A 140,023-nucleotide genomic window follows, 5' to 3' on the forward strand; every position below is an offset into this window, starting at 1 on the left:
TCCTAGCTGGGAGGTGGACAGCAGCCACCTCAGTCCTGAGAAGCTGGGCAGCAACCACTGGCTTTTTGGGATGCCAGGTGGTAGCTGCCTGCATCCCGCCCGGTCCCAGCTCCCAGATCGGAGCCCAGCAGCAGCCTCCTGCACCCTGTGAGCTGGGCTTACAGCTGGGTGGCTGCCACCCATGCCCCGGCTCTGAGCCGAGAGACAGCCTCCCATGCTCTGGCTTGAAGATGGGCAGCAGCTGCCTGCCGCCTGCCCACATCCCTGGGTCCCAGCCTGTGTGGAAGCCTCCTCCGCCCCAGCTCAGAGCAGGTGGCAGTCGCCCATCTCCGGGGCTGGCAGCCAGGCGGCAGCCACCTGCAACTTGCCCAGGCGGCAGCTCCCCTCTCCAGCTCAAAACCTGGTGCCCAGAAAGCCACACAGATCCCAGCGGCTTGCCTGGTCCTGCAGTGAAATAACCCATAGCCAAGGCATAAAGGGAAGCACCCCCGTGCAGACACCCTCGTGGAATATGTATGGCCAAAAACTTTATTTACTGTGGGAAGAGAGATCATAAAAGCATTCACTCCTAATGAGCCATGTTCTAATGATTCAAGCTCTGCTCTGAAATTTGGAGTCACCCTTCTCTGAAATTACTTGTTTAATGTAGTCACTGAGGTGGGCTCCTCTCTGCAAGGATGGCTGCAGATGGCTAGTCAGTAGCTTTTAGGCGAAGAGGTGGGTTAAGAGAACATTTATGCTGGGAATATTAACGAGGCTGGTTGGTTGGACAAGGAAGTAGAGGCTTCCTCATTGCCAGATCTGCTGAGAGCAGAAAAAGAGAGATGCCTGTTAATATCATTGATTGGGGTAGCTCCTAGGAGCCCCATTTCTTTAGCTAGGCTCTGTACAAACACAGAACAATGCTGGATGCTTTAGGAACGCAATGCACCTACTTGCATTTCCCCCCCCCCCCCCCTCCCCGATCCTGCATGAGCTGGAGAGGAAGGAGCTAGCCCGTACAGGACACTGAGTTACCTGTTCAGTAGCCCACTGGTAGAAGGATCCACTGCAGAGGGTTGCCGCACAGGCTAAAAAACATCTTTCATGTTTATTATTTGATGTGTAAAACCTGTGTCATGTGTCAGGGTTTCAATTCAGACCAATGAGGAGTTGTGTCACTGCTTGTCCTGTAACTCCAAGTGCCTTAACACGCTCTGCGTCTGTAGCTCCCTGTCTGGACATGCCCAGCCAGCAGTTGCTTTACCCCTATCTGGGTCACCCAGGCCAGTAAAGGGCTCCATCCCCCCCAAAAAGTGTAAGACCAGATCTCTTACCACGCTGCGCCTGCCCTGCTCCCGGCAGAGCTCTGGCCCACAGCTACCCTCAGCTGTGCCAGTGTCTCATCGCACTCAGCAGCTGTTTGGTCCACAGCACCTGTTAGCTGTTTGAGAGAGACACTCACCACTGACTCAGTTTCCCCACAGAGAGTTCACCCCCCCGACCTCTGAGTCTGGCTCTGGCATGTTTTTACCTGAGCCCTGGGGCTCAACCCTGTTACATCAAAATGACACCTCAAGGAAAAACCCTTCCCACATTGCCAATCCCAGAACAACCGGCGGTGTCCATAATGGACAAGGTTACAGGCAGAGTGATGGGGTCCATCTGCTTGTCCGCTAGCCCCGATCAGACACCCCTGATCTGTCCCTCCTCCCTGGGCATGCCTTGAGCTGCTTTTTCTGTCCGAGCCGCCTGCGTTTGTCCTGATCAGCAGGCTTCTGTGGCTCCAACTCTGCCACCAGCCTCCAGTTCCCTCTGCCTCCCCTCCACTACACCTTTCCCGCTGCAGCTCTGGATCTCTTGCCATTGCTGCTCCCTCTGCTGGATCGTCTGGGTCTCCTCCTGCTAGGTCTCCTGCATGCCCTGAGGGAGAAAAAAGGGACCCCCTCTGGCCCCCAGTTTGGAGCAGGTGCATCTCCCCTTAGCCAGGACCCACTGCACAGAAGGTTTTGTGAGCAGATCTCAACACCTTGGCAGGTACCCGGGACATTGGGGTGCCTCAATCCCCCCCTATGCGTTGCCTGCGGCACAAGAGTTTAATCTCCTGCGGCTGTGATACTTTAGTCTCCTCCAAGTTACTGGGCTCAACCCAGGGGGTAAGTGGGTGGGGTTTAGTGGCCTGGGGTATACAGATCCCACAAGATGAGCTGCCGCTCCCTTTTGGCCTTAAACTGCACCCAGGAGAGAATCAGAGGCTGGTGCAGGAACATTGAGCTCTGACTTCCAAGAGGCCTCTCAGGGGATCCCCTCCCCTGTGTACAGTGACTTCAGTGGCCTGGAGACCTGGTGAGGTTCATTCCTTGCAAGTTCAGCTCTGCTGGGAAAGGCTGGTGCAGTATTATTAGCATGTGAGCTTCAGACGGGTTCAAGTCCCTGCTGTCCCCCAGACTCACTGTTACCTTGGACAACTCACTGAGGGTCTGTCTACACTGCAATTAGACACCCATGGTTTAATTGTAGTGTAGACTTCTGGGCTTGGATTGTAAGGGACCTTCCCAGCATTCAGGGTCCTAGACCCCGGGCTCCAGCCCAGACATCTACACCTCCTCAATTAAACAGCCCCTTAGACTGAGCCTGGGCCAGCTGTAGGTTTGTAATTGCAAAGCAGATATGCCCTTACAGGCTCCTGCTATAAATATAAGGTGCCTCTGCCCCCCACCCCAAAATACTTGGAAGTCCAGGACCCTTGTATTCCAGTAGCAGAGGGAGGCAGAATCCAAAGAGAAATTAGAGGATCTTTCCATCCATTTATTCATGCAACCACAGTCTCCTCATCAAGGCAAGCAAATAACCGTTGTGCTGATCAGAGAAAATGAATCTGCACACAGGGTGTTTCACCAGGGAGATGGCAGTCTCTGCTTCATACTTAAGGCGAAGGTTTGCATTTAAAGCAGGACTCAACCTCTTTGTTATGTCTGAAGGAAAAACCAGCCTCTCCCCCAGAGTTCCTGCGACTGCTGGATGTGTTTTCTGAGAAGTCACCAGGGAAACCCACTAATTAGTTGGAAAAAAAGGAGTTGAAATTAAGATAAAAATAGAAATTTCACACCCTGCATCAGATGATAAGAAGGAGTACTGCAGAAAGATCGGGGGGTTACAGTGGATCACAAACAAAATGAGTCAACAATGCAGTGCTGCTGCTGCAAAAAAAAAAAAAAGGGAGAACATCATTCTGGGATGTATTAACAGGAGGCTTGTAAACAAGACATAAGAAACAATTCCTCCATTCTACTCAACGCCAATAAAACCTCAACTCCGGTAATGCGTCCTGGTCTGAGCACCACACTTTGGGAAAGATATGGACATACTGGAGAAAATCCAGAGGAGAGAATCAAAAATAATTAAAGGTCTAGGACCTATGAGGAGAGACAACTAAGGCCAGGTCTATACTACAGACTTCTCAGTATAATTATGTCACTCGGGACATGAAAAACCCACACCCCCAAGTGATAGTTACACTGACCTGACCCCCAGTGTCGTTAGCCTTCTGTAGACAGGAGAGCTTCTCCCATCGACAAAGCAACCGCCTTTCACGGAGGGGGATTAACTACACTGAAGAGAGACGTTCTTCACTAAAGAGCTGCAGAGGCATAGCTGATTAAAGTGCAGCAAGGGAGATTTAGGTTAGACACTAGGAAAAGCTTCCTAACGGTCAGGGGAGTTAAGCTCTGGTACTAGGGAGGTTGTGGGATCTGTCATTGGAGGTTTTAAGACTAGGTTAGAAAAACAGGTGTCAGGGATGATCTAGATAATACCTAGTCCCTGCCTTAGTGCAGGGGACTGGACTAAATGACCTACTGAGGTCATTACCTGTCTCGTTTCTATGATTAATTCTTGTCCTACCTAGTGGACACGGAGAACAATTGACTGCATTGTGAGGCTGAATGGACAATATTCCCTGTTACCTTCATAACTGAAGGTCTCTCTGCCAGCAGAGGCTGAATAACGTTCTCTTTCAGAGAAAAATCAGGAAGATCTGCCCTGTTTCAAAATGGCTACCATCTCCAATGTGACAGATGTGACATTCAAACGTGGTTGAAAAGGGGGGCGGAGGGGAGGCCATAAACATTTTTTAAAAAATCATTCTCAGGAGATTTTCACAATTGTGCATTTTTCAGGAGGGGCTGGTGCAATTTTAAATAAAAAAAATCAAAAATGTCTACCATATTTCATATGCTTTATTCTTGGACCACATTTTTACTGTAAAACTACTGTATTCTTAATCAAACTATTTTCCATTTATAATTATTCTTCATTGTCTGTTGGAAAGTTTTCAGAAATGATGTTTTTAACATTTTGAAACAGTTTAAAAATCCCAATCCCACTATGAGAAACAGCTGGCCAATCGAATAGGACAGGTAAAAAAGGTAGTAAACAGAAGAGGGGGAGCATTGAGGGGAGAGGTATGTTTATCCAGCCATCTTCTTTCTTCTCTGTAATTTGATCAGTCCGTTTAGTCACATGTGGTAAAATTTTCAGAAAGTACCTAAGTGATTTAGGAACTGAAGTTCCATTTTTTAATGGTGACGTGGGCATTCATGAGTCTAAATTACAATGATTCTCCAGAAGACTCAGTGTATGTCTACACACAATGGCTACAGCAGTGTAGCTACTTCCTACATCCATGGAAGAGTTTTTCCATCTGTGATGGGATGTTCAGCCCACACAAGCCCTGAGTGGGTTATACGGAACGGAAGGGGCCAATTACTCTTAGATGTTGCACATAATGTCACCACTTTTGAAATGCAAAAAAAAAAAAAAAAAAAAAATGCAGCCCGCACAAGGCAAGCCTGCAGCAACCTCAACCCCCAACCACAAGGTAACACCACCCCACATCCTCTTCAACAGCCATTTAAAGTGAGTCAAACCCTCTCTTGGTGCACGCGGGTGTTGGTGGGCAGACAGCTGATGTCTTTGATCTGTTATCGCTTAAACTGCAGAAGTGGAAACTGCAGCCTCTTTGGCTGGACACAGACATTTTTAATATTAGGCACCCCCATGTAAAATGCAAATCTTTAAACCCAAGTAAAAAAAACACCTGGTAGATTACATTTTTCTGGCAACTGGCAAATCCATAAAAATACGGCCAGGCCAGTCAAATACTGGCCAGGTAGTAACCCGAGGAGGCGAGCCAGGGTTGCAGATGAAGCCTGGCTGGGTTAGGATGATAAAGCCAGGAAGTGAAAGCAGGAGGGGGCTGCAGGGAAGGGCCGGACAGTCATTCTCTAGAGGGAAAGAGTATTAGCCAGGGACGAGGAGGCAGTAGTCCAAGGGGAGAGTAAGCCTTGGGGTCCTGCCCCAGATGCAGGAGTCTGGCAAGAAGCTGAAAGGGGAGAAGCAGTCACAGGGAGCAGAGGCATCTCTGTCCCAGAGACACTGGGAGCTAGGGCAGGAAGGAACCCAGGCAAAGAGCAAGAGGGGCTGAGCAGCCCTGGATTGCTAGTCAGCGTGCCTGGCTAGAACCCAGCATTACAGGTGGACTCAGGCTCCCCTGTCTATCCCTGGGCAGTGGCGCAGGCCCTAGAAGAGGCACAAGGACAATCTGAGGTGGCATCCAGCCAGCTTGTCCGGTGGGGCTTTGAAACCCTGGAAGGGGGAACTGTATAGTGAGCTGGCCGGAGGGCCGAGTCACAAAGAGGGAGCACCCCAAGTGGCAAAGAGCAAGAGAGACTGCAGCATGAGCAGATGGGGGGACGCAATACAGGGCAAAAGCCAATTGCCACCAGCAGGCCCACCTGCAGTGCGTGGAGCCTGTCACGCCATTGATGTAGCCAGTCCAGCTCTCCAGGGAAAATAATAAGGGGCTTATGTTATTTCAGCATTTCGGATGTTCACTAGGCAAGTAGCTGCACCTTTAGCTGGCTAAATACCTTTAAAATTCTGACCTTACATCACGGGTGGTCTGTGATATGCATGAGGCTGGACTAGATAATCCCTTTTGGCCTTAAACTCTGACTCCTAAGTCACTTGGGCATGTCTGAAAAAAATTACCCATGGTGGGATTTGGATTTTATCTGTATTTAGTTCTTTCCAAGAAAAAATTTAAAGAGATTTTTCAGTGATGTCCCATTTCACGACTGGAGGAAAAAAAAAAACCCAAACCATTTCAATTAAAAGTGTCAATAAAAAAGCAAAGGAGGGGCATTTTTTAAATAGAGACATTCATAAAGAATTTCTTTTGGCCAGGGGAGCAGCATTTTTTCTGACAAAATTCTTCATTTGAAAGATTTCAGGTCAGTTCTCATAGGAACAGAAGACTGGCCAGAGCCAACCAATGCTCAGTCTAGTTCCCTGGTGTGTCTGACGGGGCCAGCCCCACGTGCTCTACAGGAAGGTTCAAGAGATCCTCTACTGAACAGTGGATCCAGGAGTGACAGGAACATCAGCTAAGGTTATTGGAGGGGATTCTGCAGAGGCTAGAGGGGTCCATGTATGTATGTGTCAAGAGGGAGGGGTCGACTGCTGTGTGATGGTGGGTGTTGGGGTATCTGAGGAAGGATGTTGGGCATGCAGACTTGATCATAATAGCTCCTTTTAGCTGTATAATGTACATCTCATCTGATCTCTTGCATAACACAGACCATGGGACTTGGCTGAATTACTTCCCATTTGCACTAAAGCAGCGTTTTTAGAAAGACAGGTAAACTTGATTTTAAAAAAATGGTATCAAATTTGCCAGTGAGGGCAAATCCACCACAGCCCTTGGAAAGTTGCTCCAACAGTTAATGACGCTCACTGTCAAAAGTCTGTGCCTTGTTTCCCATCTGAATACATCTGCACCACAGTTTGACTCACTGCTTTAGCACCTCCTGTTGGCTATTTGGAGAATCAGCTCTCACAGCCCAGCAGATGCCTCTCTCTGCAGCATCTTGCCCTCCATCCGGTCTCCACGGGACCCTCCGTCAGAGTCACAAACCATGTTTCCCCTTCTGGGGGATTCTGCAGTCCAGTCTAGCAACTTCCCACTGTGGCCCATGCAATCCTGCCCCCATTCCTATGGCAATCAGGGCCTGTGGGGGGGACCTAGGCCCACCCATTATTCCAGGTCCCAGCCCAGGGGCCCTGCATGTGTCAGCCTCTCACTGCATCTCCTCCACCTCCTCAGTGGACTTCCCTGAGCCGCTTCCCCACAGCCCCAGTACCTTCTCTGCCCTTACTTCAGGGCATTCAGCATCGCTGCATCCCAGCAGCCTGCTACTGCTCTAGCCAGGATGCTGAGTCCTTCCTCTTCAAGCTCCTGAGAGTCACTCTCTTTGCTGTAGTCTCCAGCTCCCTTTTATACTGGCCTCCTGGGCCCTGATTGGCTGCCACATAGTCCCTTCCTATTGGCTACCTTTCAAGCAGCCTCCCAAAGGGCCCTCTTAACCCATTCCTAGCCAGTGAGGGGCAGGCGCCCCGCCCCGCCCCAACATCTAACTTCAACTTCCAACCACTGGATCTCGTTAGACCTTTGCAAAACTGAAAAGCCCTCTGTCATCGAATTTCTGTTCCCCACAAAGATGCTAATCGACTGTCATCAAGTCACCCCTTAACCTGCTCTTTGTTAAGCTAAATAGGTGCAGCTCCTTGAGTCGCTCACTGCAAGGCATGTTTTCCAATCCTTTATTCATTCTCATGACATTTCTCTGGACCCTCTCCAATGTATCTGCAGTGATGGTCAGTGAGGATGGGGGGGTACTTTGATGGTGGGGCTCCCTGGAGAGTGTGCAGCGTTAGGGAGCGGAGTGTGCTGGTGGGGTTAGGAGAGGATATGGGGGAGTCAAGCTGGAAGAAAGTGTAAGCTCTTTGGGGCAAGGACCATCATTTTGTTCTGTGTTTGTACAGCACCTAGCACCTAGCAGAGTCCTGGACCATGACTGAGGCTGCAAGGCATTACCGTGATACAAATAAATAAATGCCATCTTAGGTTTAAATGTTAATGATAAAGAGCCCAGCTTTTACCGAGTTCACCCACATGCAATAGCAGCAGTGTCCACTTTGTGTCACTATTACCACGTGTATTTGGAGAGCAGGTTTTGAGAAAGCAAAGGGTCTGTAACGCACCTTTGCTTTAATCCTCCACGTGGATTTTTCTCTCCCACATATTCTCTGTGGCACTTGTCTGGTCCCCATCACCACTTGTGATATCCAAGTGCCTCGCAATCTTTAACGCTTCTGTCCACACTCACACACCACTGTGAGCGAGGAGCACGCTATAGCTTCCAGCCGACACACAGGGAACCGAAGCAGAAAGAGATGAAGTGACTGGCACAAGGTCACACCAGGAGCTGGTGGCAGAGCAGGGAAGTGACTCCCAGTCTCCCAAGTCCTAGGAGAGTGCCCTAACCACTGGGCCATCCTTCCTTATGTCTGCCCCTCTTTTTGCCAGCTCACTCTGCATCTGTCACTCTCCCCTCACATGTTTCTCAGGGGCTTCCTCTATGTCCACGATCTCCCCCAGGGACTCAGGTTCCCTCCTTGTGAGTCTAAACATGCTCCTCCTGTTTTCTAGGGATTCCCTGAGCCCTGCTCAGGTGGCCCAAGACCACCAGAGACCCCAGCTACTCACCCCTCATTAGGCAGCCTCTGCCTCCCCCAGGACTTCCACCAGCAGCTTGAGGTTTCCTGAGGGCTTGGGGCTATAATGTACCCTGGGGCCTCAGGCTCCCCCCACATGTGTCTGTCTCCTCTCTGTGTTCCCGTCCCTTCTCCAGCCCCCTTCCCTGGGAATGTGTCTCCCTACCTCTTTGGACATAATTCTACCTGCATTTCACCCACCAAGACCCTGCTGGGGAGGAGGCCCGATCCCCACAGAGTGATGCGGGGTGGGGGTCCTGACTGCAGCACGGCAGGACACCAGTGGCTGTGACATCACAAAGAGGGGGAATCCCTCATCACCATGGTAACAGGGCCGAGGTCCCCTGAGCCGTGGCCCGGGGTGAGGGGCTGCAGGATGCTCTGTGCTCCCCACGCCGGGTGGGGCCGCAGGGGCCCCTGGGTCTCAGAGGCGCTGTGGGTCCTGGCTCTGGTGCTTTGTGATTGCTCAGGTAACGTGGGGATAGTTTTCCCCTTTAAGGGTTCACGGCACACTGGGGCCTCAGCCCAGGCAAGTGCCGTTGGCGAGGCGCCAGGCTGGGACCCCCAGCTGGGGGGAAGCACCCTCAGAACAGGGCCAGGCCAGAGAACTCAGCAACGAGCCCCTCTCGGCCCGGCTCTGCAGAGCTACAGGATCCCCAGCTAGTCTGGGACCTGGCAGGGCCAAGGGGTGTGTGAGCGTCGCTGGGCAGCAACAGCAAGGAAAGGGAGCTGATCCGCACAGCGCCACTCAGAATGTGGGCATGCCCTGCTCTGAGACGGGACCCGCACCTGTGGGGTGGGCTGGAGACCAGACCCCCGGCTGGGCATCCCCTCGGGCGGTGGGCCTGACACGGCAACCCCATCTGAGCACCCTTGGAGGGTGGGCTGCGACGGCACCCCCAGCTGGGCGCCCCTGTAAGAGATGGGTCTGAGACCGGGCAGTCCCCGGTGATAGGTCTCCGCTGTTGCCCGTCTGATCCAGGCTATGACCACCGTGGGGCAGTGACTGTCCCACTCTGTGCTGCATCCTGTGCGTGCGCCCCAGGTTTTGTGAGCACCTCCCCCAGTCTGTGGCAAAGCACCGTCTGGCTGTGTACCCCCCCAGAGTGGGCTTTGAGCTGCCGGCGTCTCTGCCCCTCAAACAGCCTGTCACTGTGACGAAAGCTGCCTGTGTCTCTCGGCTTCCTTCCTAGGCCACGGAGACTATTCTCCTGATGACAGCGTCCTCGCAGAGAAAGTGACCAGAGGCACGGCAGCGAAAGTGGGGGAAGCGCCCAGGGGGCCGGCAGCGTTCGGTGCGGAAGGGAAAACCAGTAAGGGGAGTCGCTCTGCAAAGTTCCCCAGCCCCATCCCAGCGGGGGTCCCGGGTTCCTGGCTGGGTCGGCTGCTGCTGGCTGACACAGTGCAGGGTCTTTCAAGAAAGTGAAGCAGCCCCTGGCCTGGGAGGTTCCCCCACTCCTGCCCCGATGAGTGTGTCTCCCCTGCACTAGTCTGGGGGCCGAGGGGTTGATCCTGGATGGACCCCGTCCTTCCCCCCCTCCACATCCCCAGGCCGTCTGGGGCTGCCCCTGCTCTGATCCTGCCCCCGTCACCCCGATGCACCTGACCTCACCCCCACTTCTTAATGAGGCTTAAACTGCAGCGAGGGAGGTTTAGGTTGGACATTGGGGAAAACTTCCTACCTCTCAGGGTAGTTAAGCCCTGGACCAAACTGCTGAGGGAGGCTGCAGAATCTCGGTCGCTGGGTGTTTTGAAGAACACGTTGGATAACCCCATCATCTGTGGTCTAGTTACGATGTGGCCCTGCCTGGCATGCAGGGGACCGGACTAGGTGATCTCTCGAGCTCCCTTCCAGACCCACACGTCTAGGACTCTCTCCTTCTTTCTGTCCTAGTCCCCATCTTCATCCACATGGACACCACTGAGTACTTGCTGCCTTGCAGCCCTCGGGAGCTGCCCGTGGAGAACCCCACCTACCGGTGGGCCTGGGACAGGGGAGGTGAGGCCTTCTCCTTCCCGCCGGGCCCCACGCCCTGCCGCCCAGGGTTCGCGGTCAGGAACTAGCAGCTGAGACAGCCGGAGAGAGGGAGGGTGACACATCCCCAGGGAAAACAGCGTGTGCCGTGTTCTCCGAAGAGCTCTGCCCACCTTGCCAGCCTGGCCCTGGGCATGTGATGAAAGGGGGGTGCAGACACCACAAGATTTGGGGGGTTGGGATTGTTCAGAACAGGGTGACCCCCCCATCCTCTCAGGGAAGAGCAGGGCTGAGAAGTCTGTCAAGGGGGGTCTCCTGGGGGCTGGGTGGGACAGCTCAGGACACTGCTTTAGTTGTGCGTGTTTATACAGTGAGGGCGTCGCTCTGGCTTTGCCCTGGGGACAGGCGGGAGGGGAGGGAACATGACGCCCCCCTTTAATCCCCTGGCACAGACAGGGAAGGGCAGAGACGCTTGAGGGCCCCAGATAGAACAGAACCAGGGGCCGGGGCAGTTCAGCCTGGGGTGACCCCTTTCCGGGGTCCATCCCCCTCTTTCTCTCTCCCTGGCGCTAGAGTCCCAGTTCCTCTCGGCTGGCGCCCAGGGAGCCCTCACCTTCCAGCACTTCCAGGGCGGCCGCAGTGGGAATTACTCCTGCACCGTCTCCTACAAGGAGCACGGACACATGAGGGCTCAAACCTTCCACTACACGGTCCTGGGTGAGACCTGCTTCCTGCCGGGCCCCCGGAGGGGAGGCTGGGGGGCACTGAGACCCACGGAACAGAAGGGCCCAGGGAGCTATGGGGGGGACCGAGCCTCACAGAGTCTAAGGGCAGGGAGGCCACGGGGGCGGGGGGCCTTGTCAGCTCCTGGAAGAGGAGGGGCAGGATTGGGATCAGGTCCCTGGGTGAGGAAAGAAGCCCGAGGGGAAGGGCAGGGTGGGTGCTCAGTCCGTCCCCCCCAGCTCTGCGGTGTGGGGCTGGTGTCGGTCAGGGTGGGTAGGCTGTCGAGACTGTGGGTACTCGCCCCCCGCACGCAGGAGGGCAGTGGGAAGCTTGGCTGGAGCCCGTGGTGACTCCCCGTGGTGCCGCGCTGCGTTCGCCCCCCCGGCAGGCTACCACCTGCGCGGCGGCCTGGAGGCTCTGCTCGTCTTCCGGAGCCGGCTCTGCCAGGAGGCGCTGAAGAGGAGGTTCCTGTGGTCTCTGCAGCAGGCCCTGGGCCGGGTGGCGTCTGCCCAGCACAGCCAGCTGGTGCTCAGCAAGTCGTCCTGCTTCCCCACCTTGCAGGAGCCCTGGGATGAGTTCAACCTCCAGGTACAATTCCAAGGTAGAAACCCAGAAGGACTGTGACGGCAGGGTCCTGCAGGGAACCAGCTCCTGGGAGGATGGAGGCAGAGCACAGGCCTGGGAGCCAGGACTCCTGGGTTCTTTCCCTGGCTCTAGGAGGGGAGTGGGGTCCAATGGGTTAGGCAGGGGTCTAGGATCAGGACTCCTGAGCTCAGCGGTGTGTGACTGCCCTGTGTGATTGAGTTATGATGCCCACATGCCAGGCACCTCAGGGTTTGACATGCGTCAGGAGCTAGTTATCCTGGTAATTGGTCCCATTGGCTGTGCTGGGGCTGGGCGGCTCTCTCGGCTGAAGACAGCGTCCTGCCGGCTTCGCCCAGAGTCTGCGCTGCATCCGGTCCTCTCTGTTCTCTAGTCTCCCCCTTTGGGCCCGAGTGGGATAAACTCTGCAACCCGCACAACCAGACAACGGTCATAGACTGTTACCGCACGGCCGTCAGGAGCAACCTGCTGCAGGTGAGTCGCTGGGGCCGGGGGGATGAGCGTGGGGGGCAGGACACACACGCCAACCCCCACCTGGGCCCTCCAGCTGCCCCCACACCCGGGCCCCCCTTGCGATGTTACCTTATCCCCCACCCGGGCCCCCCTCATGACATTAACCTATCCTCTGTCTGTGCCTTCCCCCTCTGGGTGTCACTGTCTGCCCCCCGCCCTCCCCCTCACCATCTGCCCCCCTGCCCTCCCCCTCACCATCTGCTTTTCTCCCACTCAGGCCAAGCTCACCATGACCCAGTTCCTTGAGGAGCATGGGCCCTTCCCCATCACCGGGGCCGGCGCCCCCCGCGCCGTCTTCACTAACCGCTTCGCCAGCTTCCTGGAGACAGAGCGCTGTGCCCGCGGCTACGGGCTGTCCCGGCGGCTGGAGAGGTGTCCTGACTGCTGCCGTGAGCCCTGCACCCTCCTTCCCCGCACCCCCCGGGGGTTTCCTGTCTGCCCCCGGCCCCTCCCTAGGATTGCCCCACGCCCTTGGTCCCTTTAGGAGCCCCTCATGGCTCGTGGGCTGGGCTCCCTGGGGTGTAAGGATCAGGGGCTGCCCCAAGCCGTGTAATTCTGTGCCTGCCCCTGCCAGGGCTGGCAGGAGGGGCCCAACCTCTTCAAGTTCCTGACACCCTGGGCCCCCCCCTGGTGTGACCCACCCCCCGGTAACCGGTGCTGAAATGCCCTTGTACTTTCTCGCTCTCCCCCCCCCCCCCGCCCCCAGTCCTGTGCCCACCAGGCACATTCAGCGCGGCCCGGAGCAACGAATGCGCCGCCTGCCCCATCGGCACCTTCAACCCGCTCTACGGCCGGGCAGAGTGCACCCCGTGCAAGGAGGACCTGGTGACGAGGGCTCGGGGCGCCACCTCCGCGGGGGACTGCACGGAGCAGGAGGGTGCGTACGGCCCCTGCCCCCCTGAGCGGCAGGGCGGGTCTCGGGGCAGGCACTGGGAGGGGAGAGGATTCGGGGGCTCCCGTCGGATCCTCCCCAGGCAGCGCTGCCATCGGACCCCGCCCGTCAGCGGGCAGATCCCACGCCCTCTGTGCACACGGCCTCTCTGCGTGTCCCACGCTGCACCCTCTGGGGTCACCCTGGGGACAGATCACTCCTGTCCCCCCCCCCCCCCCCGGCACGTTCTCGGGGCAGCTGGTTCCTCAGCGGGACTGGAGAATCCCCAGGCCCTGCCTCTCGCTGTCATTAACCCCTGACTATTGCTGGGGCCTCTGCTCTTTATTCCCCCCCCCCCCCCAGGAACCCCCCGTTCCGGCCCTCGGGAGTCTTTCCTGGCCAGGGACGTGGGGGGCTCTGTTGCTACGGTAACACTGGCCCTGACCCCACATCTCGGCCTGCCCTGGGCCATGAGGTTGAGGAGCTCGTGCTGGTGACAGTCGCCTCTTGGGTGTTTCTGGCTTGCAGCAGGGAGGGTGCAGTGGGGCCTTGGGCCCCCTCACGCCGTTACCGTATCCCCCGCCTGCGCCCCCCACAGTATTTCTCGCCACCCCTTCCGCTGCCCCGCTTGGCATTAATGATGCTATTGACGCTGTTCTGCTGTAAAGTGTGTGTAGCAAAACCCTGCCGCCCGCAGTCATGGTCTTCGCCCCCCCCCCTTCGCTCCCCCAAACTAAATATTCCAGCATTGCCCCTGCTCGAGCCTTCGGTGACGCTCCCCGCACCCACTGCTGTCTGTCTGTCTGTCCCCCTGCAGTCCCTGTCCCACTCAAGATCCCGCTCATGGTTCTCATCATCGTCCTGCCGCCACTTGGCTGCTCCTGCCTCATTATCTTGTGAGTCTGGGGTGCTCGGGTTCCTTCCTGGGCGCGCTGCGTTTCCGGGGAGAGGTCCAGACCGCTGGGGTGCTCCTCTGAGTGGGCCAGGGGCTGTTCGGGGGAAGGTCCCTCAGCTCCTCCCAGAGACCCATCTCCCTTTCGCACCCAGGGGGTGGCGAGCTGAGCGTGTGACTGAAAAAGCCGGGAGGGTCCCTCCAAGGCAGGGTCGCTGGGGGCCTATGGGTTAGGAAAGCCCCAGAGCTACCGTGGGCCCTTGTGCAGGGGTGGGGGCACACTTCACCCCCTCCACAGCTCCTCACTCTGGACGTTCCCATGCTCAGCCGCTCAGCTGGAGCTGCCCCCCCAGCCCAGCACTATCCCCGCGCTGCACATGGCATGACAGCTTCCCCTGCAGCCAGCAGGGAGCAGAGGAGCCCAAGGCATCTCCTGCACTAGACCTGGGAGCACGGAAGCGGCACAGAGCGGGCATGTCTCTCAAAAGGCTGCCCCGGGCAGCCAGTTCGCAGCAACCCGGGAGTCTCTTCCCTGGGCCCGTTTCAATCCTTGGTTCCTTAGCGGCAAAGCTCTTGGTGTGGGGTGCATGGGGTCCTTCAGGAAGGGGGTGGGAGGTTTGGCGTGGGGCTCCTGACGCAGTGTGCTAGCGCTGCCTAGGCGGGAGCTCTGGGAAGCAGGAGAAAGGCACATACAGGGGCCGGCTACAGGCTGAGCGCGGCTGGTTCCTTGCATTCGTCCCCATTTCCCCCAGTCGGTTATGTGGGCTTCTCTCTCCTCTGAGCAGGGGCTGCTGCTGGTGCCATCGCTACCGCCAGAAATGGAGAAGGCCTCCAGAGGCCTTCGAAGGGACGAGGGTTGCCCAGGGGACAGAGGTGAGAGCCGCAAAAGCCCCCAAAGCCCCCTCTGAAACCAAGCTCCCCGCCGCTGCTGCAGCTGCCCGTGAGACCATCCCAGGGGCCCCAAGTGGGGCCAGGGTGGCGGATGCCCCGAGAGCTCCCTACGCCGCTGGGGCCCCTGACACTGCTACACCTGCCAGCCCGACCAGCTCCCTGGCCACCAGCCCACCTGCTGGGCCCGGCCTGGAGGAGATGCCCAGAGCTTCCTACACCGCTGGGACCCCCGATGCTGCAGCTTCCAAAGAGACCGTCCCACTGGGCATCAGCCCATCTGCTGGGCCTGGCTTGGAGGACATGCGCAGAGCTTCCTACGCCGCTGGCACCCCTCGTGCTGCAGCTTCCAGAGAGACTGTCCCGCTGGGCGTCAGCCCATCTGCTGGGCCTGGTTTGGAGGACATGCGCAGAGCTTCCTACGCCGCTGGAATCCCTCGTGCTCCAACTTCCAGAGAGATCGTCCCGTTGGGCGTCAGCCCATCTGCTGGGCCTGGCTTGGAGGAGATGCCCAGAGCTTCCTACGCTGCTGGGACTCCTCGTGCTCCAACTTCCAGAGAGACCGTCCCGCTGGGCGTTAGCGCCTCTGCTGGGCCTGGCTTGGAAGACATGCGCAGAGCTTCCTACACCGCTGGGACCCCTCGTGCTCCAACTTCCAGAGAGACCATCTTGCTGATCACCAACGCCTCTGCTGGGCCCGGCGTGGAGGACATGCACAGAGCTTCCTACACTGCTGGGACCCCTCGTGCTGCAGCTTCCAGAGAGACCACCCTGCTGGGCGTCAGCCCATCTGCTGGGCCTGGCTTGGAAGACATGCGCAGAGCTTCCTACACCGCTGGGACCCCTCGTGCTCCAACTTCCAGAGAGACCGTCTTGCTGATCACCAACGCCTCTGCTGGGCCCGGCGTGGAGGACATGCACAGAGCTTCCTACACTGCTGGGACCCCTCGTGCTGCAGCTTCCAGAGAGACCACCCTGCTGGGCGTCAGCCCATCTGCTGGGCCTGGCTTGGAAGACATGCGCAGAGCTTCCTATGCCTCTGGGACCCCTCGTGCTCCAACGTCCAGAGAGACCGTCTTGCTGACCACCAACGCCTCTGCTGGGCCTGGTTTGGAGGACATGCACAGAGCTTCCTACACCGCTGGGACCCCTCGTGCTCCAACTTCCAGAGAGACCGTCCCGCTGGGCGTTAGTGCCTCTGCTGGGCCCGGCTTGGAGGATGTCCCTCCTGCTCCCTACCCTGCAGAGGAACCCAACGATGAGGAGTTTGTTTTCCCCTCTCCTCCTGTCTTCTCCTCCCCAGCTGGCTCTGGTGAGAACATGCGGCTTCCCTCCTGATCTGTAGTCTCAATACATTTCTCTCTCAGGCAGTGGCGCTACTCGGTGTCTGTGTGAATCGCTGGTTCTTAACTACTGACTTGTCTGAGGGTGAAGCCTGGAAAGCCAAGGTGGGGGACAAAACCCTAGGCTAGCAAATGCTCCTGGCATGTGCAGATCCCTGCCATGCTAAAAGGTAGCTCCGCTCCTCCCCTCTAGAGCAGACCCTACGCTCCATTTCCCACCACCCCATACACAGGCAGAGGGGGCTGCATCTCCATGGTGAGTGAAGTGAGCTGGGCGTTTCATTTGTGTTTCTCTAAAGGACCTTGGAGGTGGTTAGCAAAGGCAAAAAGGGATCTGAATGGGCATCGGGGGGGGAAATAAAAGGACTCCACACAAGGTTTAACTGATCCCGCATGTGGGAAGGGGAAGGAATCGCTCCCCAGGGCGTATTAGCAGAGCCTTACGTGTTCTCCAGTGATGGGCTGAGATATTCCAGCTCACCGCAGTGTTACATGAAAACACGTCTGTCACCCTGCCTGGGCACCCTCTAAGGAAGGTTTGAGTTTTGAGCAGGGACGTTTCATGGGGTCCAGTGAGTCCCTCTGGCAGGATCTTTTTCCTGCCACCAGTGGGACTGGGGCGTCCTTCCTGCTCCCATCTCTCTGTCCCTGCACACAGAGGCTGTGCTCTCCCTCTGGAGGAGGTAAGCTCTCGGGCAGAGATACAAGGTGTCCCGAGGTTTGGATTTTCTGCATGGATTGCTGGGTGGGGACGGGGGAAGGCCGTTGTGCTTAGTGTAGCACCTGATCTGCTCCCCTTTGGGCTCAGCCTTTGCCGTCAGACTCAGCGCTGTCAGAGGAACCAGCTGATATGCAGAAGGTGTCCCACCTTCAGATCTCCCAAGAAGAAGCAGAATTCCTCCTTGACATGAAAGCCAATTCCTTGGTCCACTTCCCTGCACTTCTAAAAGGGACCGGGAGGAGGCAGCAGAGCAGCGTCTCAAGCCCAGGCTCGGCCCAGTACAAAGTTTGCTGCCAGCAAGGGTCAGTTAGTCGCACGCCTAGGAAGGAAGAGGGCGACCCAGCCAACTTTTTACCTGGGGAAACTTCACGCTGTAGCCGAGAATGGCCCCAGTCTGCCCCTGGGGCCCCAGCTCCAAAACCCGGGCCCTATTTGGCTCTGCCAAGGGAGGGAGAGATGCGGTTCCTCGTGGGCTAGAGAGAGCAAGTCCAGTTTCCAATCTAGCTCTAATGGGAAGGGCGCTGGCTGCAGGCGCAGGGACGAAAGCAGGGAGCCCGCTGCAGACGCATGGGCTGGGTTCTGTGCGCACTGGGTCACGGTGGGGTTGGCTGCACCCGTCTCCTGCCGCTCAGCAGCCCCGGCCGTGGTTGAACAAGGAAAGGGAGAGGACACAAGCTACTGGGGAATCAGCGGGAAAGGCTTCGTGGAGGCAGGGGCGTGAGTGGGGGAAAAAGGGGAGGGACGTGAGTGCAAGAGGAGAGCTGGATCAGAACCAGAGAGACCTCTGGCAACTTTTATTTAGCTGAGGTTAGTCCTGCTTTGAGCAGGGGTTGGACTAGATACCTCCTGAGGGCCCTTCCAACTCTCTGATTCTAAGTGCACAAGTGCTCCATAAGGGTTCTTGGCCACAGCCCTTGCGCTTTGGCCACCCTCCTGGTGACGAATGACCCCAAGCCCCTCTGGTTTAGCAGTCACCGGTGCAGTCCCACCACCTGCTTACAACATTCAGCTTGAACTAGCAGCCCCAGGGACGTCTTAGCTTCTGCAGGCAGTGCCGCTGCTCCCCTTTACTGCCTTCACCTGGGCCTGTCTATTGCCCCTTGGCTAATTAGGCTGACAGCTGCTTCCCCTTCACAAATCAGGGGCAGGTGTCCCCAGCTAGCTCCAACTTACCTCAGTTGGGGCTGGCGTGACAGAGGCCTGGGGAAGGGATTGCTGGGTTCTGTGCGCACGGGGTCACGGTTGGGCAGGCTGCACCAAGCAGTGGTCAGACAAGGAAAGGCAGAGGACACAAGCTACTGGGGAATCAGCCCATCCCGTCCATAGATTCCTACAAGGGACTGAGGGAGAACCAGGGAAACTCCATATGAGGTATCTCTTGGTGTTCCCGTGCGATTGCATAGATTAACCGAGTTCTTGGGCGGTCAGAGGTTTGATTCATTTCCTGGCTGGAGCGCTCCAAAAACCATGCTGCAGGAGACGCCAGCAGGGAAGATGCATTAGCCACCCACTTTGCAAGTCAGCTGCTCTTGTGTTAAAATGAGTGTAAATGGACCCTCCACAGGGGTACGGAAAAGCCGCTCCGAGTGAGCCTTGCACGTCGGACAGGGACGCGGCCCGTGTCACGATCCAGTGCGTCAATGAGGCCAGGGCAACGCATGCCCACTGGGTCCAGTCAGCCTACCTGGGTGGAACTGGGACCCGGCGGCGCACGACTAAACCACGGGCTTGGCATGGACTGAGCACGATCAGGCAGCAACAGCTGCTGCTTGGCAAACTGCAAACCCCAGACTGGAGGAAGCAGCTTATCTCTGACTAATCTATAGACACGCGCAATTAGCAGCCTCTAGGCTTGGGCTGTGGGCTGGGAGTGACTCGCATTCCCCACTCCTGCCCCGCAGAGTGGGCTGTCATGACTGGTGGGGGGGGTGATTTCAGCACTGGGACAGCTCCTCACCACCCTTCTGGGGAAGGAGGCGAAAGGCCAGGCAGTTTACAGAACCATTCCTTGGTTCGAGCCATTCTATAAAGACGTAGACTTTAAGGACAGAAGGGACCATCACGATCGCCTAGTCTGGCCTCCTGCACGAAGCAGGCCACAGAACCTCGCCCGCCCACTCCTGCAGTAGACCCCTCACCTCTGGCTGAGTTACTAAGTCCTCAACTCATGATTTAAAGACTTCATGTTACAGACAATCCCCCACTGACACCAGTTCAAACCTGCAAGGGACGCAGGCCCCATGCTGCAGAGGAAGGCGAAAAACCCCCCAGGGTCGCTGCCAATCTGATCCAGGGGGAAAATCCTTCCCAACCCCAAATAGGGTGATCAGTTAGACCCTGAGCATGTGGGCAAGACCCACCAGCCAGACACCTGGGAAAGAATTCACTGTAGTAACACAGAGCCCTGCCCATCGAGTGTCCCAGCGCCAGCCACTGGAGATACTTGATCCTAGCAGAAATGTATCAAGCTCAGTCTTGAAGCCAGGTCGGGGTTTTGCCCCCACTGCTCCCCTTGGAAAGCTGTTCCAGAACCATACTTAGCTGCCGGCTGCATTTCCGTGATCCCTAAGCTAGAAGCTAAACTCAGAGGCGTAAATACTCGCATGGGGATAGAGGCACTTCAACCCAGGCTTACTTTTAAGCAAGGGAGCAGCCCCATTGATTTCAATGTGATTACTCCCTTTTTTAAGATTAAGCATGTTTCAATTCTTTGCTGGATCGGGGCCAAAGTGCATGACAAAGTCCCCTAGGCTTTTAGATACCCAGAGGAGAATGTTTGCAAAAGCAGTTCTTGCTTCCCAGCCGTGATGCTGCCACGGAGCGGCAATGAGAGAGACAAGGTGGGCGAGGGAATATCTTTTATTGGACCAACTTCTGTTGCTGAGAGAGAGACGCTTTCCAGCCACACTGAGCTCTTCGTGGGCTCTGGGAACACAGCGTCACAGCTGCTCAGCAGAAGTAGGTAGCGCATATTCTAAGGGACTATTGAAGGTGAAGTGGCCCATTAACACCTCCGCAGTCAAAGGACAAGAAGAGGGTTAGTGGGTTACTCGTTGTTGTACTAAGCCATAAATCCAGTGATTTCTAGTGTCTGGCAACGTTATGAATTTAAGCTCCAGGCTCGTCTTTCAAAGGTGTTGTGCAGGTTTCTTTTGAGGATGGGGCTGATGGGTCAGATGGAGAGTGATCGCTCGGTGAAGAGTGTTCCCCGTCTCTTATCATTTTCCTGGGTGAGTTCATCTGAGAGCGTCTGGTTTCACCCTCACATTGGGGCATTCGGGGCACTGGATGCGGTACACAGATGCAATGACGGGAAGGGAAACGTCTCCCGTACGGTCTCGTAACACTGACCTAGGGCTGACTAGAGTGGGTCTAGCAAGATCATTTGCTGTGCGTGCTCCACGCAGCTCTGCCAAATGTTGACCTGACGACACCTTTTATGAAGCCGGTGCAGCCTGGAGTATAATTTTCAAACCCTTCCGAAAGCCCGTCTACGAAGCGCCACGGACCAGGCTACGGGCGTGTGATGGGACTGGCAGAGCGCTCTAAGGTGTCCCGCTGTACGTGTCCCCTGCGCAGCCTGCTGGTGAAGACTGAATTATCTAGCAAAATGGGATTGAAATGGGATTCCATCACCATGAAACCGAAACCAATATAAACAGGTGTAAACAGAGCAGGTTTAGACTGGCCATCGCCTCCATGGAGCTAACACCAATCCACAGCACCAGTGGAGGAAATGACTCCGTCATCAGGAGCAGTTACCCTCCAGCTTTTGCTCCTCACAACCGGCCCCGGCCTGTGTGGCTCCCTGAAATGACAAGGTCTCCTTTTGGGTCTATTGTTGGTATTCCAGGCCACATGGTGCTCTCGTGTAGACAGGTGTGAATCTGAAGTCACTCCAGTGAAATCCAAGTAGAGGGTTTGGATTCACCCCAGCGTGCTGGCGCAGGATCTGGCCCCATGGCACTTGCAGTGCCAAACACTTGTATAGAAGGGGTCATATTCTCAGCTGCCCAGCGCCTTCTGACACCAGTGGAGGAGAGGGGTGTAGAATGCCAACAGACTGGCCCAGTAGCACTTCACCCCCGGGCAACTGGCGACGCAAGGCGGAGAGCGCTGTGGAGATGGCAATTCTGAGTCCCTGGGAACGGCGTTCACACTCAGTTCTGTGGAATTCTTCTTCTGCACCGGAACCGCCTGAGTCGCGGCTGAGTCGTGCCCGGCTAACGCTGAATGTCCGCTGAACTGTCCTCGGTGACCTGAGACATGGGCGCGAGAGGCAAGTGGGGTGGAGAGAAATAAAATCTTCTCGTTTAAAAAAAAACCTCGGAGGCTACCCAAATGTCAGCAAAAGGCGCAGCAGGCTTAACTTGTAGCACAGCTGGTGCTCAGCGAAGCAAAGCGCCTGAGCCTCACAGAGCCCTCGTTAAAGATGATTCATAAACTGCTTTTAAGCCTGCTCAATAAAGGCAGCCTACTGAGGTTTGGGGGACAATTTTGCCAGCAGCCATCTAGCGAGGAAGGATGCTCCAGTGGTTAGACCACTGACTTGGTCCTTAGGAGATGCAGGTTTGGTTCCTGGCTCTGCCACAGACTGTCTGTGTGACCTTGGGCAGGTCACTCAGGCGCTCTGTGCCTCGGTTTCCCCCTCTGTAAAATGGGAATAGTAATGCTGCCTTGCCTGACAGGAGGTGTCATGAGACTAAATAAATAAGAGATTGTGCGGGGTGCAGATCTCCTGGGAATGGGGGCGAGGCAAGTACCTTACACAGACAACGGGCTCCCTCCTCACGCCTGCAGCCCACAAATCTCTACGACTGCACGGCCACAACCCCAGCTCCCTGGGATCACTGACACTCAGCCCGTTTCCACCAGCGGCGGGCATGGCCCTTGACGTCGTGCAGCTCGACCGTGCAAGCCAGCAATGGCTCGCCTTCGTAAGGCCAGCCAAGGGAGACAGCATGGCCCAGCAGTTAGAGCAGGAGCCCAGGCAGCAGGGCTTCCGGGCCCTTGTCCCACTTCAGACACAGATTTGCCGTGGGACCTGAGGCAACAACGTCACCTCCCTGGGCTTCAAATTCTCCAGCTGGGCAGCTCAGAAAATTCCCTGCTCAACCCATGTGACCCCCCCACTTCCCACCCCAGACATGTAGGTTCCTGTGCAACCCCCTCCCCCAGCATGCAGGCCCCCACCTGAGCCACTTCTCCCATACAGGTGAGGGCCTATGCATGCGCCCCCATGCAAGCGGGGGCCCCGTGCAAGCCTCCCCAGGTCCCTTAGTTAGGTGGGCTGCCGTGCAAGTCCCGCCCTGTATGAGTCATCCCCCCAGGCAGGCAGCCCCCCCCGCCATGAGCTCCCGCGAGGCACAGCCCCAGTGTGAATTTCTCTAGTCATTATCAGCTCTGTGGGGTACCTCCCCCCCCCCCCCCCCCGCAGCCTCAGAGAAGTGCCCGTCCAACGCTGACACCCTGAACCTCTCCGAAGGGTTGGTTTTAATGACACAAGGAGGCTTCGTTAGTGCAGAGCAAACAAGCAGCATCCTTTGAAGCCCATCTCCCTTCTCCGAGCAATGTCAGCGGGAACGCTGGGCCCACACCACGGCTCATTAGGGGGCCCTCCCAGGCACCGGATGCCGCCCCCCCCCGCCCCCCCCCGGGGAGCGCATGCTGGCTCCGGTAATGAGGCAAGCTGCTGCCCGAGTCCCTTTGAGGTTGATGTCTGCGCTGGTTGGGCCCGGCCGCCTGACATGCATTAAAGACGCTCTCCCACAGCCCCTGCCCTCCCAGGGGAAGGGACAGATTTAAAGGGAGAAAGCTGGGGTCTGGCTTTAGATTAGCACCTGGCGGGAATGGGAGTTCGAAAGGGCCAGTGGGCAGGCGGGTCGGGTAACCACGGCTGTGGCATCCACAGCCAGCGCAGAGAGAATCACACGTCCCCCTTAATAGTGCCAGGAGATCTCAGACAGGTGCAGAGGACAGGGACTCAGAGGGAGGGAGTCACGTGCCAACTGATCCTTCATCCCCGTGTACCCGGCCCCTAGTGAGAGCACTGCACCGAAACGCATGGCTGGGAAATGCAGACCCAACCAAAGGGAACAACCTATGCGCTTGGCACGTGGTTAGTCTGTGGAACTCACTGCCTCAAGAGGTCAGAGTCAAACACAAGGGGGTCTGAGTTTCCATTTCCCCCGCATCGTGGGTGGCTGGTGCAGGCCGGGTGTAAAACACGGCCCTTCAGAGCTGGGAGCATTGCACACCTACTTGGTACAGGTGTCAATGGCTGCAGAGGGTGCGTGAAAACCGGATACGATGGCTCGGTCTGACAAAAAGGCCAGGTCACTTCAAACCCAACGATACACCCCCCGGCTGTGCTGCTCGCAGCTGTCAGGGTAATAGATGCTCTGGTTTCAGGCCATCAGCTGATCTCCTGGACAGCCGGGGACCAACTCCCTGCTCTGAAGCATCCCTCTCGAATCCCAAACCTTAAACCTGAGCTCCCACGGCCTCACGCGTAAACACCCTGGGAGAGACAGTGCTCCGGCAGGCCTGGCGTCAGTCGGAGATCGCCATCAGGCCGGGGATTGAGTGGACCTCATTGGGGCAGTTCTGTGTTAGGCTAGAGAGCATGCTAGCCACTTTGAAAACCCCTGCCAGCCACGTTTGGCCTCCGGGCCACGGGTTGGGGAGCACTGCTCTACAGGGTGTACTGTACTCACATGGCCCGGACTGTGTCCAGGCGGAGACGCGCTACTTTGCTCCCCTTTTAGAAGCGCTGATAACAGGGGGGGGCTGCTTGCCAAAGCCTGAGACAGCACCCAAGCAAACAACCTTTCTGCCCAGGTGCTGAGTCCCACCTGGTTGCAATAGATTAATTCTAGTGACATGAACCTGTGCTGGGGGGATCCTGGACGCAGCGGTGCAATTAGCAGAAATCCCAGCAGGTTGCAGACCTGGGAAGAGCCGTGAGAGCAGTGACTGCCCCTGAGCTCAGTAATGCTCAGTAACTGGGATCCACGGCGAGGTCTCTGCTTTCTGCAGCCCACGCCAGGTAAATGGGACTCGCCTGGTCTCTTGCTCATGCAGAAATCAAAGGACGGACACAGACTTTCTCCTCCAGCGGGGGCAGAGAGCTGGCAGGCAGGAGTGGTTCCAGAAGGCTGGGGTGTCGCTAGGCAAAGATGGGGGGGGGGGACCTGCCTATGCCTGCTCTGTGACCTTGGACCAGGCGCGTCGCTGCTTTGTATGTCTGGTCTCTCTCAGCCGTCAGGGGCCGAGGCTCTTTTGCCATATGTCTGTGCAGCGCACAGTGCAACAGGGTCTTGATCTCGCCTGCAGCCTCCAGCCGCTCTGTGGTTTAAATAACAACGGCCCGGAGCTTAGAGCAGAGGCGTGGGGACCCTAGAGTCAAGCCCCTTTACACACACCCTGAGGATCCGGCTCCCCTTTTGGCCCTACAGATCAAGCCTGCCGCTCCTTAATGGACTCAGCGGAGAGATTCCCTGGCAGACAGAGCCTCCCCTGGATACATCTCCTCCCCGCATTCCCGCGGCGTCGCGGAGCGTGGCTCATTATCCGAGCGCTGGCAGGGACAGGGCTGCTGGCTGCGGCTGTCTGTGCTGAGCAATTAGAAGCACTCCTGCATCTCTTCAGAGAGTTTAAGGCCAGAGGGGGCCGTTGTGTTCGTCTCGGCTGAGCCAGCTGTTCCCAGGAGAGTCACTTGCTGATCTGCAACCTGATGGAGCCAAAGCACAAACAGGGCAACAGCTCGGCTGACGGCTCTTGGGGGGCCCGTCCCTGGTGCCGATTTTCTGCACCCGGTCATTTGCACCAATGCACAGTGGGGGCAAACTGCTACCCTTGGTGCTCACTCTGCCCCAGTGTAAATGATGGTGCCGGATGCTGGGCAATGGGGAATCCGGCCTGTCTCTTTTCCCATGCTCCATCCAGGGCTGGATTAGCCCCTCACCGGGCCCTAGGCAAAACTCCCTCATGTCCGCCCCGCCCTGGGCAACCCGCCGTTCCCCTGGCAGCCAGCTCCACCGCACGGGCACTCACCGCAGCTCCCCAGGCTTGCAGCAGATCTGGAGGCTGTTGTTGGGATCTGGTCTACACTGGAGAGTTTTGTCCACAAAAGGTGATTTTTGTCGCCAGACCAATCCTGGTGCGCACACTGCAACCAGCCTTTGGTCGACAAAATACAAGCACCTTGACAAAAGGCGTGGGGCTTTTGTCGGCAGAGGTGGGGCGACAGTGTCAGTGTGGACGCTGTGTCCCCTGCGAGCTGTGGAGGGGCTGTCGTACTTGTCAATTCCACTGCTCTGCTACACAACCACAAACAGCCTCTGGCGTTGGGAGCACCTGGCGGCACGGTTCCAAATCAGCTGGCGGGTGCAAAGGCATCGCAGCCCCTGGGTTCCTGCGTGACTGGCCGTCAAAGCCCCACGGCACTGCATCTGCTCCTCAGCCCCTGACTCCTCAAAGAGCTTGCACGATGGCGACTGGACCCCCACACCTCCTGTGTTCGGATAGCGCCTGGACTCCAGGGCCACCTACCCTCCCACATGCGGCTCCGTCTCCTCCCCTCCTGGCTGGGGTGCTCAGAGCTGCCCAGAGGCAGCAGCTGTTCATCTCTCTCTGTTCCCCCTTTCCTCCACTCTGATCCCTCTATGAGGCAAGCTCAGGTGCTTGCTCGTGGTCAGCTCCCCTCTCCCATCGGGGACGTGGCCGTGCATTGCCAGGGTGATTTGTTGGCTCTCCGCGTTGGCCTGGATTTGGGTGGAAAGTGGCTGAGATGCTTTCCTGGCTTCTCCCCTTGTTTCCTGATACACCCCTGGACCCTCTCCAAACCACACGCATCAGCCTGAGGACCACGATGGCCACAGTAATTATACTTTGCGCTTCTAGGGTGTGTGTCGGTCCAGGCGTTTTAACAGAGACACCCTCCCCACGGGGAAAGAACGGCTTTATCTGAGCTGGAGCCGGGTCAGGACATCAGCTCTGCGGGAACCTGGCCATAGCATCTAGTCTTATTTCAAGGCGTGGGATATGATGAACTCCAAGAACAGAGCAGAGAGCACTGCACCACGCTCCCTCTTGCCCCTGGGGCAACACTGGGCTGGTTCAGGACTGCAGCGAACAGAAATCGGGAAGAATCCCTTTAAAATGCTGGGGGAGCCCTCGAGCGCCGCTCACTGGGTTCTGTTGCAGAGGCCACCAGCACCTGAAAGCAGCCGTGTGTGGACGCAGCGAAGCCTTGCGTGTTTGCATACGGTTAGTAAGCCCGCTGGTTCGGATCCCGACTGCATCCATGGGATTTGCTCATATTCTTCAGGCCGCGCAGAGAGCTACGGTCCAGAGATGGAAAAGCATCTCCCAGGGGGTCCCCGGCCCCCCGGCCTATTGCAGCCCCCGGACAGGCACCAAGAGGCAGCGGCTGAGCTGTCATCTGGCACATGGCAGGACTGGAGGAGGGAAAGGCCAGAGCTGTCAGCAGCCTCCGCGCTCTGCCATGCCTTTGTAGTTTCACCAATTACTGCCGGCGCTGGGAGGGAGAAATCCCAATTAAAATAACACCTATTCAAGATGAAATTATCATTACAGTGGGTTGATTATGCAAATCGGGCAGAGCAAATGACTGCTTAACAGCAGTCCCACCGCCCCCCAGCCTAGAGATCTGTCCTCGGCTTCCCCTCCCTGGTAGTCACAATCAAAGGAGGCGCAGTTCCCAGCTCTCTGACATGCCCCCTCTCTCTCCTTCTCTTGATGGCTCTTCTCCTCTCTTCTTGTTCCTCCCCATTCTCTGTCCTGGAGTGCACTGGAATAGGGTGGTATCCCTTTAAATAGCGGGTGAACCCTCTCGTGGCGCTCACTGTGTTCTACTTTTTGGAAGCTGCCAGCGCGAGGGCAGTCGGAGCAGCCGGGCGTGCAGGGGGACCAGACAGCAAGTGTGAAACATCGGGACGGGGTGAGGGGTAATAGGCGCCTATATAAGACAAAGCCCCGAATATGGGGACTATCAAATCAGGGCATCAGGTCACCGCACATCTATGTGCACGCAGGCCCCCGCCTGTTTGGGTGGAGTTAGCAAACACGGCTTTAAACGCCGGGAGCCTTTCGATCTAAAAGCAGGAGGCGTCGCTGCAGGAGCTTGCTGGGATGCAGACGCGGACTCATAAACCCGCCGTTCACGGCCTAGCCACTGGAGGGAGGCAGGGAGCGCGGGGTACCCGTAGCCGGGAATGGTAATGGCTTCCCGGGTGGGCTGGGGTCTGTACCCTCCCCTCGGGCTATGCAGTCACCCTGCAGGCCTTTCTCCAGCGGGGTCTTTCGCCATCTGAGCCAGGTTTACAACCCACAATGGCGAACGGGGGCTCCGGAGAACACAGAAAATGTTCTGCAGCCCTTCGACAAGAGCCACGGCTACTGCAGATTCCCCACAGCCTCCCCTTCGCGCTGATTCTTCCCCAAATCCTGAGAGGTCCCACGCGCCCGCCGTGCCCTTCACACGTGGCTCAGTTCAGGCGGGGCTACCCCTGCTGGCGTGACAGGGGTGCAGCAGGCCACGTGCGTGGGTCCAGCCTGCCGGACAGTTCCCAACTCCGGGCCAAATTCTTCCCATGAAGGAACTGATTCCGCTGAGGTCACGTCTACACTTGGAGCCGGGGGAGCGCTCCCCAGCTCGAGGGGACGTACTCGTGCGACCTCTGATCACGCTCGCATGCTCAATACCGCCGTGGAGCCCCGGGAGCACCAGCTGCAGCGAGCGGCCGTGCCCTTGAGCCGTGCTGAGCACAAACTCGCCCGCACGGCGGCTGGCCCCTGCCCGCACTACTGTGGCGCTGCTGCTCTCCTGAGCGTGCGAAGAGAGCTCACACGGGTACCTCTGCGTGAGCTGGGAATCACAGCCCCAGCTCCAAGTCTAACCCACGTCTAGGTCTTAAGGCACCGAGTGGGGGTTTGTTACATGGGGCTGGGAGTTAGGAGACCTGCAACCTGTCCCCGGTTCTGCCCCGGATCTGCTGGGTGACTCTGGGCAAGTGTTTCCCCCCCACGCCTCCCCGTGCCTCAGTTTCCCCTTCTGTGACCTTGCCTGCCCCCCAGCGAGGCTGGTGGAAGCTGCTGGGATGGAACAATGCTGAAGACGGGCATTCCTTCAGGAAGCTGCCGTAGCCTGGGACCCTCCCTGAGCCCACAGAATGATGATGGTTGATCAGTGGTGTTGCAGTAGCACAGTCATGGACCAGGCCCCCATTGCGCCAGGCGCTGTACAGACACAAACCATGGAGACAGTCCCTGCCCCAACAAGCTGACAAGCTAATGCTCTCTTGCAGCCAGGATTGTGAACTGTCTCCGCCTCGCAGACGTCAGAGATCTGGCCAGAAGCTGCTTTTACTCTCTTCCTTGCCCCGTCTGGACCCCAGGAAAGCTCGGGCAGAACGTGTGCCGCTGTAGCGACCAGCAGACAGATTAAACAATGCAGAGGAGCCCCGAGTCTGGGAGTAGACGCTCTGCTCTCCCTGATCAGCGTGTGGGTGGGGGGCTAGGGGGGTGAAGACAAACACCGCCCCACAGAGGAATCTGTCCTCGACGCCTGGGGACATTCAACATCCACAGGAGCAGGTCCTGGTGCCCGCCAGAGGCGTGGAGGGGAGAAGTGGGCTCTCCGTTCAGCTCTGGGGTCTCGGCACAGTGTCAGAGCAATGCCTGTGTCCCCTGCCTCCCGCCAAGCTCCCTTCCTTGCTGGGGATTGTCCAGGGCCTGCATTGCCTGTCCGGGTGAATTCCCAGACGGCTCCCCCTGACCCCGGGCCAGTTTCATTAGGATGTTATCTCCCCCGAAGCAGCGCCTGCGACAGGAAGCCGGACTGATGGGGATTCTCTCGCCCCCGGGTGATAACTCCAGGGAAATCATCGCAAGGCCACGGGGCTGCCCATTATCGCCGCTGTCCCTCTGACCCGGTGTCCCCTCCCTCCTGGCGCTCCAGTAATGAGGTCGTGGCAGTCTCCATGACTTAGCGGGCAGGTATCGCTGTGGGCAGTGAAATCCCCTGTCCAGGAGACAAGTGCTGGGTGCACGGAAACTGCCCCGCGTCCCTGGGCGGTGACGTGCCAGAGCCCCCCGCAGCTTGGCCCGGCTGATACATCTGGCTCGGTGGGAGAAGGGAGCAAGCGGAATAATAAAAATACGGGGGGCCCATTTGTGCTCTGACTTCCCTCCGGAGGGACACCCGTGGGAGAATTCCCCCTGCTCCTGCAGGAGCTGCTTCCAGCAGGAACCGAGTGCCCGTCTGCCTGTGTGGACGGGAAGTGAGGCTGCTCAGGACCTTGTAGGGACGAGCTCCCTTGTGCTGGAGCAGGCGTGGGATGGACCCGACTGCCTCCTCTCGCCCTTCCCCCGCCTCCACCTGCCTTTGCCCCTTGTGTCGTCATTCGCTCCTGTGCAGAATGGGTCTCGGTCGCTCCCATTCTGCCCTGATGGCGTCCCACCCCCTCTCAGCACATGACTGCGCCACTGCCCCCTGCTTGGAGACTCGCTGCTGCTTGTCCTGGGCCCAGCTGGAACTGCCATGAAAACCAGTAACCGTTAAAATGCAGCGGAAATTGCTCTCCCTAGAGAGTTCATCTGCCTCCCTGCTGCTCCCCTCTCCTACACCTGGGCTTTTTCGGGCCAGATTCTGCTCTCTTAAGACCATCAATCCTGGAGGCAAATGAGATCTGGGCCCCATTGCGCTAGGTGCTGTACATATAAATGGTGAGAGTCAGCCCCTGCCCCGAGGAGCTGAAATGGACAAAGAGCAGAAGAGGCAACAGAAAGATGAAGGGGCTTGCACCAGAGGGAGGGAGGAATTGAACGCAAGGCTCCCAAGACTCAGTTGAGTGCCAGACCATTAAACCTCACTTGTTTGCTAAGTGGGAAGAGGAAGAACCAGACTGAATGTGAACCCATCCCCCAGCAGGCTGGACAAGTGAAGGATTTTCCCTGCCTGAAATACTTGTGTGTTAAATCCAGGTCTAGTTTTAATTCTCTACCACTGCTTTTCTGAAGAGTCTTTTACCATCTACCAGGTCCCACCATCAATTCCCCCCCCATGTTCTAGCTACATTTCCTCTTGGTCAATTTAATCTCACTCCCACTGGATCAGGGGAAGGCGAGGCAAGCTCTGTGAGCCGGGGCGGAGGAGCCAACGGGTTGGATCTCACTTTGAAATAAGCAGATGGCGCAGACAGATGGAGAACCGGAGCTATATATATTTTTATATTACACACACACACAGCAAATAAGCAAAAAGACGAAGATGAAACCGGGTCCCACAATAACTCCGGCACTGTAGCTATGGTAACAGGCACACACGATGCCGGAGAGTCGCAGGAGAAGAACCTTGGTGTCCGTATGGAGCTTTTTTTATCATTAATATTTAACTAAGTGGTAACAGCTGCACCAGCGGGTGGATTTTCACCTGCCAAACTCCCGGCTTCCACCTTGTAGCGAAGGTTGGGGGGGGGGCAGGTGCGTCAGGTCTTGTTCCCATTACCCACAAGTGGTTGTGGGTGGCCTTTTTCACGGAGGAAACTGGTTTTTCTGGGTGGTTGAGGCTGGGAGAGGGGATCCAGAGAGCGGGGAGCTGGTGACAGGCTCCCTGAGTAGACAGGATGTCTCCACTGCAACTGGCGTGAGCCTCCTAGCCCAGGTCTCGTCGAGGTTAAGATCAGAAGGGACCATCACGAGTGACCTGCACATCGCAGGCCACAGAATCACCCCTGCCCCATAGTCCAGGCCTTTGTGTCCTCCTGAATCAGGGCTCCCCGGGGGGGGCTGTCCAAGGGGATGTCTCCATTTGCAGCTGGGAGATGTGTAGCCCGGCTCCAGGAGATGGACCCTGATCTAGAGTCGCCACAGCAGGAGGGACAAGCTGCCCTGAGCTGGGACATGAGGGACGGACTCGGGGTGGCTGTGGTCTATTTTTAGCTCGACCGGAGCTAGCGAGGGAATGTCTCCTCCAGCTGGAAATCACACCTGAAGCCCCTGCGTTATGGAAGCCTCCCCGGGCTGCTGAATGCCGGGCTGTAACACAGCCAGCAGCTCCTCTGCAAGATCCCAGTCCTGACACAGCCCCCTCCGCCTGGGCTAGCCAGGGGTTTAGAACTAGCAGATCACAGGTCCGGCAGTGCGCCAGGACCTTCTGTTCCCTGCCTGCCGGGGCTTCGGGTATCTCTGCAGGGTCCACCGCGGCTCCTGCCCCTGGACAGAGCCCAGAGGCAGCAGGGTTTGGCGGTGGAAAGCAGAGATTTTAAGAAAGGAAGGGAGGAGCAGGATGAGCTTGGTGTGGTAGGAAAGGGAGCCGGCTGCCTGCTGGAGAAAGGGAGGGAGAAACCTCTCGAGCTGATGAGTTACAGACCAGCTTTCCCGTGAGAGAGCAGCTGCACTGAAATGAAATGAAAGCAATTAAAATACAGCAGGTCCTGGCCTTGGTTGCAGGCGCTCCCACGTCGTGTGTGTGATGTGCACAGACCCTGTCCGGTACGCGCAGATCACCGGCACGCACGCTCACACTCAGTGCCCCTCACGCAGACGTGCACCGACCTGCCCCCCACGTTCAATCACCCCCCGCCCAGACACGCCAGTGAACAGGTGCACGCTCCCCCTCGCACGGCGTTGCCATCTCTCTCCACTTTATCACCAGTCTCAGGGGAGCTTTGGGAGGCGCGGAGTTAAAGCCCCCGCCCGCAGGAGTTATATTATTACCTGAGAATCTCAGCTCTCATTTTTTTAACAGGTGAGCCTTCGTGACTGCAGAGGAAAACTTGAAAACCTGGCTCGCAAAGCGCCTAACAGCAGAAGAGAAATCAAACGAACGTGACGTTTCAGATTTCTTTCTAAATCTCGTTGTTTTAAAACCAGTCGTGGTTCTGGGAGGCCTAACACACGCTTTTTGGAGGGCGAGGGGTCCGTGACACACACAGGGAGGCAAATGTCATCATGCCCCGCCATGCGCACATCCATTCTTCGAATGTATAACTGCACACAGCGATGTGCTGCACCCCGCTCTGATCACGCCCGCAGACACACCCACGTCCAGGCTCCTGACGGGCACCCCGGTCACATGCGCAGACTGGATCGTCCTCTTCTAATGTCAGCGGCCTGGCTTCACACGGGGAAAGCCAGAGCTCACTCGAGAGAGAACAGGTCCGGTCCCTGGTTAGATTTTGGGGGTTTCCTGCTTCTAGCTGGAACTGCACCAGCAGCTGCCTTTCCCACGGCATTTTGGCACATCTGCTTCCCCGCACAGCCAGGGAGCGGGGTGCGGGGTGTCAATGTGGACATGAAAACTGAAAAGGACTAAGATCAGCTTTTGAGAAGGGACCCCTGATACCGGGCACCCCCATTTCAGTTGCCCAATGGAGCACAGCGCCCTCATGTGGACCCCACGGTCAAAGGACACGTGTGGCAGCCCTCCCCCCCATGGAATCTGGTTCCATGGACCAGGTGGTTGGTGTGATTGCGAAGTAACGGTGTTACACTGAAACCTGGCAGCTACTCAACACAAGCCAGTTTAGCTTATGGTGTGATTTTTAATCCAGTTTAGTTAAACCTGTAAAAAAGACCGTGCAGATGCCCCCGTCTCAGTTTTTGGAGCTTGTCCACACTTAAAACACAACAGCAGCATTGCAACTACGCCGCTGCAGTGCTTCAGTGTAGACACGTCTTAAACTGACAGGTGGAGTTTTCCCACCGGTGCGAGTAATTCATCCCCCCCTCCCCAGGAGGTGATAGCTGGGTTGAGGAAAGAATTCAATTCTACTGAAATTTCTTTGACCAGCTCTTAGGGGTATAAACTATCCCGATCTAAGATGTTATACTGGTGATACTACATCCACTTTAGGGCGTTTATACTATTTAACTACACCGGTCTAGTTAAAGTGGTGTGAATGTGGGTTCTAGACAAGGCCTTATTCCACTATAACAGAGCCTTTTTTCAGTGTACGTTATGTCTCTTGGGAAGGCATTTAAAACAATTCAAAATAAGCCACTCCTGTGTCCACAGCAGGGTTGGATATACTATTATTACTAGGCTGTGGAATTATATCAGCTTACTGGTAAAACTCTCCCATGTAGGCAAGCCCTAGCTAAACCAGTTTAACTAATCCGGTGTAAGATTGTGTGTCATTATCCCCTGACTCTCCTGCTTCCACAAGAACCCCACCCCGGCTCCAGGCAGACCCCCACAATGAGGAGCGAGCTGGACCAATCAGCGGCCTTTTTTTCATGCATGAAATTTTATCAGGCAAAAAAAGGCTCCTGATTTTTGGCAGGAAATTTGAATCAGGGATGGGCCTCGCCGGGTGCATCACTCACACCGATCCTGTGCCAAAACAACACCAAGCACAGCCTGCGTCAGCACCGAGCGTCGGGCCCGTGTACCGTCTGTGTGTGTGTCACCCTCCGTGCGTGGGTTGCATGAGCAGTCTGGGGGGAGGTGGACAGACACACACAGGACAGAGACACAGACGTCTTGCCTGGAGGCAAGGTGGGTTTGGAGGCGAGGGGTCTGGGGCGTGGGAGGGAGAAGTGGAGAGCTGTAATTAGAACGCTCTTCGCAAGGATGAGAGAGACAAGGCGAGCAAGGCAATGTCTTTTATTGGATCAGCTTCTGCTGGGGGAAGGGACAAGCTTTTGAGTGCCACAGATGAGACCTTTTCCTCAGATCACTCCCCGGCTCTCTCATATCCTGGGACCAACACGGCTACAACCCGGCAAACTTCTTGAGGATAACAGGTTCTCTAATGGTGGGGATGGGGGGTGTCACCTGGTTTCCTTCCTGTAGACATCTCATCCCAGCCTCCAGGTGGCATTAAAGAGAGATCTCCTGGCATGTAACCTGCTTCTTTCTGCTTCAGGGCAGGGGTAGGGCACGGAGGGGCAGTTTGTCATTCCCTGCCCTCCGTCTTGGGGAAACATTTCTGAACTAGCAGGGAGACAGTGTCTGCAGGAAACGCCTAGCTCTTACCACCCATAGACCCACACTCAGAGCACTTTACAGAGGAGGTCGGGCTCATCACCCCCATCTTACAGAAGGAGAAACTGAGGCACGCGGAGGGGAAGTGACTTGCCCAACGTCAGGTCTCCTGCATCCCAATCCAGGGTTCTAGCCGCTAGGTCTGCAACCTCTCTTGAAAGGGAACCGGCCACAGAAGCCGCCTGGAGCTGATGCCAGCACATCCGGGCTGAGTGTGGACGCTGCGGCACTGGAGGAGCAGTGCTGAGCAGATAAGCGGCCGGGGTTTCAGAAGCCGCCCAGGAGCGCCAGAGGGGAGCGTGCCCATTGGGTGTGGCCCAGTTCTCTGGTGCCCTGCCCTTTGCACACTCATTTACACCTGGCACAGCAGAGCTGAAAACACTGCCGGTCTGCCTCAGTAACATGTCCCTCCCCGGTCACTCAGGGGCAAAGGCAGCACGCAAGGGGCCGGGCAAAGCCAAATCAAAGCTCCAACGTCCAGTTCGGTGCTCCCTGCCTGTTCTATAACTCAAGCTAGAGAGGCTGGTGCTGTTGGAGGCTGAGGGTTCAATCCCCCAATGCGGGAATCATTGCACAGTCCATCTCTGTTAGCAGGGAGGGGAGGATGGAACTGTGCAGGGAGCTCTCTGCCACAAAGAGATTTCCACTCAATTGACTTCACCTTATCTGTGCTGACGGCTTCACGCTCTGCTTGGCTGAGAGTTACTTATTCATGGGCCCTTTGTCCTGACTTCAAAGTACTTGGGCTTCTCTGCAGTTGCTCAATGACAAGGGCTGGTTGCATTAATCATAGAATCGTCCGGATGTCACTTAACCCCTCCAGCTGCAGGAGGCAGAGGCCGAGCCACGAGAAGCAACACATGCCACAGCCTGGTTCTCATCTCACTCCCACGGGAGTAAACCTGTCGAAGCCAATGGATTTACACGGGAGCTGAGCTGCCACTGGGGCAGGCTGGACCAGATCTGCCTAGCCCAGTATTGTGTCTCTAACCATGGCCAGCACCAGCTGCTTATGAGGTATTGGAGCCCTGAAGGAGTAGACGTGGGATAATCTGCACCCCTGATTAAGCCTTATCCTAATCGTTAGAGATTGATTTAAAAATCTTACCACGTTTCATGCTACAGCTGGATGAAATTTTTTGTCTGAAGCATTTTTCTGGCCCAAAAAAAAAAAGTCACAGATTCAGTGGAGCTGCAACTTTTCAGAAATCTGTGTTTTTTGCCACATTGTTTCAGTCAAAAAACAAACAAACCAGAGAAAACGGAAAGCTTTCGTTTAGAACCTTTCTCTTTTTTTGATTCAAAACAACTCTTTGTTTCAAACGGTCCCTGTTGTTTTTTTAATTGTAAACGTTAAAAAAGGCTTAGCACCAACATGGCTTGGGAGGTTCCGACTTTTGGCTTTTGCAGAAAAATTTGAAAGAAAAAAAAGATGTGTTTTCTGGTCGACCCGAAATGGATTTTTTTGTTTTTGTTTTTCAGAATTGTCAGGGGAACCTTCATTATTCGTACGGCTTCATTTGACCCCCCTGATTGCACTGGGATTAATGATTATACAGGGTGCAAGGCAATGGAGAATCAAGCCCTGAGGAAGCATATCCTGGCAAATTTAATTGCAGACCCTTATTCCTAGAGAAATCTGTCCTCTCGCCATGCTGTGCCAATGCCTTGTCAATTACATGCTCAGCTCTCTGGGGCGAGCAACGCCAGAGCGTGGGAGCTGTGTAGGAGGAAGGATCGTTCTGAAAGGCCAGGAAATGTGCGGCTCTAAAGAGACAAGCGCTTGGCTGATCTCATTTGAGCTTCATTTATCCTGGCCTGTTGCGTCTGAATTAACAGGGGTGTTACACTGAAAAGAAATTAGCCCGGCGAAGCCCGGCTCCCCTGGGACTGCAGGGCCGCTGCCCACATGCGACACGCTGAGATGGCTTTGCTTTAAATGGGCCAGAATGGGAAGGTGCCACTCAGCGCTCCGCCGTCCAGCTGGACTCTGAGCCTCAGACATGCTCAGTCCGGCTCTCCCCTCCGGCTGCCCATTCACACTGGCCGCGGGGAACTGGCACGGGCCCACTGGCTGCCTACCAGCCTTCAGGTCCAAACCATCCATCTTGAGGCAGCCCAATTAGAGCACGGCCCACGAGTCAGAGCCTGGCTCTGCTGTGTGGGAAGGGGCTGAGATAGGGCAGAGACCTTTCAGGGGGTGCTCAGGGCAAAGGAGGGGTTGGGAGTTCTCTGGGGCGGACGCGAGGCATGGTTTATGCCGTGCAAGCGTCTATAATCCCTTTGTTGAGCCTCTTTACTCCTCTGGTCTCTCGCCTCCTGTTTTAACACTTCCTCTTCCGCGGGCCCCATCTCAAGAGGAGGCTGGTCCCAAGCAGAAGCCGACCCTGTGGGCTCTGGGAGAGGCTGCCTGCCGCACACCGGTGGTGAAAGGGTTAAAGTGAGGCCAATTAAGCTGGCTGGTTGCACCCAGAGGATGGGCCTGGCCTGATCAGTGATGGAGCCCAGCTGGGTGGTGCTGGTGCAGAATGGGCTGCAGGCCATGGGAAGTGGTTCTCCTGGTGGCGAGACCTGGAGGGAACAGGAAGGGAGCAGAGCGGGAGGAGAAAGCCCAGGGAAAGGTGTCCTTGGAAGAAGTCCAGGGAGGTGGCAGTGAGGGGTCTGGGGGAGTGACCCTGACTGCCTGTCCGAGGGTCCCTGGACCAGAACCCAGCACGGAGGGCAGGCCTGGGGTCTCCTGCCAGGTGGTGTGAAGCCCTGGAGATAGGCATATGGCTACTGGAAGCCCTGAGGAAAGCTACACGGACCCCCAGGCCCTGAATCGAGGGCTGCGGACGGGCCGGAGGGATCAGACGTTTGTTTTCGTCGGACTTTCTGTTAACCCGGGAAGCGGGGGGAATAAACGTGACCTGGCTGGAGGAGTCGCAACGCCCGTGAGCTGGAGCACGGGGTGAGGGGAGCCTGCGCCGCCAGCCCCGCCGCGAGAGGGTCAGGTGTGCCAGCCAGCGGTGAGTCCACCCCACCCCACCCCTTCCCAGCGTCCCACGGCAACGTCCCACCTCCCCTGCGACAAAGCTGCTGGGCGGGGCGGACAGAAAGGGCAGGGGCCTGGAGCCCTGCAGGGGGATCTGTGCCACAAGGAGATTTCCATTCGGTTGATTTCATCTTCCCTGCGTCCAGGGCTTCCTGCGTGAGCCTTTGTCCTGCTCTCGGTCCCGCTCCAGAACTCCTGGGCTCAGTTCTCGGCCCTGGCCCCTGGTGCCGCCAGGGGCTGTAACGCTGGCAGCTCCTCCACGGGGCCGGCAGCACAGACCCCCAGCGAGCGTGAGGGCGGAGGGGGCTGGTCCAGGGGAGGCTGGGATACTCCTCGCCTGGGCTGCGGGGGGGGCCTAAGGACCGGCTGCGGGCAGCGTGGATGGGCTCAAGCACCCACTAGCGTGGATCTCGTGAATTGGCGCCTTCGTTCCCAGGCTAGCGGAGGGACTGGGCTCCCTGCTCAGCCCTGAAAGGGGTGTCTCGGCCCAGCTGGGGAGATTGCAGGGGGGGGGAAGGAAAGTTTGACCTGCTGCCTGTGCGGAGCCACCTCTGGGAGTGAGCAGAGGGCTCCAGGAGAGCATCCCCACGACAGCACCCCCGTCCCGCCATCCCTCCCAACGCGAGGCAGCAAGGCGGAGTGCCTCCCTGAACCCAGCCCACTGAGTGGGCAGTGCCCAGCGCTACCCAGCGCAGTGACATGAAGCAGCCCGGGCTGGGATCTCGCGGTCCTGGGCTCTGCGTGTGGCCTCGCTGAGAGAGCCCTGAACAGGCTCCCGGCAGCTGGGTTCGATTCCTGGCCCCGCCGCTGGGTGGCCTTGGGCAAGTCACTTCCCCGCCCTGTGCCTCAGTTTCTCCCGCGGTGGAATGGGGAGGATGATCCTGACCTGCTGCGTGGAGATCTCCGGGCGGAAAGCGCTGGAGAGAGCCAGGGGTTAATACTGGGATTCATTCAGCCTGAGCCCCGTCGTTTCTCTGTGGCTAGGGACCCTGCGCCCCCGGGTCCTGGAAGCAGTTGCATGCTGCCAACTCCTCCCCGTTTAAGCCACTGGGGTAACGTTGGGGGGTGGATGGCAGCGGCAAGGACTGAATTCCTTTAAGCCTTGTGCGGCTGGCAAGCTGCCCCATAGGGCTTTGTGCTCTCCGTAAGGGGTAGGGAGATCTGGGCCCTTCCCCGCCCCATTTCAAAGCACAGGCAGCTTCCGCTGGTGCAGAGCCCTCCCCTGGGGCGGGAGGGGAACCGGACTGGCTGCGGGTGGGGAGTGGGAAGGCTGCTCCCACGCTTTGGCACTTTCGAGACAAACCCATTTCCTTCTCAATGCCTCTGCAGCGGATAATTGTGCCGAGGCCAGGCGCATGTGGGAGCAATTTCCTTCCTTCCCACGTCCCCTCCCTTCCTGTCCGTCTGTCCCTCCCACACGCTCCCTTCCCTGGACTTGCTTTCTCCCTTTCCCCTTCCCTGTCTTCTCTCCCCTTTGGTTTTCCTTTCCCCCACCTGTCTCACACCCTTCCTCACCCTCTTTCCCTTTCTCCAGGGGCACGTCTCTCCCACCTTCCCCTTCATTGCCCAGGGCTTTATTCTCCCCTTGATCGTGTCTGGGCCGGATGCCAATGACAGGAACTGACATTCCAGAGTTTGCCGGGGAGCCCTGCGCTGTAGGCAAAAGGCTCTGACTTTCTCTCCTTGAGTCCCAAAAGTTCAGCTCCTTGGCTCTGCAAATCTCAAGTGATCTGGCATTTCCCGGGCCTCTGGTGAGGATGGGAACAGCCAGGCAGAGTCTGCCGGTACAGGCCTGGCCTGAGCCAGCACCTGCAGAGGCTGAGAGAGGAAACGGAGGATCCAGGGGACAGCAAAGCAGGCAGAAGCCACATGAGTTTGGGGAGGAGGTTTTGAACTGGCTTTTGGTTCCTTTGTGCTGGTTGGCCCATCCCCGAGGGAGAAGAACCTTCTGGCTGAGCCCGACCTCTGGAAAGGTGGCGTGGTACGTGTGAGACAGCATGGTCTAGTGGTTAGAGGATGGGGGAACGGGAGTCAAGACTTTTACGTCCTATTCTCGGCTCCTTTAGTGACTTGCAGCGTGACCTTCACCAAGTCACTTGGCCTCTCTCTGCCTCTGTCTCCTCATGCCTAAAACGGGGAGGTGATTCTGGAAATAAGTTGCTGGGTGCCTAGGTCCACACGCTTTTCACTCTGCTGCACGTCACAGCCACTCAGAGCTTCCTGGTGACGGTGGCAGAGAAATCTGATCCTCCTCCCCCGACCCTTTAATTCCAGGAGAATCTCTGTTAGCCGTCCCCAGTACAGGGCCTATGATGCGGAGTTGAGCAGTTCTGAGTCTTTCCAGCAGATGGCAGTGGCCCGGACATACACCTGAGCCGGTTACTGTATTTACCCGCCTGCACGATTGTAAGATGCTGGGAGGAAAGGGGTATATCCAGCGAGTGCAAAGAATAACTGAGTTGTGAAAGGAAGGCAGCTGTGCTGCGGGTTGAACTGAGATGTCAGCTGTCCCCTTCCCACTGGGAGGAGAGCCAGGGGAGCCAGTTTCTGGCAGTTAACCAGCAGGGCGTGAGCAACGTCTCTTCTCCCATGGAAACGAGACGAGATGAGTGGTAGCTGAGCGTGGAAGCGCAGCCCGTGGCTGAATGCCTGCGTGGGCTCGGCTCCCAGTGGCTACCGCACTGGATGCGGCAGCAGCTGCTCCCCACCCAAACATGCCTCTAGAATCCACTGCTCCCCTGAGCGTGCAAATTTAGGGCCCAGTTTACCCGTCCCAGTCCTGCAACAGCTCCTTTAAAATCTCCACGGCACTTCAGCGAGGCAGCGATCCAGGTCTGCCTGCCTGTCTCAGGTCCTCATTATCATTAATATTTGTTCCAGTAGCGCCAGATGGTCAACCAAGAGCAAGGCCCCATTGTGCCAGGTGCTGTACAACAGAGTGGTAGATGGCCTCAGCCCAAAATTCTTCTCTTACCTCTGTATTTGAGCACCTGCCCAGATTTAATGGATTTATTATCCCAGCTGGGAGCAGGGCTGCTATTCCCATGTGTGACGGAGAGGAACTGAGGCACAGAGAGCGGCGAAGTCTGAGGTGAGCGCTCGACCCACCGGGCCCATCCTGCCTGGCGCTCTGCGCTTAGAATTGACTCGGGGAGAACAGAAACTGGCTTTTGGTGCCCGGCTGGGTCGGGCGGTCAGGAGGGAAGAGACCGTGCTCTGCATTTCTGTGCCCGTTTGGCTCTGGATGGAGATGGGGAACCTGCGTCGGCTCTGCGGTCAGTCTGGGGGCAGAGCTGCCACCCATCCCATTCCTTAGCCCCAGCTCGGCGGGTTAGCCTCTGCCTCTTCTGAGGGTTTCCTCTTCAGTGCCCCCATGTGGAAGCAAAGCCAGTCCAGCCGCTGAGCAGCAGCTCTTCTCTGGGATCACGGTCCGGCCGGAGCTTCTTGATTGCCTCTCCCTGGCAAGCACGTCTCAGTGGCTGGCAGCACCTACCTGCGGTCTCCGGCTGTCTCTGGTTCCGGTGCCAGCCATGTACGCCCAGCATATGCCAGCTCTCAATGCTGCCGCCGATGCAGAAAGCGGCAGAGGTGACATAAAAAGCGCTTGCTTTCCTGACCATCTGGTACTCCCCGGCTGCCGCTTTCCCAGCTAGTTCCAGGCTTGGCGCCGGCTGCGAAGAAACGACAGTTTATTTCATTTCATTTAGCATCCGTCCCGGCTGGGGCCAAGGGTGGACGTCTCTCTCCTCCTGGCATGTATGCCGCATTCAGCGCTGTGGCATCCTGGATGGATTCCTGCTGGGTGTGAAAATCATTCATGGACCCAGCCACAATGGTCCTCTGGAAATGAAAGATGGCTAAAGCTCCCCCCAGCCAAAGGCCAAGGCAGGATCCAGTCGCTGCTGGGCATTTGCTGGTTCATTTTCAGTGTCTCCAGCACTAGGGCTCCCATCTCACTCCTCAGAGAGGCTGTTCCACCGTCCAATAGCTCCTGCCAGGGCCAGGAAGGTTCTGCTGAAGATTTTGGTAAATCAGCAGAGTGCCCTTGGGAATCAACAGAGCTACCGGGATCTGCACCAGCCGAGGATCCGGCCCTAGGCGAAGAACGGTCCTGTCACATGGCTGTCCATCAAGCAGCCTCTGTGGGTGCGTCTACACTGGGTTGTGAACCTGGGTCCGTTGGACTGGGCTTGGGGACTCGGTGCTCCTTCAGCATCCGCCCTGCATTGCAAAGCTGGGTCTAATGCATCCAAACGTCCCTACCCAGACCTTCTGACTCGGGTCTGCAGCTTGTGCAGGTGCGGGATGGCTGCTGCAATTCTAATATGGAGCAGTGCAACCATCAGGGATCTAGACCCAGATCCTCAAAGGTGTTTGGGCAGCAAACTCCCACTGACTGGAGCTAGACGCCTAAATGCCTTGGGAGAATCTGGGCCTCAACCTAGCCCTTGCAGAGTAAAATTTGGTAGCAACCACGGACATCCAAGATTGAGGGAGAAGGACCTTCCCCACAGGCAAATCAGTCAGCACAACCTCCAGGCATTTCCTTCTCAGACTGTGCCTGCTGGGCTGGACTGAATCAAACTGGCGTTTAGGAGAGGATCCCCTTGCATCCTGTTCTCTGGATGCTTTTCCCCCTGGCTTGTCAGTCGTAAGGCTGACGGCCCCCAGAGCAGACGTGTAGGAGGAGGACCGAGTTTTGACACGTTTTTGGAAGCAGCATTAATAAAATGGAGCCGGAGGCTGTTATGTTGGAGAACTCCGAATCTTTCACGTCGATCTCGCATCAGACGGCGAGTGAACACAAGTCATTATCCAGCTGGAATTATGCCCTGATTCGCAGACAGGTAATTCTCAAAGGTTCAATGTGAGATTTAAAGAGGAAACATCTCGCAGGAGACGCATGCAAAGCAACCCGCGGCTTGGGAGGGCTTTGAAATGGCTGCCGCCTCCCTTGCCCTGTTTGGGACCCGTAGCTGGATCCTCGCAGCTGTAAACGATGCTAGCTCCATTGCACTCTGCCGGCTGAGGACCTGGCCCTGGAGCACCGCTCGGTTTGTTGTTGTAAAACACATCTTGTTTCGTACTCGGTTCCCCCATCTCAAACTGGGTGCACGGCTCTGTCACATCGCGTCCTCCGACCGAGACGCGGGGAGATCCACTGGCCAGAGCTGTGTCTGCCCTTCAAAATGTTCATACACCCTTTGCCCATCCAAACCGAGGATGAGTTATTTATAGCACCGTGGCGCCTAGATGCCCCCATCACGCACCAGCACCGTTCTGCGCTAGGGGCTGTACAAAGCCGACCAAAAAGACAGCCACTCCCCCAAACAGCTGACACTCTGCCAGGTACGGTTATCTGGAAATGGAGAGTTATGGTTTTGTGTCGCTGAAAATACCAGAGGAGTATGTGAGCTGCTCTGCGTTCGGTGCCTCCGGAGCCATCTCTAGGGCTGCTTGGGAGCTGAAATACCCAGTGCCTGCTGTTGCTGGGAAACCTGCTCCCTGGAAAAAACACAGGCTGGCTGCCCGTTGGCTGGAGCAACAGACTCTGGATGTGCAACTCGACTCCTATCCACACACACAAATGGAAAGCGGCACTTTACGCTCGACTCCTGTCCACACACACACAAATGGAAAGCGGCGCTTTACGCTCAAGCAGCTGGTTCAATTTCTCTGGCGAAAGGGTTTCCCTGCAGCTGGGCGCGTGCTTCCCCACCTGGAGAGATGGACGGGCGCGAGCGCCGCTTGAGCTTGCATGAGAAAATAGCCATGCAGCTAGGGTAGCACAGATGGCAGCTGGGGCTAGCCACTGCCATACAAAGCTGCCCAGGCTCCTGGATACGTCCTCAGGCAGCTAGGCTGAGCCACCACCCCTGCCGCTTGGCGATTGGTGGGTAGACAGACGGGCAGAGCTAGCCCATCTCTCTAGCCACGCGGGAAAGCATGCTCCCAGGTACACAGAAGGGACATGGACACTGCACCTGGAGTCTTCTGCATCATGGGGCAGTAACTCAAGTTAACTACTGCAGTGAAGAGAAGCCCCCCGAAAACCTGCGTTCTAGGTTCAACGGTACCACAACTTCCCTTCTCCCCCACACACCCCGACCCTGTTTGTCTGATCTCTGACTGTACCGTGCCTGGCACAGGCTTGGTCTTGGGAGTGGCTCAAAGAAAGAAAATGGAGGTTAACAATGGGCAAAGCCTGAATTCACAAGTGCCCTTGTAGATAACGCGTAGTTGGTAGCGAACGAGCTAGGAAGAAGAGGTGTGAGGATCTTGCAGGTGCAGCTTTGCCCACTAACACACTTCAAAGCAGGGAGTGATCATGGTGTGTCCAGGGAGTCGTTCACAAAACTAGCAAGTCCATCACAAAGCGTGTGCTACACACTGTGGAGGATAATGCACGTGTGTGTGTCTGTGTTAGAGGATGTACGCAATCGGATTTATAACGATGCACTTTGGAGTTGTGGTGAACCCCCTAACCCAGCCCCTACCCCAGAGCCCAGTCACCTCAGGTGTAGCTTTATGAAGTGCCAATAGACAAACCGCAGGTTCTGGATTCCAGAGAACAGGCTGAGGGGTTCTCTCCAGAACTGGATGAGGGGTTCTGGATAAGCTGAGTGGAAAAGGTCTTGGAAGGAACAGCAACGGTAGCCTTCTAGCTTCTATTGTAAGACAGATAAGAACAATAATAGAGAAATCGCCTGACAAGAACACAGGTCTGGGGGTGCCCCTTCAAAACACTAGAGAGAAATCTGGGGTATGTGGTCACTGTGTTCCCGTGATGTGCAGCCCTTATCAGACGTGATCAGAGATATTCAAGAGCCGAGGTTTTGCTTCTCCGGTCCCTTTCATCCAAGGAATTTAAGACCTTTTGAAAGCACGAATGAATTAGGCTTCAGAACATCCTGGTGAGTTAGGTCAGAATTATTCCCATTGTATAGATGGGGAAACTGAGGCTCAGGGGTGTAGTGACATGCTTAAAGTCACAGAGTAAATCGGTCAGTGGCAGAGCCAGGATGAGAAGGCCGAAGCCCTGACTCCCTATCGTTAGACCGTGCTCTCTCCATACACTCAGGTGATTCTTTTCAAGGCTTCTCTGACTCTTCAAGTTTCCAAAATGGAAAGGTTTATCTCAGGGAAACAGGCCTCCTCTCGAGATCGCTGCCCAGAGATACCTCGAGACCTGGCTTTGTTTCTGTCTCTCAGCGTTTCTAGAGCTGACCCCTCTGGGACCTGACAGCTGAGAGGCTGTCGCAGCATTTTTTTTTATCAGAACAAGAGTGCTGTGTCTCAGACACCACGTGCTTCGATTCTCGGCACGGCTGAAGAGCCGGTGGCGGAGGCTGCTCGGTTCTGAAGTGCTTTGGGAGGCTTTAGTGCAGCACAAGGCGGCCAAGTTAGCATTGCTCTGGGAGCGTTGACTCTGACTCTGGAATTGCCAGCCGTTTGCGAGTGCCGGGCTCTGATTTAAGGGTGCGTTAAGCCTTTAGTTCCTAGGCTGAGCAGAGAGTTTCAATCCCTTCAAGGCACTGAATCCCTTTAAGCATACAACACTCGCCTGCCTCAGAAATCACCGCAGCTTCTCTTCCCTGCATCTCACCCTTCAGCCCCATCTCCTCCCTTCTTCCCGCTGCCTGCATGCACGTTCCCACAGCTAGCTGTATGGTCTCTGCAGGTGGCATGCTGGATTCCCTCTCCCTACCCCTAGGACATGTTCTGCCAACCACTGCTCCCTACATACACAGGGTTTCCTCTGCCCCGTTTGCCCCACACACTGCTCCATCTGTCTTTCTCCCCCTCCCTTTCACTGCGTCAGCGGTGAAGGGGTTACGACACTTCTTTGAGTCGGCTGTGTGATTCGATGGGGGGATGCTGGGCTCTGGGAAGCAAGAAGATGGGGAGTAAAGAGTAGATGGTACATGTGTTGCAGCCTTAAAAGAGAGAGAGAATACTCCAGTTCCAGCACCTCCCTGGTTTATTTCACATCCCACTATGCTGTCTGCTGCACCCCAGGTTCGGTACAGCAGGGGTGGCTGGCAAATGGTACAGATGCGAGAACTATGGAAGGAGAAGCTACCAACATGTTATGCCATCTGGCCAGCCTCCCACAGCTCCCGTTTTCATCGCACTGTGGGTGGACAGCTGGAAGGCACTCGCTCTCGAGCGGGTTTGTGCTGGATTCTAAAGGGAGGGAGGGACCTGGAGCCAGAAGTGACTAGAGGGTCCCTCTCTGATCCCCTGCCTGTGTGCAGCAGTCAAGTAAACACAGAGGCCGCTGGGCCGGGCAGTTCTTTGGGAAAACCAGGGAGCGCTGCAGCTCCCAGGCATGGAGCGTGCGCAAAGGAAAGCCCTGTTCCCCGGGGAGCTGGAGCGCTTAGAGGTGGAACGTGGCTGGGGCCATGGAATACTCTGCATCGCTGCTCTCCCAGGCGTGGCCAGGGAACGGTCCGTGAGAGCCGTTGCTTGCCCCGTGGAGAGCAATGGAACGTTCCCCAAGAGACCCCTGCTGCCGGAGGCGAGGCGAAGGAAGATCCTGGTCAGAAGTGGCCCACGGGGTCTTTCGGGGTGGCCCGCAGATCCCCTCCCGCTGGCTGCAGAAGGGAGCCCCTGCTCAGTACCCAGGAGGAGCGCGTTGCTGGTGCAGGTTCCTCGCTGCAGTCAAGGGGACGGGAGATCAGCGCTTCCCTCCCCTTGGCTGTGGCAGGGAGCACGGCAAAGTGCCCCGCATGGCTCCCTAGGTGCTGGGGTCCCTGCTGGAGCCAGAGGAAGGGGAACACTCCTCCTCTGTCCCCCTGGCTGCAGAAGGGACCCCCTGCCCAGGGACCCAGGTGGAGCGCACCATTTCCCTGCTGCAACCAAGGGGACGGGAGATCCTCCTCGCTGAACCTCCTTCCCTCTGGTTGCAGTGGGAGGCTTGGAGCGGGGGTTGACGGAAACTGGTGGCCCTTCAGGGTTGTAAAAATTATATTTGTGGCCCTCGAGCCAAAAAGGTTGGGAACCACTGCCCTACAGAGATGTGTTAAAGTGCTTTGAATGCGCTGCTCAATAAACCACGCCTATGGCATCCTCAAACCTGCAAATTTCCCCTTTCATTTCCATTTAGCATAAGCTAATCAGTGCAGACAGAGAACTATAAAAAGGGGATTGGCCCAGTTATCCCATGGCCTGGCTGTGCTTATACATATTGTTTACCAAGGGAGCATTTATCACAGCCGTCTGTTAAAGGGTAACCTGTCTGCATGTCTCAGAAAATAACGAAGCTATTAGTCATATTGGAGTGTCGAAGTCAGACACCCATACAGAGCAGGACTGGGTATTTCAAGTTACTATGGATAAGTGGCACCTTCTTAACTTATCGAAGCTTTTACTAACTTTTTCCTCTGGCCAGCCTGGCCCACCACGTTCAGCTGGGGGAGTGAATTGGAATTTATGCTGGTTCATGTATGAGCAGCCTCGTTAACTCAGTTTCCAGTGCAGAGTCGTTATTGTTGCTAAAGTGTGAGCAAGAAAAACCCAGCGTGACTCTCAGATCCCAGGGGACGTTGGCAGGCCTGCCAGTTAGGAAGAGCATGGGTCTGAGGCTTTTTTACCTTCTGCCTTGTGCAATCATTTACTCTAGCACGAAGCAAATTGAAAACACGACTGTTCTGATATAGTAGCATTTTATATCCCTGTTCTGATATAGTAGCATTTTATATGCGTAAAGAGCAGGTCAATAAAGAATCAGGAGTAAAGCTAGTAAACTGAGCGGGTGTCATCTGCCGTTACTGAGACAGTAAATATGGAGACCCCGGCATGCCATTTTAGAAGAATTTCTCAGAGAAGAGCTGCACTTAAAACCCGGGAATGCAGTAGCTTGAAAATGGCTCTAATGACCAGAAAATGAAAAGGATTCATCTAGCCCAAGCACAGAGAAGGGCGAAAAGCAAAATGCAATTGGCAGTATCTTCCGTCTGCCTGAAAATACATTGATTTAATTTTCCCTGTAATACAATGAGAACCATCCCGTGCTCAATAGATTATGTGTATAATCTTTCATCCGACCATGCCTTGCTTCCTGAGACACTTGGTTAAAATACATGAAGCAGCGCAGCCACCTGGCACACAGCATGCTGCTTATCCATGGGAAAGAAGGGAAAATGTGTCCAAGGACCCAGGGTAAACCCATCATCTTACTAAAAATGCCATGGGATCCTTACAACGCCACAGGTATGGGACAGAATCTTGGTGTGAGGGCCTATGTGGGTATTGCTGTCTCCATCTGATCCCTTCAGTTCTTGTCCCATTCCAGTATGTACCCTGCTGTCCCCAGCTGATTCTATCTGCTCTTGTCCTGTCCCAGTCCCCCTCCTCCTCCATACAGCCTGGGCACTAGCAGGGGAACAATGAGGGCACATGACAGACAGTCTCCCTGCTCTCAGTTCTAGTACTCAGTGACATAGCAACAGCTAGATAGGAGAAGCAGTTGCAGAGAAGTTCGGATGTAGCCTGGAACATACTCTGTGCAGATAAAACGTACAGAGCATTTAGCAGCCAGCCTCTATCTTCTACTGAGCACGTGTGAACTGAGATTTTCAGAAGCGTATAACTTTGCCAGATTCTGGCTGATTTTCACAGGGATGGCAAAAAGCAGATCCCTAACACCAGGCAAGCCCCGTGCTAAATTTCAAGTCTCTGTTTCAAAGCACGGAGGCACCAGAGCTTCTCAGTGAAATGGTTGTAAACCTGTTTGAACACAGGCAAAACCAGGTATTTTTTTAGAGCTGGTGATGAATTTTCCAAGCATTTTCTTTGTTGTTGGAAAATGCTAATTCATCCAAACCAAAACTGGTCAGGAGAAAGAGTTGGTTTTGATTAAATGTGGATTCAAAAGAATTGGGGGGGGGAATTCAAAATGATCAAAATAGGATGAAAAGGTTGAAATGGCTTGCTGTGTGCTGGTCACCCCAAGCACTGGTGGGACTTGTGGGTGCTCTGCACCATGCAGGATGTAGACCACGGTTAGTGATAGCAATTTTGTGGCCCTCTTGGTGGCCTCATAGGTGGGGTGGGACGGACTGAGGAAGGAGCTTTGCGGTCTGTGTTCCAAGGGGGCCCAGACAGAGTGGCACGCAGCAGCAAACAAGCTGCCTGGGAGGAAGATCAAGAAGCAAGAGTAGCAAGATCCAGCCTAACGGGCAGGCTGTCCTGAAAGGAGAGGCTGGAAGGAGGCGACTGTCCGGTCGGGCAGGGCAGGATGGGGCTAAAACTTTGTCTTCGTTTAGCTTTAATCTCACCCGGGCGTCCGATATCATCAGCCTATCCAGGACCAAATCTCCCCTCTGTGGCCCAGATTTGACAGAGCTAATGGACCCGGAGAAGCTTCACCTGATGAAGTTCACCGCCCAGATGGAATGCGGAAGCCGCGGGATCCCACAAAGCCGCCAAGGCCACCAGCAGTAAATCAGAATTCAGGACGAGAAGGGGCTGATGAAGGGGCGGGAAGGATTCCTTTCAGAGGAGAGTGGAAAGAGCAGACATACGTTTAGGCTGACCCAGCGAGGGTGGGGACCTGCGATCGTCCCCTTGTGGCGGTAGCAGGCGGGATGTGCTCAGTGGCAGCTGGGGAAGTTTGGGGTAAGTGGGGTGCAGCAGGAAAACCAGCCTGGTCCCCTGGGTAACCTGCCTGGACCCTGGAATCTGCGCCACTTGCATTGGTGCATGTCAAAGCCGGTCACTGCCATCTGTGCCTGGACCGGAGGGGTGTTGCTCTCTAGCTGCTCTGTGTTGACCCTGCTGGTGCCCTCTGACAGGTGCCCAGAGGGCATCAACGTAGCCCTCATTGAAACAGGATGACATCAACGCGAAGGAGGCCCCGTTAGCTCGCGCCAGCCGGGACTACGTGGTGCAGCTGGAGCGCTAGACAGGCACCGCAGCCTGGGGCTCGAGCCGGGAATCCAGGCACCAACCCGCTGCGTGTATGCCACAGGACTGGGGGGCAGCATCACCGGTTACTAAATCCTAGGGGCATGTTCTGCTTGTGAAAGACAAGACGAGCGGGATCCGATTCAGGGGCTAAGGCAATAGGCCGCGTTTAGTCTGAATACAGACACTGCAGAAAGCTGTTGTGTTCACACACACACCCAGAGTGTTCTGCAGGCAGATGATATAGTTACCAGCCTATGCCAGACTGGCCAGGTAAACTGAACGTGAGAGGGAGCCGGGCCTCTGTCGGTCCCAAAGCGCCTGCCTGTTTGCTGAACGAAGCCAAAGTCCCCATCTTCGCAGCCGTCTTTATAGTGGTCAGTTCCCATGCGAGTTTCTGGATCCTGCTGTGTCTTGCTTCTTTCCCGTCCTGGCGGGCTTCTTAATCCCCCATTGTGTTGCAAGCATGCCTACTTCTGTTATCTCTCACACTCGGTTTTGTTCCTTGGGGTGGATCCTTCTGTACTCTGGGGTTATCTTTGTCTGCATTCTTCAGCCAACAGGGGTGTGAAGACAGGCTCCTCGCTCCCTTTGTATTGCTATGGAGAGTTCGGGCTGACACCTCTTCACTCCTTTATCACACACGCGCCTCATTCACTCGTCAGAAACAAGCTAATTAGCGCCCAGTTCAAAAGAACAGTAAAATGGCGTTTCCCACAAAATGGAGTCCGCTCATGTCACGCAGCAAAACATGCAGGGTACATTCAAACGTATAGATCGAATCTTAGCAAATCACTGCATTGAACCAAACGTCAGCATGTTATCAACAGCATTTGACTAATACTTCTCTCTCGACGCACAGGCAAGCCTTGCAAATCTATCGCTGTGACAGCTCTGCTGGGTATTGGCGTTTAGTCTCTCTCACTGGATCACTGCTGCGGATGGGGCTAAAGCCCTCTAGACACAAGTGACCACTAGCTGTGCTCAGCAAGCATTATGGCCTACTGAAGAGAGCACTGCAATAGTAGTCTGGAGATAGGGATGCTGGTCCCAGCTCTGCCACTGACCTAGCTGGGTGTCCTTGGGCAAGTCACTTCGCCTCCCTGTGCCTCGGTTTCCCCAGCTGTAAAATGAGTATAATGGTGTGTCTCTGCTTTGTAAAGCACTTGGAGAGCTATGAGGGGGTGTTATGTATTGTAAGTAACTCATGCAGGGATTGTCTTCGTATTCTGTGTTTGTACAGCACCTGACACCATGGGTCCTAACCTGGGACTGGGGCCCTAGGTGCTACCAATAACACTAACCATTATTATCTGGTACCTGGAGAACAAAGGCTTCACCTCAGCTCAGCATCCCCTGGCACAGGTGCTGACAGGCAGGGCTCTAAGTCGTCCGGCCTGAAAGACAATGTTTTGGGGAATTTTATGTTCCTCACCCTGGCCAAGCCAGACCCAACCCCAGGCTCCTGTTGTTCTGATCTCTTGTTATACATAGAATTTTCTTAGAGAAAAGGCCTTGCTGGCTACATTTTTTTTCTGTGTCTGTCCCCTGTGGAGGGTTGAATGCACAGGAGAGAGATCGATGCAAAAGGGTGAATGTGACCACAGCCATTGCTAAAGGTCGGGAACATCTCTCCCGGCACGGAGAGTGACCAGGGGATTGTGGAACGGTCTCCCAGGGAAGTGGCAGAAGCCTTGCTGCTCAGGATGCTTAGGCTGAACTATTCAAAGCTGCCGGGAAGACATGGATGGCCTTTAAATTTGCTGGGAACTGGGCATCCCTTAAGTGGCTTTGAAAACCTCAGCCTTCAGGCTGGGCCAGGCAAAGTACAAGCCGGGGAATGATCCTGACGCGCCCACCAGCAAATGGACTCGGTGGGACCTAATCGGGCTCTAACCCTCTGACAGCTTTGAGCTGGCGTGTGTGGCTGGGCACAGAACCCGTCTGGGGCCCAGGAGGGAGGCCAGAGCCGGCAGCCTGGCTTCTAAGCAGGTAGGTAAGAGTGGAGCGGCAGAGGCCAGAGTTTCAGCACGTGCCTAGTGCCGCACAGAAGGAGGCAGTGATTTATGCAGCTTAGGGGAGCGTCTCTCCCACGACGACTTTCCACCGTTGGGGACCATGACAGGAGAGGACCTGGCCTCGAGTCTGAAAGGGTCCTTGCGGGACGGAATCGCTTCCCTTCTCGCAGCCCAGCTGGTGAGGAGCGTCAGCATCCGCTATGCGTCACCATAGGCAAGTGAGACCTTTGAGTCAGGGACCGTCTTTTGGATCTGTGATTGTACAGCACCGAGCGCGGTGGGGGTCCCAGTCCACGACTGGGGCTGCTAGGTACTACCGTAATTCGCCTAATAAATAACACACATCACCGAGCATAATGGGGTGATTCATGATTGGGGCCGCTAGGCACTACCGTAATTCACCTAATGAAGTAACGTACAGCACCGAGCACAACAATTAGCCCCACTCTATATAAAAGGCCCAAGGCAAAATGCTTGGGTCCAGCCAGCACTGAACTTTGGCTCTATCAGCATCTAGACTGACAGCTCAGGCAGAACGATTGTTTCCACTTGAAATAGCTGGTTTGGTTGGTTTGTTTTTACCCCCCACCCCAGAGCAAGCTCAGTATCCATCTGGCATCCGGTCAATATTCCTAGCAGCATGTGGGGTGAGGACAAGTTGGGGTGCCCCCTGGGGCTTCTGGGAAAGTCCAGACCCCACACCCCCTCAGCAGCCCTGGCCCCGCTTCCTGTAGCAGAATGGGGTTTAACAGATGAGCCAATCTTCTGTGCCTCCCCCGCCCCACACACACACACACACACCCACACACACCCCTTGCGACAGCCCCAGCACTTCAGCGCCGTGTGCTTGCAAAACGGCCCATCTCTTACCGGGATGTTGAAGGACCAAGCCAAAGCGCCAGCAAAGAAGCTGGAAAAGGCTGTTTTATTTTTTGACTCACAAACACATTCAATCTGGATTGAGGTTACAACCTAGGCGATGCCTCCCTGCTTTAAAAAAAAAAAATGCAGTTACCATAACAACCAGACTCGGTGCTTCATTACCATGGCAATTTGCAAGAATTATGAAATACGGTGTGGTTTTTTTTATGCATGTGCTCTGGTACATTGGGTGTCAGACTCAGGTTGAGGTTGGGGGTGGCGGGGTGAAGGAGAGTTGCCCCTCCTTAATCTATTTCATCTCGCTTTGTTTTGTTAACCCTTTCATTCCTCTTTGCCAAGACTTCCCTAGCAGCAGGGTGATGGGGGGGTTCCCCCCAGACACACTCTGCGTCGAGGATTCCTGGATTCTATTTACGGTTCTTTTTGGGTGACCTCGAGCCAATCACTCCACCCTTTGCCTCGGTTTCTCCTGACTGTGAAATAAGTGTGGCGATGATGGCCTGCTTCGGGGGGGGTTTGAGTTAGCTCTGTTGGCTGGCCAGACATTCTCGGATGGAAAGTACAATAACAGAGCAACAGATTTCTCTGTGGACTTCATTATCACATCTGCTGCCCTCTGCTCACCGCACTGCTGATCCAAAGTTCATTGAAGTCAATGAGAAACTTCCTGCTGCCTTCAAGAGGCTGAGATTCAGGTCCTAGGTGAATGTACCTTCGTAGCATGTATATAACCCTTTTCTTCTGCAGATCACAGCTTTCCAAAGGTGCACGTGCAACACAGGGAGATTAAAGCCAAAACAGGGCATTGATTTCAGGTGTCCAGCTTGAGACATCTGGGGTCTGACTTTCAGAGGTTCTGGGCACCCACAACCCCAGAGGAAGTCAGCGAGGGCTGTGGGTGCTCCACACCTCTGGAAAATCTCATCTGACAATCTTGGCTGTATACGTGGAGGAAGCTGGCCTAACGTCATACTGCAGATCAACAGCAGAACGGGGTCTCCTGACTCCCAGGCCATTGCCCTGTCCAGTAAACCATGCTGGCTCCCGAAATGGTTTACATCTGGAAATTCTGGCTAGAAACATCTACCTTGAGAATCCAACATAAGCCGAGGTTTTATGGAGGTGGGGGGTTGTTTCCATGAAAGAACTGGCTAATGTTCTGTTGTCTCGGTCCATGAGCGGTTCAGGTGAAGGTAACTAAATCTCATTCTTCGGGTCCTAATCAGATCACTTATGCAGGTGAGGAAGGAGCGACCCTTTCCCCGCCTGCAGCATTGCTTAACTGGCCATGTGCATTCCATAGGGAGCGTTTTTCTCTGAAGCATGCGCTATTGGTCATTTCCAGACAGAGGGTACGGACTGGATGGACCAGTGGGTCTGAACATTATAGCAAATCCTATGTGCCTATATAGTTCTGACTTTTAATGGTATCTTTAACATAAGAACATAAAAACTGCCATGCTGGGTCAGACCAATGATCCATCCAGCCCAGTATCAAGTCTCTGACAGTGGCTGGTGCCAGCTGCTTCAGAGGGAATGAACAAAACAGGGCAATTTGTCGAATGATCCTTTCCCTGTCATCCAGTCCCAGCTTCAACAGGCAGAGGTTTAGGACATCCAGAGCATTGGCTTGCATCCCTGACCATCTTGGCTAATAGCCGTTAATGACCTATCCGTCATGAACTTATCTCATTCCTTTTTAATCCAGTTAGACTTTTGGCCTTCACAGCATCCCCTGGCAATGAGTTCCACAGGTTGCATGAAGTATTCCTTTATTTGTTTTAAACCTGCTGCCTACTAATTTCATCCAGTGGCCCCTAGTTCTTGTGTTACCTGAAGGGGTAAATAACACTTCCTTATTCACTTTCTCCACAGCATTCATGATTTTATAGACATTGTCATATGCCCCCCCTTAGTCGTCTCTTTTCTAAGATGAACAGTCAGTCTTTTTCATCCCCCCTCACATGGAAGCTGTTTTATACCCCTCATCTTCCCCCCACCCCTTTTCTGCACCTTTCCCAATTCTAATATATCTTTTTTTTGAGATCAGGTGAGCAGAACTGCACGCAGTATTCAAGGTGTTGGTGTATCATGTGGCATTTATATAGTGGCATTATGATACTTACAGTCTCATTAGCTATCCCTGTCCTAAAGGGTCCTAACATTCTGTATGTTTTTTGACTGCGGTTGCACATGGAGTGGATGTTATCAGAGAACTAGCTACAATGACTCCGAGATCTCTTTCTTGAGTGGTAACAGCCAATTTAAACCCCGTCGTTTCATATGTGTAGTTGGGATTATGTTTTCCAAGGTGCATTACTTTGCATTTATCCACATTGAATTTCATCTCCCGTTTTGTTGCCCAGTTACCCGGTTTAGTTCGATCCCTTTTTAACTCTTCGCAGTCAGCTTTGGACTTACCTGTCTTGAGTAGTTTTGTATCATCTGCAAAATTTGCCACCTCACCCCCTTTGTTCACCCCCTTTTCCAGATCATTTATGAATATGTCAAACAGCATGGACCCCAACACAGATCCTCACGAGAAGTTGCAATTTACCTCTCTCCACTGTGAAAACTGACCATTTCTTTCTATCCTTTCTTTCCTACCTTTTAATCAGTTACTGATCCATGAGAGGACTTTCCCTCTTATCCCATGACAGCTTAGTTTGCTCCTTTGGTGAGCGGTTTTGTCAAAGGCTTTCTCAAAGTCTAAGTACGCTATGTCGATTTGGATCACCTTTGCCCACCTGTTTGTTGACCCCCCCTCAAAGAATTCTAATAGATTGGTTCCTCTCTCCAGCGTCCAGCCCCTTCTGGTGTCCAACCCTCCCACCCCACACAGCAGCGAATCTCACCCCACACAGCAGTTGGAGCAAGATTTCCCCATGCTCAGATCCCAGATTGGGGCTGGGTTTTCACAAGAGCCCAGCAGGCTGGGTGCTGGCCTGGCCAGGGGGCGAGGAAAGGAGGGATTAAGAATTAAATGTGTGCTGTAATTCCCCAAGATCCGATTGAACAGGAAGTTGAGCCCCACAGCTGAGATGTTTGTGGTAATTGTCGTCCCATTAAACATGGGGCTGAGGCAAAACCTAAGGGAAAACTGCACCTGCAGCTTATTGGGGTGTCTCTTAATTGGAGTCTGTGATCTTCGCCAAGCGCCACCTGTCTGGCTTTATCTGATGGGGCCATAGTGTCTACATTTTATATAAGAGGCCGAGTCATCTTAGAGACCCCTGGGATGGACCAAAAGCATGGGCAGCTTCAGCTGGCTGGCAGCAGGATTAGTCACTATATCTGCGGAGCTAGCCCCACTGTCCGTCTGGCCTGGCTGCTTATTGGATGAGCGACTCGCACACACACCCTTCAGCCAGCATTCACACTCACTGAGGATAATGGTTTCATTTGTTCAGAGCCTTTGGGATCTGCCAGGAGGAAGGTGCTGTGCGGACTTGCAGCTCCATAGGCATCGCTTCCCCATGGCCGAAATGCAGCTCCTTCTGGGGTGGAACGTGGCAGCTATTGAACGCTACGCGGCCATTTCGATTAATCCTTCTCTGGCAACTCCCACATGAGTCTCTCAAAGATCAGGACAGCAACACTCATGGATTTTAGCCTCCTCCCTTGGTCAGTAATGGATTATGAGCCCAGGTTTGCAGAGAGGGAGCCAGGAAATTAAGGCCACGATCCTCCAAGGTATTTAGGCACCTGACTCCCATTGGAACCTATCCACTGATGTCCATGGGAGTCGGGCAGCTAAATACCTGTGCGGATCTGGGCCTAAGGGACTTGCCCCAGGGCTCACCACAGGCCAGTGGCAAAGCTGGAAAGACGAAACCCTGGTGGGTCTGGTTCTCCGTTACCCTGCGCCTTGTGCCAGCGCAAGGCGGGTATAAAACGCTGCCAGGCCATAGCGGGGACACTTTGCCCAACCCGTGGAATCCCTCAGGGCTTCTGACCCTGCTGGCATTGCCCCTGCAGAGAAGCAGAAGCACTGGGGCACAAGTGGGGCCCAGCCCCATCTCCTCTTGCCCCAGGACACTGCCGGCCCCAGGGATGGGCTGCTGCGGGGGGGTGGGGCGTACTGCAGCACTAGAGCCCTTTGCACCAGGGTGACTCTGAATCTGGCCCAGTTCTCAGATGTGTCAGGTGCCCGCACCTCTAGCTGCCCCCTAGCACTGGGGATTACTGCAGAGAGCTGTGCTGACCCCCCCACACCCCTTTAACGCCACTTGGAACTGTGCACGTTTCCCCCCAGCCTCTCCCAGGGAGAGCTCACCCGAATGCAGAGTACCCGCCCTGGCGTAGCCCGCAGCAACCTCAGCTTTGGGGCTACGGAGGGGATCAAGTCAGATAAAGGCCAGGACGAGTCCCATTGCCATGCTAGGGGGCCTGGGGTCGCTGCTCCTTCCTGCAACTCAGGACCCGTCCCCCCGGTCCACTTTTCCCCACCGTGCCCGCAGCCAAGCTCCTATTCCCAAAATAACTCTCCTCCAAAGGGGGTGATTAATCTTTCATCGTCAACCTCACCTCGTGCTGAGTCAAGGGCTTTGTCTGCCTGTGTCTCCAAAACACACCCGCCGCCCTGCAGGAGTCCCGCAGTGCGAGTCAGGCCGTGGGGCCTCATGGGGGCTGGGGGGGATCAATAATTCAAGGCCAAAGAGAAGGGAGAGCACCCCTTAAAGCATGGAGGTGCCTGAGTGGTGGGGCTGCCACCTCCCCTTCCCAGGTAGCCCACACGGGGAGCCAGGTGGTGGTATACATGCCACAGTCATAGCATGGAGCCTCCAGGATGTAGGGACAAGACCCAGGGATGACTGGGAGACATCCTGTGGTGTACTGAAAACCGTGTTGAAATTGTAAGCTGTTGCTTTACATTGCAGGGGATTTCCCCTAGCTTTCAGGCTCGGGGGCTCTGTAGGGGAGTTTGCCATCAGTCTGCAGAGAGCCAGCCGAGAGCCGGGTGGGCTGAGTTGTTCCGTTCCGTTTCAGGGAGCAGCCTGCTTCGTCTCTCTCTGCCCCAGGCGTCTCGTGCGTTGGCGTTCTGGATTCTAAGAAACAAAGTCATGTTACGCTACAGTTTTGCAGCAAGAGGATTGATGTTTGTATCTACCTTCTCTGGTTGCATGCCGTGAAGCATACTGCTCCCCTTCCCCTGGGGAGCTGCCAGGAGTGGAGGTTAGCCAGCAGGACCTTTCACAAGCACGTGGTCCAGGCCAGGATTTAAGGAGAGCTGGTGTGGGGACGCTAGGCTGCCCTGGTTAGTTGTCAGTCCTGGAGCGAGGGAGCCAGAGAGAACCCCAGGGTTTGTGTGTGACCAGCAGCCTCCATAAAGAAGCATCTTGTCGCTGTGTAGCTGGTTCCATCTCCTCTCTGGCAAGAGTCACGCTGCATACGGTAGCCCCGACTGACCCCTAGCCAGGACTTGCTGAGAACTTGGGGGGAAAAGCAAATTAGCCATCTCAGCCTGTGCTTGACTCCAAAACCCCTGCCACGAGTGCGACTGAATCATCCCAGTTCAATCACACTCGCCGTGCTGGCAGCTGGGAGCGTCACACGATCCTTCCCTCCGTTGTGGCCACAGCGATGACTTCCAGCTGCCTGGCACATCTGCCGGCCTCGCTCCAGCGAGTTTACGGTCCTCCTTTCTCACTCCAGCTTTCCTGCTGGACATAAAATAGGGGGCAGGGGAAATTCCCGAATCTGCCCTGGAGTGATTCCCTCCCCCTTCCTCCCCCGACCCTGCCTAGGAACCACAGCTCCCTCGCAGATAAGAGCTTGCTGCTGGTTTTCAGCCTTTTACCCAGGTGTTTGGGTCGTTCCCCCCTCCCACAGAATCCTAGAAGATGAGGGTTGGACGGGACCTCAGGAGGTCTCTAGCAGGAGCTCAAAGCAGGACCAACCCCCCCTAAATCATTCCAGCCAGGGCTTTGTCAAACCGCACCCTAAAAACTTCCCAGCTCTGGAACATTGGAGCTTGGGATTTTGGGGCCCCGATCCTGTGAGATGCTGAGCTCCCACTGATTCAGTGCTCAGCACTTGTTTTTAACAAGCCAAGAGGCACCAGCGATGAGGAGAGCTTTGTCCTTGCCCCCTGGCCCACACACACTGGGCATGGCCTCTTGAGTCTCTCTGGAGTGGAATATAACCCTAGGTCTAGCAGGTAACCAGGGTGTAGGCCAGGGATGGAAGCAGGGGCTGCTGTGATACCTAGACTGATGAGAAAACTCAGGCCAAAAGGAAGTCCCTGGCAAAACGCCTACTGACGTCAGTGGGGGCAGGACTGGACAGACATTTGGACAACGCCGAAGGTAGACAGCTGCCGTTCAGCGACGCCTGGGTTTTATTTATGCTGACGTGGGAGAGGAAAAGCCGTCTGAGAGCTAAGGCGCCGTGATAAGGAGCTCTGGTTTCAACACCCCCCTTCGGACAACTCACTTGGGGTGAAATCTTGCCCCTATTGAAGTCAATGGCAAAGTTCCCATTGACTAGACAGGGGCCAGGATTTCACCCCTTGTCTCTCTGTGCGTCCGTTCCCCATCTGTAAAATGAAGACAAACAGGCTCTCTCTGTGTGTACCCCCACACACCTTGTGTCCATCTTGTGTCTGTTTAGACTGTGAGCTCTTTGAGGCAGGGACGGTCTTTAACACGTGCATGTACAGCGCCGAGCACGGTGAGGCCCCGATCTCGCGGGGAGGCATCTAGACATCTCCAAAATACTGCTGTTGAGAGCCATTTGAATACTGGTGTTAATTAGCGCGGCTCTCACCCGTTTGGTATTCGCCATTTCATCCCCCAGTTCTAAGAACTCTCTGGTTTCCCGGAAGCACCCGTGCACCCAGGAACTGTGTTATCACACCGTGGCCATCGCATCTACCGCCACGCAAAGCCCCAGGCGCTAATGGCATGACGTGGCTGAGATGCTGCCGTCCCTTGGACAGTCCCCCTCTGCCCGGCTTGTTTTCGCTAGTAAATGCAGCTCAGCAGGACCCAAAATACCCCCCCCCCCCCCAGCATGCTTCCCCCGTGCGATGTCCGGCTTCACTCCATCCTGAGCGGCAGAGCAGCTTCTCAGACGGTGGCCAGCCAAACGCACACCGATGTCCACCGGGCGTGAGCCACCTCCTGGCGTGGGGCCTGACCTTTCCTGGGCGGGCGCCCTCCTGACCGCTTACCGCCTCTGGTATAAAATGTTGCCTTGGTGGCTGGGGGGCGATGGGCAGTCACTTCGCCTGTGGAGCTCATTCTTCCTCCCACCCTCGGGTACATTTGGAGGGAGAGGGCATAGCCGGAGCAGTGTGAACCCTAGAAAGGCCTCTTGGAGCGAGGCAGCTGCTTGAACTTGTGCTGGAAACCAAACGAAATCCCTGCCCACATCGGAACGGGGGCACCCAAGTGGCACCTTGGCCACCCTGCTCGGGGCCAGGCCCTGTGTCAAGTGGAGCTAAGCCAGACCCCTGGAGTGCACCTGAAAGCACTGCACTGAAGTCAGCAGTAGCACGCCGGGACCCTGATCCTGACTGTCGCTCTGGGCGCTACCGCAGCATAAACAAATCACCTGTAACCACTTTCCCATACAAGCTTCCAGTTAAGATGCAGGCCAGATGCCTGTGGTTTCTGTCCTCCTCCTGGTAGGTTAAGAGTTAAAAGAGAAATCCCCCTTTCCTCTCCCCCCTCCCCGACAACCTTGGAAGGCAACTGGAGTCACTGTCGCTCTGCAATGCCTTCCTCCGTCCTCTATGCAGAGTATGGAAAACATTCATCACAGAGCACTGGGTTTTCGTTTGTTTCATACACGCTTGTCTCCAGCGTGCATGACAACCGGCCTCCGCAGTGACCCTTGCTCTTTTCCTGTGAGCTCTCTATCCTGTGGGCAGAGGTGACTTATGTACGCAGAGACGCACTCACTCCCCGTCTAATGACACTTGGACGACTGGCTGACTCGTCGAATCTTACGACCCCTTCCTGGGATGTGCCCAGCGTCCTCAGCACATGTCAGAAACAGGCCTGCAACCGGGCACCGGGGACGATTGCCTTCCGTACTCTGCCCGGCAAAGCCAGGATTTGCTAAATGATTAGCAGTGCGCTGCGTATCATCGTCGCTGTGCAGCTGAGACGGAAATATTGGAGCTCCCACGGTCAGTGACAAATGAAACAGTTGGCGATGGGCGTCTGACTTCCTCGGGGCATCGCTCCAGGTGAAAGCTGAGGTGATTTATGTACCTTATTTGGGAAAAACCTCCTGAGCTTAGCTTTCCTACATTTCTAACACGGGCGGGGTTTTTAACTCCAAATTGTACCTCAGCACCAGATCTCCCCTTCCCGGCGTGAGGCTGACGGATAGATTTTAGAGAAGGGGCCAAAATCCAGCTTCAAATGGAAACTCAGTCGCAGCCATGGAACCTGATCCTGCAAACACTTTCTGCACGTGCTTCGCTTCACTACAAGAATAGGCCCATGGATTCTCACGGTAGTGAAGTGAAGCACGTGCCTAAGTGTTTGCAGAATCAGGGCCTTCACATGCATCGGGCTTAATTCTCCATTGCCCAGGACAGAGATCGGCTGAATACTCCAGATTTACACGGTATAACAGACCTCATTAGCCGGGGTCTCATTCCCACCACGAAAAGTAGACACTACAGGCGCAATATCTTACATCATTCCCATCCGACACCCATCAGCACACAGCGGTTACCTTTCTGCTTCCGGTACTGCTTTGCACAGATGTAAATGATAACGCAAAATGCAAAGCAGAGGAGAACATAATCTTGGGGGACCAATCCTGCATGCAACGAAGTCCATGGAAATCAAGGCAAATGGAAGCTTCTCCACTGATTACAGTGAGAGAAGGCTACATCCTTACCTGATTTTCCTTGCCCTGCCCCTGTGCAAAGTGGGTGTCAAACACTTTCAGATCAGAACAGCAGTGCAGGAGCATGAGGTTGCACAGGGGGCAACGGGATCAGGCACTGGATGTTAGCTAATTTCATCGGGGTGGAAGGATGCCAGAAGATAGACTCCCCAGTCCTGCTGCCATAGTTTCTTGGTCATCCAACAGGCTGGAGAGCAACAAAGCTTAGAGCTGAGCCAGTCCTAGTTCACATTTTGTAGAGTCCACTAATATGCTTTGGAACCCAGGGGGGAAATGTGCTATCAAATGTCAACCATCAGAATTATAAGCCAGATTCTGATCTCAGCTACAGCTTGGGTGAACCCAGAGGGGAGCTACTCCAGATTTACACTGCTGTAACAGATCCTAATTTTACCACCACTCCACATTAGCCGGGATCACATCCCTACCATAAAAGGGAGAAGAAATATGAAAATATTTGCAGGCATTATTTTCATCCTCCACCCACACTCAGAGAAATTATTCCACCCATGAGGAAAGGTCAGGAGTCCTCCTTTTTGTCATCTTTTTCCTTTCACTCACATGTTCCGATGTTGACAGCTTTACAAGGAAATACAGAAGATGCAGATTTCAACTCAGAAACAGAATCTTGCTTTGTGAGATGCCTTTGCTGAACCTTTATGCTTCAGTAATTAGCAACAATTTAGCAGCAACCCTATATATACAGTTCCTAGTTCATGTATTAGCTAAGGATCCAAGCTTTTTCCACCACCTTGGACTACTATTCTTAATTTAAATAGAATGTTTTTAAATGTGAGTTCATCTGCAAAGTAAGGGGATGGTATTTAATCTTCTGGAACTATAACTGAAAGAAATCCACACACAGTAAGGGAACAAATGAAGACAACAGTGAAACCATTTGAAACAGTTTTTTTGTTATTTTTTTTTCCAACTTTCACTGGCTTTCAAAAACTACAAAAACATCCCAAGGATTTAACAATGTCACATTCGGAAAAGGTCGTTGCATCCCCCCCCAAAAAAGCCAGGCTTTTGTTTTATTTTATTTTATCTTTTCTTCTTTCAGTAGAATTGCAACAAAAAAAAAAAAAAAAAAAAGAAACTCCCGGTTTATTGACGGAGAGATCTCAGGCATTTAAAAAGAAGAACATGCTTTTCCAATTACAAAACTCTTGACTTATAAAAGGATCCATGCTGGAGGTGCGAAATAGAAACAGACAGACAAATCCATGAGCATGCAGACTCAAAGAGCACCCCGCTTTCCCTGCCCCCACAAACATTTCAGTTATTTGGCGTGCACCACACATTTTGCTTTTTTTTTTAATTTTTGTTTTGAAAAGCCTTAATACACAGGTAACAACGGTATCCAAGGCAACAGCAGAAAAGATTCCATACCTTCACTTTGTTTTTGCAAGTTTTCATGCAAAACTTAAAAACATTTCTGCATGCAACATTAGGGTGGCAATTTCATTTTTGTGCTTCACACAGACCCAAAGAGATGTCTCCGTCCCTTTCCCCAGCACATATTTCATTCAGCAAAGCACAGAAGGGTTGATTTACCCTGTACACCGGCACATTGCAATAAGTCCAGATTCCACGCCTCGGACCCCGTGTGCATGGGATTGCACCCCTCGACTGCAACGCCATACCGTTCGCTTGCCTATTCACTCACGGTAGCCTCTCAGTAGAGTCCTATGATAGCAGCTCCCACGTCCTTAGATGGTCTGCGGTCCTTGACCAAAAAGTTAATCATGCTCTCCGACTTGATGAGCAAGTTGCAGCCCAAAAAGAAGATCCCGAAAACCACAGTCAAGGAGAGGACGCAGAGCACGGCAATCTGCACCACCCGTGTAATGTAGAGGTTCCTCTCGTCGGGCAGCAGGACAGAGGACCCACCGTCGCTGGCCACCACCGAGCCGGTACCATTGCAACAGCCCATCAAAGTGCCCAGATCCTGGGTCCTGTTGGAATAAACTCCTTCTTCCATGAGAGTCTGGTTGAAAAAGGTCCCGTTCATTTTGCTGTTTTAATCCAGAATCTCCACCACAGGGGAGAGAAAAGACACTCCTGGTTTAGCACGCAGACAGGGCTTGGGGTAGGGTTGACAACACCTTGTTCTCCTCACCATGAAGCGTCAGGTACTGGAGAAACTTCCTCAAGGCAGCAAGCCACTAGGAAGCCAGTTTGCGTAGCTGGGAGATGTCTCACTCACTGATTCCTCTTTGCAAGGAGGTTATAAAACACAAGCCACCAAACCCAGCGGGGAGAGAAGGCAAGGGGTGTACAGGGAAGGGAAATCTACAATCAAATAAGCAGGAGGATTGCAGCTTCCCCCTCCCAGTCCTCCCAAATCCCTGATCCCCCCTCTCCCCTCTGTGATCTAGGAAAGCAAAGCAGAGATGCACATTTCCAGGAGTGAAATTAACACTGGAGGAAGAGGCTGAATCCTGCAGGCTGAGAGCTCAACAAATGCAAGTTCCAATCTAAACTCCGTGCTGTGTTAAAAAATCATCTCTCCTCAACTCCACCCCCTCCGGTCCCCCAGGACCTCCTCCCCCCCACGCCTGACGCCCCACTTCCAGATCAGCGATGCCCCTCACCCACTCCTGACCCCCTTCCCCTCCACTTGTTGCTAACGTCCCCCACTCGTGCTGGACTCTTCCTAATCCTGATGCACCCCCTTGCTGGTTACTGCTGTCTGCCCCCCACCCCGATAGCCCAGCCCTAGACATTGCTTTCCCCACTCCTGACCCCCCCTCCCCACTCACTGCTGACCCTTCATCCATTCCTGCCTCCCCCCAGGTCAATGCTGCCCCCCATGCATTCATTCCTCACATGTCCTCGTTCTGTGCCATCCCCACCATTTCTGGACCCCCAGCCCGTGGGCTGTGCCCCCCTCCAGACCCCCGCTGGGTCTCCCAGGCTTCGAAAAACAACCGGAAGGGAATGTTAAGGCTGCCAAGGTGATCACTCGGCAGCTGGGAGGCGGCGCAGCGAAGGTAGCTCCAGCCCCTTGAGCACGTGTATTATGCTACCAGCTTTATGTTACCAGTTACTTCTTGGTTCACGGGACCCTCACCCCATCCAGTGCCGGGCTGGACTGGGGAGACAGGGCGTGGAGACCAAGGGGCAGGGGGCAGAGAGGGGCTGACGAGGGGGAGGAGCAGAGCAGAGGCTGTTCTGAAGAGGTGGGTCCCAGCAAGACCCCTTCCCTCACTCCCCTCGCTGGGAAAGCAGCTTCGAAGTCCCGGTCCCCAGGCGGTCCCCCCACCCTGAGCTAGTCCCGCTAGAAGCCGAGTTGACGCCTTCTCCGGGCTGTTATGTGGGGAGTGAGGGTGCCTTGGCCCATTGGCTGGGCTCTGCTGCTCCATCGTTCTCGTGAGGGGCCGCCTGCCTCTGACCTGCCCCAGGAGAGGCCGAGGGGCTGGGACAGGATCAGTTGCTGACCGCGGGTCAGAGAGCGCTTCCCACCCCCGGCGTCCTCCCAGCTGTACCTAACCAGACACAGCGTAGGGACCGAGCCCGGCAGCAGCTGATGTGGATGCTGGGAGAGGTCGGCCCTTGGCCTCCATCTGCCCCTGAGCGGACCCATAAACAGTTTCCTCTCAGCGCCGCTAGGCGCAATCAAGAGCATCCTGGCCAAAGCCTCGTGCCTGCTTCTCTCCCCACGCTCCAGGTGGCTGCACTCCCCATGCTCTGTGCAGCTCAACACCCACTGGTGCATCGTCCAGCCCCTAGAGAGGGCGCTTGGTGGCTTGGTTACCCGGCGCTCTGTGTGTTCAGCTAGCGCAGGGTTAATCTCCACGCTCTGTGCTTTGCATCCTCGAGCACTTGGATCTGCCGTGGCGCCTTTCCACCCGGCCGGCAATTCCTCTACAAACATGACACGTGCCTCTCAGCCCCTGTTCTGTCATCCCCGTCGCAGAGAGGGGGAAAGTCGTCCCCACTGCAAAGCAAGACCCACGGCAGCAAATCTCAGGAAGTGGGTCGGCTGATTCGGACACGCGCTACCTGGCTAGAAATCGCAGGCTTGATGTTCCTACTGAGGCGTGGAGACCCGCCCCGCCTCGCTGGGTTTCAGCGCCCAGGCTCCAGCCTGAGCCAGAACATCGACGCTGCCGTTTTCAGCCCCGAAGTCCGAGCCCTGCCGGCTTGAGTCGGCTGACCCGGGCTCTGAGACTCGCTGCCACGGTTTTGGGGTTTGCAGTGTAGACGTCCCCTACGGCGCAGAGCGGGTGAAGGCCAAAATTGTCGGACGTGGGCCCTGTTTTGGGATGTCTCCCTGTTTTAGGTACCCAGCCTGAGTCACCTTAGAAGTCATTTGCCCACTTTGGAAAATTGCAGCCTGAGCAACTGGCTCCACGGTCAAGGATGGAGCAGAAGAGAAACCAGGGGCTGGATTTCCCGCCGCCCTGCACCCGGTGCTCTCATTTACACCAGCGCAAAGTGCTACCAATTCAGAATGGGAGCATTGGACACCCACATCAATGGCGACCCATGACGCAGGATAACAGAGGGGTGTTGGCTCCCAGACCCCTGCTCTGAGCCTAAGAGCACACTTCCCTCAGAGCTGGGACTAGAACCCTTGTCGGGCTGCTCTCTACCCACCAGGCAACACTTCCTGTTCACACATGGCTCCCTCTGGCCGACTGAGCTCAGCTGCTTGGTTAGCCTGATCCTACTCGCTACCTGTGGTACCATAAAAGGGGAGAATCCCTCCAGCGCTGTCGCCGGCTGGCTTTGTCGTGGTTTATTTTCTCCTTGCTCAAGGCTGGCAGACAAGGCTCTCTCCCTATTGTTACTATAATTACTGGCTGGTGATGCCGGGTGCGGAAGGCTGTGGGAGCTGTGGGCTTTAGAATCGGTTTGAATGAATGGTTATTGAGAGGGGACTGAAGACAACTTGTTGAGGAGGGTGAGCGGTAACTCTGCAGGAAGGCTGGACAGGGCTAAGGGGGGAGGTTTCCTTCCCTTTCACTGGTGACTTGCAACCAGCAAAGAAATTAGACTCATGCCCATTTTTGCCTCTTTGTGGTGGATATAGAAAGGCCCCAAAGTTTTTAAAAGCATGTTTTTTTCTTGCTTGTTTTTCAACAGGACTTGTCCCCCTGAAGAAGTACCCGCTGGAGAAGAGGTAGGGTTACAGCTGGGCAAAGAACTGATTTTTTTCCATTCGCTGACCCTACCAAAACAAACACCCACAATTGTTTGGGGTTGAACGTTCAACCCCAAACCAAAACGTTTCGTTTCACTTTTCGAGTTGTTGGTTTTTTACCATTTACATTTTTAAAAATAAAACGGAAGTAAATTTCTCAACGAAAAGTTGGTTCGATGGGGAAATGTAGAAACCAAACATTTTGATTTGTTTCAGATTTGTAAGGGGGGGGTTGTCTCAATTGAAACAATTTGGCAAATTCAACACACATTCATTTCAGTCAACCTGAATTTGCGTTTTTCAGCGAAAAAAAGGTTCAGCTGAAAAGCAGCGCCCAGCTCTAGTTCCGATACCACGCAGCCGGAGGAAAGCTAAAAAAGCTGATTAAGACCTCAACCTTGCCAGGATTTATGCACAGGTTTACGTTTACATTTGAGCAAAGTGCTGTTCACGTAATTGGGGCTACTCCCGACCATACCGAATGCAGACGCCTAAGGTTTTGAAGGATGCAGGGCTGGATTGAGACAAGTGACTTTTATTCAGACTCTTCAGGAGAAAAGCTACGTTGGAGAAATAATGGAACTCTGAAAGCTCTTGCTACGCATCTCTGAGTCTTCCAAGGAGATCTCCAGCCGAAGCAGGAAAGCTCAGTCTTAGCCTTCCAGACAGAAATAAACCCTTTAAAAATCCTACCCAGTCTGCCAGGCCTTCCCCATCCACCACTAAGAAGGAAAAAAGAGGCACATGCCCTTTTTACAGATCACCTTTAAATTGCCTAAGGAGATGAGTGTTTTTAAAGTTCACCATAAAGGGGTTAATCTCAGAGCCTGGGGAACAATGCAGACCAAGAACCTTTTTCGTGCTTTTTTATATGTTGACACTAGGGTAAGGAATGCTTCCTGGGCTGGTATCCTTCCACCTTCCCTTTAAAAAAAAAAAAGAGTCCCTAAGAAAGCAAGATCTTCAGACCCTGAATGTTGAATCCAAAGTTTACTTAATTGCATCCAATCTGATGAGAGGCGTTTGCAACCCTGGGATTGTCGCCACGGTACAAAATATCCACTGGCTTCAGAGGAAGGAAGCAAAGCCAGGTGCTGCTCTGCAGAGCCTCCCCTCCATATTCCACGTCAGGATCCTGGAGCGGCCAGACCATGGCCGGGTGCTGGAGACACTGGCCCTGGCTTACAGGAAACTAGGCCCAGACCATCAAAGGTATTTAGTCTCCTCACTTCCATTGACATGAAGATCCGGGCCCTCGTGTTATTCCATGGGATTCGTCCTGTGGGCCAAAAAACACCCTGACAGGACAGGTGAAAGCTGAAAGCTTCAGGACTGTAAGGGCAAAGACTGGCTGCTGGTTATTATTACATTTGGTAATGAATAGGCTAGATGTGTACCTCTGCCCCCTACTGGATGGAATCAGTAACGCTCAAGTGCACATCATAAACCCTATATTGCTAACACCGAATGGAGATTCTCCTTTACCTCGATTGGCTGGGGATGAGGCTTCTGGACCAGGAGGATCTGAGGTCTATCCCCCTACCAAGTGGCCATGATGGCAGTAGAGGCATCTTGACATCAGTTCCCCCCGTCTCTGGTAATGCGTGGTTTGGTTCTGCTGTTATTTTTAAATGTGCTTGTGATGGGTGCCAGCCCTGGAGGCCGCTCGTTATCCAGAGATCAAGGACGGCATGAGCAGCAGCGGCGCAAGCTCCCTGCACTCTGCCCCACCCAACGTGTCTCCTCCATCCTGCAGACCACCCATTCCTTCGCCTCCGCACTGGGCCTGCCAAGAGTTGGGAAGGCGGCGACGTTCTGCAAACTGGAATAACTGATAACAAGGCAGCCTCCAGCCGGAGGCCAGTCAGCCCTGCCCTGCGCTGGGTGTTGGACTTGAGATGAAGGATGCCCAGCAGAGCGGCGGGCTCGGAGACGTGCATGAGGCAGGCAGGGATAAGCGGCTGGCTCCAGGTGAGAAGGCTGGCCAAGTGGCTGCTCAGGCAAGAACAAGGAGCAAACCCGAGGATCCAGGGAGGGGCTGAGGACAGAGAAAGGAGCCTGGGTGGGGTGAAAGGTGAGCCCAGGGGGTGGGCAGAATCAGCCAGACCCCTTGGGAAGGAGCGGGCTGGGTCCAGCTGGTCACTGGGGCAAAGGCTTTGTGTTTTGCTTGCGTTGGACTCGGATACCCCGGGAAGGGGGAAGTTTTGTGACTCTCTGAGCGGGAGGGCCGAGTCACTTGCAGCCAAGCACCTCTCTGGCAGGCGGAGGCTGAAGATTGGGGTGGGGAAACTGAGGCAGGAGTGCCGCAACGCCGGATGTTGCTGGGAGGGGGGGCTCTGGGACGGTGACACTGTCCCAACCGGCACCCGACTGAGACCAGCTTGTTCCACCGAGCCCACCGAACGCCCAGGGCTGCTGGTCACAGCTGTCTGTGGGCCCTGAGCTGTCTGTGATGGGTGAAATGGGAGGGGGTGGGGCCCCAAATTTCTCTCAAGAGGCTTGCTTTGATCCAGGGCCTAGAGATGAGCGCCCCACCCCTGTCTACCAGTGCCAGTCCTCCAAGGGGAAGCAGCGTGTGGACGCACTAGGTGGAATTTCCCGCGGCATGCCGACGCTTTGTGCTTTCAGGCATCCCCTTCATGTGCACGTGGGGGGTTATCAGGAATCATTCCCCCCAAGAAGCTAACCTGGTATGAAAATCCTTCGGCACCAATCCGTGGAGCTGAGAAAGGATCGAGTTCTTGCCAGCTCGCTGGCTTTCCCTAAGGCAGGCCCATCCTGGGAGGTTCCCTTCATAGATCTCAAGACTAGGAGGGACCATTATGATCGTTCGTCGTCCTTCACACCCCAGGCACATCAGGAGAGGGGACTCACTAAGGTGACGCAGAGAGTCAGTGGCACAGCTGGCTGGGAAAAGAACCCAGGAGTCCTGACTCGCCAGTCCGTGGTTTAGCCAGAAGACCAGCCTTCCCCACCACAAAGGCATTGCTTCGGCTGTTACGGGTCTTTTTTATCGCTCTCTGTCAAGGCATTTCTGCTCTGCAGGGGCTGTGAGGCTGGCCCTGGCTGGCCGGGGAGACGTAAAAGCACAGGTACTTTCCCTTACAAAAGGGGAGGAGGCCAGAGAGGCTGGAGGACATGGCACCAGCTCGAATTGAATGGTTCACTGCAGTCCCCGGTTATTGCAGTAGCACCTTGGACCCCTGCCTGGGTTCTATTCCTGGTTCTGCCACTGACCTGCCGCATGACCATGGGCAAGTCACTTCACCTCCCAGTGCCTCAGTTTCCCCACCCCTTGTTGTGTTGTCTGTTTAGATGGGAAGCTGTCTGAGGCAGGCACCGTCTCTGATGACGCACGTGTGCATCGCCTAGCTTCTGGCGCCGATGGCCGTGTTGCAATCAGGCGATCATACCTCTTCCCAGAAGCAGGAGCTGTTCCTGCTCATCTCTGCAGCCCACCTGTGACGGGGTACAAGCCGCTGCTGCAACGGGCTAAGGAGAGCAAACTTTGGATGGATAAGGTACGTCCCAGTGGTTGCCACAGGGCCCCTGACTGGAGGCCACTGCACAATACCCGGTGAGTGGTCAGGGCTCTGCCTGTCCTTCCCATCCTGCTGATGGAGCCAGGATCCCTGCTCATCAGATGGCAGAGGAACCCCCCAGCAGAGCGTCCTGCCCCCAGCCACGCACCCTGGGCAGCCCAGAGCTGAGATCCCCCACCACAACGTGGAGATCCCTTCGCAAAGCCCTGTCCCAGCTGGGTGGGTCCAAAGCCCACTCCACCCATCAGAATTCAGAGACGCTCTGGGGCCGGCCGCACTGGAGGGTAAATCCTGGGCATGGATGTGTCCGTGTGAAGGCCAGAGACCCCGGGATCAGACAGCCCAGCCGGACCCAGCTCTCTCTTCCCTGCCTTTCATTTCACTCCCAATTTCAGAAGCACTATCCCCCTCTAGTGGCTTCAGTCGTCCTCCTATCTCCCTGCCAGGCTGGTTATGTTCAGCTGTGGCCAGCTCCAGCTCTGCTCAGATGCTTTGTAGGCGAGGGGCAAGGTGATGCCGTGGCATCGGAGTCTCATGTCTGCACAGGGCTGCTCCGAGTCCCGACTCTGCTGTCGTTCTGGCGGGGACAGGGAGGGCCGGGGAATGGCCCAGATCCTGAGAGCAGGGGAAGGCCTCACGCCTCTTCTAGGTGTGCGCTACGGGGCGTCGGGGGGACGATGCTGGAGGCTCTGCAGCACGGGGTCCAGGAAGCGGGGCGTAAAGGCAGAGGGATGCCCATTGGGATGTTCAGGGACGCTCTGCGCACTTCCCCCTACCACCTGCGAATGAATAACTCAGCGGAAGGATGGTCAGTGGGGCAACCCTTTGCATGGCTGGGGGGAGGTAGGGGAGTTTCTGGAGTCCTTCAAGAAAGACTGGATTTTTTTTCCTAATGGATACACTCTAGTGCAACCACAGGTTATGGGGCTGGATGCAGGAGTCACTGGCTGAGCTCTCCTGGCCCGTGCTATGCGAGGGGCTGGACTTAGGTGAGCACAACGGTTCCTGCTGGCCTTAAAATCCAAGGTCTTTATGCAACTTCCTTCCTGGAGGATTGCAAAGTGCATTGCAAAGTTCTTGTGCAACCCGCTGGTGCGTGTGTGATACCCGCCCCCCTCTGTGCTGAGCCATGTGGTTGTTACAGCCCCCAGCTGGGGGGGGTTGGCTTTGTAGCTGAACCTGGACCTACGTGTCTTTTTAGCTCTGGAGGTCCTTGGTCAGTCCCTGCTGTCCCAGCCAGGAGGGCAGTTATCACAGAGATGCAGAGCCGTTCTGCACCGGTTAGTCAGATGTGGTATTAACAGACACAGCATCCTGCATGTAAATGCACTGGGCCAGGGCAGGATTTTGGAAGGGAAATGAAGTCATGGCCACCGTGACCAACTCAGAAAGAGAAGCTGGAGAAGGCGTTTTGAAAACAAATAACAGAAATAGCCAAACCACAAGTCCTCCTAGTCCTGGGGGGACTTTAACTCCCCACACATCTGTCGGAAAAGCAACGTGACAAACCAGAATTTCCAGGAAGTTCTTGGAATGTTCTGGGGACAACGTTTTGTTTCAGAAAGCGGAGGAAGTCACCAGGCGGACTGCCATTTTAGACTGGATCCGGCCCAGCGGGGAGGAGTCGGTCGGGAGTCGGAAGGTGGCAGGCAGCTGGGGTGGAAGTGATGCTAAGGACGGGAAGGTGTGATCGCAGCAGACTAAGGCCAAAGGACTTCAAAAAAAAACCCAACAGACGTTAGCAAGCTCCCAGACACTTTGTCCAGTGACGTTTTCCTGCATCTTTGCTGTTTTGGTCTGGGCTGAAAGCCAGGGCTGACGTTTCCAGCTTCCGTCTGGAGATCCCAGCTATTGCTGGGGTCGGGGGGTCTCACAGGGCTGAAGGTCACCTTTAGAGCAGCCGTTGCTGGCTCGTTAAGGGAACAGGCTCCAGTCAGGCACCGGAGCCATTCGCGAAGGGGGCACGCAAGTAAGATCGTAACTAGGACCCCGGGACCGCTGTCCTGTGGGCCCAGTGGGGCGAGCGTTGCATCTCTGACTGGGCCAGGCCTGTAGAGTCGTAGTGGAGCACGAGGGAGACTCAAATGCCCTGAGATTCCCCCCCGGATGCAAAGAGCTACAGGAGCGCAGGGGTTGTTTGTAGAGGGCAGGGTGAAAGCTAAAGCTGAGAACTACCCAGCTCTCTACACCATGCGTCACTCAAAGCCTTGCTTCCCCAGGAGGCGCCAGTCAGCCCTGAGCACAGACTCTGGCGTGGGCCTGCTTCTCCTTTCACTCACACCAGCGTGACCCCAGAGAACTGGTCAGAGACCAGCCCCTGCGTCCCAGCTCAGCGGCACTGTGCACGGGAGGACGCTGGAGGGCAGCACCAGAACACCATGGGAAGGGGGGGAGCTGAGGGAACCAATGAGGTTCAGGGCACGTGTTTTAAAAGTTGGTTGGTTCCCCTGGAGAGGGGGGCAGAGCAGAGTCAGTAGCGCACACACACACACACACACACAGCTACACACACACACACGCACACTCTGTGACCTGCAGCCCTTACTGCTGTCCCAGGCACCTTGGCAGCTCTGCCAATGCACTTAGCTTGCACCGTCCCAAGCTGGGGGCTTCTGTGCATGCTAGACTATGGGGGTGGATGGGAGCAGTTACCACAGGGGGGGATCAGGGGCAGAAGGGTTTATAACCACTAGACCACACTCCCTTCCAGACCCAGGCTTCCTGACTCTCTTCGTTCAGCTGCTGTCAGCAACAAGCCATGAACCCCACTGCAGAAGCATGTGTCTGACCCTCACAGAGAGGAGCAGAGCCTACTACTGCTACCGGTCACTCTGTTAGCTTAGCTGGCAAAACTTAAGGGCCCGACCGTCCTGATGACCTGTGAGGGTGTCAATGTGGGTCCCTGTGATGGAACCGGGGGGCCGGGGTTGCATTTTGCTTTTTAAAATAGTTAGGAAATTAGACGCACAAAACTGTGTGCAAGCTTATTCAGCCCCCGTGGGCATATGCCTGAGGAGACAGTCTTTAACGACACGATCGCGCGCTGTTTTTCCCAGCAGATCCTGTCTCCTTCAGAGCACGGGATGGAGCTGCCCTGGGGACGAATCAGGCCATGCAGCGAGGGAGACTGTTGCCGGTAAGACCTCAGCCTCGCTTGTTGCAGAAGTCGGAAGGTGTATAGTGAAGGAGGCAGGGGATTGCAGGGAGACCGAGGATGGCCTCACGTTAAGGCAGCTGACCGCCACTCTGGAGAACTGGATTCTATCCCCACCTTCCTCACCGAGTTCCTGGGTGATGCCAGGCAAGTAGCTCTCGTCAAACTTTTCACCGGTGGTCACGAAGGGGGGTGTTCCCTGTTGGGTCAGTGCCCAGCTTGAGACGAATGGGGTCTGAGCTGCAGAAGTGCTAGACACGCTGCTGCCGGTGAAGACAGTGGGAGCTGTAAACAATGCTAAGTACTGTGAATATCCCAGGCCTGAACTGTCTCAAGTTGGGCGCTCAAAATCAGGGGACAATTTTGGCCTTAATCTGTCTGTGCTTCAGGTTCTCCATCAGAGAAATGGGTATAAGGGCGCCCCTTCGTGTGAAAACGTTGCGAAGCTAAATTCATTCATGTTTATGCAGCACTCGGATACTAAGGTGAACGCACAACAGAAGCATCCGGGAGGAAATTATTAATAATAATAACAATAAATACAGAGAAATATCAAATAACCGTGTATTGGGCGCACACTGCACTGCCCGTTCTGTGCAGTGAGTGAGCGAGAGTCCTTGTGGCAAAAAAAATATACATGACCACGTCATTAACGATTGTATCATACGCACAGAGGAGGCACGTGAAAGTTGCATGGACAACCATAATTCTGGCATTTCCTAACTTCCAGTTGCTTGACTTTGCAACCTCCGTTTTTAACACAGTCTGTAGGGAAGTCTATTTATTACAGGAGAATCCAGAGGTTCCCAGGCAGGGCTGGAGCGGGCTGGCTTCTGTATGGACACCCTGCGAGAGACAGGCTCTGCCCTGAAGAGATTATCATCTAACTAGACAAAGGGGAAGAGTGAAAACTGAGGTGTATAAAAGTGAAGTTATTTGCCCAACACCTCATAACAGGCGGTAACAAATCCAGGAAGAGAACCAAGGGCTCCTCACCCCCGACCCATTCTGAGGCTCTAACCACTAGGCCGTGAGGCCACTCTAGCCTCACCCTGATAAACATCCTCTGACTTTCTCCAGCACCCACTCCCAGCCACGTGGGCTCAGGGACAGGTTCACTTTCCCATGCTAACGCTGCGTGTTCGCCTGACACCACCTTGGGTCTCTGACTGTTTGTGCGTGCAGCCCCCAGCACACCAGGGCCCTGATCCTGACTGTGGCCTGTAGTAGTGACTGTCGTACAAATAATGGCGATAAAGTCGCAGACAGTCAATTCACCCAGCGATGTAGGCTCATTTTCCAAAGAGCTGATGTTCAGTCACACCCAGGGCCGTGGAACGGGAGGGGGGTAAAGTCTCTGATTTTCCTGCCACTCACTGGGTCCTGAGCTGGGATGAGGCATCTCTGCACACGGACGAACAGCTCGTCGCATGGAAAGGGGAAGGGCTGGAGGAGGGGGGTGTCTGTATCGATAATGGTGTAATGAAACCAGACCTGTCCCTTTTTCACCCTGCCTCACGTCATTGTTAGGGTAACATCTAGTCCCTCAGTCAAGGATCGGGGCCCCACTGTGCTCCTGACTGAGCCAGGGTGTGTCCTGTGGAAAGACGCCCGGCTTTGATTTCAAGGCTGCAGGTGATGGAGCACGGACTGCCTGGCCCAGCAGAGGTGAGGGAGCAGAGAGCAGCTATCCCACCGGCTCCTTCTGGCCAGGGATCATTAAGGAGGGCAGCAAATTGCATCAGTCCAAGGGATGACTAAGCCTGAGCGTGCCACGGAGCTGCTGGGGGAGGGGCGGAGCACCCTGGGGTCCCTGCTCTAAAACACTCCAGTCGAAGGACTGGAGGTTCATTTCCTTGTGGAGCCGTCCCCTGCCAGCCGCGCACGGAGCATGGGTAGGACTCGAGGCTCTGGGCAGATCCAAAGGGTCCGAGATTCACCCAGAGCAGAGAAGCCCCTGCCCCGCCCCAAGTTTGGCTACTTCCCCACCGTAGAGCTCGAGCTGAGACACAAAGGGTGTCTCATTCCGTCAATCAGGAGTGACTCCCTGCAAAACGGGTGCAAACGAGAAGAGAATCAGGCACACAGTTCAGACCCGGATCCAAACTTCCCCCACCTTTGGGACGGCTGGATCCAGTCCCAAACCCCTGGAGACCTGCTGTCTGTTCAGACCCCGACTCGGATTTCCCCCCTTGCTGACACCAGCTTGACAGCCGCATCCCTCCATTAACTCCAGCCGAGTTACTCCTCCTTTACCCCCCTGCCAGCGAGAGGAGAAGCAGGCTGGGCGGCTCGGCAGCCGGATCTAACCTCCCCCGGAGTTTGGGGTGACTTGGGCCTGAGCCCGACTGCACCTCTAGCAAGAATAGAGGCTGCAAATAACCCCAGGAAGCAGAGCCTGAGGATTTGCAGGGTATAAAACCTCTGGCACAGGAGGCTGAGTGCGGCTGTGGGCTAGGCAGGCTGTCTGTCTCCCCGGAGGCAGTAGATCACAGAGCCAGGCACTGGCTGTGTTTATAAGGCCCTGGGATGACATAGCATGAGTGCTCCATGCTGCTGGCAGACAGGCGTGGGGGGGTGGGGGCATTCGCTGACTCAAAGCTGACGGAGTAGTTTCCTCCAGCCAGCCCAGGCTCTGAGTACATCAGTGGATATCATGCACTCAGACTCATGATTCATCCTTCAGGCTGCTCAAAAGCTCCCACCACCCAGCCCTGGGCTCCAGCCCTCACCGCCTTCCCACGGGGCTGCCCCTGAAAGTCCAGACTCGGCGAAGATGGGAACGCTCGGCGTGGCTCTCCGGACCTTTGTACTTGTGCTGTGCGTTGCTGGATTGCGGGGTAGGTTATTACAACACACAGCTGCTGTTTGCTTCTGCCTTCGGAGCCGATCTGCCCCCAAGCCAGGCGTCTAGTGGTTGCACGGTTCTCTTTTTGCATGATACTGGGGGGCAGGGGGGTGTCGAGGTTTCCAGTGACTAGGATTTCTCCAGAGGGGAAGCTTACAAAGTTGGGTGAGTGTTTCCCAGAGGCAGAGATTTCGCGATCCTGCTTGGCTGGAGCGGATTTTCAAAGCTGCTGTGTGTTAGGAGTGTGTGTAGGTACGTGGCCGTGTGTTTCTGCGTGTTCATCTCCTACTGGGGGTGTGGATTTATATTAGGGTGACCACATGGCAAGTGTGAAAAACTGGGCCGGGAGTGGGCGGTAATAAGCACCTCGATAAGAGAAAGCCCTGAATATCAGGACTGTCCCTATGGGACATCTGGTCACCCTAATTTATATGCCCCACACATGAGTGCGTTAGGATGTGGGTAGGTATGCTCGCTTGTAGTGGATCCTCTGGGGTGTGGATTTAAGCTAGACATTGCTTGTATGAATGCACCAGGAGTTTGCCTGGGCCGTGGGGTACAGAAGATTGGTGTGTACTGCCATAGCAGAGAGGTGTTTATTGCTGCCACCGCTTGTGATCTTATCGTGAGTCCTGGAATATTTTGCTGCTTTTCTTAAAGCCCCAGGCCCTGGACTCAAGGGATTCCCTGAGAGTCATTTTTTAAAACCCAGTAAATATCTTGCCTCCCCGTAGCAGAGGATAGCTGGAAAAGATGAACCTTAAAGATCCCCAAACCGGAAAGGAAATGAAAAAAAAAAAACCCATTTACTCTGTTTTTAAACATTTCATCATTTTAAAGCCAAGCTTTTGATTTTTGAAGGCTTGGAGCTGGCCGTGCTGGAGCTACCAGCCCATGAAATGGTTTGCAAGGGAAGTGGTAGGAGCCCATTTGTGTGGGACTGTTAAAAGGAGCTGAGATAAGACACTAATGAGTGTGTTGTAGGGAATAACCCTGCATTGGCTGCTGGGAATGGATTGGGGGACCCGATAAGTTATGTCTATCTCTGACCTTTAGGAGGCTTTTTTTTTTTTTAAATCAAGTTTGTGAGACCCTGTCTGGGTGCATGTGTGGCAGTGTGTGACTGCTCCCTCAGCATGTGTGTGTGGATGTGCACTGGCATTGTGATGGGCGTGTGTTTGGGTGTGTGTCTGTGTCTAGCAGGAAGAATTACTAACCTCTCTCTAGGGAAGAAACGTACCAGGAATTGCCCAGTCTACATCCTGCACGCCAGGTTGGGGTTTTTCTCGGTGAAACAGCCAAACTCACATGGCAGCTAAATCAAAACCCCCTGAGCCACAAAGCTGTGTGTGGAGGACTCAGCTGTGGCTCTCTCAGCCACTCCCACGCCCCAGCTGATGCCACTCCTGCAGGCTGGTGAGGGAGCGTCTCTCACACACAGCTGCTCCCCTGGGGTTACCACCCCGCCTGCCAAGGCAGTGCAGCCCTGCCGATTGGTGCTGAGTTTTTTGCTGCTGGCTTCCCCACTGTGGGGTCATGCCTGGCACTCCTGGGCCAGGGGACGACTCAGCGCAAAGGGCATACCCAGGGGCGGGGGGGAGAGGGGCCAGAGGCAGAGCAGGGCTAAGGCGGGGCAGCCTGCCCCCTTCCAGCCCTCTGGGTGTGTCTTCCACAGCAGCTGAGACTTAGTTACAGGACGGTAAATGGGTGTGAGTCCATGAGCCTGACACATGACCTTTGAATTCCACCCATTCCGGCTGTGTCTTTGCTGATGAAAGAGGTGTGATAAGAACCGCACCGGAGCCGGCTGCTACCGGAACATAGCACAGAGGAGGCACGTTGGTTTTCTCCGGAGGTAAACAAGGCCCAGTCAGCCCAGGCAGACTAGCTACCATGCCACACAATTACCCCGGCCGTGTCTCTGCTGAGGACTTTCCAGTGAGAAAACGCTTCCACCTGAGTGATTTGGTTGAATAAAAACACCTTGATGTCAGTGAAGACACGGCCTGAGCCCGGGTGTGAGTCTAGAGGGGGACACAGGCTGTGCTTTCAATTGTGTTGGCTGACCCAGTTTTCCAGCACAGCTTTGTGTCTGGTGTGGACAGAGCGTGTTGTGTTGAAGACTGTGGCAGCTGGGCATAGCAGAATTAGCTGTATTATTTACTGGTTAGGTTGTGGTAGGGGCTACAACCAGCACAGAAAGACAGTCCCTGCCCCCAGAGAGCCAACTGGTAGCATTTGCCAGCCAGCTGGCGCCGGCGTGGATAGCTACACAAGGTGCATGGGAGACGAGCCTCTGCACAGAGTAATGGGCGAGGGCGTTTGCCCTTTGCAGACAGCCTGTGGCGTAGGCAGCAGTGTGCGGATTAGGCCAGGCCAGACCAGCAGCTCTTCTGTGCCGAATAGGCCAGGCCAGGATTTAGGGAAGACCACGTGTGGGGAAACTGGACAACACCAGCTGGGAGCTGGAGCTCCAGAAAGAAGGGCAGGGGCTGTCTGTGTCCCGCAGCGTCTGTGAAGGACCCCTTTGTATTCCTTGCAGCCGAGTCCTGTCTGGTCTCCAGCGGCAGGGAAGGCGCGTGTTCGGGTTTATCTCTGGGGTCTGTTAACAGCTCAAACCACTCAGCCTCTGCGCCGCCTTCACCATGATTCACAGGGGACCGCCTCAGAGCTCATCCTTACCTGTATGCCACGCCTGGGCAAGGGCAGCTGCTGCCAGCCGCGTATTGCCTGAGGTGCCAGCCGGGGACTGAGCTACTGGCCTCCCCCCGTCCAACGACCGTTCTCGGGCAGGGAACAGACCCGGGCAGACGACACTGGGGCCTGAGTTCCCTGCCCGGGATGTGTAAAAGGCTGTATGAAATGCTGCCAGATCTGAATTCGCCTCTCCCGGCAGCAGGAGGGTTTGAGCCCCGCTTTGCCCACATGGCAGCCAGGCTCCCAGGGGTCGGGCAGCGGAGAAGCGGCAGCCGGCCGGGTTTGTCAGCGGGCGGCCAGCGTGCTAACTGCCACGTGAAGCGATGGACGAGCGGAGCCCCCCGCCCAGCCGGGGAGGAGACGCAGCTCGATGGCTCTGTAGTGCCCGTGCCCTGCTGGGGTCTGCACAGGACAGCTGCAGAGCTCCCGCAGGGGTGGGGGGACACGGGTCGGGGCCTCAGAGTGGAGCTTGGAATAGTGCGAAATCGAGTGACCTAAGGCCAAGGAGCCGAAAGGAGTCAGGTGCCTGACACTCACTGAATGCCAATGGGAGTTGGGCACCTGTCCCCCTCCGGCTCCTTTGGCTATCCCCGCCCCAAAGGAGACAGTGCCTAGGGGCCAAATTCAAATCACTGATGCCGCTTTCACCCCACTAACTGCCAGCTGGGAGCAATTCCTTTGGGGCCAGTGTTGCTGGGTTGGCTTCTCCCTCGCCATTCGCGTGTAGCCAGCCCTGAAAAAACCCCGGGCCCTTCGTGTCACTGCAATGAATCGAAAGGAAGCAGCCAGGACGGTAACACAGCAGACAGGGCGGCTGGAAAGCAGCTGAGTTCTCCTGTGCCTGAAACTCATTGTCGCTGGTGCTTGACTTTCCCTAGGGGAAGGGGAAGGAAATTCCAGGTGGTGGGAGCGGATGGCCTAGCCCCAAAGTTTAGCTGCAGCTGGGCTCCCTGAATCCGAGTGCCGGCATGGCCAGCTCAGCCCGTCATCCTTCTGAGGGTGATGAACAAGTGCTCCCTGGTATTCCTAGCGTGGGAACCTCCCAGAGGAGACCAGACCCAGCCAGGTCCTGGTGCAACACACAGCTAGGGGGAGATCACTTGTCCTCATGTTCTTTGCCAGCATGACCCCTCCCGCAGCGTATTAGTGCCGGCGTACGGCGCCTCCCCGTCTATCTACGGCCCACGTCCACAACAGACACTGCCACACTCGGCCTAAGTGACTTGCCCAAGGTCACGCGGGAAGGCTGGGGCAGAGCCAGCTCCAGAACCCACGTGGGCCCAGTCCTAGGCGGGTGCCCTGGCCACTCAGCCCAGTCTCTCTCAAGGGGACTGTCCCTACCCCAGTTTGGTGAGGAGCCCCGCTAGCCCTGAGTTGAGCGTATCCGTGCAGAGACTAACGACCAAACCTGCCACCAGGCCCCAAACTTGGAGGGGAGAAAACCCATCCGCCAGGAAACCAACCCTGCAGAGCGCCACGGGGGGAGAGAAATACCCCCAGCTAGTGCATCCTCTGCCAGGGCCAGGTTATCCCTAGCGCACGTCACTGCTGCTCTTCTCGGTGCTCTGCGGGGAGCGGGTTCTCTGCGCTGTGCTCAGTGAAGGACCCACTGGGATGAGGGTCCCTGGCCTGTGTCATGCAGGAGGTCAGCCTAGAGGATCACAATGGTTCCTTCGGGCCTCCCCGTCTCTGAACGATTCCTGGCTGGCCGTGCGCCTGCTAGGAGAACCAGCCACGCTGAGAGCCGCTGTCAGACAGGGGGTCCCATGCAGGTGGTGTCGTCACGTGGTAGTGGGTGGGGGTCATCAGAGTCCGAGACCCACTGGAGCTGACCTGATCAGGAGGGACTGCCTCACAGGCTTTGTTCTGAGGGGGGCTGAACACCGATGTCCCTGCCCACCCCCGGGGCCTGAGTCCCCTTAGCTTTCAAAGATCCCCCCTGTGTTTTATGTGCTTTGCAGCACCCACTGCTTCATCCTGAACAGAACCCAGCCGCCGACAGGATCCCTTTGTGCCTCGCCTTTCTCCCGCAGGCTGCCAGGCTAATCCGCCCCCCAAGATTTCCCGAGCAGAAGCCGCTCTCTGAGCCGCTTTGTGGCTGACTTCCAGCCGTGCGGAACAAGAGAAATCCAATCCTCGCGCTCATGGTTCCTGGGCTGCAGTCTGGCAGGGCTGGTGAGATTTGACACTGCTGGGGGAAGGAGAGCGAAAAGGGCAGGCGACAGGCATGTGTACCCCTCTGTCTGTGCAGCAGAGGGCTGGACTGGTGAAGTGACTGGCATGGATACCCCCGGGATAGACAGGCACTTGGGGGGGCTAATGGAGATCCCGCGGCTTCTTTAATGAGGGTCTTGTGCGACCTCGTGAGTGGAACATTGCTCTGGGACTCAGAAGCGCTCGGTTCTAGTCCTGCCTCTGTGCGTGTTGTTGGGCAAGTTACTTCAGCACCCGGTGCCTCAGTTTCCCCATCTGTATAATAGGGCTAAGGACAGTGACCTCCTCGGTGAAGCACTTTGGGGGGGGGAGCAGAGGGAAGCGCTGCATAAGAGCTGGGGGTTATGAGGGCAAAGCTCAGTACTGCTGGCGCTTTCCTCACCCCTCGTCTCGTCATGGAAACCCGTGCAGAGGGAGGGCCCCGTGCTGCAGAATCAGACGCTCCCTGCGCACGGGTGACCATGGCTCTCCTGGTGGGAGATATAAGGCTCAGGGGGCGGGAGAATTAAACTGCCCCAGACTCCAGCACCCACCGCTCTTTGGAAAACCCGGCCCCTAAAGAGTGCTGGGGGGAGCTGGGGGCTGGGTTTTACAAATGACTGAGGGCAGCTACTGCTTAGGATGGAGCAGGGAGCCCTGCCATATGCCCTGCTCTCTGCACGCTGGCTAAGGGGAGGCCCCTTATGCCCTGGCCCAGTCAGAGTCAAAAGCTGTGCATACGTTCCTCTGGCCCTTTAATGAGAGCCCACGGGAAGGGTGTGCAGATGAGGCCCTCCCTGCTCTGGGGCTCTGAGACCCCGCGCGAAGGCAAAGGATGAGTCAGGGTGCCCAGCTTGCTATTTAAGCAACGTCCTAGCAGCTCTTGTCAATTCGCCAGTTCCTCTTCCTGTTCTGCATTCATTTCCCTGCCTTCCCCGCCTCCCTCCCCTTCCCTCCGGCACTAAAATGCTGGTACTTCCACCCCCGCGTCTGCAGCTGCAGCGCACAGGGCTGGGCCATCCCTGGGGCAGGGAATCACACGCTCTGCTAGGGAGCCTTTGTTTCATGAAGGGCGCCTCGCAGTCCAGCATCTGTCCCGTCAGGATCCACGGCAGTGGGGCATGAACCCTGCTGATTTAAACCAGCTAACTCATCGTGGGACCTCAGAAACAGGAGCAAGGCCTCAGCCCACAAGCCAGCTGCCTCCTCCAGCTTCCTTTTTCCCACAGCAGGACCCATTTACGGGCAGCATCGCCTCCTGCCGCCAGTCTCACCAGTTAGTATTGTTTGTATTACAGTAGCGCCCCTGTCAGCCCCACGGCCCAGATGTGCTAGGCGCTGTACAAATGCACAGCTCTGGCCGGAGAGAACTCACAGACTATGGAGAGGTTGGTTACCAGGTACCTAAATAGTGCCCTCTCTGGCTGGTTTGGGCATGGCACTGACAGAATCCATGGGGACCTCCTTAAAGGGAGCTTCAGGTGGAGAGTGGATGCCAGATGGAACAATCAGTCCGAGGGGCTCAGGAAAGCATGTGCATGTGTACCCCACTGGTCAGTGTGTCCCCCAGCGTGATGGCCATCACCCGTACTTTGCCACCGCTGCACGCACAGAAGTGGCTGTGCAGCCCCATGATTCTGGCCCAGCTCGCAGGTGTTACAATTAATTTGTCCCAGGTGGTGATGCCAGGACATGCAGGAAGGAGAGGCTTCAAACGCAACGACTCCCCAAAGAGCAACAGCATTACACCCACCAGCCAGGTGCACTGCGGTAACAACAGCCATCAGTCGTTCGCACTTCCAGCTCCTCCCAGCCAAGGATCCCCAGGCACTTTACAGACACTAATTACACAAATGCGCAGCCTCCTAGTGAGGACAGCCCAGTTCAGTGTTTTTATGGGGAAACTGAGGCGCAGAAAGAGGCAGTGACACTGCAGAGCCAGAGTTAAAAACCAGAAGGGACCAGCAGATTGTCTAGTCTGACCTCCTGTCTATCACAAACCAGCAACACCCACCGTCGCCCACACATCCATATTAGCTTGTGAAAGGCAGCTTGTCCCTTTAAGATCTGGGGCCAGCCAGCCCTGTTAAATTAGCCAGGCCCCACCACACCTAGATGGGGGGTGGGCCTTAAAAGGAAGAAAGCTCAGCTGTGAGGGGGAGTAAATAAGTGGGTGGAGGGAGAGAAAGAGAGAGAGAAAAAAATGGCTCTAAAGATTCCTTTGAGTAAACAGGAATTTAAAGGTTAGTTTAAAAAGAATTTTAAAAAGGACTGGCAAGAATTATCAGCCAAGAAGAAAAGAAAAAGAAGAGCCAATGAAGTAAGCCCCAAAACAGAGGATCATGCAGTGCTCAGTGAAGATTAGCAGCATGGACTGGTCACTGTGGTTTGCAGAATGATTTGGATCGGAGTAGACACAGAGATGGGGTGTGGAAGGCATGGAAGGTTAAAGAACCGGCTGATCCTCTACTGTGTGAATGCAGGGTGTGTTCCCAGGAAAGGCAGGGTCTTTAGGAAGAACTTGGATACTTTAAGGGGACAGCACATGCGTGGCGTATTGAGAAAGCGGGCTAACATTAGCAAAGCTCGACTGTGATTTTTCAAGGCTCTAGCGCAGGGCAAGGCAGCGCAGTGGCACGACTGTAGGAGGAGCCTAGTAGATGGTGGTTATAGACTCCGTAGGTGAGCCTGCTTCACCATAAATGTAAAGCACAAGAAGAAAGGGGTGGGGGGGAGTGTGGCGTGACCCTGCCTGTCTGAGAGCCGGAGTCCTTTGGATGAGACCTAGGAGAGGGCAGAGTCTCCGCTGGAAGAGTGAGGGGAAGATGGGGGAGGTTGTTAGTCTCTTATGGCATCTTCTGAAGCTGAACTCGGAGGACTCTTTACAGACCCTACGGAGAGGGCTGGAGAAGTCCTCTGCAGTCAGTGGGAAGAAAGAACGTGGCAGCCCTGCCGTGGGGGAGGAAGAAGAATTGACAGGGCTGGGCTCTGATCTACACTGCAAACTGAGGTCAATGTTGTGTTACACACACTGGCCGTGTCTGCACTAGCAAATGTACTCCCCGATAACAGCAGTTGTTGGCCACGTTGCAGCAGAGCTGCTGCCAAAAGGGTTCAACGACCAGGTCCCGCCAGCAGCGGGGGAATTTTGCGCACGTTTCCTACCATTGCTCACGTGTATCTGGCTCCGCTGCGAGGAGCCCTAGTGTAGACAGCTGCGGCCAGCGTTTGAAGCCCCGTGTCATCAAACCCTGGTAAGACCAGGTCTGACAGACACCGGGCCTGGGCCACTGGTGGCAACTGGTCTATGCTGGAGCTCCCAGAATGGCTAATGCCAGTAGTTAGTGCTGACTCCCCCCCAGCACGTTTGCAAGGTCTCCCCGTGTAGACAGGGCTGAGCGACCTTCAGCTCCGCACGAGGCTGTAAGCCGGGTCCTGGCCTGGTGACGAATATGGCCTGGGCCTGTCTATGCTGGCGGCTCCCCCAGCCAAGCCATTTGGCAGCGGTTCAGCTGCACCCCGTTGTCAGCAATGGGCGGGTTTCCTGGTGAATGGAAGGCTTGAAACTGGGCCAGGATGGGCCAGTTCACACGGCATCCGATGGCAGTGTGGTCTGTCTGCGTTAGCGCTTTAGGGGTGCAGCTACCACCCGGTTTTTCTCTGGCTGTGCTGGGGAGAAAAGCTTTCTTGAGCCTTTGATGTCCCCACTAGACAGACAACACTGCTGTGTCCCAGGTGGATTCATCTTCCTTCCGCTTCTGGTCACTGAAGGTATGTCCACACTGCAAAAAAAGGCGTGTTTGCAAACCAGATTGGCTAACTCGGGTTAAAATAGCAGTGAGGGCGTGCCCAGACATTTAATTTTGACTCCTTTGGGGCAGTTCTGTGCCCCCCTCCTCCAGTCCACAGGAGCGTGCTCTCCCCTCCTGCTGGAGAAGTTCTGCACCTCCAATGATTACTGGGGTGGCCGGGCCCCTACTTGAAGCAGTATCCAGGACTAGATGTGCCAGGGTTTGAAGCTGCTGGAGCAGCTCTTCAGTTCCTAGGATTGGCTTCGTTGGGCGCGAAGGCTTTGTGCATTGTTCTTTATGTGGAGGACTCTCAGGAATTCCTGCCCCCAGCTGCACAGAAAGCAGCTGAGAGCAGGGAAGGAATTTCAGAGAGCCCTGGAACTATGCGCATTTACCTTAGGATTAAACTCCTTGGAACAGGGCCAGGCCCTCTGCTCAGCTGGGAAGTAGCCAATTCTGCTCGCAACCAGAACAGCCATTTGTTCCTAGGGTAGGGGGTAGAGTATGCCGGGAGGGGGGGGAAGGCCAGAACCCTGATTTCTTGTGTTTGCTGGTTTCTATCACTGCTCTCAAGTTATCAAGAGACCTGACCTGTCGTCAGAATCGTTACGCGTCTCTTCCTCTTGCTGCACGCGTGTGTGTGAAATATTAGCCTGGATTCCCAACTGGCTTATATCAGCACAGCTCCACATGGATTTCCAGCGGCCAGCATGTAGATACAGAGCCTGATTCTGCCCCGCAGTCGCACACGCCGATGCGAAATGAGTGCAGGGGAGGGTAAACGGTCGCCATGTGGAGTTGGGGCAGCGGGAGGGAGAATTCACCCACTTTTCAGTGGCAAAATGACACCATGCATGTGAGTGTGTCTGTCCTCAACCCTGGGCCAGGACGTGGGCTGGAGGGCAAGCAAGGGGAATCCGACGGTGCAGACTCCTTAGCAGCACAGATCTTTATTCACTTGGGACAGACCCGCCCGCATCAGCTCATTGCTGTCTCCAAAGTCTCATTCTGCCGCTGCAGGACAAATTCCCCCTGCCTCCTTTGGTGTCACCAATCCTGAGTCCAGGATTACACTGAACCCCAGGGATCCTTCAGGTGGCAGGAGTTTGCCTCTCAGTTCATGTCTCTGATGTACTTGCTTTGCCTCCATCCTTTCCGGTTCTCTGCACAGCCAGCCCGTTGCCAGCCCAGCTTGGTTTTTCTTGTCTGTCCGCTCTTCTCTGCTCTCTTCTTGTCTTGTCTTGTCTCCCTGCTCCGTTCCTCCAGGACATTTTTGTGTATTGCCCCGGCCTGCTTTTCGCAGCCCTCTCGCCTTCTCTGCGGAGACCCGTGCACCCTGGATCAGGGGTAGCACAAACCTTCCCAAGTACAGAGGAGTGGGATCTTGCTCTGCGTTTTCTGGGCTGTTCTCCAAACCTAAGGGCTCCCGCCAGCCAGTGCCCGTCTCAGACTGGTCTGTGTGCAGTGACCTAGGTGCCAGGGGTGCTGACCATCACAGAACTGAAGGCACCGGGAACTGCTCCCTTCTGAAAATCAGGCCCTAGACCCCTGGAAGAAGGAGAAGCTGCCACTGTCTTCGTTTGGGGCCCGTTGCAGGGTGCTCGGCGAGACTCAATGGGATAATCCTGGACTGCAGGTCGCAATGGGGCGTCCACAGAGGCAAATGAGCTGATCATCAGAGCTTGGCAGGATGGCAGTGTGGCCTATGGAGGAGGCACTGGACTGGCGTGCAGAGACCTGGCTTCTGTCCTGGTCCTGCTGCCGGACTTTGGGCAAGTCGCGTCCCCTCCCTGGTTCTGTTTCCCCTCCTTCCCTTTGCCCATCTAGCCTGGATGCTCTCTGGGGCAGGGACTGCCTCTGACGAGGCGTCACAACGGGGCACTGATCTCGGTGGCGGCCTCAAGGTGCCACTGTCATACCCACAACAATGAATTTCAGAGACTTCTTGTTGTCTTTGTGCTAGGAGAGTTGTGCGCTGGCCGTCCTTCCTGACCAGCAAACGCCATGAGACCCTGCTTGGCGTCTGGAAGGCGCCTCTTTGCTCCGGTGTGTTGGCATCTAGCGACTCAGAGCGGCCGGGCTGGGGCAGGTTTTGATCGCTGTCTCTGTCTCTCTCTTTCAGGGAGTAACATCTGTACCACTCGCGGGGTGAATTCCTGCCAGCAGTGTCTCGCTGTGAACCCTGTGTGCGCATGGTGCTTCCAGGAGGTAAGGGGGTGACATGCGACCGGCCTGTCTGGTTCATACCTTTGCCTGGCCTTGTGTTGCATCTCTGCTGTTGCCCAGAGCCCGGCTCGTAATGATGAATGAAATGAAAATGAGCTCTTTCGCTGCGTGTAAGTTGCATCTGGGTCTAGGGTGTTTCTGGCCCTATCTATGCAGTAAGTTACAAAATCATGGTTGAACAAGTTCATGGCATGTTGGATGCTTGAATGCTTTCTAAATTGCGGCCCGGAGTGTCCCAGTGGGAGCGGCTGGGTGCTGTGGACCGTTGGCATGACAATGTCATCCGACAAGGAGCAGCGAGTGACCATAAAAATGGTGGAAGGGATATAAAACATCGTGCTTCACGTTGTTCCCCTCCTAGCTGGAGATTGGCCATGTCTACACTGCAATAAAAGGCCCACGGCACCAAGTCTCCGAATCTGGGTCAATTGACCTGGGCAGCCAGGCTAAAAATAGCAGTGTCGAGGTTCCAGCTCGAGCTGGAGCCCGGGCTCTGAAACCTGGGGGTGGTGGAGGATCTCGGAGACCAGGCTCCAGCCCAGGCAGGAAAGTCTACATTGTTATTTTCAGCCCGGCGAACCCAAGTCAATTGACCCAGGTTGAGACTTGGTGCTGCAGGATTTTCTTGGCAGTGTAGACATTTGCTTAGATACCTGGATCAGATCTAATGTTGGGACAGGGGCTAGATGGACCCTGGGTCTCTTCCAGTCTGGCAATTCCTATGGTCATATGAAAATCTGGCATTCATTCAAGTGTCTAAATGACAGCTGTGTAGAGCTACTTGGAAAATGCCAGTTTGTTTTTCATTGGAAATTCTTTTTTAAACTTCATTTTTTCCCAGCTGGGTGGGGACGGTGGGGGGCTGTGGACAGGAGTAAGGGGGGATGCAGGGTAAAAGGTTTGGGGACCGCTGGTGTGGGCACTTCCTGCATTTGCACTGACAGAAGGGGTTTTTCCGTCTATGTGCTTAATTCACCTCTCGGAGAGGCAGTAGTTACTTTGAGAAAAGGATTCTTCTGTTGACCTAGCCATATCTACGCAGGGAGGTCACTCGACTTTACGCCCATGCTCAGAGTGTGAAATTTGCATCAAAGCCTCTGTGTGCTTGAGCGTCTCTGACTGTGCACGTAGCTGGGAGACACTGACCGGGGGCTGGGGGACCGTGTCTGTGTCTCTGTCTAGGAAAGAGAGCCATTGTTAGGTGTGCCCATCTGATAACGCTAAGGCTGGTCTGTTCTCAAGACGGGGAGCCCGATGATGTCTGCTGTGATTATATCAAGCTCTCTCTGTGTGTGTGATAGCCAAACCTCCAGGCAGGACTGCGCAAGTTGTCTCTGAGGCGGGGAGAGGGGAAATGGGGCTTTCCCAACTGGCTCCAGCACAACCTTTCACCCCACCCAGGCCTTCCCCTCCCCTCTCTGGTTCCCAGGCCGCGGGGGTGGCTTGACGTGCAGTGGGGGCTGCGAGTTCTTTCCCCAGATCCTGCCAGAGTGTCCAAAAAAGGAAATATTCCCTGCGCCCGCAGGGGCCGTGTTTGCAGACACATGACAAGGAGGGAAAGAGACGTTTCACTGCCAGCAGCTGGCCCCCTGAGCGTCCCACATCTGGGCTGAATTGTCTTAATTTAGCAAATGAGATCGCCCCCCCTTATCCCCTCCTTCAGCCCACTTTCTTTAAAGGGACAGCACCTTTATTTGTTTTGTTCCTTCCTGCTGCAAGTCTTTCTATCCCAGCCACTTCCAGGCCCCAATCACACTTACTGGCTTTGAACCAGGCCGGTTCTGCCTCTGTTACTCATGCTGAGTAGTGCAGAGCATAGTGAGTAGCTGCATTGCGTGCAGCGTGAGTCTGAGCTATTCTGCCGGGGCAGCGTTTGCAGAGCCAAGACCTCCGGCAGTCTCCTTAAGGGCACAGGCAGAGGCAGGATCTGACCTGGACTTGATTCAAAGAGGCTGTTGCAGCGTTTTCCTGATCCACAAAGGCATCTGCATGTTGCAATTTCTAATGCTCCCTCCCTCTGTCAGGGGAGTCTTGGCACTCCACAGGCCCCAGACGAAAACCAGGGAGTGGGCCCTGGAATAAAAGGGCAGGGCCATACACGAAGAAACAATCTGCTTTACGCTGCATCCCGTCCGGCCTGGGGGATCTGCTACTGCCAGTCAGGGAGTCACAGAATCTGGCTGGATGAGTTTATGGCCATTCATAACATTTGCAGGTGGTGATCTGGGGGCCAAACCCACAGGCTTCCAGGCATGTGCTGATCTCTGGCAGGCATCAGGAGGAAACCACCCTCCTTACACACCATTGTACAGCTGGCTAGGAGCATTATAAGGGAAGGAGGATGCCTCTGAACCATTAAGTAGTTGCTGCTGCTGAGGAAATGATCCTTCAATGTGATCTCTGAGATCTCAGCAGCGGATTCTATTTTCATGGCTGTCAACCTCTTCCATGAGTGGATGAATAATAAATAGTTATACTTAGTACCTTCAGCCCTGCACATCCCTGGGGGTGGCTCTGAATCATTACCCTCCTTGGGGAAACTGAAGCAGAGAGAGGAGAAGTAGAGGCGAGTGGTCTTGCTCACATGCTCAGGGTCCAACTGATCACCACATTTGGGGTCAGGAAGGAATTTTCCCCCAGGTCAGATTGGCAGAGACCCTGGGGGGTTTTCACCTTCTTCTGCAGCATGGGGCGTGGGTCATTTAAGGATGATTTAAGGACATCAGTAACTCAGCCAGAGGTTCTGGGTCTATTACAGGAGTGGGTGGGTGAGGTTCTGTGGCCTGCATTGTGTAGGGGGTCAGATTACATGACCATGATGGTCCCTTCTGGCCTTAAAGTCTATGAATCTAAAACCAACCCTGGCCATTAGCAGCCAAAACTAATTACTGGCCGATGGGTTTTCTGAGCCCTGTGGGAGGGGGTGGTGGGGGCTGCCTGGTCATTCACTCGCAGTCCCCGTGGAAGAGCACCCAGTCTCTTGCAGCATGTAGAAAGCTTCTCAACCTGAAAGGTGCTGAGTGATTCCCTATGAACTCCCCAGGAATGGAGGGGGCCCAGCGGGGGGGTCAGGCCAGCAGTGTTATTCGATAGCCGTAGCATGGCAGCACCCCGCACCCATGTATAGCCCTAGCCGGTGGCGTGCTCTGGTTTTGACGGGCTAGGTTGGGGAACACAGTGTAGGCCCCAGACACCTTCAGCAAGGCTCCGTCCCAGGATCCCAATGTGTAACCACGGGGGAGTGGGTTTTACCACTTCCCCCTCAATCCCCCATCTGCAGAGGAGCTGAGCCTGGTACCGCCACAGTCAGGCCACCTGGGCTCTTCGGCTCAAGACGTAGCAGCTCAGGCTTTCAGCTCTTGAGGCCCCTGGTCTGTCAGTCGAGATGGCGGCCAGCCCGAAAGCACTGTGCAAAGTTAGTGACTTGGCCTCACAGCCCCCCGGTGCAGTAGGTGAATGCTCTGTAGATGAGGAAACTGAGGCACAGGGAGGGGTTGCGCGACTTCCCCGTGGTCATGCAGCAAGTGGGTGGCAAAGCCAGGAATAGAACCCAGGAGTCCTAGCCTGCTACCAGGCAACCAGTTGTCCAGGCTCAGCACTCATGGCTGGTCAGTTAGCCATGAGGTTGCTAATATGGAGCGGAGCAGGACGACCTCTCACCAGTGGCTGACAGTAGGAAGCGGAGAGCAAAGAAATGGAAGGCCGCAGAGGTGGGAGGTCGCTGCTGATGCGTTTCATGGCAATCGGCTCTGCTGGGGGGGGGAAGCGGGACACATAGTGCCGTCGCTTCCAGCGGGGCATGCCTCTCAATGCCACTTGTGTCCTCCCACTCATTTGGCCAGAAGAAAAATGAGTTCCTTCACCTGGACTCTTTCAGATCCAAATTCACAGCTTGACTCTATCTTGGTAACGCGCTGCCTCTGACCAGCTCGGACTCAGGGAAGGTTTGGATTTGGCACGTGAAAACCCCCGGGTCTGAGGCGTCCCACAGCTAGGGTTTTGCTTCTGCCCGGTCTAGAAACACCGAGCCAGATTCTGATCTCGGTTCCGCCGGTTCAAACCGAGAATAACGCCACAGCCGTCAGCGGAGCAGCACGCGCTACAGCTGGTGTGAAAGGGGAATAGTTCAGCTGCAGGTGGAGTGGAGACTTTCGAGTGAGGAGGACCCGTCTAGCGTTTCTTTAAAGCTGTAACAGGAAGCCAGCTAGAGGAAGGCTAGAGAAGATTCTTAGCAGCAGCATGGCAGCCAGGTAGAGAGACGCACCAGCCACGGTAGCGAGACTGTGATGATTGCTCCTGGTTTCTGTTTCAGTAAGAGCGAAGGCTCAGGGTTCCTTGGCTGTAAGCGCCGTCCAGTCAAATAACACACACAGTTCACCAGCGAGGACCTGGCTGATGCAGAGCCAGTGAATAAATCCGCAGGGCGGCGGGAGGGCGCACAGTAACAGCACAGCCGAGCTCACACCCGGTGTTGCCACGGTTGTATTTCAAAAATAAGGGACTGTTTTCTTAGCACCCCTCCTCCCAGTATTATTATTCATTAATAAGCAGGGCTCGCCTGGTCTGGCCAGGGTCTGGGCGTTAACTCGCTTTGTGCAGCGCTCAGCCACTCCTGATCTTGTTGCACGGAGACGAAAAACTAAGGGACGTCCCTTGTAATAAGGGTCTGTTGGCAACCCTACCTCGAGGCCCATCTGAGGTGAGGGCCCTCGTGTGATAGCTGCTGTACAAACAGAGAGTCCGAGACCGGTCCTGCCCCGAAGAGCTTAGCGGTCTAACTAGACAAGGCAAAGGGCTGCAGGGAAGGGATATAATACACAAGCCGAGGGAATAATGGATGCCTGAGAGCATCACGGTGGTCAAAGAGACTCTGATTTTCAGAAGGTGGGCGCTCAAGTCCTCTTTTGGAAAGAGGGGCAGCGCTGCCCAGTGGGTAGAGGTGCTGCACTGGGACTTGAGAGACCTGGCTTATTCCTGGCTCTGGAACAGACCTGCTGTGTGGCCTTCCGCAGGTCAGTTCACCTTTCACTTTCCCACCCAGCTTTTGCCTGTTTAGAGCATAAATTCTGTTTGGCTGGGATTGTCTCTGAGGGTTTGTTCAATGGGGAGTTATTTCAGAATAGCTATTCTTGATTAACTCCATGATGCAGACTAAGCTAATTCAGAGTAAGTGTGTCCACACATGGTGTTAATCAGGAGTAGTTGATCTGCTTTAAAATCACACCCCCATCTTATTCCAGATTAGTTTCTATGTCTAGACAAGCCCGTGCTCTACAAATCCACCGCACCCAGCACAACAGTGCCCTGATCTTGTTTAGGTGACCCATAATGCAAATAACATAATGCTTGTTTTTCTAAGAAACCATATCCTCCCAAGAAAGTGCACAGCCTGGAAGCTGCACTGCCAGCTTCCGTCAGATTAGAAAGCAGCCGGAGGAAAAGGGCCGGAAAGGTTTCTCAGAAATGCCAAAGGGGCCTGAAGATACACAGTGACTTTGCCATTTAAGTTTCTGGTCCCTGCCAGGGGCTGACAGTATCTGCTCCCGCGGCTGGGCTGCTCGTGCTGTTTTGTCTCTTTTGCTCCTTTTTTGGTGCTCTGTTCCCCCGCGAGGCTCCACCCTACGGGCTGCCGGAGTTAGTAGATAAGACTGTGGTTTCCTCACACAGGAATTAATCTCTTCATTGTGACAGGCTATCCCATAACAGGCAGGCTTCTTGTTCAGGGTGGATTTCCAGCAGGGGATGGGGGGAAACCTCCCTCCCTCCTTGGGCAGAGCTCCAGGCTTTGCACCCTGCTGCCCCCCTGACTTGGAGAAGTCAGGGCCTGGGAAGGTCAGAGTCCCACTTGGCTGCTCCATCTCTGCTTTCTGCCAACGTCTAGGCTGCGTCTCACCCTCTCCCAGCAAACGGAGCCCCTGGTTGCAAAGCATCTGCAGCTAAAGATCTGAGCCAGCAGCGCTCCTGGGTCCTTCTGTCTGTGGGGCAAGGGATTGAAACCATCCTTCCACAGGGGCCTCTCATTACTGGGGATCAGGAGCAAATTTCCCTAGGGGTGGGTTAGCCGGTAACTGCCCCCTGCAGAGTTTCTTCCTCAGAAGCAACTGCTGCTGGCTATTGACAGACACAGAACCAGGGGCTAGATGGACTGCGGGTCTGCTCTGGTGACTCGTAGGATCCTAGGGGGTAAAGCGGCATCAAACTCCAACGGGGAACATCAACCAGCAGCTAAAGGCTGTTGTTTCAAGCCTGAGGGATCCACGCGGGCGGGAAGCTAAAGCTGGCGTAACGAACCACAGTCATGGTCTGCTGTGGGGAGTGAACAGGGGATCTTCTGCATCAGCAGCACATGCCTTTGCCACTTGAGCTAAAGGAGCAGCTCCCTTTGTGGCAAGCAAGGAGCAGGTATTTGTCGTCTGTGGGGCCGGCCAGGGCTGTAGTTACACTCGCTAAAGGCCAGGTTTATAAAAGAGCCTGGCCCTACCGCAGGCTGAGCACCTCTGAAACTTGAGCCACTTCAGTGAGTGCTCGAATGGGAGCCGAGCTCATGGGGACGTTAAACCAGCGCTCGGGGAAGGGGGGAACTAGGGGTCTGGACTCTGGAGAGAAGCGGGAGGAGGAGAGCGCAGGGTTGGAAGAGGAGGCTGGTGCACGCCCAGCGATGAGGTTGTAGGCAGGGGAGGAGCCGACAGCACCTGATCCTCGACCCCTATTTCTGGCATCATCCCCCATCACCTGCACTTGGGCTTGGCTCCTATCTCTGCCTTCTTCCCCACAGAACCTGGGGCAGGGAAGCCCGCGCTGCGACCTGGAAAAGAACCTCCTCCAGAATGGCTGCACACGGGATTTCATCGAGTATCCGGTCAGCAGCATGGAAATCCTGGAGGACAGGCCACTCAGTGACACCGGGTCCGGACACACCCTCACCACCCAAATGAGACCTCAGAAAATTGAACTGCACTTGCGGCCAGGTAGGAGCCAGAACAACCCCGCAGGGGCTGAGGTGACAGAGACTGCAGGGACTGAACCTGCAACCTCTGGCTCACAAACCACAAGCATTTACTACCTAAGCTAAAAGAGCGCTTGGCTGGTAGCGGCTTCATCAGCTGTTGTCCATGGCCCAGCCCCCACTAGCAGGGGACAGAACAGTGCACGAGTGAGTCTAGGTTACCTACAGAGAGCAACATCCAGTCCTGCGGCCTTACAATCAGGAAGGTTGTGTATTTGTTACAGGAACCCAGTGTTAATCAATGGATTAACCCTGCAGGCCAGGTGAGCTGTTAAGGCCTTGAGACTGTACTTGTGACTTGATGCCAGACTAGTTAGAGGTTACAATTCTCAGAAGCACCTCTGTGACTTAGGTACTGAAATCCCAACTCCAAAAGCCACTTAGGCCCTGGGAAACCTAAGCCTAGCACCTGTATAACACTTTTCATCGGTAGCTCTCAAAGCGCTTGACAAAGGAGGTCAGTATCGTTATCCCCATTTGACATAAGGGGAAACTGAGGCACAAAGCAAGGCCATGACTTGCCCAACGTCACCAGGTCAATTGAACTGAAAGTTGGGTCTGCAAATGGAATGTAGGCTCCTACATCAACGGGCTGCTTTAGAAGATGCTGGTGTGATGAAGAGCAGGCTGTGGTTTGTGTGTCATGCACACTGGGTCTGCGTTTAACATGCACACAGTGTGCTCATGCAGCCCTGGTGACATGCCATTGAAATCAACTCACACGCCACACAGACCCCAGCTGAGCTCAGGGCCCTGTGGGGCTAAACACTGGAATACGCAGCATCAAAGACAGCCCAGGAAACAGGTCTGAAGTGACTTGCCCAAGGTCACACGACAGGTCAGTGGAAGAACTGGAATGTCAGCCCCGGCCTCCTGACTCATCAGGCTGTGTCCTGTGCATCGGACCTTGGTCCCACCCTTATTAATGAGAAGCCATTCTGGAGGCGTTGATTTGCTTACCCTGGATGGCAGCTGAGGTCTGTGTGCATTGTGCGGCCTGGGGCTCCAAGTACCTGGGAAATGTTCTGAGAATCTTATCCACATTCACCTTTTGAAATCTCTGTTCTCCTCACTGTGCAACTCCCCACGGGATCTGCTCCCTGCAATGGCCCCTGGGAATCCCTCGAGTCACCTTCCCAGCAGGGGGGCAGCCACATTTTATCCCTACCCCTCTCAGGTGAACCTGGCTGCCCTGACCCTTTTTCTAGACCTCTTTGGGCAGCCAGGCAGTCTCCCATCCTATTTCTTTGGGGGCTGGCAAGCTACGCCTGCCTCCCTCACAATCTGCAGGGAGGAGACAGGTGAATAGGCCATAGGTGAGTTGGGCCGAGTATCTGGAAAATACGTGGGTCCCTGAATGTGAATATTATCATACACATTATAATAAACCCCAAGCCCCCCCCCCGGAGCCCTCACTCCTAAAATCCTGGCACCCTCCCATCTCCCTGCTTCAGGGGAGAAGATGGCTTGGGAAACTGCTCCAGGATCTCTGGTAGCCCATCCATGGTGCATTCTGGGCGTCTTTTACCAAGCCAGGAAGCGCACAAGGGTTTCCCAGCGGGAGAGAAGGAATATGGCTTTGGAAAGAGGAGAGTTTTCCTGTGCTGATGGCTCCTGCAGCCTCGTGAGCTCAGGGCGAAAGGTTCAACTCAGTGTTAGCCCCGTTTTGGGAAGGAGTTTGGAGCGGAGGAGCAGTTGCGGTAGAGCACAGAGCAAGCTGTGGGACCCGCTCATGCCAGCCTGACAATCATCTGCAAAGCCACACAGCGTCTGCTTTCCTTTGGCGGGGAAAGAAGAACCCTGCTTCCTGCTCCCGGCCTGGGATTCTGGTTCTGAACAGCTGGGAGGAGAGCGTCCAGAAGCGAGTGCTGGCAGGGCTGCAGTCAGGGTCTGCGTAGGTCTAAGGAAGGTGAACGGCTGCTTCTCTTCTATGCAGATTCATACCTCGCCCTCATCACCTGAGCGCCACGCAGTCGCACGTTAAGGGACGTGACTAATGTCTGTCATGTGTGCTTGTTTGTTTCTCTCTTCCTGGGAGTTTCTGAGCCACTCCTGGGAGGAAAGTTCCCTAACAAAATTTCCATCGGAGTCAGAGACGCTGTGCCTTCATTCTGTCCGTGCCCCTGGTATGATTCAGCAGCTGACGCGCTTTAGCTGGGGCAGTCAGGATATGAGTGAGTTACAGCGGGGAGCTAGGGGCTCTGTTCCATCAGGAAGCAGGGGCATGCTGTCTGCACTTGCAGTGCATGCTCCACAAGTCAGCAGCCAGGGGCGTGCTGTCTGTGCGTGCAGTGCATGCTCCACAACCGCCTGTGCCCGTGAGAGAACTCCCTCCGGCCCCCAAACAAAATGGCATCCTCTGCACAGCGTGACTTTACACGCGCTGTACATGCGAGGTCATGCCGCAGGGAGGGCTCACATTTTGCCTTCAGATACAGAATTGCGTGCCTGACAAAAAACGTCCTAGTACGCCGCTGTTGGAGGCCCGTACTTTAGTCCCCAGTTCAATCCCCGTCCGTGCCCAAAATAGAAGTTGTCACCCCAGGGTGAAGCTGTTTGACGTTGATTGGATAATGCCTAGCTAAGGACACTCTTAGCTTCCAGCTAGGTCTGTGAGCTTGGTCGCGCTGGTCCAACCCCTCAGCTCAACGTCCTTCCATCCCATTCAGATCCACGGGAGATCTCCTGCACCTAACTCCGCTGCCGTGTTCCCTTTTTTTCAGATGACTCCCAAATCTTCTCCGTCCAAGTGCGCCAGGTGGAGGACTACCCAGTAGATATCTACTACCTGATGGACCTCTCCAATTCCATGAAGGACGATCTGCGCAACATCCAGAGCCTGGGTACCAAGCTGGCCACTGAGATGCGCAAGCTGACCAGCAACCTGCAGATCGGCTTCGGGGCCTTTGTGGACAAGCCCATCTCGCCCTACATGTACATCTCCCCACCAGAAGCCATCAACAACCCGTGCTATGAGTAAGTCTCAGAGAAAGCAGTACTCGTCACTCTCTAGTGGCCTGATCTAATAGTCGGTGGGAGAGAGCAGGACTCCTGGGCAATGCCGGGAGAAGCTTTTTGGGCAAACCTTTTTTCAACAAAAAACGCAGATTGGGGTCAATGGAAACATTTCAAGCGTTCGTGGCAAATTCACCACGTTATTTCGGTCAGGGGAGGGGGGAGAATTCTGAAAACAATCTAAATGTTTTCACTTTTTTGTTTAGGATTTTAGATCAGTTTTATTTTTTTTAAAACCACTCCAAAATTAAACGAAGCATTTCGTTCAACCCGCAATGAAATTTTGCCAACTTCTGTGTTTCACTGAAACTATTTTTTGTTTTCACTGGGCTCTGCCGCTGAGCCGAAAACTCAGCCCCACACACAGCTCAACTCCTGGGTTGTGCTGCTCCCTTGCTATGGGACCGTGGACAAAACACTCAATTTTTCTCGTGTCCCCATCTGCAAAGGGAGGAGGATAAAACATTTCAACATCATTTTTCACCTACGGATTGTAAAGCACCCTTACAAGTGTAAGCTGTATTGCTGCCTTTTTTATAGAGTGTTATCCCTAGTGACCGATTGGTTTTGTCTAGTAACATCTAGAGATCACAGCTAAACTAGGGCTCTCTTGTGCTAGGCACTGCACAAACGCCGGAGCCACACAGTGAGTCGCTAACAGTAGTGGGAATAGAATCTGCCAGGAGTCCTGACTCCCAAGCGCTAACCACACTGCCTCTCTCAGAGGAGTAATGAGATGTTGATGTGTGGCCTAGTGGGTGGCATACTGCTTTGACCCTCAGGAAACGGATTCTGTTCTGGGCCCTGCCAGGTGACCTTCCTTGCTGTGTGCCTCAGTTTCCCCATCTCTAAAAAGGTGATGATAACACTGAGCTCCTTCGTAAAATACTTTGAGATCTGCTGATGAAAAGCCCTAGATAAGAGGCAGGTGTTGTCAAGTAGCACAACAGGATAAAGTTTGAAATAATGGATTTTTGGACACTTTAAATGATGACTTCTTGGAAAAGTTAGTTCTAAAGCCCACAAGGGGAGAGGCAGTTCTTGACTTAGTGGGAAGTAGCGCATAGGAGCTGACTCAAGAAGTGACAGCCGCTGAGCTGCCAAGTGAGAGAGACCGCAGTATAATTAACAGAAGAACCAGGGGACGGCCAACGATACTTGAAGAGGGGAAATTCAAGATGGGTAAAAACTTTTTCACCCTGTGTGTGGATTTTAGACAGTGAAACTCACAACCCCCAGGAAGTTGTGGAGGCCGAGAACCTACCAAGACTGAATAAGGGACTGGACAGTCATATGGCTAACAGCAATATCCAGTTGTTCTAATTAACAACAACCAGCGTTTGGGAAGGGATATTAGACCTCCTGTTTCAGGGCTGAAGCCAATCTGTACTAGGGTGTAGGATGAGACCTAATGTAAGGAGCAGATTCTGCTTCTGTCCAGTTCTTACCGCTTCCTCTGAAGCATCTGACACTGGCCCCTTCGACAGACTATTGGGCCAGACGGACTTCGGATCTGATCCAGTCTGGCGACAGAGGAGCTAAAAAAGAGTAAAGTGCCATTCGTGTTTATTAGAGTTATGTAACTTACGTCTAATAAATTCTGCGTCTCTCCAATTTCCTACTGGAAAGATACATCGTGGGGGTTGCCTACTTTTCCTTTTTTAAATGCCAGAAGATTTTAAAAAGAAGATGACGTTTTAGTGCCACGAAGTCTTTGGGGATATCTTTTTTCACTATTCCTGCAGATGGGTGTTTAAAAACATACAGGAATCGGGCATGTGTTTCTGGTGTTATTACGCTGCGGTTATCCTGGTGTTGTGTTACGCTGTGGTTATTGTTGCAGATCTATTAAAGGGAGCTGCTGCACACACTGAGTGGGGAGTTTATGCCAAATTTGTAGATGCTACGCATGCCAAATTTTCCAAAGGGCTTGGGTCCAGATTTGCAAGCGCTTTCCACGCACAAATGAGGCCTGATTCTCAGAAAAGCTCAGCTCCTGTTTTTCTCTTTGGGTTCTTATACCCGGGTCCGTCACTGTGGTATCTAAGCACCTTCCCGAGGTATCTGTCAGTGGGTGGATCTTCCTCCTTTCCTGCTCCGAGGAGGATTTTTTCTGTGCAGATTAAATATTTCACATGTCCCCTGTGCTCTGTGTTTGTTAGCAAAGGCAGAGGGCACCTTACCCTCGGACCACAGCACAATGAGGCTTGGTACCGAGATCCTGCAGGAGTTTACTCCATCACGTTGGGCCGGCTCCATTGCTCGGTTGCTCTGTGTCCCCTGGCAGGGTGGCTACCCCCCTGCTCTTCCGATATTGCTAAATGGGAGCAGTCCCAGCCAGCTGGGAGAGGGATCCCAGTATGGCCTGGGGAGGGTGTGATACGGAAATGGCTGAAAACCACCGCACCAGTAAGGACATCGCAAGCCGCTCTGCGTGCTAGGCAGCAGGGGCGCCGCACCCTCCAACGCCCTCTCCATGGCTGCTTCCCCGCAGGATCCACCAAACCTGCCTGCCCATGTTCGGCTACAAACACGTCCTGACGCTCACGGATGAGGTGACCCGCTTCAACGAGGAGGTGCGCAAGCAGAGCGTCTCGCGGAACCGCGACGCGCCCGAAGGGGGGTTCGATGCCATCATCCAAGCGACCGTCTGCGACGTAAGAGCCGGGGCCCGGGGTGGAGAGCGCGGCTCCTCTGGGAAGGGTTACTAGGCAGGATGGGCATCTCTCCGGGCAGGGAGCCCCAGCGCAAGGTGCAACCAGAGCAGATGAGTGCTGCCCACGGGGGAGGGAGGTTGGCAGGCTGGATCAGAACAGCCATCCACCTAGTGCCATCTCTGGGACCGGGACCAGAGGCTTCAGAGGAAGGGGCATGGAACCGCAGCTTGGACAATGGAATAACCTGCCCATAGGGGAAAAATCTTCCTGACCTGAAGCCAGTCAGTGCTTCTCATGCCCTGAAGCAGAAGCATGTCCCCCTTATTAATTTGCATCCCTGGTTAATAGTATCCTACATGTAGGAGCAGCCCAGGCTTCTTCCAATGCCCACCCCTTGCCATGTACCGCTTGCCCATGGCGTTTGTCACCCCTGGGGGCTCCAGCTAGCAGAGCTCAGGGAGCAGCAGTCGTGATGGCCTCCGGGGTTGTCCTGCAGAGCCAAGGCATAGAAGGGGCTAGGAACCCGCTCCTGTCTTTTGCTGCAGGAGAAGATCGGCTGGAGGAACGATGCTTCGCACCTGCTGGTCTTCACGACAGACGCCAAGACCCACATCGCGCTGGACGGGAGGCTGGCGGGCATCGTGCAGCCCAATGACGGGCAGTGCCACATTGGCAAAGATAATCTCTACTCAGCCTCCACCACGCTGGTAAACACAGTGCCGTGTGGGCAGGGCAGGTGGTGGGGAGAGAAGTGGGTCGCCAGGGAATGCAGGAAAACTTCTTGGGTCCGAAGTGTGGAGCACAACCCTGGAGACGGAGACGGAGACGGGAAAGGCGTTACTGGGGAATTTGGCTGGTGGGTAAATAAAAAAAATAAGAAGGGGGGGAGCACGCCCATGGGAGCGTGCAGCTGCGCATGTGTGCATACCTGTGTGTAGGCGTGTGCAAATGCACGCGTGTATGCGCAGTTGTGTGTACATTCATGGATGTTCATGGTCCGTGTGTATGTGCACATGTCTGTACGTGGGAGGCCGCGAACCCTCGCGCCAGCGGCAGGGTGGGCGCCGACGGCAGGGCTCCCACAGCCACGGCCGGGCGAGATTCTGACATCCCTGTTCCTATCCGGTGCTGGCCAAAGGAGGTGCAGGCTGCTGAGGGTGGACAAAGCTCCTGCCTCCACGCAGGCCGTCCCGCGGAAGCACCAGCCCCCGGGGCATGATGACTCATTTCTCGCCCCAGGACTATCCCTCGCTGGGCCTGCTGACAGAGAAACTCTCCCAGAAAAACATCAACTTGATCTTTGCTGTGACAGACAACGTGGCCAGCCTCTACAAGGTAGGTGCTCCCTACTGGTGTCCCGTGGAGGGAGGGGCTATGAAGGATGCCCCGCCCAGAACCGAGGAAGCTCCGCCCCCGATGGCAGCTTCCCCCCCTCCCCCAACACCTGAGGAGGTCAGCACACCCGGGGACACCGCAGGTGACGGCTGGAGCTTGTGAGCCGCCGCTCCAGGACATTTCTAGGCAGCTTAGAGCCACCCATGGCAGATGAAAGGAGACGCTGCATCTGCCCCTAATCTCCTCCCAAGGTGGCTCGGGTGCTGCCCCGCTTCACTCGCCATGCTCCAGACCACTAGTGATCTTAGCGTAGCTCCAGGCCTTGGCACTGAAGCTCTCGCGTGCCGCAGTCGCCCTGGGCACGGCTCTCTCGCCTTCCCGAGTGCATCTGGGACGCTGTGTGTTTTCTTGCCAGAACTACAGTGAGCTGATTCCAGGCACCACCGTGGGGACCCTGTCCAAAGACTCCAGCAACGTCCTGCAGCTCATCGTGGAGTCCTATGGGGTGAGCGTGAGCATCTGGAACGCCATGGCTGATGGCCTCTGGACATTCCCGCTCCAGCCTGCGGGATCTACCAGGGCCACTGCCTGCAGCAGTTTGGGGACGGGTGGGGGAGTTCCTATGGGAGTCTCCTCACTTTGGAGGAGTTCTGTGTCGGAAGCTGAACCGAATGGCGGGACGGGATCTCAGCCCTTCAAGAGACACATGCACTTTGGCTGCCCACCGCCCGCACTCCCTTAGAGCTCCAGCCCTACAATCGTAAATCCTAGAAGATGTGTGCTGGCCGGGACCTCAGGAGATCATCTAGTCCAACCCCCTGCTCGAAGCCAGACCGACCCCGACTAAATCAGGGCATCCCAGAGACGCTTGCCAGCTCTCTGTGCCCCGAGCAGCCTCCCCGGATCCAGCTGTGAACATCTGCCTTAGTACACCGTGCGGCAACGCACACAGAGGAAGTGAGGCCGTTCCATTCCCCCACCGTGTCGCCTTCCCCTTCGCAGCCGTCTCTCCCCGTCCCCCAGGTAGACAGGCCAGCCTGCTGTCAGGCCGATGGCTCTGTGGCAGAGGAAGGACCTTTGCCTAGCGAGCCTTTCCCCCAGCACACCCGAGACGTGCGCTCAGCTCGCCGCTCTGGGAGCGTGAGGCGGTTCCAGCCCCGCAGGGGGTGGGAGCGGGTTAAAGTTGTCACCAGGTGGTAGCTGCCCGGGACCCACGGGAGATGAGCTGGCTGGCCTTCTCTGCACCTCCCAGGGTATCCGCCACGGTGCGTCTCTGCCGTGGGCGCTGGGGACGGGCGAGAGCTGCGTGCCTGCCGGGTCCACGTTACCAGCGCCCCCTTCTGATGCACGTTGCTTTTCTTCCCTCCAGAAAATCCGCTCCAAGGTGGAGCTGGAAGTGCGAGACCTCCCCGAGGAGCTGTCCCTCTCCTTCAACGCCACCTGCCTCAACCACGAGCTCATCCCGGGACTCAAGTCCTGCATCGGACTCAAGATAGGAGACACGGTAAGGTTGGGGTTTGTTTGTGTTTTGCCAGCTGGCTGCCTGCTCTGGGATCAGCAGCCAGCTGTATGCCCCGTACCGGCACCTGTGTCACTGTGCCCACACCCCCGGCCCTGGCCGCGTTCCTCAGCCACTGCCCCGTCCGAGTGGAGAAGGCCGCCCGCTCGTCGTGTCTTCCCCGGCCCCTGAATCGCTCGCTCCCTGCCTGGCACCGGGCAGCGTCTCCCTGAGCCCCAGCCGGGTCCAATGGGCACGGGAAGAACCGGCTGAGGGCTCTGGCCCCAGCTGTGCCAGGAACATCTGCCTGTACTGAGCCCCCAGCACTTCCCGCCCCAGGTCAGCTTCAGCATCGAGGCCAAGGTGCGCGGCTGCCCCCGGCAGCGGGAGAAATCCTTCACCGTCAAGCCGGTGGGCTTCAAGGACCGCCTGACCGTGCGGGTGCACTTCGACTGCGACTGCGCCTGCCAGCGGCAGGCCGAGCCCGACAGCCCGGCCTGCAACCAGGGCAACGGCACCTTCGAGTGCGGCGTGTGCCGCTGCCACCCGGGCCGGCTGGGCTCCCGCTGCGAGTGCTCGGAGGAGGAGTACAGCCCCTCGCGGCAGGACAACTGCAGCCCCGGCGCGGGGCGGCCCCTCTGCAGCCAGCGGGGCGAGTGCCTCTGCGGTCAGTGCGTCTGCCACGCCAGCGACTTCGGCAAGGTGACGGGCAAGTACTGCGAGTGTGACGACTTCTCCTGCGTCCGCTTCAAGGGCCAGATGTGCTCAGGTGAGCGGCCGTGCCCCGGCCCCCTCGCTCTGCCCCTCCTCCAATGAAGGAGGAACTCGGGGGGGGTTTCCCCTGGGCTGTGCTCTTCCTGTCTGTACCAGCATTGAGCCACTGCTGGGTCTAAATTGCTGGTAGTCATCCGAGGTCCTGGGGCAGCTTTCCTAAGGAAATGAGTGTTGGTTGTAGTCCAGCTTGGGGAATTCCAATGTGCCTGCCTCACATTCCCCTGTCATCGCCGTTGGACGCAGGATTTCTGTTTTGTTGCACAGTGTTGTTTAACGGCTGTCAGGTCCCACCCCAGAGGTGGCCGCATCTCAGGGGTTTGACCTGAGCGGATGGCATGAGGAATGCCGGGCAGCCGGGCAGGCTGGCCGCGCTCGCCCTTCTCCAGCCGTTGTTGGTGTGAACGCTGCATCTGTTTTGTTTCCCTTGGCGCTCGTCACGGAAGCAGCCAAGCAGAGCTGTGCAGAGTTCACGGAGAGAGTAGGCGGGCCTGACGCGGAACAGCGTGTCCCGAAAGGGGGCCCGCCGGCCCCTGCCCAGCGCCTCTGCTCAGGGCCTCCCTGGACGCTGGGTTATGCACACACACCGCACTCCAGAAAGAGCCCCCGCCCCAGCAGAGAGGGGCCCCGGCCCAGTCCATCAGCAGATTCAAACCCACGACATCCCCAGGGGGCCCAGATGGCAGGGAAGGGGGCAGCCGCTTGACCTCACAGCCAGTTCTCTCCTGCCGTCAGCACTCCGTCCTTATGCTTCCAGCAGGGAAGCACCAAATCCCCCCAGAGGCCTTCCCCCTCCGGCCCTGGGGTGCAGACCTTGGGGTCCCCGTACGGTCCCTGGAGGGGGGGGTGTCTTTGTCGGAACCAGACTCCCCACTTTCAAAGTTCTCCCCCTTTGCCACCCGGCCTGGGGGAGACGCTGCCACGGGGGAGCCGCCTCCGCAGCTTTGCCGCCTGCTCCCGGCCTCCCCTTAGCAGCAGCTGTTGCCCGCCCCCCGTCAGGACTTCGCCAGCTGAACTGAGCCCCAGAACCAGACTCAGCCCCCATTGGGCTCCTGTCCCTGCCACACCCAGAGCCCTCTCCCCTTGCTTCTGCTCTGCCCATCACCCAACCTTCCCCTGGCTGGGGGGGGGGCTCATTATCCCAGATATTGTGGTGCTTATCTAGAACTGGGGGGGGTGGGGGGGGAGATCCCTTCTGATCTTCCATCTCAATGGGTGACTCAGGGTGATAAGGGCCTGTGTGCTCAGCGGGAAGGAATGGCTCGCCTCCCCCTCCCCCCATAAATATTAACTGGGGGGGAGCGGGGGGGCGACCGGGTCTGTGCCACTTAGTCACACACTGCCTGGTTGTTGTGCAATGCAGCTGCTGGATGTTTGCCCTGGCCCCAGACGGGGGGCCGGGCCGGTGAGCAGAACAATGACAAATGTCCGGCCCCACCCGTGGGGGGCGAGCAGGCGGTTTATCACCCGGATGGGGGATGTGTCCCTGCAGGAGGCGGGTGTGGCAGGGCCAGAGCCCCACAGCGGGGCCCCAGCCCCTGGAGAGCCTGCTCTCGGTCACGCTGCTGGGAATCCGGAGTCGCTCCACTAAGGGCCCAGAAGTTCCCGAGAGCAGAGTCGGGACCTTTCTTCCGAGTGGAAAGGCTCGTGGGTGGGGCGGGTCCACATCTCTCACGTCTCCACCTGCCCCGCAGCTGGGCGCTCTCGGTGCCTGCGGTGCCTTTAAGACACAGGAGAGAGAGGAAAGGTCGTCTTCACGTCCGTCTCCCGCTTGCCTCCTGCCAGCGCCCCGGCACCTGGTGGGCCAAACCTGCACATGCAGAAATAGCAGGGCCTCTGGGTCTCCCTCCTGCTCCTGCCTCCATCTGCCACCACACGCAGCGCAACCATCCCAGCTCCGTCCTGCCCCAGAGCCCCCCCCTGCTATTCCAGCCTGGGGCTGCCCCACACATGGCTCTGCTGATCCCTCGCTACCCCAACCTGCGGTGTGTGCACCCGCGGTTCCAGTCCAGGGCTCCCCACACACACACAGCTCTCCTGATGCGCCTCGGTCCTCATCTGCAGTTCCGCCAGCACAGCTCGGTCCGGACCCACACCTCCCTTGCTATCCCCTCCGCAGGATCCCCTGTAAGGTTTGCCAGGGTTGAGTTCTACAAACTCAAGGCTTTCTCGAGCCCAGGTCCCAGATTCCAAGTCGAGGGACAGCTCCATGGTTCTAGATTTGACCCATCACTTCTTTATGCCAGCACTGCACTTCACCCCGCTCCGCCAGTGTGTCTTCCTGACCCTGCCCGGCACTTCCCTTGCTAACGAAGCCCCGGGCAGCTTCGCCCCCCGTCTCCTCACCTACTCAGTCATTTCACTTCTGACTATTTATCAGTCCACAGGGTGGCACGTGGCTACCCACGTCGGGACTAGCATGGGGCTGCAGGCCAGGCTGAGGGTGGCACAGGTGTGGGTGGGACCTGGGCAGGACTGGAAGAGCAGGAGATGGTGCAGGTGAAGACGGAGAGGCGTTGGCAGAGCCGGCCGGGGCGCTCAGGACGGACGGGTACTGGCGACACTGGCTGGGGTGAAGAGAAACTGACACAGCCGCTGCCCGTCCTGTGTGAGCCCCTCCCTTTCCCGGGCACCGCAGCCCCGTCAGGCCCTAGGCAGCAGAGGCAAACCTAGGTGGGCAGCCCGCAGCCCCTCGGTGGCCGGGGCTGGTGTCTGATGCCCTTGCGTTGGCCCGCAGGCCACGGGCAGTGCAGCTGCGGGGACTGCCAGTGCGACTCCGACTGGACGGATATCTACTGCAACTGCACCACCCGCACCGACACCTGCATGGCCAGCAACGGGCTGGTGTGTAGCGGGCACGGCTTCTGCCACTGCGGGAAATGCGAATGCACCCAGGCCGGCTCCTACGGGGACACCTGCGAGAAGTGCCCCACCTGCCCCGACGCCTGCACCATCAAGAAGTGAGCCGGGGGGGGGGGAACGGCAGGGCTGGGGGTGTGGTGGAGCGGGGCCGTGATTCCAGGGGACCAGACCTGGCCTGGGGGATGTCCCTAGAGCCAGTACCCAATGGGCTCGTCGGACCCACATCTGGTGGTGCCCGCCAGAGCTCAGGGTGGGCTGGCTGCCCGGAAAGGGCCGTGGGGTGGCAGGGGTCTCCGCAGGTGGAGCCAGCGTGGGCTCAGTGCCTGGGGCTGGGTGGCACCTCATTGGGAAGGATCTGCTGTCCCGGAAGCAGGCTGAACTTGGGGCTCTGTGGCCGCAACCCGGGGGGCAGGAGGGGGCAGGTTTGCGAGACCCTGATACCGAGAGGCGGCTGATCTTCCAGGGTCCCCGGGGATCCCGGCAGGAAGCCTCCCGCTCACTCGTGGGCTTGGCAGGCGGCAGGGTGGGAGAGGAGAAGCCGTGTCATGAATCCCGGGGGGGGCTGGGGAGCCGGGACCGAGGGGTAGGGGAACCGTGTGCGACGGCTGGGCTGTGAGTCTGATTTTTAGGGGCGCCCCGAACTGGCCCTGCAGTGGCATGTAGTGGCCCCCTCCTGGCGCGCCCGTCCTTCATCGCGCTCTCCTCCTCTTCCTCAGGGAGTGCGTGGAGTGTAAGAAGTTCGAGAGGGGGGCCCTGGTGGAGCAGCAAACCTGCAGCCACACCTGCCGTGACGAGATCGAGCTGGTGCAGGAGCTCGGTGAGCAGAGGGCTGGGCTCTGCGCCGGGGTCTCCGACGGCAGCCCCGCCGGGAGCTCGGCGGCTGCTTGGTCCCGAGCTGGGGACGGCTCGCGGGGCGCTGGATCGTCCGGCTTGTGTCGCCATGAGTGTCGGGGGCGGGGGGGAGACACGAACAGCCGGAGCAAACTGCTGTACGCTGGGCACCAGATCTCCTCCGTGGGCCGGAGCTTCCCCTTCGCTTCAGAGCCAGCCTCCAAAGCTCCCTCTCCGCACTGCACGCCCGCAAGTGGAGACGCTAAAGGCTGCGCGTTCAGGCCCCTGACGTCCCATGGGAGCCGGATCGGGCCCCTAATATAGGGTGACCAGATGTCCCGGTTTTCCAGGGACAGTCCCGATATTCAGGGCTTTCTCCTATAGAGGCGCCTATTACCTTCCGCCCTCCGCCCCCATTTTTCCTACGACGAAAAGTCAAACCAGCAGAAGGCCACCAAGACAAGCCATGAGCCGAGCTGCAGCCCCCTGGGGCGAGAGCGGGAGAGGGGCCAGGGGGCCGCCCCGTGGGATTTTACACCTTCTTCTGACACACCTGGCCAGTGCTGGGATCCCGGCGCCCACGGCGCATCGGTCGCTCTGAGCAGCCGTTCCTGGCTCTCGCCAATAACCCCGTCGCCGCCTGCGGGCTGGGGATCTCCCTGCAGGTGTCAGCGGCTCTTGCTCCGCAGGCCGAGTTTTAGCCGACTGGCCCAACCCCAATGTGACCTTCTTCCGAGTCTTAGACAAAGCCTACGGGGCAACTGGCAGGCCCGGAGCCAGCCTCCCTGTCTGCCCAGCGTGGCAGCGTCTGCGTAACACGGGGGCGTGAGAGTTGGGCTGACGGCCTCTCTTTCACCCCCCCCCCCCCCCCCCCACAGGTGACAAGGGCAAAGACGCCGTGAACTGCACCTACAAGGATGAGAATGACTGCGTGGTGAAATTCCAGTATTACGAAGACTCCAGCGGGAAATCCATCCTTTACGTCATCAAGGAGCCAGGTGAGACAAGGGGAGGGCGATCGCCAAGGTGTCTTCGCCCCAGGCTCGCCCCGCTGCCGCCGCTGGGAGCAGAGATTTGCATCCCGCCATCGCTCAGTCAGTCCCCGAGGATCCCAGCCGCTGGGGAGGGGTTCTGGCCTCCGGGCTGTTCCCATCATCCGGAGGGTCTCTCTGCGGTGTAGGTCGGCTGCTCTTGGCTCGATCCAGTCTGGAGAGCTGCTTCCTCTCCCGGAGGGGGGGATGTCCAGCCTGTAATCACAGGCCGTGATTGCCGCCCGAGCTGACGTTCCCAGGCGAGTTTGAATCCCGCTAGCTGGGGGACCGGAGCTGTGACCCGGTGGCAACTGCAGAGCCCAGGGCTCCAAGCAGGTTTGCACAGCCCGCGCAGAAGCACGCAAGCTGGATTAAAACACGCTCCAGTACGGCAACTCCCGCTGCTTCCACGCCCTATGATTGCCAGCTGGACACACCCTGGGAGTCGGCAGCAGCTAGGGGGGTGTGAATTTCACTCCAGGCTTATCCCATACGGGGGGAAGAGGTTTGTTGCACACTGCAGGGACAGGCGCTGAGCTGCTCGTGTATCCGTTTTGGGCCCTTTTCTGCCTTGATCCAATCCCCTTCCCAGTCACTGTCCAGAGAAACAAACGGTGCAGCCAGTGGGAATTCACCCGGGACGTGGAGAGGCGTTGGTATCTGGGCCTAGTTCGGCTCCTTCTCTCCTCGCCTGCTGCCCTCTCCCCCTTTCGGTTAATGCTTTGCCCTGCAGGTGCCCTTTCTTCCTAATCCATTTCTCAGTTGGTTTCCAAGACATGAGTTGGAGACAGACCAAGATCCAGGCAACCAGCCAAGATCTGAATTCAGTTTGCCACCTGCAGACAGGAGATAGCCCCCCCATGGGTTCCCCGGGACATGGGGCATGGCCCAAGCGTGGGCTGCTTAGGAAGACTCTATATGGCTGAGTGATGGGAACTTAATCTCTAAAGGCAACCGACGTTGTAATGAATAAAGCCAGAGAGCTTCTGTGATTTGTATCACAGTGGGGCCTAACGGAGCTCCTTGGAAGTGTGTGTGTGTGTGTGTGTGTGTGTGTGTGTGTGTGTGTGTGTGTGTGTGTGTGTGCGCGCGTGTGCGCGCGCGGGGGGGGGGTTACACATCTACAAAAGCACGCACAGGGAAATGCCAGAACATGATGTTGCCAATGCTGACAGTGAGTATCTCAGACTCCTAATGCCGCTGGGCGTCGCTGGGAAATCTCAGCCAACCAATTAGCTCCCATCGTGTGCCAGCATCTGCGCGGCGGGTGGCAAAGGGCCTTGTCCTAGGGGCTACCTGGCTTTCTGGCATTGGACTCTGTTCCCTGGCTGCAGCCCCCGGAGGATACAATGACCTGAAACATCTGGCAGCGCCTGCTCTGGGCCCTGGGTGGATTCTGGGCTCTTCTGACACTGCTGTAGCGTCTCTGCAGCTGGGAGAGCGGGACCCCTCCCTTTGCATTCGGAAAACACAACCGAACCAGGTGGAAGAGAACCAAAAACCTCTAATTGTCATGATCCATTTCCTCCCCCGAGCCCTGTCTGATGGCTCGGGACAAATCCCAAGAGGTCCAGCTGCTCCACCGGACGTCCGTGGCAGGACGTCCTTTGGCTTAGCTGCCCCGGGCGGCGGGCAGGAGCTGGAGCAGATGCAGCAGGTGAGCAGGGAGTGTCAGCACGCTAATTCCTTCCTTCTCTTGCCAGACTGTCCGAAGGGGCCCGACCTCCTGGTGGTTCTGCTCTCGGTGGCTGGGGCCATCCTGCTCATAGGCCTGGCCGCTCTGCTCATCTGGAAGCTCCTGATCACCATCCATGACCGGCGGGAGTTCGCCAAGTTTGAGGAAGAGAGGGCGAGGGCTAAATGGGACACGGTAAGGGTCGGGGGGGGGGGGGGCGCCCCGCTCCGCTCCCTCCATCACAGGCTGCAGGGGTGACTGCCCTCCGCTACCACGTCCTGCCCCCCTGCATCGGGGCAGGGAGGAGCCTGTGCGACAGGGGGGGATTCAGAGTGAGGAGGCGCAGGGAAAGCAGGCGATGCTCCGGCAGCCAGGGGGCTGGGAGGGGGAAGATAAAGGGGCTGGGGGAGGGAAAGCCCGTCCCTAGGTCTGGCCCCCACAGTGCGCTCGGTCACATGCCGGTCAGCGGGGCTGCGCGCGTGCGAGCGAGGGCACAGCCCCGGCACGTCCTTCTGACTCACGCTTGCCTTCTGCTTTTCCACCCGCACGGAACGGCCCGGCTGGAAAGGCTGAGACACAGGGAGCTGGGGGGGGAGGAGGAGGAATGGCTTTGTCTGCAGAAGGCTCCCCCCACCCCTGCCGGCTTCGAAGAGCTTTTGAGAGGCAGCGCTGCACCTCTCGGGGGCGCCCACCAGCCTCTGCTGGAATTTAGGCCCCGTGCTTTGAAAAACAGCCTGAAACTGTCTGGCTTGGCTAGTGACAGAGGCTGGGCAAAGCTCATCACACACAGCGCTGACCTGCTACCCCCTCACCCAGCCCCGCCAGTGCCCCTGAGTCCCGACCCGCAGCCCCGCTGCTGCCCCAGCCCTGGGCTCCCCACACCCAGCCCCGCCAGTGCCCCTCAGTCCCGACCCGACCGGTGTTTGGAGAGCTGCTCCACCTGGGGCCCACGGGTGTGGGCAGCCGGTTCCCCGGCGCTAGAACACAACAGCCAAGAGGGAGACAGGGAGGGCACCGGAGGGGGAACCCAGAGACCAGGGTTCTAGTCGCAGCTCGCCACTGCCCCGCTTGGTGTCTTGGGCAAGTCGCTCCGTGCCTCAGTTTCCCCATCTGTAAACGGGAGCTAATGCTGTTTACTTTCCTGGGTGCCAGGCGAGCTGCTGGAGAGTAACGCTCTGTACGTTGTGTTTCTGTTCCAGGCCAACAACCCCCTATACAAAGGGGCCACCTCCACCTTCACTAACATCACGTACTGTGGGAAGTCGTAAGGAGGTCCGCCTTCCCCTTCCCCGGCGCCCGCCATGGGATCAGCTCAGGAGCGTAGGCATTTCATGTTTACAGAAGACCCGGCGTGTGCGTGTGTCAGCCAGAGCGTGTCTCTGGCTGGGTGTAATTTAATGACACTCCCTCGGGCTGTCTCCCAGGGCCCGGCCCCTGTGTCACCCCACTGTACCACGGGGCTGGTCCTCGCCGGCCATGCCACCCTCCTGTTATTACCTCGACGTGCCCGGTGCTGGGACCAGCCTGCCCTTCTGCACACTGAACTGGGAGAAGCAGGGACTGGGAGCTGCGTGCGAGGCGGGCGTGCTCGTGGCTGAGGCTGACCCAGGATTGACAAGGAGAACACGGCAGCAGCCCCGAACGGCCGCCGTGGGGTCTGATCTCTGCACGTTCTGCAGACGACTGGCCCCACCTGGGCGCAGGACCCATCTCCCCCAAGGGGCAGCGCGGTGCTGCTCCCCTCCGGGCCTGCTAGCAGAAAGCACGGCCCTGGTGGGATGCGGGACCGGCTCCTTCAGCGGGCTACTGGCCCAGTAATCTATGTAGCCACAGGCTCCTGGCTCCGGCCCTGACGCTTCCTAGGACGGTAGAAAGCACGTGCCCTCCGAGAACACCCTGCCCAGGCTGTGCACTCCTCCCTCACCCCCCTGCCCCGCGTTTGTCCCACAAAGCAGATGATTGTAGCATGGGCCCCCCGCCACCCATTCCCTGAGCCCGGGGGCAGGCTGGCTGCCTTCTGGGCCGAGGCCCCTCTGTCCACAGCTGTCACCCCTCACACATGAAGCTGTGATGCAGGGGAACATAAGGGGGGGTGACACTGGCTCCCTCCCCCCCTCGACCTGCCCAACCCCAGCCTAGATCCATTATGATTTTCCAGACGGAAGACCAGGTGAAAAGATCTAGTGTTCCACCCAGGGCCACGCACATCCCCCCCTCCCTGTGCCTCGGTTTCCCTCCTGTATCCTGAGGATGATGATGATGTTCCTTTGCAATCCGGCACCGGAAAGTGCTAGGTATTGTTCTTGCGAAGAAACGACTTTGGGGCGCTCCAGCCACTAGCGTTACAAGCATGGGGCCAGATTCCCTTCCGCTGTCACTGCGATGACGCTGGGCCCTTCCGTGGGAATTTGCCCCTTGAATGCAGCCCTTTCGCTCTCTCCCTGGATCAGCAGCCGAAGACTTGGGGGAGCTTCCTGCCCAGGGGTTAGCGCAAGAGTCGGGGATACATGGCGCCCGGGTTCACCTCCTGATTCTGCCACTAGCTCCCTGCAATACCTAGGCTGTGTCACACCAGGCCTCAGTTTCCCCATCTGCAAAAATTGACCCTTACCTACCTGCCAGGGGGCTGGCGGGGCTTTGTTAGTGCATGTTAAGTGCTGTGAGATGGAAGGGGCTATAGACAGGCTCGGTGAGAGTGTCGCTCCTGCTGTGGGGCAGGAGTTTTGGGGAGCAAGGGGAGAATGTCATCACTTCCCCGGCCTGGGCTGGGGAGCAAATTCACCGCCGGGGCAGGACAGCGGCCAAGGCCTGTTTTCGTCCCGTGCCTGGGCCCCAGCGCTGCCGGAGGACGAGGTGCAGGGACGCTGAGTGCGAGGTGGCTGCACTGCAGATGAAGTCGCCACGGAGCCAGACACGCTGCCCACCCTCCCCCACACCCACACACCCTGGATGGGCACCGGCACTGCCCCTTCCTGCCAAGGCAAGGCGCTGCCCCACAGCTCTCCTCTCCTGAGCTGCTGCCAGCTGGGCCCCAAAGCCCACGGCAGCGGGCTGGGGTGGCTGGCACCAGCTGGGGACAAGGAGGGTCCCGCACCCAGCACGGCTGTCACCCCATCAAGCAACGCTCTAGGGCGCCCCGGCGGTGAGTCGTCGTCATCTGGGACAGGACCCCCAGCGAGCAGCTGGAAGTGATAAGGGGACCCGTAGGTGGAGATAAATAGCGGCACCTGCCTCCTCCTATCCCGGGAGTAGCTGACAGCACTACAGAGGGGGCGGCAGGAGAACAGAGCAGGGCCCCTGTTTGATTGATCCGGGCTGGCTGGCGGCTCCCCACGCTGCAGACTTAAGTCTCACAGGACGTGGCCGCCCGGCCTGCACAATCCATCGCCCCCGGCCCTCCTTAGCGTTCGCCACGACCCACGCCCAGCCCCACGTTCGGAGCCTAGACTACACCAATGCAGGACAGAGCCAAAAGCAGCCCCTCCCATCCTCCCAGGGGCTTGCAGAACCTGGCAGGAGGTAGGAGCAGGATTCCCCGGGGAGGGGCACCGGGAGGGGGTGAGCACAGCTGCCCCCTGTGAGAGCCAGGGTAAGGTCAGGGGAGAGGAGCTTGGGTCTGTCTCCTCCACGGTGCAAACTCTGCAATGAGCCCAGGGTGGGACGCACAGCGGGAAACCGAGAGCGGCCCAGCCTCACACAGACCTTTTCTATGGCACCGAATAAAAACGTTTTGAAGCGTGAAGGGCCTGGTCTTGATCTGCAGGCTTGCGGGGAGCTCCTGGCTAGACCAGTCGTTCTCTCACCCTGATGCCTGATGGGTGGCATCAGGCCACAGCTAGAGAATAATGGAGCTGGCGGGGCAGTGGCAATTTAGAAAAGTCGGGGGCGGGGGGAGGCTAATTTTTGGTCAGACAGTGATTTTTGTGTGTGACATTTTCAGCAAATCAAAACCGGGGGAGGGGGGATGGACAAAAACGTTTTGTTTTCAACAAAATTGAAACATTTGGGGCCATTTTAAAAGAATTTTAAACCAAAGGAAATTTGGAAGGGAAAAGCTGTTTCCAAGGGAGACAAGGAAGAGTTTTGATTTTCTTTGGGTCTAGGTGAACCCTGATGCGCCCCGCACAGCGCTCCCTGCAGCCACTGGCGTCTTTCCCCGTGGCTGGTCAAACCCCAGGCAGAGTTCAGCCTCCGTCCGGCCCGGGGCAGCATGAACAAAACGCTCTGGGGTGCAAAGAGAAGCACAAGCCGGGAGGGGCTGAGCCTGCTCCTGCCAGCCCAGGGTGCAGGGTGCAGCTGCCACCCAGCCCCTCGAACGCGTGTGACTCCTTTCACACACAGAGTAAACAAATGCCCCTGGATCTGCTGGCAGAGGTGATGGCTCGGTCTCTGTGTGCGGCCATAACCTGGGGTGGGCGTCACTGGGACTTTTCAGCGCTTGAGCCGAGTGGCAGCCGCTGGATTGTTTTTCCAAGCTCTGCAGAGGCTTGTGTCGGCAAACAAACCAGTCAGGGGATCGCCCCAGCCAGCAGCGGTCCAGCCCCGGGGGGGGGGGGGGTGTTAGTAGCTGATTGGGCTCCTCCTGTTGCTGGTGAAACAGAAATTGGCAGCCCACTTCCAGAGGTACCAGAACTGGGCCCCACCCTCACAGCAGATCTCTTGCTCCTGTATCAATCAGCCGCTGAGTCCACAGGCGTGATCTTTAACGCCTCTATTTATAAGTTCTCTCCACCATGCCTGCTGGGCCGCTCTCAGCTGGTGACTATGTGGAACCTGCAATCCTGCTTTCCTCTTAATAAAAACTCTCTGCACAGCTTTGGAAATAGCTAATCAGTGTAACAAAGTGGTCCTGAGAGGGTTAACTGGGTTGGCCAGGTTATTATGGGATGGAGCCATGTTGTCACTCCCCGCCCCCTTGTTTTCTCAGTGATAGTCCTCCTCCTCCCTCCCCCACACACTTTGGGATGCAATTAAAGAAAGCAGCCAGTTCCCAGCCTGCAGTCCTGTGAGTGGCTAGATTCCCCTTTACAAAGCTGGCAGGCATTAAGCAAAAACCATGAGAATTGCAACTGCTGGAGGCATTTAATGCAGAGAATGAGGAAGTGGCGGCAAGCTAGCAAGAGATTGGGCCACTATCATTTTCCAAATGAAACTCTAGATAAGGCCAATTAGAGTAATTGTCCTTAGGGGCTGTAAAATCTGCTCCTCCTCAGCGTGTCAATGCCCTCAGGCACCAGGAGATCAAAGGCCTGTGAAGTATCTTGCCTGATACAGGCTGCGCAGCATTGCTGTGTGGACCGTTTCAGAGCAGGGTGAGTGAGGAGGAAAGCTGAAAAATGCAGCTGTGTCTGTGGCAGAGCTAAAAACAAAGCCTGAACAGTGCTCCAGAGGAAACGTCCCTGAAGCTGTGCTGGGGGGGAGATTGACTGGTGGTATTGATAGTGAGAGAATTCAGGCCCCAGGGCTGGGGGGAGAATTGAAACTGGCCCAAAGCAGTGTCCAATTAGCAAGGGCAATGGAAGCAGCAGTGAGACACCTTCCAAGAGCTGTGCTGAGCATGCAGGGACAAGCCCACTGACTCAGTCCACCAAATGCAAAGCCAGCTGCAAGGGACTCCGGCGCCTGTGGGGCCTTTCCGCTGGGGAGGATTTTGATTTGCAGCCATTGGTAAATTTAGTGCCATCAATGCCTCGGGACGTAGCCAGAACAGACAAAGGTGACTATCAAACAGGAAGCAGCATCTTGAGGCCAGGAGGGGAGACCCCAAAGGAGCAGAGGACAAGGAGAAAGCAGGGGGCGGTTTAGCTTGAGAGGGGACCAAGATGCAGAGGGGCAGGGAGACGCCGTGGTCAATCTAAAAGGGAAGAGAGCGGCACCTTACCAGGTCCCAGCAGAGTTCAATGCTCTGTCAGTACCAATGGAAGTAGCTACAGGGGCTCAGTGGCTGTGATCAGAGATGTTAGCACGTGGCTTGTTAGTTTCACAGCTGTTGTTTTCACTGGGGGGCTGTAACTGGGTTTATGGGCCTGCTGGGAACCCCGTGCCTTCACAGAAGGGGGGGGGGGGGGCATAGCCAAGGAGAAGCCTCTGTGGGAGGAGAGGCGGAGCCCACCCATCCACAGAGGATGAGTTGTCGTCCTTCTACCACGAAGGAGAGCTGCCCCTTTAAATGCCTTCTGGGCCCCACCAGGGTTCTTTGTTGTCCTGTTATCACAGGTGACCCCCTCACCCCTGGCGGGAGGGGGGTGTCGATCATGCAGAGCCACCCACCCCCCCATGCCTCGTCAGCTGGGAGATACTGAGCAGGGGTGACGGGGAGCTGATTCTCTGTCCCCGGCCGCTCAGGGCTGGATCCAAGCCCAGCGATGGCTGGTTGGGTCGCCCTGGCCACGCAAAGCTGCCCGAAGCAGCTTCCAGGCGGCTCCCTGGGACGACAGGCCAGGCTCTGTGCCAGCGGTCAGCCCGGGCCCTGGCATCCGGGGTGAGCACGGGGTGAGCACGGGGACATGGGGGGGGGTGGCCACAACCTCCCCCAGATCCCGTCTGTTGGAAAGAGCCATGGTGCAGCGGGTGTAGGACAGCCCGGCCCTGAGGCTGCTCCGCCTTGCTCCCGGACCCAGTGTGAAGAGGGCACAGCCCCAGAGCTGTGCTGGACCCAGCCCGGCCGGGCGCTGGGACCTGCCCCTGCAGCTTCGCTTCTCTCTGTCGCTGGCCACACTGTGACATCAGCCCGGAACAGTGACATCAGGGAGCCAGGGGCGAGCTCCGGGCGGCGCAGTCATCTCACAAGGTGCCCTGCCCCGGCACAGAGCCGCCACGGTCCAGGGCCCCTGCCTGCAGCCGAAGCCGTGCGCAGGCCCTGGGGCGTCCGTCCAGCCCTGCCACGGGGTGCCCGCCGGGCCCCCTCACCTCCGCTTTCAGCCACCCGGCCTCCGGCTGGCTGCCGTGTGCGCACCAAGCGAAGCAGCTCCGGGAACGTGAGTCGGGTTCTCTCTCCTCAACCCAGGGTGAGCTTGGCACTAAAGATTTACACCCGGCCCCGTAGATCTGGGTGGCAAGAGCCTTATCTGTTCTCCCACGGAGAGCTGAGGGTCTGATCTCCCGTCAGGAGTGAGGAGCATGGGCAAAGCTATGCGCGAGGACTCAGAATTCGAGCCGTCGGGAGTGAGGTGTGTGGGGGGAGCCCAGGGCTGGGATAGCAGGGGGCTCCATCCCCCTAGCAAATTGGAGCCCCCTGATTGGTTGCTCAACCCCAGAAAGTGGGCAAGTGGGGCAGGCAGAGCTCTCCCCACCCCCCCTCCCGTGAGCAATGGGGTCAGGATAGTAGCTCTGCTCCGCGCCGTGCCCCAGAAACACCCAGCCAGGGAACTGGGGGCAGGAAGAGCCCTTGGAGCTGCCTCCCCCAGCCCAGAAGGGGCAGAGGGCACCCAGCTGCTGGGGCGGGGCTGAACTGCTGGGTGCTGGGAGGGTTCCTTGGAAAACGTGTCCAAGGGGTTCCGAGCGAAGAGCTCTAGCTGCTGTGTGTCTACCCCGCCCCAGCTCTGTACCCGTGGTGGTAAGTGCTACATAACATGGATTTACACCGCAGTAGGAGCTGCATCAGGAAAGATTGTCACACACCCAGGTGTGTTTGTTACCACACACAATAATTCCTGAAGCTGCGGGATGCTTTTCAGAACATCCGTCCTACAGCCATGCAGGCATTAAACTAAAGGAAAGTTTCCTGAACTTTAAAGACAACTTTATAGGCTTGATTGAAAGCTCCCCCCCCCCCCCCCCGGTGCTACCACAACAGAAACGAATCGCAATAACTCTGTACCTCTGATCTAGCGCCTTGCATCTGTCAGTCTCAATGCGCTTTACACCCGAGGGTCGGCATTACTGTCCCCATTTTACAGATGGGGAAACTGAGGTATAGCGAGGGGGAAACGACTTGCCCAACATCACCCCGCAGCTATTTGCAAAGCTGGTGATGGAAATCAGGCCTCCTGAGTACCAGTCCAGTGCTCTGTCCCCCAGGCCACACAACCTATGCAGGATTAATCCTATGTCCATGCGGCGCCTCGTGAATTTAAGGGTCCACCCATGCACAGCATATTATAGCACACAGCACTATATGTGTTAAGAGAAAGAGACGCGCGCTGGGGAAATGCAGGGAAATCCGGAAGCTGGGGCAGGGGGAGATACAGAGTTGTGACTTTTCCAGCTGGCCATTAGATGGAGCCATTACACCTCGAGTACCCAGCTGGCTGGAGCTTCACCTAGCAGCAGTTCAGGGACCGGACTGCTGCCCAAGGGAATTCTGGGGGGGTCGGGTCGATGGAGGTGTTTGCGGCATTGCTGCGGGATGGCGTTTCACAAAGAGGGTGGTTGTAAGCAGCCTGACGTCTGCTTTGCAGCATCGGCTGGCGGAGACGCCCTTTGGGGCCTGCTCTGCAGCTCCAAGCACCTGCATCACACGTGGCGGAGCACAGAGCCCGGAGTCGTCGTGACTCTGCGAATGTGAATTGTTGCTCTCCGCACCAGGACTGAGTGGGAAACAGTTTTCCTGTCCCGCCAATATCTGTGAAAGCGAGACGTGTCCCCCCTTCCCCCACTCAAACCGAGACAAAAAGTCGAACTCTCAGTGCGAACCAGAAACCGGAGGTTTTAGTTTAGTGTCGGGGCAGCGGAAGCATTTTGTTCTGATACGTTTGAAACGTTTGGTTTCAATTTTGACCTTTCCCTTTCTAAAACTTTTCTCTAATCAGCTTAAATTTGTAAATGAAACGTGGCTGTGAACCAGAAAGCTGGGGGGGGGCGGGGGTTCACTTTGAAAATGTGAAAAAGAAACTTGACAATTTTTTACACTTTTTTTTTTTTTTTTGCCCCCTCAACATTTCTCAGGTCTGGAAATGCATCAGACCTGGCCTCGTTTCACAAACAATTTGTTTTGACACATCACCATTTTCAGTGGAAAAACTAATTGGTTGAAAAATTCCTGCTCGGTTCTTCTTCACTGCCCCAGCGTGTGCCCGGGTCTTTACAGACACGTGGGGACAGATCAGATCATCCATTGGTGTCAATTGCCAGCTCCATTGACTTCACAAACAGGGCAGGGTTTCTGTAGACGGCTCGGTGCGGAATGGCCCCAGTCACAGCACAGGGGAAACTTACGTTCTGGGGTTCTTACAGCAAGGTTTTAATATGGGTCTAAAACCTCAGCCTCTAGAAATCCAAGTGGTGTCCGTCTGACCCTTTTCCCCAGCTGAGAATCTGCCCCAGAGATCCCTGCACCTGCTTGCAATTTAAAGACCCGGTCCTGCCATCAGACCCTGGCACCCGTGCAAAGCCCCAGATGACTGCAGTATCAGGCCCTTATTTCCTGCCAACTTTTACTCCCCAGGGTGGTTCTCACTCTCGTGAGTAGCCAGGCTGCCTGCATGCGCTGTGCCTGAGAGCGAGCGTTCGCAGGGCTGGACTCAGCCTGAGAGACATTTCAAGCGTCCTAGAGAGTTCAGGCACGCATCACCCCATTGCGATTCATGGGAAATATGCGTCTAAATTGTAGGCAGCTCTGAATACCTCTGCTTTAGTCACCAGCACATACACAAAGCAGTGCAAGGGGGTGCAGCACAATCACTGTATTACAGTCTTCCCTGTTTTCACCATCCTCCGTCCCCTCCTTTGCATCATTAACCCTGGCTGGCCCGGCCCCTGCTCACGGAGCTGTTGTTTAACTGCTGAGATGCCAAATTGCTATTGTAAATTAAGCCTTTCATTTTCTAGTTTGCCCCAAAAAACAATCCGTGGCCCCCGGGTGCTGAAGGCCACCAGCCTTGCCTGTGCGTTCTAACAGGCTTTGTGTCCCCTTCACCCTGCCAGGTTTCTGCTGGAGGAAAATCCTCGCTCCGTTTCCCTTCATCTACTCGGAGAGGATTCCCAGATTTCAGCAGAGGTGAGTGACTCCTCCTGGTGCCAGGCAGAAGGACTGAGCCAGGGACAGCAGAGGCAGCTCTGGCCGTAGCAGGGGACAGGTGTAATTAGCAAGGTCGGGCTGTGGCTCGGGTTATCAGACCACAGCTGGCTTAGTACCGTTGTAAGCAGCCCCTCACTGGAGAGAAAACAGGACTGGACGATAACCACTTCAAAGGGGGGATCCCTGGATCCAGACAGACCCTTTGGTTCTCTCCGGCTCAGTTTGTGCTGCTCAGTGTCACCCCGGCTCAGGGTCTCCCAAAGCCCGGTCGGGACTCAGCAGTCACAGAAGGGACTCTGGTGCCTTCATCCCATGGGCGAAGGGTGAGCAGAGGACTCCGAGCTCTGCGCCAGGCCCCGTCCTGGGAAATGAACGCGTTCTGCCAGCTGCAAAATGAAAGAGGGGGTGCGTTAATTAACAAGTGTGTGTGTGAAACGTGGACCTGCCGTGCGCTGGCCTCTGCGGTGTGTGTGTGTGTGTGTGTGTGTGCATGAGCGTGCAGGCATGGGCACACACGTGTCTCTGCGTGCACACGAGCCCCTGCTGCCCCCTGCAGCTCATGGAGCCTTCCCCTGGCTAACAGAGATCTGTAGGTGTCCCGCCGCGAATACAGAGGCTCCTCTCAGTGTGGGGCAGAGAAAGATACCCGCAGGAATGCCCCGTCCTGGCTCACCAGAGGTCCCTGCCCTGGGCTTCACTGAGTCCATGCGTCACGCTGATGTCAGGGGATGGTCCCGGTGAAGGGATGTTTGCTTCTTGTCCCTTTTAAGCAGATTTAAAGGCCGAGGAAGCAGGGCCAAGGAGGAGATGGAGCTCCGGGAGCCACCGGACCAGCAGGCCCTGCCGCGGCCACCCCGCTCCTCGGTGATGGAGGCGTGGCAGCAGCCCCGAGGCTCTCGCGCAAAAGCCAAGTAAGCGGGAACGGCACCTTGAGACTCGTAGCTTAGATCCGTCCCTCCCTGGGGCACCAACCTCCTTTCTCGGGCCCGTATGGATGCCAGCAGCTGGGTTCCCCAGCCTGGGGCGGGGGGGGCATGGATCTCTTGGGGCTCAAGCTGACTGCCTGGCTCCACGAGCCCCCAAGGCAGCGTCCTTCTGGGGAAGCCCCCGCGCCAGTCCCACCTCCAGCCCCTGGCGGATGACAAGCAGGCAGCTTCCTAGGTTGCCCTGCGATGCAATCCCCACCGAGCCATGCCGCTCCCCTGGGCCAGAGGGGCCTTTGCAGCATCCGGGACCCAGGAGAGGCAGGACGAGGGGCTGGGAGAGGGAAGGATGGAAGCAGCAGAAGCTGCAGCGTCCAGCGACTCCTCTGGGCCTGACTGGGCCATCACTTACCTCTGGCTGATTCTGTGAGTTGGAGGCTTGGGTTTCTGCCCGGCGAGACCCTCCGCGGCTTCCCGGGCAAAGATGCACCTGGAGGAAAGCGCGTTCTCCTGGCCTGGTCAGGGCATGGTTCGCCACGCAGGGGAGAAGCTACAGTCAAGCCCAGCCCGTGACGTTCAGGTCCCGATCTGGGTCCATAGCGATGTTTTCCCCACAGCGCAGGCTCTTGGGAGCTGGGTTCTGGTTTGGCCCATTGTACTTGTCCCGAGTCCTGCCGAGGTCCAGAGCCCACCAGCTCGGCCCCCAACTCGCCCAAGGTTCGACAAGGCCAGATGCAGCGTCCCCCCTTGGCCCCGTCTCTGGTACAAAGCAGCCAGTCTGTAAAACAGGGAGGCGCAAAGGGGCAGAAAATAAAGGCCAGGTCCTAATCCCTGGGGGTTCCTCTGTCACTCAGGCAGGATTCCACACGGGCGTCGCCGACCAGGCATGTAAGACGCAAGCCGCAAGTACCCAAGGCAGATAAAGCAACCCAGGTGAGAAGAGGTGAAACTGTTACGTGCACACGCACACACGTACACACAAACACACATAAACACACGCACGCCCTTAGACAGACACATGCACGGGCGCACGCATTCACACACCGATGCACGCTCTCACAGGGGCGTGCACACACCAACTGCTGTGCGCACACCCCGCTTCTGCTCCCCCCTTCAGGCGCGCACACGCGATGGTGCAGATAAAATTCATGCGTGCACACGGGCTGAAACTGGCCCCCGAAGGCTGGTGCGGAGTTTCCCTCAGTGTGTGTAGGGCTCCCGTCTGCTCATTTTTCTCTCCCCTTTGTATTTCCTTCCCTGCTAGGCTGTACCCCCCCTCCTCCATCGCCTCAGGCCTAGCCTACACACTGCCTTTGTACCAGGCTCACGAGGGCAATTAGCGCTGGGATTTTTAGGGTATTTTTACCTGATCTCGTTCTGTCGGCACAAGCCCTGGTGTGGATGCAGTTATACTGGTGAACGGGTGCCTTGCACTGGTGAACGGGTGCCTTGCACGGTGCAGGTTGCTGGCCTGTCCTTACGGCCCGTGAACGGCAGCCTGCCATGCCCAGAATCCATTTCCAGTTTTATTCTCCAAACACACCGTTCCCAGGAGCTTTTCCTCTTTGCCTCTCAGTTCCTGTGGCAGGAACCGCTCTACCCTCCTCCGTGGGCCTGGACATGCCCCTTCTCCAGGGCCTGCCAGAGGAGCCAGCCACTCTTCCGCAGCTGTTCCTGCTAACAGAGCGCTCTCACCCTTGAGAAGGCCTCCCAGGACCCCTTCCCAGCTGGGCCGAATAATGGACCGGGGCCTCCGACCCCCAGCCGATGGGGCCAGCCGACTCCCCTTAAAGGGCCAGCCAGCCTGTGCCATACTGGTCTGGCTTATTCCCCTTCCCTCACAGCACTAGCGATCCCGGTTGAAGCACTTTTAGACCAGTGCAACGGTCTGTGCTCGGGCAGTTTTCCACTTTATGCTGGCGTACGTCAAGTGGAAAAAGTTTCCAGTGTAGACACGGCCTTAGTGTAAGGGGCAGCCTGAGAACCGCTGGTGGGCGCCTTGCTGCCCCATGCCATGGGCCGTTTCCCTATGGAGGGGCTGTTGGCATCTGCCCCCCATGCCAATCCCCTTCTGGACAAAGGTCCAGCCACTCTCGAGAGGAGCTGCTCCGCCCCAGAGGCCCCTGCCTGACCGCTGTGTTTGGCTCCAGATCACCCCTTCCTTTGAGACGCTGCTGAAGCAGAGAGCAGCCAGCAGGAGGAAGAAGAAGAGCGAGGACAAGGGGTACGGCGGGACTCGGCCGCGGAGGAGCACGGCCCCCTCGCCCGGCTATCCCAAGCAGAGCTTCTCCCGGGCGCCCAGGTACCGAAAAGTCCCGCCTGAGTCCGACTCGCTCTCTGGGCCCCGCGGGAAGCGTCTCTGCCCAGCCCGCAGCCTGTTCTGTGGAGAGTCCAGCTGAGCCACAGCTTCCTGGGTGAAGACCGAGCCCGGGGGATCCTTTTGGTGAGGGTGGCCCAGGGAAACAAGAGGCGGCCTTTAGCACAGTGCCGGGGGTTCAAAGGCAGCCTAGCAGCGGAAAGGTTTCCCCAGCCGGCTCAGACACCGTGGTGTTGGGGGCCCTATAAACAGACACAGAGAGTTCCCGGGGCCGTTTGCTGGCCTCTGAGTGTTGTCGGGCTTGACCCTGCCCCTATGCAATGAGGAAACTCCAGATGGTGCCGACTCGAACCCTACGTTGCTGAGTCTGCGGCCAGTTGGATATCCACGTTTCCCTCCCCAGCCCTGCTCCTGGCCGGCTCAGCAGGGAAGCTAAGGAGCAAATGGGCTGTGGAGCTGGAATTCCTGTCGGCCTCCTTCCAGCCGGGGCGGCGCATCATCCCCGTGGGCGCTGTGAGCCTTGCACAGTGACAAGGGGGCTTGAGATCCGGGTCCCCGGGACTGTTTGCGGTCCGTGATCCGGCCCAACACCGAGACTGTGTGTGCCTGTTTCTTTGATAGGAGGAGTAAAGTCTTAAACAACCTCTACATGCATCTGTACGAGGAGGTGGGGGAAGACGAGGCCTGGGCTGTGCAGAGAGTTGAAGGTAACCTAGAGCCGTTTGCCAGAGCTCCTGGAGCTCACGCACCCCCTTGTGCCCCAGAAGAAGAATCGGATCAGAGAGGCCAGTTGCAGCTGGCCGGAGAAACGATTTCTTTGTTCCTCCCACCAAAAAAAAACCCCAGCTCAGCGGAAATGAACATTGTTCACATGTGGTGAAATCTTTCACGTTTTTGTTGAAAAAGTAAATTCTTTTGGGAGGGGGAGGGCAGGAGGGTTTTTCAACCTTTTAGATAATAGTAGATCCTTGTCCCCTGCTCACAGGGCGTCCATGCACTCAGAAGTGCTCAGGAAAGTGATCTGACAATGTCCAAGTTTCTAAGGGGTGGGGTAGTTCGGGAATAGTAAATGCTTTTTAAAAAACCCAAGATCTTTGGTAGGGATGTTTCACTCTAGCTGGGGAGGCCGTGTGGCCTAGGAGACGGAGGACTGGGACGCAGGAGGCCTGGGTTCTATTCCCTGGTCTGCTGGGTGACTTGAGCAAGTCACGTCTCCGATCTGTGCCTCAGTTTCCCCATTTGTAAAATGGGACTAATGGCCCCAACCTCCTTTGTAAAGCACTTGGAGCTTGACAGGTGAAAAGCCAGCCCTGGGTAAGTGCCCGGTATTAGCTGTTGGGGGTCAGGAGGATACTTTACCTGGGGGCAGGTATCCATAGCTTCCTGCTGCGTGGGGGGTCTTAGACTCCCTCAGAAGCAGCAGGCACTGGCCATTGTGGGGGGCAGGATTCTGGGGTAGACGGACCTTGGGTCTGACCCACTCTGGCCATTCCTGTGTGCCTAAAAGGGCTGGACTGAAGTAAACAACGGACAACAAAGGGTCGGAGTTTTCCTGCTTTTCTTGGGTTCATTCAGGCAGTTCACAGGAATTAGTCTGGGCTGGAACTCGAGTGCTGCCGAATCCGGACTCTCGGCCCCACACACACACCCCTGATGGCAGTGTGGACTGATGGGGCTGTGCAGTGAAGACAGCCGCGACGTAGCCGGGTGGGGCCCCGTGGGATTTGCTTGTCTCTGCAGCAGTCTGGATCATTGCTCCCTTGCAAAGATTTCACCCTTCCTCCTCCCCCTGGGCTCTCCCAACAGCCCCTTGGCTCTGGTAGGAACAGCCCATTTCTGGGAGTGTTTTGGCCTTGCAGGCTGGGTCCGACTCTCAGCGACCTCAACGTCTGCCGGGTCTGAGTCCGCTGAAATCAGGAACCTGAGCCCGTATTTACCCTGGCCAGTGAGATCAGGAGCGGATTCAGCACGGCATTGCAGCCGGCGGGAACCCCGCTAGCGCCAGGTGCTCTTTGTCCCCACCTAGTGGCGAGAGGCTGCTTCGTTCTGTGGCTCACGACGGTTCGTTATTTAGCTCAGTCAGGAGAGCATCAAAGAGCCCCAGTTGAATCCCACTCAGACGGCTCCCTGGCGGCTCGTGCTTTGCGCCACCATTCCCACGCTACGCAAAGCGGGGGAGAACGGTGACCCGTCAGAGGTGGTGGCTGCATGGCGCTTTGAAGCGGGATGTTAATGGCCCCTGCCGATAGTCCGGGTTGCAGCCTCCTTGGCAGGATGCATCGGTTCCTTGTGCAGATCAAGAGCCGGCCCTTCTCATTGCGTCCCCGTGGCTAGCCCCAGAGCATGTGTTCTGGCCACGTGCGGTAAGATGCCTCCCGCTTTGGACACATGCCCTGACCTACTATCTCCCCCCTGTGGCCTGCTCTAGGATTGCCAAAAGCTTTCTTCATCTTCAGCGCCCTCCGAAAGGGGAGAATTAACGTCAACAACCTGCTCCTGACCCTCCACACGCTGGGGATCCTCGTGACCAGCACGGAGATGCGCAAGGCACTCAAGGTGGTCGACATTGACGGTGAGCGTCTCCACTCAGCTACTGGCTGCGGCTCTCCTGCCGGCTTTCCCCACGGCCTCCCGCTCTGACCCACTCTTTTCTGTTGCAGGAAATGGGAGTCTGAGCTTCACCGATTTCCTGACAGTTTTGAAAGAGACCTCGCCTTTTGCCCAGACTGAGGGTGAGTGAGGGAAAAGTAGGAGCCAGGAAAAGCGACAGGGAGACCGTATGTAGGGAGATAGCAGTGGGACAAAGCATTGCTGCTCTGTAATTATCCCTCCATCCATCCATCCACCACAATAACTTAGCTGCGTTTCATTGATTTCTTTTTTCTGTACACCCAGTTGCATTTCCTAAAGTAATCTGAACACTGCACGAGGCTTGGACCTCATGAGGATCAGAATACATGATACCAGCTGGGGTCTACCATGGCTTCTGCCCCAGTGTCCTGTCTGGAACATACTCAAACTATGAGGGTGATGTTTCTCCAGCTACAAAGAGCAAACAGACTTTCAGATCAGTGGGGCCAAACGAGGAAGAACTCATGTTCACCTTGAGGGTGCCATGAAAGAACACACTGTGATTGCGTGTGTGTGTATGTGGCCCTTCCCAGAGTCTGTGCCAAAATTTAAACACACAGTACATGAAGACAAAGCCCTCGGTTATGTAACTGTTACTGTAACAGGCGAGAGCTGGGCTGGAACTGGAGTTTGATTTTGGCAGGAAAATCCACAATTTTTATTATTTTTTTTCCCATTCTGAAACAGAACAAGAACAAAAATCCTCAACCTTTCCTTTGAAATGAAATTCCAAAAAAAAAAAAAAAAACCCATTTCGGGCTTATCAAAAAGTTTTTCGTTTTGATAAAATCAAAATGTTTTGTTCGGATGTTGACTTCGTTATGGTATGTTTATAGCATATAATGAAAAATGTAAAAGGGAACCAAAATGCTTTCTCAGAACAGAAAACTGAACCGCTTCTTCCCCCAAAGAAGCAGAGGTGCCTGTTTTCAGGTTTTCTTTCTAACTCACATTTTGTCAACGTGTCCATGAACCATTCGGCTTTCGACGGAGCCGCATTTTCTGTCAGAAAATTTCCAGCCAGCTCCAAACTAGATACGCCGCAGCAAGTTCCTCAGAACGAGGAGCCGCTGAAGGTTGGGTCCTTCTGCTGCGCCGTCTTACTGGACCTCTCTGGGGCTCAGTAACCGGCTGCTGTTCCCTGCAGCCTTCCAGAACACCTACCAAGCCTTCAGCAAGATGAGGAAGGGCATGATCGCCGTGGATGACCTGCAGCCCACTCTGGTCAGCATGGGCGTCGCTTTGAGCGTCGAGACGCTGCAGGAGGCGCTGACGCACGTTCCCGTGAACAGTGAGTGTCTCGCCCGCTGGGGCATGGACGTGGGCCCTGTGTGAGTTTTGCTCTGTGTGAACCCTTTGAAGTAACATGCTGGCGCCTAGGGCCAAATCCTGCCTTGGGCTGAAAGAGCATTTTGCCTCCTGACCCCATGCAGGCAGTAAAGTAGGATTTCAGCCTCGTGCTCCCGACAGGTCCTGCTTCCACGATCCCTGGCGCTGCCCACTAGGGAGGTGAACTAGACGTGCTGCTGCCGCTGGCATCACGCGTGGCTCCTGTTCAAGGGAGCGGTCCTGTGTGCTAGCACGGCGCCTGCCCAGCGTGCCCTCAGCTTTCAGACGCTGCGTGGTTGGGTGGCTTTCCTAGCCCATCTGCAGAGGTAGAGGATCCCGATGCACACAGAGAAGCCGGAAGGCTGGGGATGGGAGTTAGTAAGTCTGAGATTTCCCCCCCCCCCCCTCCACACACACAGTAGCTAGGAAGGAGGCAGAGTTACAGGGCTAAAGCCGGACCTGTGCAAACTGGGAGTGACTCCCCTGCAATCCATGGTGCCGCACTGGTGTGAAACCAGCATACGTGAGAAGAGAAGCCGATACACAGGGTCCCTGTGTGTAGGAGGCTCTGGGGTGGGAAGGGGGCCCCCTGCCCCTTTCCAGTGGCTGACAGAATGGGTGCAAACCGGAAGTAACACCCAGAGGGCAGGATCCTGGCCTGCCCCCGCCCCCCATCAGATGTGGCTGGGGAGGGGGCAGAGTTCAGATCTCAAAGGGAACTGAAAAAAGTTGGGGGTGTTTGTCAGAATCTGGGAGCAGCGGGTGTGCTCCGCCAGGGCTGGAAGTTCACCCCGCAGCCCCCCAGCTCGGTTTTTAGTTTTCTGTGGTGTATTTTTTTTTGTGGGGTCTGTGACCCCTTGCGTTCACCCCACACACCACTGGGAGCACAGGCCTTGCCTCCCACCTGGGTACTGCTGCTGCAGCTCGTTTGTGGTCTTTCCTAGCCCCCGCTGGCTGGCAGGCATCTGGTAGACATGCCACGTCCAGTCGACCCGTTTGCCTTTCACCCCCGCCCCTGAGTTCCTTTGGCTGAAATACTCTGTTACTTGGGCCCCCGTGTACCACCCAGCCCACACTTTCAGCACTAGAGACGCCTCCACTCGTGCAGAGATGCCTGCTCCATGCCTGCACGGCCCTTTTCCTTGCAGAGGACGGGCAGCTGAACGTCTCGGACTTCCTGTTGGCCGTGAGCGACTTCGAGCACCACTACGAGGACGTGGGTGAGTGAGAGCTCCGGGCTGGCCCGACCCTGGAGCGCCGTATGTGCTGGCTGCCGTCTTGATGATTGAACTGAATATGGTTTGAGCTGTGACAGCCTCACGTCGTCCGTGGAGCTGGCCCAGAGGGGGACACCTAGCCCATGCAGACTGGATGGTGTTGGGGGTTTCACTGCAGTTCGTGAACCCGGGCCCAGATCCACCCAAACCGGGGACCAATTTTATGCCGCGGCCCCTGGCCAGATGCCCATTTTCACAAGGTTCTGGTGCAAACCCGGGTAGACTCATTGGCTGTCATTCAGCTTCACTATGGCTCTCAGGCATCAAACGCCGAGCAGATCTGGGTGGATGTGACACTTAGGAGCTCAGCCTTAAAGCAGTTGCCTGCCTGTGCCCCTGTAGAGTGACTAGGACCCCCTCTCCGATCCCACGCTGCCTTGATTTCACACCTGCCTGGTGATTTTCTTTCCCCATCAGAAGTTTTCATCCCAGCAGCTCCACATTCACCTTTCTCATAGACTCCTGGACGTTAAGGGGACCAGCGTGCCCGCCTAGTCTGACCTGCACATCACTTTCCACAGAACAACCCCCAGCCACTCCTGTAATACACCATGTAAACACTAGTTTAAACCTGTAAGTGACCCGTACCTCATGCTACAGAGGAAGGTGAAAAACCCCCAGGGTCTCTGCCAATTCCTTCCCAACCGCAAATATGGCAACCATTAGACCCTGAGCGTGTGGGCAAGACCCACCAGCCAGACACCTGGGAAAGAATTGAGGACTCAGAGCCCTCCCCATCGAGTTTCCCGTCTCCAGCCATTGGAGATTGGCTACATGCCACTGCAGGCTGGCTCATTGCACCATCCCCTCCATACACTTCTCAAGCTCAGTCTTGCAGCTAGTTTATTTTTTCTCCCTAGAGCCTTACTCAAAGCTGGCTTTGGTTTTTGGTTTTCTTTCCCCCAGGCCGGCAGCCTGAGAAATCACGGTTTGCTGCTGAGTTTGCCTGGTATTTACAGCGTGAGCTGCAGAATTGCCCCAGGGATTCAGATTCACTTCAACTGCTCCCAGATCGGCAGAGTGCTTTGTGGCTGGAATTTGCTGCTAACCTACGGCCCGTGCACCACCCCAGCGCCACTCAGGCCCTTCAAATAGAGTTGGAGTAGGACTAAAATAGTGCCGAGGTCTAGTGCTGGCCCTGTACAGGGGCGAATTTCACCTGCGAGTGAAACGTCTTCTCCGGGACTCAATTCTGGAGCCTTCGGGGTCATTTCTAATTGGGCTAAGGCCAGGGCTCCCTGATTACACGCAAATTGAAACCATCAAATCAGTGCCTGTAAAATGAACCCTGGGTGCCAATCTGATGGCCTGGGCCTCTGCACCTTTTGTCGGCTGGTGGCGCCTGCTCTCGGTTAGCTAGCGGGCAGGGTGACAGGTTTGCCCCTGCGATGGAACGGCCGGCAGAAGAACGCAGGTGACGCTTTTGCAGGCGTAACTTGCGCCCTCCTGGAAATGCCCAGAGCATGCCCCAAGAAACAGAGCCTGAAAACCAGGCGGGGGAAGCCCCGTTCAGGCGACAGCCCAGCCCTTTGGCAATGTTGCTGGAGCCTCGGCCTCCTGAGCGGTCTCTCTCCCACCTGACTGTTACTGAGTCGCTTGTGCAGACTTGCCTCTGAGTCACGCCTGTATGCGCCCAGCTCGGGTCTCCCACTCTTTCCCTGCCAGTCCCCAAATAGGGCCCCCGCTGCCCCACAAAGACCCCAGGGGAGAGCTGCATCTGTCACTCAGCAACCTGGCCAGAATGCACTCCAGGATTTTGACTCCCATCCTCCCAGCCTCCTGCAGCCGTGTCTGGGCGGAGGACGAGGTCCGCCTGTTTTCTTGGCATCTCTTCAAGTAGCTTAAGCAATGTCCTCACTTTGTCTCCACAGAATCCCTGGACCTATACGACACTTTGAAGCCCATGAAGCCTCGGCGTGAATTTGACTTTGATGCAAAGGCCAGGGTGAGAAGGAGGACGCGGTTATCCTTTGACGTCAAGTACCTGCAGAAAGCTGACGCTCATCCGCTGGATTCCTCTTTAGCTCATCAAGAGAAACCACAGCGGGCTGGTAAACTTTCTTCATCCCAGAGACCACGGTTCCTTTCCTTCCAAGAAAAGTTCCCGACTAGATTTGATCGGGAAGACAGCCTAGAGGAGTCTCCTAAAACCACCAAGAGGCGTTCGACCCAGCGGAGGCCACCTTGGAGCGCTGGGATTGAGGAAGACCTAAAGGAATCTCTCGAAGACGTGGAGAGCCCTTTCGCCCTGGAACAGATCCAGAAGTCACGGCAATCCGCTGCAGCCCGGGGTGAGCATTTCAGCCTGCCGTGTACGCATGCCGGGGCGAGCCACCTTGCAGGATCCCGAAGCCCTCTGGCCCCAGTCCAGCCGAACGCTTAACCACGTGCATTACTTGAAGCATATGAGTCATGCTGGGGAAGTCGAGGGGGGGTATTCATAGGGGGCATGGAATCCTAGATGTGGCCCAGGGCGCTTGGGAGGCTCGGACCGTCCCTGCTGCCCTGGCAAAGGTCCTGCACTTTTTGCTTGGCGAGGCACAAAGTTAATTTGCGAATCGTGCCTAGGCAGGCAAAACTAGAGGCCGTTGAGCAGACTGGGGACGAGGCATTGAGGAGTTGGCACGTTCTCTGCGGCCTGTGCTCGGAGCAGAGCGTCCCGGCCAGTTCGCCTCTGGAGTCAGCGACGGACGTGCCTGCCGGCTTTGCTCCTCCGTCTCTCTGCCCGCGCCCAGCAGTTCCCCGCAGCACGTATCCTAGGGACTGCAGCCTGTCTGAGCACCTGGCTGCTATTTCTTTGGATGGCGGTAGGGCCTAGCAGCCCCAGTTCTGGGGGTTGTACGAGCACAGCCGGGACAACCCCTGCCCCGAAGAGCCACCTGGGTCTGTTTGCCTTTTGCTCTGATTCCCATGTCTAACCTTCCTGTGCTGGTACACGGCTGTGTGTATGGCCCAGGCTCCTTCTCCCCGTTGTGCCGGAGGTTTCTGGTGCAGGCACGGGATCCACTCTGCCCAGCATGACCTTGTCACCTCTAGTTTTACGTGCAGTCACTTCCTCTGCATTTCTGCTGGGAAGAAGCCGTGACACCTCTCCCCAGAACTGAGCTGGTCTTCATTCTGCAGGGCCAGCGGGCACGAAAGCGCCGGAGAGGGCGTCAGCGCGTGGCCAGTACGGCAGCGATTATGAAGGTAAATGAAGGAGCAAAGGATGCGAGAATTCATATGTATGTGATTTAAAACCGGGCGGGGGGCGGGGGGGAGCAGTACTTTAAAGGGGCCTCAGCGCAGCCTCTGATTTTGTGAGGGCAGCTAATGGGGATGTCAAACAGCTGGGGGCCAGCGTTGCCTGGGGTAGAGCACTGGACTGGGACTTGGGTGACCTGGTTTCTATTCCCAGCTCTGCCACTGGCCGGCTGGGTGACCTGGGGCAAGTCACGTCCCCGCTCTGTGCAATGGGGATCATGATTCTGACCTCCTTTGTAAAGTGCTTTGAGATCAGCTGAGAAGCTCTGTATATGGGCATTCTCACCAGGTGTGCAGGCCCAGGAAAGCAGCCAGATGTCTCACCTCTCACCTACCTAGATGGAGATTGGAAATCCAAACCCTAGCACCTTCGACATGACAGAGGATCAGGCCTAATCTCTCTCTGCACCCCTGCACGCTAGGGCATGGAGCCCTCCTATCTATCTTCAGTATTTAGGTTAACAGAGTACCTGAGCACCTCCCATCTGTAACGTATTTACCCTCACACTGCCTCTGTGCTGGAGGGCAGGGCCGTTAGCCAATTGAACAGCTGGGGATCTAAGGCGAAGAGAAGCCAGGGGACTAGCCCGAGGTCAAGCAGGCAGTCTGTGCCAGAGCATGGAACTGAGCTGAGGTCGCCTGAATCCCAGGTAATGTCCTGGCCATTTCACCACCTACCTCTCATCTCAGTGGGCGTCTGCTTTGTGCTTTCTCCATCATTCCTCTTTTGTTAGAAGTTTTACAAGTCCAAGCTGGCCTCATAACCCTAGCGTGCGTCTGTGCTGCAGGGCAAGCCCGGGGTTTGAACTCAGGCTCCAGCCTACGCCCACTTCCGTCTACACACACGTCATGCTAACCCAGGGCTCAGATTCAGGGGGGGAGGATCCAAGCCTGAGACAGGTCGGGTTCCAGGGTTTAAGCCCTATTGCTTTGCCGTGTAGATGCAGCCCCACTGGACTCGTGCTCAAGGAGTCCACGAAAAGTGTCCCACAATCCCATGGGCCAACTTACTTTGTCCTCTGGACAGTCAAGTTTGGTGGACAATCACATTTTCCCTTAGTGCATCATGAATAAAGGGCTAGAGCGTTTGGCGGGTGGGAGGGCTAGTAAGTCTGGGATCTGGGTGGTTGGATTTGGGGCCACATAATGCAGTGTTGATGCTGGGACCCCAGGCTGGGACCCAGGGTTCAACAGTTCCTAACCTGGGGTTACAAACAAGTGAAGACGATCAAGCCCAAGGGTAACACAGCAAGGATTGGCAAGCTCAAGTTCTACTAACCCTGGGCTTCCTCCGCCGTGTCAACGGGACCCGTAGCTACACAGATTGAAAGGCCAGGAGGAGCCATGATGATGGTCTAGTCTGGGCCCCGGCAAAACCCAGGCCAAGAGAATCCAGAGCCACACCTGGGTCTCCACCCTGGGCCGTGCCGGCGGTAGGCGCTCAGTCGGCCAGTTGTGACCATGGAGAGCACCCCGGCCAGTGTTCCAAGGGCAGGTGGTCACTATGGCCCAGAACACAGAACGCAGAACACAGAACGCAGCTCCTCCCTGGCCCCCGCCAGCAACGTGCTCTGGCCCCCCCGGCACTCTTCTCCTGCGGCCGCACGCTGATTGCATCCGGCCCGCCAGCAGCCCAGGATGAAGGCAGCGTGGGCCAAGGGTGTCGGGGACACAAAAGCCACGCGGGGCGGCAGCCACAAAGAGGAAACGGTCGTGAGGGTTTTAGCGAGCCCGATCGGCAAAACGGCTAAACTGAAGGGTGAGAAGGACCTTCCCCGCCTGGCTGGCTCGGGATTCTTCGTTTCAGTGCTTGTAAGAAAATGCAGGGGAGGTGGGGGAAGGCGATTCAGAGCTGGCATTCAGGTGTCTCCCTTTGGTACTTCCATTGGTACTCCTATTTCCCCAGTACCTCACACTCTTTTAACATATTTATCCTCCCTGCCGCCTGGTGCCTTTGGCCCCATTGTACAGGTGAGGAACTGGGGCACAGAGAGACTAGGGGACATGGCCAAGGTCACTCCGGGAGCCTGTGACAGAGCAGGGAATTGAACTGGGGTCCCCTAAGTTCTAACCACGGGTCATCCTTCCTCCCCTTCCCCGCGGGGGTCACCTCTTCTGCTGGAACGTGAACCTGAGCCCACGAGCGTCCAAAGCCCATCACTTTCCTCGGTTCCCCCAGGCAGTGGCAGTGCTGGTGGCACGTCGGGGCTAGGCCAGTGAGAGGACGGGCGTGTGTGCATGTGGCAGAAGAACGTCCGTGGCACTGATTTGGCATCCGTTGGGTGAGACCTCTTGGGGCCAAAGTGTTGGCAGGTGCAAATGCCGTAGAAGACAAAGGGGCAAATTCGGCTCTGGTTCACAATGGTGTAAATCTAGGGTAACTCCGTTCCCTTTGGTAAATAATGGCAGGATGGCGCTGGCATAAGTGGTGGAAAAAAATGCAGCGTGGGGCTGCTTTAGCTCATGCCGTCCTGTTAATGGCTTTTCTTGCTTCTGCCCCGCACCTTCTAGCATTGCTGACATCTGTGCACGTGGGGTGCTACGGGAAACCGGCGGACAACAGCTGTGTTTCACGCTCATTTTGAACCAGTGTGAACGGCAACTCGAAGCGCAGGGAATCAGCCCCATGTTCTCTGAGATGAATTGGGCGCGAGCCTTGTGAGACACAGAAAGTGTGGCCTTTGCGTCATTTGAACGTACACGGAGTTAACGCTGATGCCCTGGTATCGCTCTGTTGTGCCTCCTTAAAGTCCCTGGCGGTTTCGGTTGAATATAGTATTGTTTTTCACTCCCTGTCGAAAACCATTGCATAGTGGAGCTGTCCACTGTGGTGGATGAAGTGTTTTTCTCACACGCTCACACACTCACAAATCCCCTAAGATAAAAGACTCTATAGATAAAGGTGATGATTACTAAAAACTGAAATCGGTAATGTCGTTGGACCCGACTAGCGCTGATCAGAAAATGTCTAGGGGCTTTTTTTCCCTCACAGAAATTTCAACTGTGTCAGCCGAAAAATTGACATCTGAAATATTTCATCCAAACCCAAAATATTTTGAGTCCAAAAGGCTGCCCCAGTGCCTCGTGGGAGTTGTAGTTCAGGAGCCCAATGCTCCTATTCTCCTCTGTGGGCCAGGCTCCTTGGTTGGACTACGTCTCCCGTGATAAATCACAGCCTCGCCTCTTGGGAGTCCCAGATGTATGAACTAGACTTCCAGGCTGGACTACAAGAGAATACAGGCATGAGACAACGGAACTACACCTGCCACGAGGCACTGAGGTGGGATGGGTGAGTAGTTATTTTCTAGGCATTTGGGTTTTTTGATGAAAACAGTCATTTTTTCAGGAAAAATTCAGTTGAATCAACAATCCGATTTTCTGTCACAAAACAGTTTAGATGGAAAATTTTCAAGCCGCCTAGAGCCAGCATTTAGAAAGCAACTAACCTCTCATGGGCACTAACATAAAGAAATAATAACAGCGATTGAATAACCTGCTGTGTATTCTCTGCCTGCCCTGCAGCCTTACAGGATGCCTTTGAGATCGTCAGCAAGATCAAAGCGGATTACATTGAGGTTGGTGAACTGCACAGCACTCTGGACACCATGGGGATCCCTTTAGCTGATGAAGAGTTCCAGGAAGCTCTGCAGAAAGTGAAGCTGGAAAGTGAGTCTTTCAAGCTGTCTGTCTGTCTTAGTTGAGCAAGTGTGAGAAGAAGCACATACACACGTCCGAGTACAGCCAGCTGGGGTGTGCAAGCATTCCAGCACCAATGTGGCCCCTTTGACATAGAGCCGCAGGGCTGGATTCTTATCTCAGTTATACCTCGGTGCGGTCTAGGGAGTTACTCCAAATCTGCACCAGTATCACTGAGAGCAGGACTGGCCCCCTGCGCTGGAAAGCAGAGGATGATGGGTGCCCATTCACCCCAAGCTGTCATTGCGTCTCTTTGACCGGGCTAAAACATTGTCTCTATGCCACACACATTCCTCGTGCGAACAGCATTCCTTAGCACACAGAAATGCAAAAGTCCGACGTCGCGGAATTCAGCTTTGGCGCTCATGACTTGGATGGACTCAGCTGCTGTAAATTGGAACAGCTTCGCTGAAGTCCGTGCAGCGACACCTCCTTACACCCACGCCGGGTCTGGCCCGTTGATGGGTTTGCCCTTTGCTCACCTTGACCAGGAGCTGCCATATGTTACAGCAAGGCCTTGTCTACATGAGAAAAGTTGCACTTTGTTATCTACATTGGTTTTAAATCAGTCTAGTTACACCTGTGCATACTTTTAATGTCGACTCACTGAATCTGGTTTAACCCTTGCTTAAATCGGTTTAGCACAATTCAGTAATTTACTAAACTGATTCAGACAGGTTTAAACTGAGTTAAGTGCATCGAAGGTGTGTGTTTAAAATCAACGCAGGGAGCCCACTGCAGGTTTTCTGATTATAGACCGGCCCTAGACTCTCCTTTCACAGCACTTAGATCCCAGTGTAACTCTGCCGACTTTAGTGGAGTGACTCCTCATTCACACCAGTTTGCAAACGCATCCAGGCCCAGAGAGCTGGCTTCAGGGCATATGGCTGAATTGAGCAAACAACCCAGTTTATAGAGTATACTGATGATCATTCTGTATGATGAATAATATCAAACAGGTATTTCCTGTCCATCATTAGAGCAGGTGCCCGTCGTCAATCATACAATAAAACTACTGGAGAAAATGGTCAGACAATCGATAAAAGGCCAGATCTTCTGCTGGTGTAAATCAGTATAGCCCCACCGAAGTCAGTGCACCTACATGCATTTATAGCAGCTGAGAATTTGGCCTAAAATGTCTATTTCAGATGCTAGCCTGACTCCAGTGCATTCCACAATCAGCCCCTCTGTTTGTCTCTCTCCTCATGTCTCTGTGTCTTTCCCCACCACATTGTGCTTTGAACCGTTCTTTACATCGCAGAAGACGGGACGGTGAACTTCAGTCACTTTATGATTGCGTTGGCCAACACCCGGCGCTTCTCCGAATTTTCAGGTGAGTGGCGAGGCAGGTGGAGAGTCAAATTGTGCTGCGATCATAGCTCTGCTTTGCACCTCGTGCACGCCGCCATGCTGGTGCAAACTGGGCGCATCAAATCCGGGACAGGTGTTGTTCCCGCTCCCTTTCCACTGGTGTGCATGGCGACACAAGGTGCAGCTGGTCAGTGATCTTGCAAGAGCTCCGCTTTATTCTGAGTCTGGTTGCAGCCGGCTGTGCATGACAAGACCTTCCCAGCCCGGACTGTGTCTGGGAAGCTCAGCCCTTAAAGGTGCAGCCCTTGACGCCGTGCAGGATAAAGGAGAATCAGGCACCATGAGATTTTCTGTCTAGGAGTATGATAGAGTGGAGGGTCCCCACACACAGGTGCTGGCAGGGAATGGATTAAGCCCCCTTCCGCGGGGACTCTGCAGACAGGGCGAGGGTACCGTAGGTACTCTCTGGGGAGAAAGAGACTCCCTGGCAGCAGGTGGCCGGTTGCCTGATAGCAGGGTGCGCATTTTGCAGTCACTCCTGTTTGCGCATAAACTGCGCCACTAGGATGGTTGGATTCAGGGGAAGCACACAGATGGTGGATTAGTATTTGTCATCCACACTGTATTAGCACCTGGGAGTCCCAGTCGTGGACCAGGCCCCCACTGCGCTAGGCGCTGTACAAACACGAACAAAGAAACGCTCCCTGCCTAAAGAGTTTGCAATCTACGTAATGTGCAGAGCCTCCTGCCTGACCTAACGCCTCCCCTGTCCCAGGCAGTACCAGGCTGTGATTCCCTAACGTGCTATCGCTATTAGGAAGGACAGGGCCCTGCATCCCAACTGGACCCAGGTCGTATCACTAGCGCTTCCCTTGCCATTGCGCACCCAGCAGGGCTTAGTTTCCATTTAGGCAGACAAGTGGCCAGATTCTGCCGAGCTCTGTACATCCGGTGCCCCGTGGGGGTGTTGAGGAATTATGGAAAACTAGGTCTTATTTAAATGCTTAAATGGGAGCAGAGCCCTTTGGAAAGCCTTGCCCCGCCTGAATAACTTGGCCGCTTGTTCCCTCTGCCCGTCGGCAGTGCTGAAAGATGCCATTGACGCCATCAGCAAGATCGAAGGCGACAAGGTGGCTGCGAGTGACTTACTGTCCTGCGTGAAGAACATGGGGATCCATTTATCCGACAGAGAATTCCAGGAGGCGCTGAAGCTGGTTTCTGTGGATGGTGAGTGCAGGGGGTCGGTCAAGAAATTGGCTCAGGATCACAATCCCAAGGCGGTGTTGCCAACTCTTACGATATTTGGTGCTTTTCGTAAAGCCCCAGCTCCCTGAGTCATGTGATTATGTGAGAATCCTGGCTCTCAGTCTTTAAAAAAAGTATGTTTCTAGCCCTCCTGGTTGCAGAAAAAAGCTTGAAAATGTGACCTGAGTGCAACCCAGAGGCTCAGAAACTGGAAAGGAAATTCTAAACATCTAACGTTTCACTGGCGATTCTGTGGGAAGCCAGCGTAGGACGCAGAGGACAGGAATGATTAGTTTGCGGCCACCTGTCTTGCTGTGGAGACTGGCCTCAGCGTTCTGTCCCAGCGGGCGTGTACTAAGCACTGAAACCCCGCAGGCCACGCTGCATACCACGGCATGGACGCTTTGTCTGCTAGCTTCTTCTGAGTGAGGCCTCCTGGCCTAGGAGCGGGCACTAGACTAGGACGGTCTAGTAGACTCCAGAGGCTGGTTCTGTTCCCTTTTCTCCCATTCCCACTCTCCTGCTAAGGGCCTCTGTCTCACATTGGGTCGGTCCAGCGCCTCGCATACAAATGATTTGGCAGTAACCTGAGTTCTCCTCTCATTACAGCAAACCGAAAGGTGTATGTTAAAGATTTCATTCAAGGTCTGACCAAAAGCCCGCGGTTCTCCGAGCTGTTAGGTGAGTGGGCGCTTGGGCGGACGGGAAGGAATGCATGACATGAATGTGGGCTCTGAGTTCATTCCACAAATCCATGTCCGGCGTTGGGTGACATTGGGAACCAGCTCCGTTCGTAATTAGGTGCCTTTAACACAAGGGGCCCGAATTTCCCTCCATGCAATGGACACTCCAGGCCATGAGGTGTGAAACAGGGCTGAATTCGGCTATAAAAGCTCGGTAGCCTTTCAGATTGTTGCGTGCAAGCTGGATGTACGGTCCTGGGGCCAGATTGTCATCTGGTGTAAATCAGCCAGAGCGCCCCTGAGTTCAATGGGCCAACATTGCTGCAGTCAGGTCCGTAGAGCTACACCGATTTATGCATGATTTACATCTGGCCTCTGGAGCCTTAAAATGGCTCCTATCTTGCAGATTAAGGGGTGTCTTTTCACAAGAACTCAGTGTTATTCAGGGAAACTTTTCCTGTGGAGGAGCAATCCTCCCGCAGGACAAGAGGGATTTCACAGCTCTGGGACTGCACAAGAAATGGGAACTGGGCAAGCAGAGGCATATAACGGACCCAATTCTGCTCTCAGTCACACTGCTGCAAACCAGGACTGACTTTAACAGGATTATCCCTGAGTTACACCAGTGTGAAATCAGAATCGGACCCTTGATTTCTAAGAGCACGACATGGCGGAAGCTTTTATTGCTCTTCCATTAAATAGCCAAGCCGGGAAGGTAAAAAGGTGGCTTCATTTGCCAGAGGAACCTGGTATGTGTTTACTTGTCACGGAAGACAAGCTGAGCGCTTTGATCCTCTTATAAAAATCAGCCTCTGAACATCGCCCTCTATCTGCTCCCGGGGGGAGGGCGATAGCGCAGCGCACATGTGTTGTGTACACAGCACTCACCTTCTGCCAAATGGGATGTCGGAGCTGCTCGTTTGTGTGTGTGTGTTTGTGTCGCCGTTTAGCATCTGCAGCCTACAGAGGCTGTTGGGTCTAATACCAATTGCACCAAGGGAAATTCTTCTTGGCTAGAGGCTTGGGCTATTGAGGCAGAAGACTCTCCGTTCTCTGACCAGGGTCATTCATGAATTCTGGGTCCTTTTTCTTGACTAGCGAAGGAGCCAGGTTGGACACCATGTTGGCTAACTCGTGTTCTTTACCATGACTTCAACCCCATGTCCCCCCGGCAAACGTGTTAAAAAGTTAACATCTGTCTACACTGGAGGGGTAATTATGGTAGCTCAACCACAACCTCTTTCCCCACTTGAGACCTGGTGATGACTGTCAAGTCTGTATCTGCCGGTTGGATAAGAGCAGAGAGCAAAATTGCTTGGGTGTGCGGAGTTCAGTGGTCTGGACCTGACAGCGGGTGTCCCACTTCGGGTATTGACTCTGGATTGGCTGCCAGGTTCTAGCGACCGTTCCCACGGGCGCTCGTTTCCTACAAACGGCCCGGCTGCCGTGTGCTCTCTCCGTGTCTGCAGTGGCGCAGGACACCATTAAAGCCATGAGCAGGATTCGGGGGGATCTGGTCGACGTGCAGGACCTGGAGAGGATCCTGACCAACATGGGCGTCCATTTGAGCAAGGCGGAGTTCCAGGAGATGCTGACGTCCGCGACTGTTGACAGTGAGCGTTTCACTAGCTGCCCTCTTTGCCTGGGGGAAGCAGGCGCTCCTGCTCCTCAGCCTCACGTCGCCAGGCGGCTCGGAGCCATGGAGGGCCGCGGCCCCCATGCTGCATGGGAGAGGAGGGCCGTGACTCTGAGGCTGCCCATGGAGCACACGGGGGATTGACAGCAGGCTCAACCAGCCAGTATTCCTTCGGGGAAGGTCAGCTCCCCCCCCCAAATTAAGCCCAAAGCCCAGAGGCAGCGGGGCAGCTGAGATACCAGGGTGGGGTGTTCTGCCCTATGCCCCGGGGTACGCCGTAGCAGGTTGAAGAGCAGTGGGGGAAGTGATGGGCCAATCAGAGTTATGGTGACGGGCTGATCTTCAAAATGGGGTCCCTACGTCACAGCCCTGGGTTCTGCCCCCTGGGTGCTCAGTTTGAGGGACCCAGCCACCCGCCTGGGACCTTTGAGCGCCGATCCGAAGTCCAGATCCACCGTGGAGTGCCCTAAGGCTGGCCGTTTTCTGTAGTCAGCCCCAGAGTGTCTGTGACCCTCCTTTGCCTTGCAGAAGATGGGAGAGTCAAGTTAGAACAGTTCATGACGCTGGTGTCCAAGATGCAGCGCTTCTCGGAGCTGGGAGGTGAGTGAGGACTTGGATGGGAGAGAGCATTGATGGT

General features: G+C 56.0%; 2 protein-coding genes and 1 long non-coding RNA gene across 5 annotated transcripts; 2 read left to right on the top strand and 1 right to left on the bottom strand.

Moving 5' to 3' along the window:
- The first annotated feature begins 37,025 nt into the window (after window positions 1–37,025).
- Window positions 37,026–57,694, top strand: LOC137148234 (uncharacterized). The gene is made up of 2 exons (XR_010918479.1): window positions 37,026–37,146; window positions 56,972–57,694. It is a non-coding gene; the product is annotated as an uncharacterized lncRNA (long non-coding RNA).
- A 4,837-nt stretch (window positions 57,695–62,531) lies between these two features.
- RPRML (reprimo like) lies at window positions 62,532–62,867 on the bottom strand. The gene has a single exon (XM_067540953.1). The coding sequence runs from the start codon at window positions 62,865–62,867 to the stop codon at window positions 62,532–62,534; it is 336 nt and encodes a 111-aa protein (XP_067397054.1).
- Window positions 62,868–82,627: 19,760 nt separating this feature from the next.
- ITGB3 (integrin subunit beta 3) lies at window positions 82,628–112,349 on the top strand. Of its 3 annotated transcripts, XM_067540974.1 has the most exons (16): window positions 82,629–83,121; window positions 84,151–84,210; window positions 86,353–86,438; window positions 93,232–93,424; window positions 96,186–96,438; window positions 98,972–99,134; window positions 99,680–99,841; window positions 100,374–100,469; window positions 100,885–100,974; window positions 101,839–101,973; window positions 102,307–102,736; window positions 105,476–105,698; window positions 106,317–106,417; window positions 107,310–107,429; window positions 109,166–109,332; window positions 110,337–112,349. In XM_067540974.1, exons 1-16 carry the CDS (start codon window positions 83,100–83,102, stop codon window positions 110,403–110,405), a joined length of 2,370 nt encoding a protein of 789 aa, XP_067397075.1. In that variant the 5' UTR covers window positions 82,629–83,099; the 3' UTR covers window positions 110,406–112,349. The 3 variants fall into 3 exon arrangements, with proteins under 3 accessions (XP_067397076.1, XP_067397075.1, XP_067397077.1); XM_067540975.1 differs by lacking the exon at window positions 84,151–84,210 and having other exon boundaries at window positions 82,628–82,682; XM_067540976.1 differs by lacking the exon at window positions 84,151–84,210 and having other exon boundaries at window positions 82,629–82,759.
- The last annotated feature ends 27,674 nt before the right edge of the window (window positions 112,350–140,023 follow it).

This window comes from Emydura macquarii, unplaced genomic scaffold (genome assembly GCF_026122565.2).
Source record: "Emydura macquarii macquarii isolate MOO-44397 ecotype Brisbane River unplaced genomic scaffold, CSIRO-AGI_Emac_v2 contig_629, whole genome shotgun sequence".
Lineage (NCBI taxonomy): Eukaryota > Metazoa > Chordata > Testudines > Chelidae > Emydura > Emydura macquarii.

What these genes read in the sequence shown, in the direction of transcription:
- RPRML (XM_067540953.1), bottom strand. Translation starts at nt 62,867, where the DNA reads ATGAACGGGACCTTTTTCAACCAGACTCTCATGGAAGAAGGAGTTTAT.
- ITGB3 (XM_067540974.1), top strand. Translation starts at nt 83,100, where the DNA reads ATGGTGGTTATAGACTCCGTAG. An exon ending in ACTCAGCCTCCACCACGCTG is followed by an intron (nt 99,842 to 100,373) that starts GTAAACACAGTG and finishes TTCTCGCCCCAG; the next exon opens with GACTATCCCTCGCTGGGCCT. An exon ending in GACGCCTGCACCATCAAGAA is followed by an intron (nt 105,699 to 106,316) that starts GTGAGCCGGGGG and finishes CCTCTTCCTCAG; the next exon opens with GGAGTGCGTGGAGTGTAAGA.